This window comes from Xenopus tropicalis, chromosome 5, assembly GCF_000004195.4.
Source record: "Xenopus tropicalis strain Nigerian chromosome 5, UCB_Xtro_10.0, whole genome shotgun sequence".
NCBI lineage: Eukaryota > Metazoa > Chordata > Amphibia > Anura > Pipidae > Xenopus > Xenopus tropicalis.
The window spans coordinates 9,081,743-9,183,015 of NC_030681.2; the positions used below are offsets into that span (position 1 = coordinate 9,081,743).

Consider the following 101,273-nt stretch of genomic DNA (forward strand, 5'->3'; position numbering starts at 1 on the left):
ACTGTATTTATCCTGCTGTGTGTTCTGGGGTATTATACATGGAATTGGCACTGTATTTATCCTGCTGTGGGTTTCTGGGGTATTATACATGGAATTTGGTACTGTATTTTATCCTGCTGTGGGTTCTGGGGTATTATACATGGAATTGGCACTGTATTTTACTGCTGTGGGTTCTGGGGTATTATACATGGAATTGGCACTGTATTATCCTGCTGTGGGTTCTGGGGTATTATACATGGAATTGGCACTGTATTTATCCTGCTGTGGGTTCTGGGGTATTATACATGGAATTGGCACTGTATTTATCCTGCTGTGGGTTCTGGGGTATTATACATGGAATTGGCACTGTATTTATCCTGCTGTGGGTTCTGGGTATTATACATGGAATTGGCACTGTATTTATCTGCTGTGTGTTCTGGGGTATTATACATGGAATTGGCACTGTATTTATCTGCTGTGGGTTCTGGGGTATTATACATGGAATACTGTATTTATCCTGCTGTCGGTTCTTCTGGGGTATTATATATGGAATTGGCACTGTATTTATCCTGGTGTGTGTTCTGGGGTATTATACATGGAATTGGCACTGTATTTATCCTGCTGTGGGTTCTGGGGTATTATACATGGAGATTGGCACTGTATTTATCCTGCTGTGGGTTCTGGGGTATTATACATGGAATTGGCACTGTATTTATCCTGCTGTGGGTTCTGGGGATACATGGAATTGGCACTGTATTTATCCTGCTGTGGGTTCTGGGGTATTATACATGGAATTGGCACTGTATTTATCCTGCTGTGGGTTCTGGGGTATTATACATGGAACTGGCACTGTATTTATCCTCCTTTTTGTAGGACTGCAGTTATGCACTTATGGGTTATGAGTTAGCCTCCCTTAACACAAAAATCACCTTCCTTCTGGGCCAATTGGAGTTTGCCAAAACAGACCTAAACACAACTGTAAAGCACAATATCTGTTTGTTTACAGGAAACAAAATAAAGCCTTCAAAGAAAAGAACCCATCCCAACAGTCAAACATGGAGGAGAGTCACTGATGTCCTGGGGCTGATCTGCTGACCTTGGGGCAGGGTGCCTTGAGTCCCGGCATGGCTAAGGCATTTTAGAGAGCAACATTGAGCGGTGTGTCAGAAAGCTGCTGGGTCTCCGTCACAGGTCACAGGTCTTCAGCGGGACAATGACCCAAAGTATATTGGAGTAATTTTCACATAATAAACATGTGGGGGGTTTATCCCTTGGGCTTGTTCTGCTGTGTCAATGTTGTATTTTCTAATAATATTGGCAGGGTGCCCATCCTTTATATTGAGCACAGAATTATCGCATTGGAAGAGGCAAGGGTGTGTTGGTGGCTCGTTTCATATTGTAGCCAATGAAACATGACTTTTCCCTTCGTGGCTAATTCCCCACTCACCCTGTGCTCTTCTCACTCTCACTGGTATTTCCAGTTCCTGGTAATTCATCCAGAACCAGAGGAGCAGGATTTAAATGTTACTTGTTACACAAATATAAACTCAGAGAGATCCGTATGGCACGGCTTATCAGTAGGGTTATTCCAATACATCCTATGTTCCCATGTATCCCCTGTGTGTAAGAGCAGAAACACCATTCAAGCTGGAAAAAAGGAGAAAAGACACAGGTTACTTAGCAGATAACAGATAGAACACCATTGTATTCTACAGAGCTTATCTGTTATCAACTATGTAACCTGTGCCTTTTTTGCTTTTTTTCAGCATGAACGGCTGCCCCCGGGGCTACACAGCAGGGTATTTATATAAACTATAGTAGGGTTTCTGTAGCAAACACCCCAGCTGTACCAGTGCAGGAATGGCTGCCCCCGGGGCTACACAGCAGGGTTATTTATATAAACTATAGTAGTAGGGTTTCTGTAGCAAACACCCCAGCTGTACCAGTGCAGGAATGGCTGCCCCCGGGGCTACACAGCGGGGTATTTATATAAACTATAGTAGGGTTTCTGTAGCAAACACCCCAGCTGTACCAGTGCAGGAATGGCTGCCCCGGGGCTACACAGCGGGGTATTTATATAAACTATAGTAGGGTTTCTGTAGCAAACACCCCAGCTGTACCGGTGCAGGAATGGCTGCCCCGGGGCTACACAGCGGGGTATTTATATAAACTATAGTAGGGTTTCTGTGGCAAACACCCCAGCTGTACCAGTGCAGGAATGGCTGCCGCCCGGGGCTACACAGCGGGGTATTTATATAAACTATAGTAGGGTTTCTGTAGCAAACACCCCAGCTGTACCAGTGCAGGAATGGCTGCCCCCGGGGCTACACAGCGGGGTATTTATATAAACTATAGTAGGGTTTCTGTAGCAAACACCCCAGCTGTACCAGTGCAGGAATGGCTGCCCCCGGGCTACACAGCGGGGTATTTATATAAACTATTGTAGGGTTTCTGTAGCAAACACCCCAGCTGTACCAGTGCAGGAATGGCTGCCCCCGGGGCTACACAGCGGGGTATTTATATAAACTATAGTAGGGTTTCTGTAGCAAACACCCCAGCTGTACCAGTGCAGGAATGGCTGCCCCCGGGCTACACAGCGGGGTATTTATATAAACTATAGTAGGGTTTCTGTAGCAAACACCCCAGCTGTACCAGTGCAGGAATGGGCTGCCCCCGGGCTACACAGCGGGGTATTTATATAAACTATAGTAGGGTTTCTGTAGCAAACACCCCAGCTGTACCAGTGCAGGAATGGCTGCCCCCGGGGCTACACAGCGGGGTATTTATATAATAAAGTAGGGTTTCTGTAGCAAACACCCCAGCTGTACCGGTGCAGGAATGGCTGCCCCCGGGGCTACACAGCGGGGTATTTATATAAACTATAGTAGGGTTTCTGTAGCAAACACCCCAGCTGTACCAGTGCAGGAATGGCTGCCCCCGGGGCTACACAGCGGGGTATTTATATAAACTATAGTAGGGTTTCTGTAGCAAACACCCCAGCTGTACCAGTGCAGGGCAACAGTACATTATATTTTAATTACTTTAAAACACTTATTTTTTGGTGTTACTGTTCCTTTAAGAAGGTCCAAGAGATGAGCATTGTGCATCGATAAGGATTTTGCATAAGAACCGTTTTCATGCAAAGCAGTCACCTGAGTCAGACAGGGAGCTCTTTCTCTCATCACTGCATTTCAGTTTTTAGCATAAAGTGTGACAGCAAGATCAGTAGGGCAGGGTATGAGATTATGGATCTCAATGGGTAATGTGCACATTGTCTCTACATCTAGTAACCCATAGCAACCAATGTAGGACTGGCCAGACCGGGGGTGAGTGTAGGACTGGCCAGACTGGGGGTGAGTGAGTGTAGGACTGGCCAGACCGGGGGTGAGTGAGTGTAGGACAGGCCAGACGGGGTGAGTGAGTGTAGGACAGGCCAGACCGGGGGTGAGTGAGTGTAGGACTGGCCAGACCGGGGGTGAGTGAGTGTAGGACTGGCCAGACCGGGGGGTGAGTGAGTGTAGGACTGGCCAGACCGGGGGTGAGTGACTGTAGGACTGGCCAGACCGGGGGTGAGTGAGTGTAGGACTGGCCAGACCGGGGGTGAGTGAGTGTAGGACAGGCCAGACCGGGGGTGAGTGAGTGTAGGGCAGGCCAGACCGGGGGTGAGTGAGTGTAGGACTGGCCAGACCGGGGGTGAGTGAGTGTAGGACTGGCCAGACCGGGGGTGAGTGAGTGTAGGACTGGCCAGACCGGGGGTGAGTGAGTGTAGGACAGGCCAGACCGGGGGTGAGTGAGTGTAGGACAGGCCAGACCGGGGGTGAGTGAGTGTAGGACGGCCAGACCGGGGGTGAGTGAGTGTAGGACGGGCCAGACCGGGGTTGAGTGAGTGTAGGACGGCCAGACCGGGGGTGAGTGAGTGTAGGACAGGCCCAGACCGGGGGTGAGTAGGTAGGACTGGCCAGACCGGGTGAGTGAGGTAGGACAGGCCCAGACCGGGGGTGAGTGAGTGTAGGACAGGCCAGACCGGGGGTGAGTGAGTGTAGGACGAGCCAAGACCGGGGGTGAGTGAGTGTAGGACAGGCCAGACCGGGGGATGAGTGAGTGTAGGACAGGCCAGGACCGGGGTGAGTGAGTGTAGGGACAGGCCAGACCGGGGGTGAGTGAGTGTAGGACAGGCCAGACCGGGGGTGAGTGAGTGTAGGACAGGCCAGACCGGGGATGAGTGAGTGTAGGACAGGCCAGACCGGGGTGAGTGAGTGTAGGACAGGCCAGACCGGGATGAGTGAGTGTAGGACAGGCCAGACCGGGGATGAGTGAGTGTAGGACAGGCCAGACCGGGGGTGAGTGAGTGTAGGACAGGCCAGACCGGGGGTGAGTGAGTGTAGGACAGGCCAGACCGGGGATGAGTGAGTGTAGGACAGGCCAGACCGGGGATGAGTGAGTGTAGGACAGGCCAGACCGGGGGTGAATGAGTGTAGGACAGGCCAGACCGGGTGGAGGAGTGTAGGACAGGCCAGACCGGGGGTGAGTGAGTGTAGGACAGGCCAGACCGGGGGTGAATGAGTGTAGGACAGGCCAGACCGGGTGAGTGAGTGTAGGACAGGCCAGACCGGGGGGTTGGTGAGTGTAGGACTGGCCAGACCGGGGGTGAGTGAGTGTAGGACTGGCCAGACCGGGGGTGAGTGAGTGTAGGACAGGCCAGACCGTGGTGAGTGAGTGTAGGACAGGCCAGAACCGGGGGTGAGTGGACTGTGAGTGAGTTAGGACAGGCCAGACCGGGGATGAGTGAGTGTAGGACAGGCCAGACGGGACCACCAGGACGGGGATGAGTGAGTGTAGGACAGGCCAGACCGGGGATGAGTGAGTGAGTGCAGGACAGGCCAGACCGGGGGTGAGTGAGTGTAGGACAGGCCAGACTGGGGGTGAGTGAGTGTAGGACTGGCCAGACCGCGGGGTGAGTGAGTGTAGGACATGCCAGACTGGGGGTAAGTGAGTGTAGGACAGGCCAGACCGGGGGGGGGGTGAGTGAGTGTAGGACAGGCCAGACCGGGGGTGAGTGAGTGTAGGACAGGCCAGACCGGGGGTGAGTGAGTGTAGGACAGGCCAGACCGGGGGTGAGTGAGTGTAGGACAGGCCAGACTGGCGGGTGAGTGAGTGTAGGACTGGCCAGACCGGGGGTGAGTGAGTGTAGGACATGCCAGACTGGGGGTGAGTGAGTGTAGGACAGGCCGACCGGGGTGAGTAAGTGTAGGATGGCAGACCGGGGTGAGTGAGTGTAGGACAGGCCAGACCCGGGGGTGAGTGAGTGTAGGGCAGGCCAGACCGGGGGTGAGTAAGTGTAGGACAGGCCAGACCGTGGGGTGAGTGAGTGTAGGACTGGCCAGACCGGGGGTGAGTGAGTGTAGGACTGGCCAGACCGGGGGTGAGTGGTGTAGGACAGACCAGACCGGGGGTGAGTGAGTGTAGGCCAGACCGGGGGTGAGTGAGTGTAGGACTGGCCAGACCGGGGGTGAGTGAGTGTAGGGACAGGCCAGACCGGGGGTGAGTGAGTGTAGGACATGCCAGACTGGGGGTGAGTGAGTGTAGGACATGCCAGACCGGGGGTGAGTCAGTGTAGGACAGGCCAAGAACCGGGGGTGAGTGAGTGTAGGACAGGCCAGACCGGGGGTGAGTGAGTGTAGGACTGGCCCAGACCGGGGGTGAGTGAGTGTAAGGACTGGCCCAGACCGGGGGTGAGATGAGTGTAGGACTGGCCAGACTGGGGGTGAGTGAGTGTAGGACTGGCCAGACCGGGGGTGAGTGAGTGTAGGACAGGCCAGACCGGGGGTGAGTGAGTGTAGGCCAGACCGGGGTGAGTGAGTGTAGGGCAGGCCAGACCGGGGGTGAGTGAGTGTAGGACAGGCCAGACCGGGGTGAGTGAGTGTAGGACTGGCCAAGACCGGGGGTGAGTGAGTGTAGGACTGGCCAGACCGGGGGTGAGTGAGTGTAGGACGGGCCAGACCGGGGGTGAGTGAGTGTAGGACGGGCCAGACCGGGGGTGAGTGAGTGTAGGACTGGCCAGACCGGGGTGTGAGTGAGTGTAGGACTGGCCAGACCGGGGGTGAGTGAGTGTAGGACTGCGCAGGACCGGGTGAGTGAGTGTAGGACTGGCCAGACCGGGGGTGAGTGAGTGTAGGGCAGGCCAGACGGGGGTGAGTGAGTGTAGGGCAGGCCAGACCGGGGTGGAGTGAGTGTAGGGCAGGCCAGACCGGGGGTGAGTGAGTGTAGGGACTGGCCAGACCGGGGGTGAGTGAGTGTAGGGCAGGCCAGACCGGGGGTGAGTGAGTGTAGGGCAGGCCAGACCGGGGGTGAGTGAGTGTAGGGCAGGCCAGACCGGGGGTGAGTGAGTGTAGGGCAGGCCAGACGGGGGTGAGTGAGTGTAGGGCAGGCCAGACCGGGGGTGAGTGAGTGTAGGGCAGGCCAGACCGGGGGTGAGTGAGTGTAGGGCAGGCCAGACCGGGGGTGAGTGAGTGTAGGGCAGGCCAGACCGGGGGTGAGTGAGTGTAGGACTGGCCAGACCGGGGGTGAGTGAGTGTAGGGCAGGCCAGACCGGGGGTGAGTGAGTGAGTGCAGGCCAGACGGGTGAGTGAGTGTAGGACAGGCCAGACCGGGGGTGAGTGGAGGTGTAGGACAGGCCAGACCGGGGTGAGTGAGTGTAGGACAGGCCAGACCGGGGGTGAGTGAGTGTAGGACAGGCCAGACCGGGGGTGAGTGAGTGTAGGACAGGCCAGACCGGGGGTGAGTGAGTGTAGGGCAGGCCAGACCGGGGGTGAGTGAGTGTAGGGCAGGCCAGACCCCCAGTTTACAAGCTTTTAGATGCTGAAGTTTTATATTCAAGCTTTTCCAGATGTTTTACATTTTACATTTAAGTTTTGGAAACCATCATTTAAATTTGGGAGTTTTTGTGCAAAAAAAATTTGCATCACAGAAAAAATGTAAATCTGAAAGTTAATTGACCCCCAATGTGCAGAGGCTCCTGGTCTGTATTCCCTGTATTGGCCGCTGAGCCCGGCTGTCCCTCTCATTCAGCAACTTGTACCTCCCGATATGGACACAGCTAACAGGTCACAGGGATCAGTTCCCTGAAGGGAAATCCAGTTATACAGGTACACGTGCCGCGGCGCCTACTAACTCAGTTAACCCTAAAGTCACTGACAATGGATCTGACTGCCAGTTGGTTGCTATGGGTTACTACACCTGGGCACACTTTGCTTCTTTTATTCTAATCCCCCCTTTAGAACTGGTAATATAATTAGGTTTAGCTCTCCTTGTACTCAGTACAGGTAAGGGATCCGTTATCCAGAACCCTGCAGAAAGCTCAGAATTTCAGGAAAGTCATCCATAGACTCCATTTTAATCAAATAATGCACAATTTTTATAAATGATTTCATTTTTCTCTGTAGTAGTAACAATACAGTACCTGTACTTGATCCCAACTAAGATATAATTACCCCTTATTGGGGGCAGAACAGCCCTATTGGGTTTATTTAATGGTTAAATAATTCCCTTTTCTCTGTAATAATAAAACAGTACCTGTACTTGATCCCAACTAAGATATAATTACCCCTTATTGGGGCAGAACAGCCCTATTGGGTTTATTTAATGGTTAAATGATTCCCTTTTCTCTGTAATAATAAAACAGTACCTGTACTTGATCCCAACTAAGATATAATTACCCTTTATTGGGGCAGAACAGCCCTATTGGGTTTATTTAATGGTTAAATGATTCCCTTTTCTCTGTAATAATAAAACAGTACCTGTACTTGATCCCAACTAAGATATAATTACCCCTTATTGGGGCAGAACAGCCCTATTGGGTTTATTTAATGGTTAAATGATTCCCTTTTCTCTGTAATAATAAAACAGTACCTGTACTTGATCCCAACTAAGATATAATTACCCCTTATTGGGGCAGAACAGCCCTATTGGGTTTATTTAATGGTTAAATGATTCCCTTAAATCTGTAATAATAAAACAGTACCTGTACTTTATCCCAACTAAGATATAATTACCCCTTATTGGGGCAGAACAGCCCAAGCATTCTGGGTAACAGGTCCCATACCCGTATATGCTGGAGTAGCCCTGTAACTATGCTCAGTGCCAGGATTTGTTACTAAAACCCAACTTTTCCGCATTACTTCTCGGTCCCACGACACCTATGGACACCATTCTTATTTGATCGTTTGGCCCTAGGGTGAGATGATGGAAGCAGCCTGATAATGGGCACCTTAGCTGGGCCAATCAGGAGAAGATCTGCTCATTTAGAGACCTCACCAAACAAGCGGATGGCAGTGTGTATGGGCAGCTTAGGAGCAAGTCTGGTTGGAAGAAGAGAGTGCAACGTGTGAGAATAACGAGCAGGGAACTGGTTAGACTCCCTCCGACTCCCCTTTTACACTTCATTGTTACTGTACATATTGACTTATGGGTGATTATGTGACAGACTCATTGTCCCCTCCCCCTGCAACTCCCAGCCTCCCCGTCTGCACTTTTATATCTGAACCTCTCAGACTTCCCTGTGATTCTGCACCGTCTGGGGCACCAAAAGGGACACCATGTCGAGAAGTGCTGCCCTGATAGCCAAGGAGCGCTCGGCGGCCGATGGAGCCGGAACCAGGAGGGACCCAGTGACATATTTGAACCAAGACTTTGAGAAGCTGAGGGCACAATGCTTGGCATCTGGGACTCTCTATAAAGATGAGGAATTCCCAGCATGCCCTTCTGCACTTGGTTACAATGAACTGGGACCCGGCTCATACAAAACCAGTGGAATTGTATGGAAGAGACCCAAGGTAAGGAAATATGGCACCAAACTCTTAACGGTGCCACCTTTTTCTTTAGGTGGGTCTAACCAGGGGTCTGTGGCTGTGGGATAGCAGGTATAGTAGGGAGAGATGCCTATAGTAGCAGTGGGGGGATAATAGCCTCTGGGAAGGGACTGGGGCTGTGGGATAGCAGGTATAGTAGGGAGAGATGGTGCCTATAGTAGCAGTGGGGGGATAATAGCCTCTGGGAAGGGACTGGGGCTGTGGGATAGCAGGTATAGTAGGGAGAGATGGTGCCTATAGTAGCAGTGGGGGGATAATAGCCTCTGGGAAGGGACTGGGGCTGTGGGATAGCAGGTATAGTAGGGAGAGATGGTGCCTATAGTAGCAGTGGGGGGATAATAGCCTCTGGGAAGGGACTGGGGCTGTGGGATAGCAGGTATAGTAGGGAGAGATGGTGCCTATAGTAGCAGTGGGGGGATAATAGCCTCTGGGAAGGGACTGGGGCTGTGGGATAGCAGGTATAGTAGGGAGAGATGGTGCCTATAGTAGCAGTGGGGGGATAATAGCCTCTGGGAAGGGGACTGGGGCTGTGGGATAGCAGGTATAGTAGGGAGAGATGGTGCCTATAGTAGCAGTGGAGGGATAATAGCCTCTGGGAAGGGACTGGGGCTGTGGGATAGCAGGTATAGTAGGGAGAGATGGTGCCTATAGTAGCAGTGGGGGGATAATAGCCTCTGGGAAGGGACTGGGGCTGTGGGATAGTAGGTATAGTAGGGAGAGATGGTGCCTATAGTAGCAGTGGGGGATAATAGCCTCTGGGAAGGGACTGGGGCTGTGGGACAGCAGGTATAGTAGGGAGAGATGGTGCCTATAGTAGCAGTGGGGGATAATAGCCTCTGGGAAGGGACTGGGGCTGTGGGATAGCAGGTATAGTAGGGAGAGATGGTGCCTATAGTAGCAATGGGGGGATAATAGCCCCTGGGAGTATATAAATAACAGACTTTAGTACTGAAGCAGACACAGTAATTAGCATTGGGACAAACTGAAAACAAGATTAAGGGCCCTGCTTTGTTCTCTCAATAAACTTACTGTATGTTAATCTTATCCATACAAAGCAGTCGGAGTGAGGAAGCCCCTAATTAATGTAATAAGACACACGACTAACGAGAAACAGGACAAGTACAAACAGATTAGTACATCTCCTAGCTGTGTGAGTGTCTGTGTGCGGCTACTAACTGAATCTCTGTTGCACCAATACTGACCAATACCTGCCACATATGAAATAATTACACTGCAGGCTAATTAGTAATCCTGCTGGAAGCTGCACCGGTTTCTCTTCAGCCATGAAATGATCATGTAGTGTGTGTGTGTGTGGGGTGTGTGTGTGTGTGTGTGTGTGTGTGGGGTGTGTGTGTGTGTGTGTGTGTGGGGGTGTGTGTGGGGGGGGTGTGTGTGTGGTGTGGGGGGTGTGTGTGTGTGTGTGGGGGTGTGTGTGTGTGTGTGGGGTGTGTGTGTGTGGGGTGTGTGTGTGTGTGTGTGTGTGGGGGGTGTGTGTGTGTGTGTGGGGTGTGTGTGTGTGTGTGTGTGTGGGGGGTGTGTGTGTGTGTGTGGGGGGGGTGTGTGTGTGTGTGGGGGGGGTGTGTGTGTGTGTGTGGGGTGTGTGTGTGTGGGGTGTGTGTGTGTGTGTGTGTGTGTGGGGGTGTGTGTGTGTGTGTGTTGGGGGTGTGTGTGTGTGTGTGTGGGGTGTGTGTGTGTGTGTGTGTGGGGGGGGTGTGTGTGGGGGGTGCGGGAATGGCTGGAATTAATAGGATGATGTGGTGCATGTACAGGATCATTTACTAACCCACTAACCCCCACTACTGTCTGTGTGCCCCCCCACTACTGTCTGTGTGCCCCCCCACTACTGTCTGTGTGCCCCCCCACTACTGTTTGTGTGCCCCCCCACTACTGTCTGTGTGCGCCCCCCCACTACTGTCTGTGTGCGCCCCCCCACTACTGTCTGTGTGCCCCCCCACTACTGTCTGTGTGCGCCCCCCCACTACTGTCTGTGTGCCCCCCCCACTACTGTCTGTGTGCGCCCCCCACTACTGTCTGTGTGCACCCCCCACTACTGTCTGTGTGCACCCCCCACTACTGTCTGTGTGCACCCCCCACTACTGTCTGTGTGCACCCCCCACTACTGTCTGTGTGCGCCCCCCACTACTGTCTGTGTGCGCCCCCCACTACTGTCTGTGTGCGCCCCCCACTACTGTCTGTGTGCACCCCCCACTACTGTCTGTGTGCACCCCCCACTACTGTCTGTGTGCACCCCCCACTACTGTCTGTGTGCACCCCCCACTACTGTCTGTGTGCACCCCCCACTACTGTCTGTGTGCCCCCCCACTACTGTCTGTGTGCTCCCCCACTACTGTCTGTGTGCCCCCCCACTACTGTCTGTGTGCATTGGTGCTGTATCCTGGGCTGTGTGTGACTTAAGGCCCCCATACACGGGCCGATTGAAGCTGCCGATATGGGTCCCTTGGACTGATTCGGCAGCTAATCGGCCCATGTAGGGGCAGAAACGAGGGGCCTGTCCGACCGATATCTGGCCTGAAATTGGGCAGATCTCGATCGGTCAGGTTAGAAAATCCAGTCGGATCGGGGACCCCATCGGCTCGTTGATGCGGTCCCCGAACCGACTGCCCCATAACCACAAATGTAATCCGATCGTTTGGCCCCAGGGATTATTTTTTGTTTAAGTTAGTTGCTACCCGATATCGCCCACCTGTAGGTGGGGATATTGGGTGAAGATCCACTTGCTTGGTGACATCGCCAAGCGAGCGGATCTTATAGTGTATGGGCCATAGTTAAGGCCATAGCTTGGGGGGGGGCACCGGATGCAGGATCTCAGTACAAGGTAGAATATAATGGAGGGAAAGTCCAGTTTTGTGCCTGTAACCCGGATACAGTTTGCCTTTAAGTTGCAGTTTGTGTATACGGCACAGACAGGCGCACAAGGGAAGTACCAGTCCTGCAACCTTTGTGCCCCCGAGGGCTAAACGGAATATCCACTCACGTGGGGTTGCACTTTCCTGTTGCCCCTGTGCTGTGTATAAAGCTTGGGAATCCCCCCTGTTCTACTGTATGTGATGCACAGGGGCTTTTAGTTCCTTTACCCCCACCCCAAAATTATTTGAGTAGTAAAAATGCAGCATTGGCAGATGGCATCATGGGAAGGAGCCCCCAGTAGTGGGGAACCCCATGTTCATCCACAGAGAAGGAACAGGGGCCACAAGGACTGGCAGTCAGGTGCAGCCACAGGTGGGAGGCCGGCAGGTAAGAGCCTATGAGTAAATAACCCCCAGAACTGCCTTAAAGGGCCGGGCAGCCAAGTGTGGGGAAACAAGGAATTTAATGAAAAACAAAACAGAACAAAAATAAGAGTAATGTACAGGCCTGGGATGAGGCAAGAGAGTCCGGCAACAGGCAAATCCATAAAAAAGGCAGAGGTCAGTCCGGGCAGAGTACTGGCAAGGCCCAAAGGCAGGCTGAGGTCAGTCCGGGCAGAGTACTGGCAAGGCCCAAAGGCAGGCTGAGGTTAGTCCGGGCAGAGTACTGGCAAGGCCCAAAGGCAGGCTGAGGTCAGTCCGGGCAGAGTACTGGCAAGGCCCAAAGGCAGGCTGAGGTCAGTCCGGGCAGAGTACTGGCAAGGCCCAAAGGCAGGCTGAGGTCAGTCCGGGCAGAGTACTGGCAAGGCCCAAAGGCAGGCTGAGGTCAGTCCAGGCAGAGTACTGGCAAGGTCCAAAGGCAGGCTGAGGTCAGTCCGGGCAGAGTACTGGCAAGGCCCAAAGGCAGGCTGAGGTTAGTCCGGGCAGAGTACTGGCAAGGCCCAAAGGCAGGCTGAGGTCAGTCCGGGCAGAGTACTGGCAAGGCCCAAAGGCAGGCTGAGGTCAGTCCGGGCAGAGTACTGGCAAGGCCCAAAGGCAGGCTGAGGTCAGTCCGGGCAGAGTACTGGCAAGGCCCAAAGGCAGGCTGAGGTCAGTCCGGGCAGAGTACTGGCAAGGCCCAAAGGCAGGCTGAGGTCAGTCCGGGCAGAGTACTGGCAAGGCCCAAACGCAGGCTGAGGTCAGTCCGGGCAGAGTACTGGCAAGGTCCAAAGGCAGGCTGAGGTCAGTCCGGGCAGAGTACTGGCAAGGCCCAAAGGCAGGCTGAGGTTAGTCCGGGCAGAGTACTGGCAAGGCCCAAAGGCAGGCTGAGGTTAGTCCGGGCAGAGTACTGGCAAGGACCAAAGGCAGGCTGAGGTCAGTCCGGGCAGAGTACTGGCAAGGCCCAAAGGCAGGCTGAGGTCAGTCCGGGCAGAGTACTGGCAAGGTCCAAAGGCAGGCTGAGGTCAGTCCGGGCAGAGTACTGGCAAGGTCCAAAGGCAGGCTGAGGTCAGTCCGGGCAGAGTACTGGCAAGGCCCAAAGGCAGGCTGAGGTCAGTCCGGGCAGAGTACTGGCAAGGCCCAAAGGCAGGCTGAGGTCAGTCCGGGCAGAGTACTGGCAAGGCCCAAAGGGCAGGCTGAGGTCAGTCCGGGCAGAGTACTGGCAAGGCCCAAAGGCAGGCTGAGGTCAGTCCGGGCAGAGTACTGGCAAGGCCCAAAGGCAGGCTGAGGTCAGTCCGGGCAGAGTACTGGCAAGGCCCAAAGGCAGGCTGAGATCAGTCCGGGCAGAGTACTGGCAAGGACCAAAGGCAGGCAGAGATCAGTCCGGGCAGAGTACTGGCAAGGACCAAAGGCAGGCAGAGATCAGTCCGGGCAGAGTACTGGCAAGGACCAAAGGCAGGCAGAGATCAGTCCGGGCAGAGTACTGGCAAGGACCAAAGGCAGGCAGAGATCAGTCCGGGCAGAGTACTGGCAAGGACCAAAGGCAGGCAGAGATCAGTCCGGGCAGAGTACTGGCAAGGTGCAAAGGCAGGCAGAGATCAGTCCGGGCAGAGTACTGGCAAGGACCAAAGGCAGGCAGAGATCAGTCCGGGCAGAGTACTGGCAAGGTGCAAAGGCAGGCAGAGATCAGTCCGGGCAGAGTACTGGCAAGGTGCAAAGGCAGGCTGAGGTTACAGGCCGAAGGTCAAACCGGGGAGACCCACAAAAGACAGGTACCAGGTGGGGACAGGAATCAGGAGTCACAGAAGTCACAATCAGAATGGCAGGATCAGGCTCAGCAGGATCGGGCTCAGTAGCCACTGGGTGTCACCCGGAGAGGGTTTATATAGTCTGGTGATTGCCACATGTGATAAACAAGATGGATTGAGACTGAAGGGAAACGGGTAGAGATGCTGAAAACACATCAGGGCAACTGACCCCCATGTAGCTCAGAGAGCCTCCTGTGGCTCAGCAAGTAAGTACAGCTTGGCGCAAAGCCCAGGGTTCGATTCCCCACAGTTCCTGACAGTGGCAGTATTGTTCTTCTCTATAGATAGGGGGGCAGAAAGGGCATGTATATGGCAACCCACAGTCAGTGGGGCATGCCCAGCAGGGGCCGTTTAAGGCCTTGGTAAGCCCTGGGGTAGGGTTGCCACCTTCCGAGTGTAGAAAATCCGGGTGGGAGGTGGGACGGTGACATCATAGGGTGGGTGATGGGGGCGTGGTCAGTGACATCAGGCAATTGGCGTTTTGACTTGGATAGCCCTCCCGAAAACCGTGGCACCCCTACCCTGGAGAAAGATCCAATTGGGGGCCCCCCCTCTTCCTGCAGGAACAAAACTTATTCCCAGTTGCCACCCATCCTCAATCTGACTATATATGAGGGAAGCGACAATCCACGGCCCAATATAAAGATACAATACGGTTTTTATTAGGCAAAAGCTTACTGAGGGCAGTCAGGGTGAGAAGCAATGGAGCTGCAGTGTGGGGGGCCCTTGCATCATTCAGGGGGGCTGGGTTCTAGTGACATCATGCCAAAGTTAGTTAACAATTAATTTAGTTGCATGGCAGCATGAAAATCAGTTCAGCCTGCAGCGTGCATCTAAATTAATTGCTAATTAGCCACAGGATGTGGATTTAATATGTGGTCTGTATTAAAGGTATAAGGTGGCCACCCTAACAATGCCCCCCCAAATCACTGAGCCCTGGGCAGGAGCCTATTTGCCCCTTTATTAAAGCTGCCCTGTCAGTGAAGGTTTTTACCTTTCTGCCTCCCCTTGTGCAGCTCATTGTCTACTGTACATATTTGCTTTGGAGTGAATAAAGCGTGAATAGGTGACAGGTTTGGTGTCCCCTCCCATTGGAACAATACACTCCCTGCCTCCCTTATATAAAGCCCCCACCTCCCTGCACAACTCACTCTCCCTCTGGTTTGGGACTCGGGCACCATGTCTAACATAGCCGCTAGGTTAGCCAAGAGCAGGGCGGCGGCGGCTGATGGTCTTGGTACCAATAAGAACCCAGTGCAATATCTAAACCAAGACTTTGAGAAGCTGAGGGCACAATGCTTGGCATCTGGTACCCTGTTTAAAGATGAAGAATTCCCAGCATGCCCTTCTGCACTGGGTTTCAACGAACTGGGACCCGGCTCCCCAAAAACACAAGGAGTGATATGGAAGAGACCTTCGGTAAGGAAATATCCCATCACTATCTTTTCATATCAGGGCTGCAAGGTTGGGCTGACCATATGTATTTATGTAGTTATATATATATATATATATATATATATAGCGCTACTGGGTACACGGTGCCTTACATTTACAGTAATAGTACAATCAATGTATATTGGAAATCTGCTCAAAATACTTTTTGGAAGGGTTAACATCGCCTTTATGAATTGCATGTTCACACTGGCACTGGAAGATGGAGGTCTCTGACCCACAGAGCTTGCAGTCATAGTGGGTCGGAAATGTGAGGCACATGTTTGTGTATGTGTACAGTGTATATCCTGCATATATGTGTGTGTGTATATGTGTGTGTATATATGTGTGTGTATGGGTATAGACAGGGGCACAGCTGGCAAGAGTGGGTTTTGTTGCTAGGGGGGATACAATGAAAGGTATGGCTAGGGGGCATAACTAAGTAACTATGTACTGTAAACAGTTACCCCCTGTTGCCTCCGGGCTACTTACTTTGTTCTCTTCATGAAAAGGCCAATCCAGCCGCAGTATAACGTGCCCAGACTGAGGGCAGAGACGGCCCCAGTGCCTTTATCATTAAAGGGAAGGTCTGGCTTTACCCCAGTGTTTTGTTCTCTGCTAAACATATTATTGTGCCTGTTACACACACGGCCCCGGGCCCTAATTAGCGGCAGACAATTAGAGAGATGCAGTAGATAATGGAAGGAGATGCCGTAGATAATGGAAGGGTTGGGTAAGAGTTTTTAGTCTACTTCTGATGAACGTTTGGATATCAGTTGTTTGTTTAAATGCAACGATCTAAAACTCACATTCAGCCTGAAACTGTAGGATAAAGCCCTAAATATAACCAATGGGAGGAGGTTCTGGGCATGAAATAGTTACAGGCACCAATGGTACCAAAGTGGCTCCCATTGTAGGGCCCCAAGGGTATCGGCAGATACACAATACTGCGCAGGTTTTATCCTTATGCCACCGGAATTTTCTAATGTCCCATCGACTAAACGACAGATCGTCATGGTGAAAAAATTATTGGGGCGATAATTCTGAGCCCACACACAGTCCGAAAATCTTACAAAATGTAGTTTCATTTGGTTATATTGGTGCGTGTATGGGCAGCTTAATTCCCAACAATAGGTTTAGTACAGACAGGGGCCACAAGGCCTGGAGGTGGCGGAGTCAGTGTGACTGGAGGCTGCTTGAGTGGCCAATGCCTGGTCTGGCTACTGCTTATAAAGATGTGGCACAACTCTGTTCAGCCAGCTGTAGCCAATGTACTGATGCCAGAGATTTCCCAGACCAGAGCAGTGAGGTTGTGCTGTGGCTTCAGGTCACACCTTATTGTGGTTAAGCCTAGAATGCATTCTGCTATTCTCATGATATTATTATTATACAGCCTGTTACCTCAGCAGATGGGCCAGTATGGCAACTCCTACGTATATGCGGTTACAAAGGCCACATGTGCAGAATGAACTCCGAGGAACAGAGAAAGGATAAACCCAAACTGCTAGTCCTTTCCCTTTTAAGAATCATTTCCGTATCATGTGCCAAGTTAGGTGCTCCCACACTGGTGATTTGGTCCAAAGTAACTTGGTGATTGTCACTCTAAGACAAAAATGGACATTTGCACTAATATCATAAGTAGCAGTGATCCAAATATCCTGGGTGCCTTAGCCGTAAAGGTGGCAGCAGTGATCCAAATACTCTGGGTGCCTTAGCCGAAAAGTGGCAGCAGTGATCCAAATATCCTGGGTGCCTTAGCCATAAAGGTGGAAGCAGTGATCCAAATATCCTGGGTGCCTTAGCCTTAAAGGTGGCAGCAGTGATCCAAATACCCAGGGTGCTTTAGCCATAAAGGTGGCAGCAGTGATCCAAATACCCTGGGTGCTTTAGCCGTAAAGTGGCAGCAGTGATCCAAATACCCTGGGTGCTTTAGCCATAAAGGTGGCAGCAGTGATCCAAATACCCTGGGTGCCTTAGCCTTAAAGGTGGCAGCTGTGATCCAAATACCCTGGGTGCTGTAGCCGAAAAAGTGCTAGCAGTGATCCAAATGTCCTGGGTGCTTTAGCCGTAAAGGTGGCAGCTGTGATCCAAATACCCTGGGTGCTGTAGCCGAAAAAGTGCTAGCAGTGATCCAAATGTCCTGGGTGCTTTAGCCGTAAAGGTGGCAGCTGTGATCCAAATACCCTGGGTGCTGTAGCCGAAAAAGTGCTAGCAGTGATCCAAATGTCCTGGGTGCTTTAGCCGTAAAGGTGGCAGCTGTGATCCAAATACCCTGGGTGCTTTAGCCTTGAAGGTGCCAGCTGTGATCCAAAAACTCTGGGTGCCTTAGCCTTAACGGTAACAGCACATTGGGTGACTATCCCATGTAAATCAATCATTTTCTACTGATTTTTACTGATTTGTATGTTGACTGATCCATGTGGGGGTCCCTGACCCAGCAATGTGACCAGCTACCCTAGAGACCAGAGTGTGCGGTATCTGCCCAATCAGTCCGCCAGTCAATGTTATCATTTATGGAGACTTCCCAGTTTGATTCTCAGGGGGAATATTCAACAATTCTCTTTATGCTTTTTTCTTACAGGAGATTTGCCCCAACCCCCAGTTCATTGTGGATGGAGCAACACGCGGAGACATCCGTCAAGGGGCTCTCGGTAAGTGCAAACAATGGATCAATAGACAAAGCAGAACCTGCACATACAGGTAACAAAGCTTGGGAAACCCCAGCAACAGGAATGGCAGTTGTATATTTTCATTAGCCAGACTTGGCCGTAGGAGGAACACATCCACCCCTCGGTACAGTCCTCCCCATACAGGATTTACCGGCTTTCTCAGTCTATTTCTGCCTAAGCCCCACTCAAACATCAACCAGGCAATAACTGCAGACTTGGGCAGCCTTAAGAAAAGGCTCATTCACTGGGGGTGGGAGGGTAACAGAATATTAGGCACCCCCAGTGAATTAGATCACTATGTTCCAGCAATAAATCTTCAATTCCACGGGCGACTATTCTCCTGCCTTCCCACTGGCAGGAATGTAAATTACTGGTTGGAAGGCATATGCGCCGATTTGGTTTCCCAAAGTCGATGACTTTTCGCCGCGTCGTAGCCCTACCCTCATAATGGCGCATCCCGCCCCCGTGACATCACCCCTTGCCCCCCCGGGCAGGAGAGGGGGTAACCCTACCTAGCATGCAATGAATTTTTTGCACATAGTTCTAGATTTTTTGTTGCCCACAGGGAAGCTTGATTTCCCACCACTTTCTGTGCCATTGTTCTAGAAAGCTAAGCAGCCTTGCTCATTAAATATCCCCTATCCCCCTTGTCTCCCAGTAGAACCAGCTTCTCTACCTTTGCTCCGGTGAGCTCCCAGCAGAACCAGTGGTACCCTGTGTGGTTCTGTTCTATGAGCGCAGGCAGTAAATCATTTCTTCTCCTTTATTTCTCATCCAGAAGCTTTTCTCTGGAGAACAATGCACGTCCCCTTATCAGGCCTGTGAGTAAATAAAGGCAATGTTAGCTCAATGTTGTGCTCAGTGTTTATTGTTCTGCTGTACAGCGCTGTGTACATTCGTCTTTTAGGGAGAAGACACACAGAGCTACTAGTAGCAGCTACTTGTCCCGTCTACTAAAACAGACAATGCTGATCATTTACTGATAATTGTCTCTGTGTGTTTTAGCAGGGGCAATTCTCAGTATTGTCTATGGCAGGGGATTTTCTGGCTTTTAGTAGCTGTGACAAGTAGCTGCTACTAATTAGCTCAGTGTGTCTTTGCCCTTGTAACAATTACTTTTACTTTATCTGCACAAGAGTACAAATGCTATATATATAAATATATATCTAATAGTGCATAATGGGGACAATATTACCTATTTATAACAAGGTTTTACATTCACATTATTTTTTGTATGACCTGTCAAGAAAACATTTATTGGGAGCTGTGGGTAGCCTATTCCATAAGCTTCAGTGAAACATTTCCCCCTAGTGGGCAAATCAGCAGGAAAATGGCAAGATACTTGTTGAACACATTACCATGCATATATCATTTGCTAAATTCATTTAAGATTATAATGAACCTTAGAAGGGACAAGTTGGTGTCACAGCCATTGGCTACTCAGGCTTGTATGCCCGACTAGCTAGGTAAAGCTGGATTTTAAGTAAAGGGAAAGTAACAATGAAATGATGTGAGCGCCATAAGCCTTTAACCTGTGTAAGAAATGAACCATATTTATAAAAAATGAATTTACGTGACCATGCCAAAGCCAATTTCAACATAAGAAGAAATGGTCTGGAAACCAAGTGATATCACTTGGTTTCCAGCAAATACCAGCAAATACCATGTCCCCACTGTGGAAGCTGAGCCTAATGTGGCTGCCGGGCACCTTATCTTGGGCAGGGGAGACTTGGTAACAGCCTATTGTGTAGGAAGCGACCTTTGAGTTTGTGTTCCTGCAGCTTCAGTAATGCATAATGTGCGGGATATAGTGATGGGTAATGTGTGCGGCTGGAATGGGGATATAGTGATGGGTAATGTGTGCGGCTGGAATGGGGATATAGTGATGGGTAATGTGTGCGGCTGGAATGGGGATATAGTGATGGGTAATGTGTGCGGCTGGAATGGGGATATAGTGATGGGTAATGTGTGCGGCTGGAATGGGGATATAGTGATGGGTAATGTGTGCGGCTGGAATGGGGATATAGTGATGGGTAATGTGTGCGGCTGGAATGGGGATATAGTGATGGGTAATGTGGGCGGCTGGAATGGGGATATAGTGATGGGTAATGTGTGCGGCTGGAATGGGGATATAGTGATGGGTAATGTGTGCGGCCGGAATGGGGATATAGTGGTGGGCAATTTGGGCCTCTTGTGCAGGAATGGGGATATAGTGATGGGCAATTTGGTCCTCTTGTGCAGGAATGGGGATATAGTGATAGAAACAGATTTATAATACTTTCTTTTCCCATGCACTGCTGAACACACTGACATATAGTAGCTGTGATGCCGGGGGTACAACTGTTTCAGCTGTAACACTATTTTGACTTAAGTAAGGCAAATTCAGGCTAGTAGCGTAGTGTAGAGCATGTGTTACATGCGACCCTTAATACTTAGGCATGGGCCTCCGCTAAGCGGGAGATTTGCTATGGAGCTGAGGGTGTAGTTGAACTACAACGTACTGAGGTTGTGTGGTGCAAATAGTATAAATGGACGCCAGAGGATTCTTATGGTGAACTATAATACGGATTTATTGTCCAAGACACAGATGTTATGCAGGGTTGTTATACTCACAAGCAGTTGAAATAGAATGTCACAGTGATTAGTAGCAGTTGTGACCTTTAGGGACAGTATAACCCACAATGGAGATATGCAGAGGTATTAGCTGAGAGCCCAAGATGGATGCCCTTTACTGGAACGGATCCCTCCAGCCATCGGTGGTTCAGGGGTAAATACTAGCCTGAATCCTTTGTCTTAACTGTGGTCCCTACAGCAAGGCATACAGAGCCTGGGGTAGGCTAAACCCTTAGTATCTCCTTTGGTGGGGCTAATGGCTGCCCTTTCTAGATAAAGCTGGCTATACTCACTTCTCCTAGAGAGTGCTATGAAATACTCTGCTGTGGCTTACTTGTCCTCATTCATGGGGCCCTGTCCCCGACTTCCTTGGATTAAGATGGATTACTGGGGCCTGTTGCTGCACCCAGGCTCAGAGGGCCCTGTCCCCGACTTCCTTGGATTAAGATGGATTACTGGGGCCTGTTGCTGCACCCAGGCTCAGAGGCAGCTGTGCTTAGGAAGCAGACAGGCAGCCAAAAGAGGAAGCCACTCCTCCTTGCTAGACACTATATCAGTCTGCAGGGGGAGTGGTCAACCTGACTAAACCTATAAGGAATAGTGTTAGAACTGTAACTCAAGTACAGGGGCTATTACCCAATAACAATAGAGGTGTGAAGAGATAGGGGATAAAGCCATAGGGAGCTTAACCCTATGGGTCCCTACACAGCTGTCACTGTGATCCCCCAGTCTGTCACCAAAACCGCTCTCACCAGACCAGAGTGGCCAATGACCTGTTCCCGGGTAACATTCTCCGCTATTGTCCATGGTTTCCCTCATACCCATTGCTCTTTATTCCCTCTTATCCATTGCTCCCTGGTCCCTCCCTATGATCCATACAATGGCACAAATCAGTGCTTTCAGTTGCCAATTTATAGGGCACAATGGAAAAGGTCAGAATAATGTGATTTCACCATGGTTATATTATTGTCCTTCCTTGCAATCCCCATCACACAGACATGTAGTAACCTCTGCTTGTGCGGACATTTTGGTTAAGGGCATTCCTACTGTGTTGCCATTTGTTTTGTGATTCATTATCCTGTTCCTGTTTCCTACTTCCTGTTTATGCTGAGAGCCAGTATGGAGCCAGTCTTACCTGCCATGTTATAATAAATGTACCAGAAGTTCCTGTACTTGCCCGTCTGCTTCACCCAAACTAAGGCTAATGCCCCACGGAGAGATTAGTTGCCCCCTGCAATGACACTGCCTGCCCCTGTGATGTCACTGGCCTGCCTCACTGCCCGGAGTTCCAGGGCAGGAGAGGTGGAAATCACTTTATTCTGATTTTTTCCATTCTACCCTATAAATTGGCGATTAATCTCTCCAAGGAGCATTGGGCTAACACAATAATTTAACCCACTGTTATCCAAGCAGTTTATCACATGACAACTGTCCTGTTACTGACTGGTTAGCACGCTGCAGGGGTCAGATTCCGAGCCCACAACACACTGGGGGTCTAGTTTATTAGACTGCTCATTCACAGATGGATTGTTTGCTTAGACTTTGAAATATTCCCTCCCGATGGAAGGTGGAAAGGAATTAGGGAGATGGGAAGTGCTCTAATCACAAGCCAAACCCTCAGATTGGTGGAGTCGTTGTTGTTGAATTAAGGTGTAACTTTGGGCAGAGATTGAGGGTATTGTGTGCCTCTATCATAGAGATAAGGGGATTGGGAGGAGCAGCCGGCAGGGCAAACAGCACCATAAATATTCCAGCTGATAATAGAATAATAACTGTGATTTCATGCACACAGATTTGTCATTGCATCTATTCCCAAGGCAAAATGCCCGGCATTGGCTGCCCTATTCCATTGTAATCCAGGCCTAGCATGGGCAAATGTCCTAAGCCAAACTCTGCAGCTTGTTTAAAACAACTTTGCTGATGCCAAAACCAGATGTTGGCACGCTTTCGATTTACAAAATGACCAACGCCAAGTTAAAAAATAAATATGCTTTTATTATCATTATTGATCAGCATTGTGTGTGCCATTTGTCCCCTGGGGCGAGACACTGACGGTGCCGCACACCTCTCAGCTCCTGCTTTATGTCACAGGCCTGTGACTCAGCAACATGGCAGCTCCTTCCCCTTTCCCCAACACTGGCCACAACTAGATAAGACTGGTTACCTGACACATAAATCATTACATGCATTAGGTATTACTCTCTGCATTATTCCTTTGCAAATTCAGTGACAGTGACAGGTGAGCAAACCGCAGGCATCAGGTGAGCGCTGCAGTATTGGTTGTTCTTAGCACTATAGTGACACCTGCAGGCAGATGAAGGCATTGCAATATAGCAACATCTACTACCCACAATGCATCATTTGTTAACCAAATGTACTTATAATTATGAATGCAAGGGTCAGACTATGAGGTGGTGCAAATGGGGCAGTTAGTGGGGGGATGTAGTTGTGGACACCCCATTACCCTTAAGGTGGTCACTCAAGTCCAGGCCTGAACTGGCAATCTGAGAGTTCTGGCAAATGCCAGAGGGGCTGCTGTAAGGTGCCATAGTAGGCAGTTATTATTTATTGGGCTGGTGGGGGACTGTTTGGGCCTGTGGGTACTGGTTGTTAGGGTGCCAGGGTTCCAATAATAGACCCCATCACCCAGCAACAAGATGTCTTTGTAAGTTGTTTGTCCCTCTATATCCCCCATACACACAGATAACTGCCCCCAACACCATAAAACTTCAGTCATTTTCATGATTTTATTTTATGTGCAGGGGATTGCTGGCTCCTGGCGGCCATCGCTTCTCTTACACTGGACGCGGATCTTGTAGCCCAGGTGGTTCCAGAGAATCAAAGTTTCCAGAAGGACTACGCTGGGATCTTCCACTTCCGGGTAATGGGATGATCTTGGTCCGTAAAGGGCCACTAGGAGTAGGGGTGGGACCATTCCACATGTCACAGGTACTATAGGAGAATACAGGGCTGGTTTAAGGGTGGGACAGAAAGGGTTAATGGGTTTGGCTCTTTGGCATCACAAGGGCCACATGTTCATTTTCCAACATCTGAATATAAAAAATCAAGCCAGTTCATGCCCGGGCAGACCCATACTCAGACCCCACCCTCACCCCCCGCTACCCCAGGGGCACCCCAGGGAGTTGGCTTCCATCGGTACTGGGGTCTAAAACCATATTCTCTGTCCCTCGCCCCCCAGTTCTGGCAGTACGGAGAGTGGGTGGATGTGGTGGTGGATGACCGGCTGCCTACGAAGAATGGGAACCTGGTGTTTGTACACTCGGCTGAAGGGGACGAGTTCTGGAGCGCTCTGCTAGAGAAGGCCTACGCAAAGTAAGTACCACCAGACCCAACTGGAACCCAAGGTACCAGATAAAGAAAGGGATATATATTATATTCTGCCTACTCCCTTTACTCTCTGACCAATCTCTATTAAGTATGCATACAGCTTTAACCAATCCAGTGGTAGATATCTGTTCCTACCACTAAGTCCTTCTGTTTAGATGTCACTACTGTCATCTCATACTGTCTCATATCGACTGTCCCTGTCAAAACTGTCTGCCCGGTTTTCCCAGTTTAAAAAAACTGGGCAGGACTGTCCAAAATTGACTAGGCGATTGGTCAATCACGAATCACCACATCATAGCCCACCCCCTGTTAATCATACAGAATTGTAATTGGTTAAACCTGCATGCATGCTGAATAGGGAACAGGAAGTGACTAAACAGGAAGTGACTAAAGGGGGCAGAAATGAGCTGAGCACGTGTTAAAGAAGCAACATATATTGTGTTTATTCATTATAATTTATGGCCTACGCTAAAGAACAGACTTAAAGCCATTGCCATGTTTCTATGCATGTTTTTTGGATATTTACTTGTTCCCGTGGTGACGCACAGGTTGAATGGCTCCTACGAGGCTCTGTCTGGCGGTTCCACCATAGAAGGATTTGAAGACTTTACCGGAGGTATCGCCGAGGTGTATGAACTGAGGAAGGCTCCGTCTGATTTATTCCAGATCATCCAGAAAGCCCTTAGGGCTGAATCACTGCTTGGCTGCTCTATTGACGTGAGTTGCCCCTAACTAGGGTCAGTAGGCCTCATACATGTTATTGTGAGGTGATGATTTCACATGGCCGAGGCTGCCAAGGGGGCTTCTGGGGCAGAGGCTTCCAAGCTTTGGAGGTTCAAGCCCTAATTTGTCACCAGGTCTGAACTGGGATTCAAAATGGACCCTGGCATGTCAAGTAAAGGGGTTGTTCACCTGCGACATAACCTTTAGTATGACGTAGAGAGTAATATTCTGAGACCATTTGCAATTGGTCTTGATTTTTTCATGATTTGTAGTTTTTTTTAATTTAGTTATTTTCATTTTTGTTAAGAAGCTCTGCAGTTTGGAGTTTCAACAGTTACCTAGTTGTAGGGTCCAAATTGCCTTAGCTACCAGGTAATAGAAAAATAAGGTATGAAAAGTAACAATAACAATACAATTGTTTCCTCACAGAGCAATAGTTTTTTGGCTGCCGGGGTCAGTGACCCCCATTTGAAAACTACAAAGAGTTAAAAGAAGAAGGCAAAAACTATAAGAAATAAATAATGAAGACCAATCAAAAAGCTGCTTAGAACTGGCCATTCTATAACATATTAAGTTACATTAAACGTGAACCACCCGTTTAAGAAGAAAAGTGCATCACGTCGCATTGCACAGTTTCCAGCACATCCCAAATGCAACCATAACTCATTGCTCTCCTCCTTCCATGCACTTTTCTGCTTTTCTTAGGGTGAAGACACACTGGGCTACTAGTAGCAGCTACTTTATCACAGCTACTAAACTCCAGAAAATACTTTGCCATAGACAATACTGAGAATTGCCTCTGCTAAAACACATAGACAATTATCAGTAAATGATCAGCATTGTCGGTTTTAGTAGTCATGACAAGTAGCTGCTACTAGTAGCTCCGTGTGTCTTCACCCTTAACCCTACTTTATCCTGTTTATCATGCAGATTACGAATGCCTATGACACTGAAGCCATCACAAGCCGAAAGCTGGTTAAGGGGCACGCGTATTCAGTAACTGGCGCCGAGGAGGTAAACGCAAAAGGGCATCATTGTCCTCTCAACAAGAAAGCAGACGGCTGGTTCTTATTGGTCAGAATGCTGAATTATTATGTTATTGGCTCACAGGTGTTATATCGAGGTCGCCAGGAGAAGCTGATCCGAGTGAGAAATCCCTGGGGAGAAGTAGAATGGACCGGACCTTGGAGTGATACGTGAGTCTGACACAGAGGCCTGGATGGAGGTTCCATCATGGTGTCTCTTAGAGAAGACAAATAGAATTGACAGGGGCTTTTGATCCCCTCGTCCCATCAATTAGCCAGGAGAGTGTTTCTCTTCATAGAAATCACATCAGCGGCTTCAATTCCTCTACTTTATTTACAGGGCTCCAGAGTGGAATTATATCGATCCAAAAGTGAAAGCGGCTCTGGATAAACAGTCTGACGATGGAGAATTTTGGTAAGTAGGAACAATAATCTCCTGTAGTGTAGGGATCCTCCCTGTGGTTATTTTCTTTGGCTTCCCAAAGCCATTGTGACGTCTCAATTCTCTATGTTTGTGCGCAGGATGGCGTTTTCAGACTTTCTCCGAGAGTATTCCCGCCTGGAGATCTGTAACCTGTCCCCCGACACACTCACCAACACCGAGCAGCATAAATGGAACATAACCCTGTACAATGGGAGCTGGGCACGGGGGTCTACTGCCGGCGGCTGCCAAAACTATCCAGGTATTGTCATACATAGCAGTTAGTCGGATTGGGTAAATACTAGCAACCCTCTCAGAAAGTCATTGGTTCCAGCCAGAATGCCCCCATTTTAGATGTGCTAAAATTTCATACATGACTGAGGCATGGCCGACATTTGGGTGCTGCTGATGAAACAGTGGTGCAAGAGAGGCAGCAGGGCACTTATTTAAGTATGAACGTTCCTCAATGTTGGATATAGAAGTAGCTACCAAAATAAAGGAAATGAACGACCTCAGTGTTCAATGGAGTAGCTCCTACCCAGGGCAAACATTTCCATGGCCGAGGAGAAGGAGCTGCCCCTAGTTCATCATAACTTTCCCACATTTGTCCAGGAAAAACCAAAGCCCATGGGAGGCAGGTTTCCTAGTGACTTGAAGGCCTAAGCAGATAGGTTGGATGATTGTGAGATAGCCAGCGAATGAAGTTGTGAGTTGGTTACTGACCCAGTGGGGAAAATTGGTTATAGAACATATACATATGTAGCTGAAGCCAGACCAGAACCCTGGGGACATGGCTGAGCTGTGGATGAGCCAGAGGTCCTTGTTACCCAACTGTAGCCTCTTACCATGAAAGACTCTCTGTTCTCCCACACACGCAGCAACATTTTGGACCAACCCGCAGTTTCGCATTAAACTGGATGACCCCGATCATGAACATCAGGGGTCGAACCAGGAGCCGTGCTGCACCGTTATTGTGGGATTGATGCAGAAGAACCGTAGAAGAAAGAAGAAGATGGGAGAAGACTTGCTGAGCATTGGCTATTCACTCTTTAAGGTTAGTATTAGTTCATCCTCAATAGTTCTTCTGTATATATACATGTAGGGTAGGTGCAACATTATCCACTCAGAATCTGCTTCTTGTGGTTCTTTGGCTGTTGTTGGGTTTGGCTTTTTCTTCATTGACTTAGTTGTTGTTCTTTTTCTGTTTTTCAGATCCCTAATCAGGTACCGCCATCTTAGTGTCACATGGGAGGAATATGCCATTTACATGGGAGGAACATACCATTCAGCGTCATTAAAAGTTGACACTTCAGATAAAATGGTTTACCCCTACAGCATCAGACTTACACATACCTGGGGCAAACCAAGGATTTCCAATACATTCCCTACCCATGATCTAAAGTGTATTTTTGTATAAGTGTTTCTACTCTCTGTTCTCTTCAAATGCTTGTGTTGCTCCCTGTATAGCTTCAGAACCACACAGATGACCACCTCGGCAGGGACTTCTTCCAAAAGACTCCAACGGCCGCCCGTTCCGACACCTATATAAACGTACGGGAGGTGTCCAACCGCTTCCACCTTCCAGTCGGGGATTATCTGATTGTGCCGTCCACCTTTGAGCCTTTTAAAAATGGCGACTTCTGTCTTCGTGTCTTCTCAGAAAAGGAGGCCAAATCCCTGTAGGTATCAGAAATGAGTGGTCCAAAAAAAAGGATTTACATCTGAAAGTCAATTACATTCAAGAATTATATAATGAATAGATTTGGGATATGGAACTGTATTCCTTTAGCATTCACAATCCCCCCCCCCCCCACAGTAACAGTGGAATATGCCACGTAAGGGCTGGGCATAGTAACCCCGCCCTCCTGGAGAGAACTGGATGATGTAACTTTATACTTTCTAAGCTTATTTTGAAGTTGGCACAATATAACATCATAATTTTATTAGAATTCCAACCATTTCTTCTTTATTTTTGTTCTTTCCAGAGAAGTTGGTGACGTGGTGATAGCGAAACCCTATGAGGTGAGTCTCCTCACTGCAGGATTAGCTGGGGCAAAGTTGGTGGGAGGGTTTTTATGTAGTTTTTGTGCAACACAATTGAGGTGAATAAATAAGCAATAATCAATGTGTGGATTGAGTTTAACTTGGAGTCCAACCCCCAGTACAGGCCCTCCAAGCGGAACCGAGGTGGGAACACATCTACCCCCAGGTCCCTACTCTATGGGTGGTACACTCAGAAGTACAAATCCATTTATTCTCCTTATAGGGGCTGCTCACTAGCTAGCTCTGCTTTTATTGGGAAAAACCTTCAGTATTGGGAAGAAATAACTCAACAGATATGTGGAGAATATATAAGGTTATATAAGATTGTACTGTTTTATGTGCAAACAATAATTGTGCTAGAATGACCATCTCAGGATACTTTGTGGCCACCTTTGATCTTGATTCTTCTTTAATTCTGCTCCGTTCTTTCCCTTCAGCCCAAGATCTCTAACAAGGACGTCACTGATGAATTCAAGAATATCTTTGACAAGCTTGCAGGGGATGTGAGTACATAAGATAATGCCTTCCCTGTATATTTCTGTATATTTGTCTTCAGACATTTGGGTGGGAGCTGCTGTAGCCTCCCCTAACACCGTGGAATATGAAGGTATCTTCCCAAGGCTAAGCACAAATGGATAGTGGCTATTATAGAAGTGATGTTAAAGAGTTGGGGTGTGAGGGCAGAGAAAGGCTTCACTAGCAGTATATTTTGCTGTTATTGAGGGGAGGGGGGTGTTCATCTCATTGATCTGCGTTTCATCATCATCATCATCATCATTTCTCTTGCAGAAAGAAGAAATTGATGCGAAAGAACTTCAAACCATTCTCAATAAACTCATTTCAAAGAGTAAGTTTCACAAAGGTAGAAGCAGGGCCGGAACTAGGGGTAGGCAGAAGAGGCAGCTGCCTAGGGCACAACGATTGAGGGGCGCCAGGCAGGAGCCTCTCCTGCCTACCCCTAGTGCTACTTTGTCATTGCCAATGACCGATCTAATCGCCCCCCCCCCCCCTGCACTGCCTCCTGTGCTTTGGCGCGCATGCGCCATTCGGGTGGGCGGGGAGGTGGGCGGAGTTGACCGACCGGGTTGCCTAGGGCGCCCGGTCGGCTTGGCCCGCCCCTGGGTAGAAGCATATTACATGCTAAACGCCCCCCCCCCCCCCCCTCTGGGAAACCTCCCATAACCATCCCATGCCGTCTCAGTAATTCAGTTATTATTCCAGAAATGTCAAGGACAGCAAATAAATGGTCCAAATGTCACCCTATATGAATCTAAAAGAATAAATGGTTCTGTGATTTTGGGCTACTTCAAACGACGGTGCTCAAAGTGCGTAGGGACGTTCCATGGCTGAAAGTTGGTTCCTGTATCTCTGCTCATTTACTGACAACAAGTTTTGATTTATTGCCCAGGGCCGGACTTGAGATCCAATGGATTTACTGTCAACACTTGCAGAGAGATGATCAGCTTACAAGACGTATCCTTTAAAGAACGATGGGACGTTCGTGTTCTCCAGGCAGCTTGAGGGCATCTGGGGACAATATTTACTATATTCTGGCAAAAAGTTAAGGTGGAATATACAGGAATGGGATCTATTATCTGGAAACCCATTATCCAGAAGGTTGTGAAATACAGTACAGCCACTCGTCAGAGTGAAGCAATTGTTCAGTACTATTGTCTGTAATCAATAGACAGTGGGGGTCATGTCAAACTGTGGGTCAGAGTGCCAAAAACAGATCCACACCTCTATATTTTCTCACTTTACACCCTGCCCCAGAGTGAGCACCCACAGATACAGGTATTTGCACCCAGGACCTGTGCCTCCCTGATAAATATAGCGCTGCCTGCTCTGTATTCATGGGTGGAAGCGCAGGTCCGTGGATGCCATTGGCAGGCAAAGGGTGAAAAACATGGCAGATTCCCCTGTTTTTTGCTTTATGCACCCTGCCCTGGCAATTGTAAATGACCCGACGTACCATTGTGAAAGTTTTTGGACCTGTAGAACTTTTATTATAAATAGATGATACAATAATCTACCAAAGAACGAAACCGCCCTTGACTCGCACAAGATGGATGGAACAGCAACGCTGAGCCTTCTGGAGTTCCGTATTCTGTGGCTGAAGATACAGAAATACTTGGTAATTAGGTTAAATGCCCCCACTCCCAGTTTCATTCCAAAGGCTATCAGCGCCCCCTATTTGCAATGTAATGTAATGGCAGCCCAGGGCTCAGCATGGCTCCCTTGCACTGTCCTAGGCTAGCAATTCCATGTCAGTAAGGTAGGGGGAGCCAACATTATATTCTCCCTTGCTGCAGGGATTTAGCAGCACTAGACATTTCAGATAATATTCTGCCTCATCAAACCCCCCGTTACCAATAATGCACCTTGCCTGTAGGCACTATTGTTATTTTAGCTTTAGATAATGCAGAGATAATAATGTATGTGTATTCTTTATTTTCCCTACCAGGCAATCTATTTAAAGGCAGACTCTGACCGTTCTGGGACCATGGACGCCCACGAGCTGAGAGCAGCTTTACAAGAAGCAGGTGAGTCCTACAGGAGCACAGTCAGAGCCTCTTTGGATGAACACTAGGGGGCGCACTTATGAAACCCTTAGTGCTCTTGCACTTCCAGTCTGTGTAAATAACCCCTATTGTCTCTTTCCTGTGTGTACAACCGATGTATTTATTCCCTGCGGAGCTGACAGATTGTTTAGTGCTGGTTATGGATATAGCATTTGAGGTTGGTTGATGTTGGATAATGGGGCAACATGCAAAATATAGGCACGTGGGTCTCCCCCGAATGTTCTATAGTTTGTAAGTCATTCAGAAGTGCAAGGTATATTGTGCTCGGGGGCTAAGGATCTGAGCAGCCTCGTACTTGTACTGGGCTCCATTGTACCCAAATGCACTTTATTCTGCACATTGTGCCACATTTGTATTCAGATTGTACCACAAACTCATGGGTCAGAAACAGAATTCCCTTAGTAAAAAAGACAAATTCCCATCTATTTTATTAGGTTTTACTCTGAATAATAAGATCCAGCAGTCCATTGTGCTGCGATACGCGTCTGATGAGCTGACGATTAACTTCGATAGCTTTATTGCCTGTATGATGCGCCTGGAGACCCTGTTCAGTAAGTGGCTCTTATTAAATGCTTTTCTCATGGTGGAAAGACTAAAGTTTACTAAAGTCTTCTAGAATTCAGTAGAATAAGGGGGTTCCACTAGAGTTGAGTAGAATGGGGGGTTCCACTAGAGTTGAGTAGAATGGGGGGTGCCACTAGAGTTCAGTAGAATGGGGGGTGCCACAAGAGTTCAGTAGAATGGGGGGTGCCACTAGAGTTCAGTAGAATGGGGGGTGCCACTAGAGTTCAGTAGAATGGGGGGTGCCACTAGAGTTCAGTAGAATGGGGGTGCCACTAGAGTTCAGTAGAATGGGGGGTGCCACTAGAGTTCAGTAGAATGGGGGGTGCCACTAGTTGAGTAGAGTTGGGGGTGCCACTAGAGTTGGTAGGTGCCACTAGAGTTCAGTAGAATGGGGGGGTCCAACTAGAGTTCAGTAGAATGGGGGGTCCCAGTAGAGCTCAGTAGAATTGGGGATGCCAATAGAATTCAGTAGAATTGGGGGTGCCAATAGAATTCAATAGAATGGGGGGTGCCACTAGAATTCAGTAGAATGGGGGGTGCCATTATAATTCAGTAGAATGGAGGGTGCCCCTAGAGTTCATTGGAATGGGGGTGTCACTAATGGTCAGTAGAATGGGGGTGCCATTATAATTCAGTAGATTGAGGGTGCCACTAAAAGTCAGTAGAATGGGGGTGCCACTAGAGCTCAGTTGTATGGGGGGTGCCACTAAAGGTCAGTAGAATGGGGGTGCCACTAGAGCTCAGTTGTATGGGGGGTGCCACTAAAGGTCAGTAGAATGGGGGTGCCACTAGAGCTCAGTTGTATGGGGGGTGCCACTAAAGGTCAGTAGAATGGGGGTGCCACTAGAGCTCAGTTGTATGGGGGGTGCCACTAAAAGTCAGTAGAATGGGGGTGCCACTAGAGCTCAGTAGTATGGGGGGTGTCACTAAAGGTCAGTAGAATGGGGGTGTCACTAAAGTTCATGTTTGTTACTGAGCAATTACATTGTGGGCCGGCACTGCATACTGTACATTACTACCCTGTACTTAAGGCTGAATGGGGTGTTTTTGTTCTCTGCAGAAATGTTCCAGATGTTGGACAAGAGTAAGAAAGGGGTCGTTGAGCTGAGTTTACAAGAGGTAACCTGGGCTAACCTGTGTGTGTATATACTAACTAGTCATGCATTCAATCCAGAAGCCGAACCCTACGGTTTATGTTAACATTTGAGCAAAAAATTGCATCTCCGGACCCTGGGTCTGTTTGCTCTATAGCTTTAGCTAATCCCCCTCCCCACTACTCTCCTACTGGGTGAGGAGGGGGGATGTGAGGGGGGTGGGGAGTTGGGACGTGAAGGGTGGGGGGTATATAAGGGGTAGCTGGATGTGGAATGGGAGGGGCGGGTAGTGCTTGTGGTACACACTGGGCCACTCCAAACATTTTTTTGCAGGGGGGCCCAGCGTGGTCTAGGAACATCACTGATTGTGCCTTAAACTCTTTTCTCCATTTTGTCTCCCCAGTGGCTCTGCGCAACCTTGGTCTGAACCTGGAACACTGTGCCGGCGCCGCCGCACCAACCTGTCGCCACTCGCAGTTTTTATATAGAAATGTTGATGTGAAACGGTTGCACAGACGTGTAAATGAGGGAATATTTATAGAGAATATAGAATAGAGAAGATTATTTTATTGGAAGCGCGGATAGTGGCATTTATATGCACTGGTCTAATAAGGGGGGAATTCTGGGAACAGTGTGACCAATAGGCTCGCTTTCTATACAGGCAGGTGTAACTACAGGGGCACGGGAGGGTGGGGGTCCCAGTAAAGCCTTAATTCATAAGCAATTCTAACATATCTTGGTTTAAATGGTCAATTGACCAATGTTTTGGGGCCCTAGGGCCCTCACACCCACTGCCCCCCAGTAGTTATGCCACTGGTAAATGCTACCTGGTGGTTGGTTGCTATGGGTTACTAGACAAGCAGCAAACTTTAGACCATTAATGTTTAGCCAAAGGATGAGGGTTTATGGAAGCATCGCCCCCCTATGGGAGTAACGTTATTTAATGTGCTAAAAACATTGATTATTTTTGAAATCTTATTACAGAGACAGGGATTTTTACTTATTTGTGAATTTTGAATAGAGATTTTATGGTTTAATAAATATAAACAAATGATTCTCTTTGTCTGATGTTATTATAAGCACTTTCTCGCCCCGGCAGCCATGATGGGGTTACTGACCTTGTTCTAGACTAGAAGCCTCGGGGCAAGGGAAACATTCTCTCTATGGGACCGGCTGACACTGTGGCCAATCAGAGCAGGGGATATGGGCAATATATAGCAGGCCAGTTATTCCCTATACTATATATTGGTGCCTCTAAAGGGGTCAGAGGAGCTTTTGAGCATTCCGTGAGCCCTAACAATTTTTTGGGGGCCACATTTATCCCATTTGGGGGTAAGCTGAAACCCCTATGTAAGTGATGACACATGTGGGGGGTGTGGGGGGCTATTACTTGCACACTTGTTACTAGTGCACTATAGCTTCAGGGTGGAGCACCTATGGGTGCACAGCACATACTTAAATCAAGCTCTAGTGACCTGCAATAGAAAGTGAATAAAACGGATCCCCGACTGACTTTTTCCCTTTGAGAGAAAGGGCTTGACAGCGGGTGTAACTACTGAGGATGCTGAGCCTGCAATGGCAGGGGGGCACCAGCAGGGGGCGATTAGTGTGATGGACACATACACAATGGGCGGTGTCACGGCTCACAGTACCAAGCCCATATAGAAGGCCTATAAACAGTTGGACTGGTCCATTGGGATGAACTGGTGGCCTGCTTCATGGTCATTGCCTATTCCTGTATGAGAACAAAGAGACCAGGATAATAAAGAGATTAAATGAGCAAAGGAGGAATAATAGTTTAGAGAGTGGCCCCATTGTCCAAGGTTTTCTGGTGGGCCCCTGGCATCCCAGTCCCACATGGCCTGTAACTATTGATGGCCCTGAGCTATTCCCTATCCTGCAACTTCAGCTGGAAACTGACGCCAGACACACAGTGCTTACAGTCTAACATCGCACGGGGGGGAAACCTTCCTGGGTCCCAACTCTTTCCTTTCATATCTTTAGCTACCAAATTATTAAAATGTCTAGAAATGACTTGATCTTCTATATACAGTACTATTCTCCTATATCTCCAATATACACTACTATTCTCCTATATCTCCAATATACAGTACTATTCTCCTATATCTCCTATATACAGTACTATTCTCCTATATCTCCTATATACAGTACTATTCTCCTATATCTCCTGTATACAGTACTATTCTCTTATATCTCCGATATACAGTACTATTCTCCTATATCTCCAATATACAGTACTATTCTCCTATATCTCCTATATACAGTACTATTCTCCCATATCTCCAATATACACTACTATTCTCCTATATCTCCTGTATACAGTACTATTCTCCTATATCTCCTGTATACAGTACTATTCTCTTATATCTCCGATATACAGTACTATTCTCCTATATCTCCAATATACAGTACTATTCTCCTATATCTCCTATATACAGTACTATTCTCCCATATCTCCAATATACACTACTATTCTCCTATATCTCCTATATACAGTACTATTCTCCTATATCTCCTGTATACAGTACTATTCTCTTATATCTCCGATATACAGTACTATTCTCCTATATCTCCTGTATACAGTACTATTCTCTTATATCTCCGATATACAGTACTATTCTCCTATATCTCCTGTATACAGTACTATTCTGTTATATCTCCGATATACAGTACTATTCTCCTATATCTCCTGTATACAGTACTATTCTCCTATATCTCCAATATACAGTACTATTCTCCTATATCTCCTATATACAGTACTATTCTCCTATATCTCCTATATACAGTACTATTCTCCTATATCTCCAATATACAGTACTATTCTCCTATATCTCCTATATACAGTACTATTCTCCTATATCTCCTGTATACAGTACTATTCTCCTATATCTCCAATATACAGTACTATTCTCCTATATCTCCTATATACAGTACTATTCTCCTATATCTCCTGTATACAGTACTATTCTCCTATATCTCCAATATACACTACTATTCTCCTATATCTCCTGTATACAGTACTATTCTCCTATATCTCCTATATACAGTACTATTCTCCTATATCTCCAATATACAGTACTATTCTCCCATATCTCCAATATACAGTACTATTCTCCTATATCTCCAATATACAGTACTATTCTCCTATATCTCCAATATACAGTACTATTCTCCCATATCTCCAATATACAGTACTATTCTCCTATATCTCCAATATACAGTACTATTCTCCCATATCTCCAATATACAGTACTATTCTCCCATATCTCCAATATACACTACTATTCTCCTATATCTCCTATATACAGTACTATTCTCCTATATCTCCAATATACAGTACTATTCTCCCATATCTCCAATATACACTACTATTCTCCTAGATCTCCAATATACAGTACTATTCTCCTATATCTCCTATATACAGTACTATTCTCCTATATCTCCAATATACAGTACTATTCTCCTATATCTCCAATATACAGTACTATTCTCCTATATCTCCAATATACAGTACTATTCTCCCATATCTCCAATATACAGTACTATTCTCCCATATCTCCAATATACACTACTATTCTCCTATATCTCCAATATACAGTACTATTCTCCCATATCTCCAATATACACTACTATTCTCCTATATCTCCTATATACAGTACTATTCTCCTATATCTCCAATATACAGTACTATTCTCCCATATCTCCAATATACACTACTATTCTCCTATATCTCCAATATACAGTACTATTCTCCTATATCTCCTATATACAGTACTATTCTCCTATATCTCCAATATACAGTACTATTCTCCCATATCTCCAATATACAGTACTATTCTCCTATATCTCCAATATACAGTACTATTCTCCCATATCTCCAATATACAGTACTATTCTCCCATATCTCCAATATACACTACTATTCTCCTATATCTCCAATATACAGTACTATTCTCCCATATCTCCAATATACACTACTATTCTCCTATATCTCCTATATACAGTACTATTCTCCTATATCTCCAATATACAGTACTATTCTCCTATATCTCCTATATACAGTACTATTCTCCTATATCTCCAATATACAGTACTATTCTCCCATATCTCCAATATACAGTACTATTCTCCTATATCTCCAATATACAGTACTATTCTCCTATATCTCCAATATACAGTACTATTCTCCCATATCTCCAATATACAGTACTATTCTCCTATATCTCCAATATACAGTACTATTCTCCCATATCTCCAATATACAGTACTATTCTCCCATATCTCCAATATACACTACTATTCTCCTATATCTCCAATATACAGTACTATTCTCCTATATCTCCAATATACAGTACTATTCTCCTATATCTCCAATATACAGTACTATTCTCCTATATCTCCAATATACAGTACTATTCTCCCATATCTCCAATATACAGTACTATTCTCCCATATCTCCAATATACACTACTATTCTCCTATATCTCCAATATACAGTACTATTCTCCCATATCTCCAATATACAGTACTATTCTCCTATATCTCCAATATACAGTACTATTCTCCCATATCTCCAATATACAGTACTATTCTCCCATATCTCCAATATACACTACTATTCTCCCATATCTCCAATATACAGTACTATTCTCCCATATCTCCAATATACACTACTATTCTCCTATATCTCCAATATACAGTACTATTCTCCTATATCTCCTGTATACAGTACTATTCTCCTATATCTCCAATATACAGTACTATTCTCCTATATCTCCAATATACAGTACTATTCTCCCATATCTCCAATATACACTACTATTCTCCCATATCTCCAATATACAGTACTATTCTCCCATATCTCCAATATACAGTACTATTCTCCTATATCTCCAATATACAGTACTATTCTCCCATATCTCCAATATACACTACTATTCTCCTATATCTCCAATATACAGTACTATTCTCCCATATCTCCAATATACAGTACTATTCTCCTATATCTCCAATATACAGTACTATTCTCCCATATCTCCAATATACAGTACTATTCTCCCATATCTCCAATATACACTACTATTCTCCTATATCTCCAATATACAGTACTATTCTCCCATATCTCCAATATACACTACTATTCTCCTATATCTCCTGTATACAGTACTATTCTCCTATATCTCCAATATACAGTACTATTCTCCTATATCTCCTATATACAGTACTATTCTCCTATATCTCCAATATACAGTACTATTCTCCCATATCTCCAATATACAGTACTATTCTCCCATATCTCCAATATACACTACTATTCTCCTATATCTCCAATATACAGTACTATTCTCCTATATCTCCTGTATACAGTACTATTCTCCTATATCTCCAATATACAGTACTATTCTCCCATATCTCCAATATACACTACTATTCTCCTATATCTCCAATATACAGTACTATTCTCCCATATCTCCAATATACAGTACTATTCTCCTATATCTCCAATATACAGTACTATTCTCCCATATCTCCAATATACACTACTATTCTCCCATATCTCCAATATACACTACTATTCTCCTATATCTCCAATATACAGTACTATTCTCCCATATCTCCAATATACACTACTATTCTCCTATATCTCCTGTATACAGTACTATTCTCCTATATCTCCAATATACAGTACTATTCTCCTATATCTCCTGTATACAGTACTATTCTCCTATATCTCCAATATACAGTACTATTCTCCTATATCTCCTATATACAGTACTATTCTCCTATATCTCCAATATACAGTACTATTCTCCTATATCTCCAATATACACTACTATTCTCCTATATCTCCTGTATACAGTACTATTCTCCTATATCTCCTATATACAGTACTATTCTCCTATATCTCCAATATACAGTACTATTCTCCTATATCTCCTATATACAGTACTATTCTCCCATATCTCCAATATACAGTACTATTCTCCTATATCTCCAATATACAGTACTATTCTCCTATATCTCCAATATACAGTACTATTCTCCCATATCTCCAATATACAGTACTATTCTCCTATATCTCCTATATACAGTACTATTCTCCTATATCTCCAATATACAGTACTATTCTCCCATATCTCCAATATACACTACTATTCTCCTATATCTCCTGTATACAGTACTATTCTCTTATATCTCCGATATACAGTACTATTCTCCTTTATCTCCAATATACAGTACTATTCTCCCATATCTCCAATATACACTACTATTCTCCTATATCTCCTGTATACAGTACTATTCTCTTATATCTCCGATATACAGTACTATTCTCCTTTATCTCCAATATACAGTACTATTCTCCTATATCTCCAATATACAGTACTATTCTCCCATATCTCCAATATACACTACTATTCTCCTATATCTCCTGTATACAGTACTATTCTCTTATATCTCCGATATACAGTACTATTCTCCTTTATCTCCAATATACAGTACTATTCTCCCATATCTCCAATATACAGTACTATTCTCCTATATCTCCAATATACAGTACTATTCTCCTATATCTCCAATATACAGTACTATTCTCCCATATCTCCAATATACAGTACTATTCTCCTATATCTCCAATATACAGTACTATTCTCCTATATCTCCAATATACAGTACTATTCTCCCATATCTCCAATATACAGTACTATTCTCCCATATCTCCAATATACAGTACTATTCTCCTATATCTCCTATATACAGTACTATTCTCCCATATCTCCAATATACAGTACTATTCTCCCATATCTCCAATATACAGTACTATTCTCCCATATCTCCAATATACAGTACTATTCTCCCATATCTCCAATATACAGTACTATTCTCCCATATCTCCAATATACAGTACTATTCTCCCATATCTCCAATATACAGTACTATTCTCCCATATCTCCAATATACAGTACTATTCTCCCATATCTCCAATATACAGTACTATTCTCCCATATCTCCAATATACAGTACTATTCTCCCATATCTCCAATATACAGTACTATTCTCCCATATCTCCAATATACAGTACTATTCTCCCATATCTCCAATATACAGTACTATTCTCCCATATCTCCAATATACAGTACTATTCTCCCATATCTCCAATATACAGTACTATTCTCCTATATCTCCAATATACAGTACTATTCTCCTATATCTCCGATATACAGTACTATTCTCCCATATCTCCTATATACAGTACTATTCTCTTATATCTCCGATATACACTACTATTTTTGACAAATGGAAGGACGTGTTGTAATTCTCCCCTTCACCACTAGATGTCCCATCAGTTCCTAATTACAGCACAGACTTCCTTGGCCATTGGGTTGAAGTGGTGAATCTCTTGCTTTTCTTCTGCCCACTTTGGATTTTTTCTTTGTATTAGTTCTTTCCTATGGAGTTTCGTGGCCTTTCACTCTGAATCTCCAACTTGTAAGATTCTGGTAAAATATAGATATATATTCTGGGCTCCTATATTTTATTAATCAATAATAAAACCTTTCTTTAGTAGAGGAAACAGCCTAATTAAGTTAGCATCTGGTTGTCTGGTCCAAACAATAGGAGTTTCCTAATTTATAAAACAAAGGTACTGCTCTGGGAAAGGTTTGGTCACACCTAAACTCTAATTAACATTATCAAAGGGTGAAGGACCCTGGTGATATGCATAATCAGTTAGTTCAGGAAGGACAGATGTTGACTACATGACAATTTGACTATCCAAAATGGAGGACGGGTAACTTCCTGTAACTGACTGGTATGTGCTAGCATCATTCAAACAGACCAATCAGGAGAGACTTCTAGAAAGTTCTAGAATCCACCCCTCTCTCCTGTATATAGGTTGGCTTCAGTAGGGCATAGATGGAGACTCAGGGCCAGGAGAGAAGTGACCACCTTACCAGATCAGAGGGAATCCTGACATCACGGACCAGACACTTAGATCAAACCTAAGGAGAGGGATACTTAGGCTGTATAATCTTCTAGAGTAGAGGTTTCATAGAGTGTGTTTATATGGTGTGGTGTGGGATTATTATTATTTAGGTGGTTGGGTCCCTGTGTTTCATTTGAGTGTATTTAGTTAAGTAAGTATTGTGTATATTTGTCGTATATTGTTTTGTATTACCCTTTTGTGTTATTGTAGTCTATTGTTTATCCATTTTATCTGCTTTATGATTTATGTTTATGTAAATATTTGTTTCCAATTAATATAAAATCATTTTTACACTTATTGTTCAGTGATCTCTTTGCCACCCTATACTGTAGAACTTTAGTTATATTAATAATCTTACAAACTGAATGATCTCTCTACCTACGTTTTCTCTGCAGAGAAGCAGATGCCAAAATTATGTTATAAAGTTATTTGTAAAGAAAAAAATAAAATACTATATGTTTTACATACATGTTAAATAAAACAAAATATCTAAAACTCTTACAAGAAGGATGGGAACAAAGGACTAAAATGCACAAATGTAATTCATCGCCCCACTTTGTGTCCTCTCTGTTGTGATTTCCCCACAGGAATATGCAGATTTTCAGCCAATCCTGAACTTGTATCAACTGGGCATGCTCAGTGCTGGGACTCGCAGTGAAGGGGACACAAAGCAGCGCAAGCTGCCACTAGAGCTGGCGCCGGCACCGGCATTGAAATCACCAGCTGGCACCGGCACTGGTATTGAAATCACCAGCTGGCACCGGCAGCGGCATTGAAATCACCAGCTGGCACCGGCACCGGTATTGAAATCACCAGCTGGCACCGGCATTGAAATCACCAGCTGGCACCGGCACCGGTATTGAAATCACCAGCTGGCACCGGCACCGGTATTGAAATCACCAGCTGGCACCGGCACTGGCATTGAAATCACCAGCTGGCACCGGCACCGGTATTGAAATCACCAGCTGGCACCGGCACCGGTATTACAGCACCAAAATGTCTGGCCACGCCCCTTGCGTGTGCAATAAAAACAGCTCATGTTACTCTATAATAAGCAAATATTTTTTTCCTACAATTTTGTGGGACTGCCATAGGGACACATTTCCCCCCCAGTTGTGCCATATCCATCCCAATATGATACAAATCAATGGGCTACTTTCTATATATTGAACATTAGTGATGTGTGGGTCAAGAAAAACTCAACCCATACCCCACCCTTACGCGCCCGCTCCTGACCTAACCCTACCGAGGGGCTTCTCCCCTCAATTTATAGACCATGCCCCGCCCCACCAATGATGTCACAAAAGGGGCAGGTACGCGCCTATCAATTTCGGAAGCCGGCAGTATAAGGTGAGAGCAGATGGAAGAGCTCAACCCGATCCCACCCCCAACCCACAAATGATGTGCTGAGGTCCAAACCTGCGGTTTTACCCACAGGTACCGGGCCGGTACATCCCAATACTTAGCTATGGGAGGGGGGGTGCCCCATCGATATATTGATGATATATTTCTATAGAAAGGTAGTAAAGAAGAACTGAAAATGTTCTAAATCAAAATGATTTAAACTATTACACTTCCTTCACCTTTTTAGCTCTAAAGGAATAAGACGAAAATGACTGAATTCACTAAATGTTGATATTATATAGTTCATAAAGTCCATTTTATCAATACAGGTTTATTGATACAAACCGCACCTTTCGGTCAGATGGGCAGAACCAGAAGTACCGGATGAGCAAAGGGACGCTGTTGCCATAAGATGCAGAGAGAGCGGTTACACAAACAAGGCAATGGGGGATTCAGGATGAAAGGCCAGGAAACTCCCCAGGAAAGATTTATTGCGCAATAAACAAAAAAGCTGTTTTCCAGCCCCCAGCTACGGAAGTGAGTGGTCTCATTACGAGACAGAGGAGACATGGAGAGGTACCTGCCCTCAGGCCTACAAACCATGGAGAATATTCTATAGAATACCAATGTACTGGGAAGGCTAAGAGATCCCTGGGAATATTGTGACTATACGGCGGGGGCCCTGGGGGTGTGTGGGGGCCCTAAGGGGTCTGGCACGAATAGTTCCTCCTCCACTTGCCCCCCCCAGGCCTCCCATGCTGCACCTCTACCTCCCCCCCCCCCCTCTGTGGGGTCTGCTATATAGGTAGTTACTTGCGCTTCCACGGATTCACTCGCTTCTGCCATTAATGTGAGTGGAAGCTGATTTTGCCCACCCAAAAAGCGATTATAGGGCACCTATCATAGAAAAATTGCTTCCCCCACCGTAGGTCTGATCTAATAGAGCCCCTACCCTAATTGGGGGAAACAGTACTATATATTGCAAGAAAGTGCCCCTTGCTGAGAGCATTGCTCTACCAGCCCCCATACCAGTCACTGTATTCAACCCTGGAGATACAGGGTGTAATATACTCAGCGCTGTAGATCTTCGATAGATACAAGACATATTGTTTGCAGCTTCCTCTTGCAAAAACCCATTTGATTGGGCTTGATTGGCACTCAGAAAAGATATAGTGAAAGCACATAAAACAGAAAGAAACAACCAAAAACAAAGAGTTTAATACATTTTATATAAAACGGCAATAAGACCCTAAATGTGTAGTTCAACACACCATATAATAAAACAATATTAAAGGAATACTGACATGGGAAAACATGTTTTCTTCAAAACTTCAAAAATCTGTTTTTCCCATGGGGCCGTGTGACCTGTGCTCTGATAAACTTCAGTGACACTTTACTGCTGCGCTGCAAGTTGGAGTGATACCCCCCCCTCACCCCCAGCAGCCGATCAGCAGAACAATGGGAAGGGAGCAAGATAGCAGCTCCCAGTAGGTATCAGAATAGCACTCAATAGTAAGAAATCCAAGTCCGGCTTGGGACTCCTCCAGTTACATGGGAGTAGGAGAAACAATAGGTTAGCTGAAAGCAGTTCTAATGTGTAGCGCCGGCTCCTTCTGAAAGTTCAGACTCAGTCACACTTTACTGCTGCGCTGCAAGTTGGAGTGATATCCCCCCCTCCCCTCACCCCCAGCAGCCGATCAGCAGAACAATGGGAAGGGAGCAAGATGGCAGCTCCCAGTAGGTATCAGAATAGCACTCAATAGTAAGAAATCCAATGCAGGGGGGGCACCATGGGGGGTGTGGGGTTCCTATGGGGACCCCCCCAGTCTGACCCCACTTGACCCACACATCACTAATACGCCCCATTCACCAGAAAGCACATGACATATAACAATAATTTTTATTGAAGTTTCTTGCCATTTGTACCATTCCAAAATGAGAAAATTCCGGGGCTAGAAACTACCTGCTGCCATTGTCTATAAACAGTGCAAAGTGTTCCGTACCAATCAACAACAACCAATCAGCAGTTGGCCTTTATTGGTCTTCAGTATGAACCAGAAATCTGATTGGCGGTTCTGGAGCACACATTGAGCCTATTGCCGCATTGCTCCTAACTGTAGCGTTGAATGTATACAAATGTTTGCACCTTTCATATATAACTGCTGTTGGCTTATTGTGGTGGGTCCTGTTGGTTAGAGATCCTGGGAAGGAATGCGGCAGGGCTGGTCAGCTGCTGATTTGCACTTTACACTTTGATCTTCAGCCATGTGATCTTCAACTAATGAGCGAGTGCAACAAATAGGGCAATTCACTAATTATTGTTACTTTGCTGCGTTGGCCCCGGGCCCCGGCTGTTGGAGCAACTTGTAGAACCTGCTATGGAGACGGTGAACCTGGTGCCAAGGGCCAATCCCCTGACATGAAATTCAATGGTGTTACACTTCCTACACTGTATGAGAGGTGGGTATGTGTAGCGGCACCTCCATACTCAGGTACCCCATTACTAACAGAGCTGCTGAGCCCAGAGCCTGCTATTATTATGGGGAATGTAATAAAATGTATAAATAAACATGGCGCTGGGGTCGTAGGATCCATTCCGGGCAGAGTGTAAGGAGTTTATATGTTTCTCCAATGTCTGCGCTGGTTTCTTCCCACAATCCAAAAACATACAGGTTAATTGGCTCCTGATAAAACTGCCCATAGGGAAAGTAAAAGGGAATTTAGATTGTAAGCTCCGCTAGGGCTGGGACTAGTGTATCATCTCTATAGAGCAGTGCAGGATATGTTCCTTATATACAAAGAATAATAACATTGTACCTGCAGCACTTACACGTGTGACTCTCTAACAGGGAACTGGTTAGACCTCCCTTGTACAGTTTATTGTCTGTTGTACAAATACGGCTCTGAGTGATTATGTGACAGTTAGGGTGTCGCCTCCCCTCGGATCTCCCCGCCTCTCTGTGCGTCTTTATTTAAACCCCGAACCCACGACTGTTCATCAAATCTAATTCTGCACCGTCTGGGGCACCAAAAGGGACACCATGTCGAGAAGTGCTGCCCTGATAGCCAAGGAGCGGTCTGCGGCCAATGTGGGGCGAACGAAGAGGAACCCAGTGAAGTATTTGAATCAAGACTTTGATAAGCTGAGGGCACAGTGTTTGGCATCTGGGACTCTCTTCAGTGATGAGGAATTCCCAGCATGCCCATCTTCCCTGGGTTACAATGAACTGGGACCCGGCTCATCCAAAACCAATGGAATTGTATGGAAGAGACCCAAGGTAAGAAAATATGGCATCAAACTCTAACCAGGGGTCTGTGGTTGTGGGACAGCAGGTATAGTAGGGAGAGATGGTGCCTATAGTAGCAGTGGGGGGATAATAGCCTCTGGGAAGGGACTGGGGCTGTGGGATAGCAGGTATAGTAGGGAGAGATGGTGCCTATAGTAGCAGTGGGGGGATAATAGCCTCTGGGAAGGGACTGTGGCTGTGGGATAGCAGGTATAGTAGGGAGAGATGGTGCCTATAGTAGCAGTGGGGGGATAATAGCCTCTGGGAAGGGACTGGGGCTGTGGGATAGCAGGTATAGTAGGGAGAGATGGTGCCTATAGTAGCAGTGGGGGGATAATAGCCTCTGGGAAGGGACTGTGGCTGTGGGATAGCAGGTATAGTAGGGAGAGATGGTGCCTATAGTAGCAGTGGGGGGATAATAGCCTCTGGGAAGGGACTGGGGCTGTGGGATAGCAGGTATAGTAGGGAGAGATGGTGCCTATAGTAGCAGTGGGGGGTAATAGCCTCTGGGAAGGGACTGGGGCTGTGGGATAGCAGGTATAGTAGGGAGAGATGGTGCCTATAGTAGCAGTGGGGGGATAATAGCCTCTGGGAAGGGACTGGGGCTGTGGGATAGCAGGTATAGTAGGGAGAGATGGTGCCTATAGTAGCAGTGGGGGGATAATAGCCTCTGGGAAGGGACTGGGGCTGTGGGATAGCAGGTATAGTAGGGAGAGATGGTGCCTATAGTAGCAGTGGGGGGATAATAGCCTCTGGGAAGGGACTGGGGCTGTGGGATAGCAGGTATAGTAGGGAGAGATGGTGCCTATAGTAGCAGTGGGATAATAGCCTCTGGGAAGGGACTGAGGCTGTGGGATAGCAGGTATAGTAGGGAGAGATGGTGCCTATAGTAGCAGTGGGGGGATAATAGCCTCTGGGAAGGGACTGGGGCTGTGGGATAGCAGGTATAGTAGGGAGAGATGGTGCCTATAGTAGCAGTGGGATAATAGCCTCTGGGAAGGGACTGAGGCTGTGGGATAGCAGGTATAGTAGGGAGAGATGGTGCCTATAGTAGCAGTGGGGGGATAATAGCCTCTGGGAAGGGACTGGGGCTGTGGGATAGCAGGTATAGTAGGGAGAGATGGTGCCTATAGTAGCAGTGGGGGGATAATAGCCTCTGGGAAGGGACTGGGGCTGTGGGATAGCAGGTATAGTAGGGAGAGATGGTGCCTATAGTAGCAGTAGGGGGATAATAGCCTCTGGGAAGGGACTGGGGCTGTGGGATAGCAGGTATAGTAGGGAGAGATGGTGCCTATAGTAGCAGTGGGGGGATAATAGCCTCTGGGAAGGGACTGGGGCTGTGGGATAGCAGGTATAGTAGGGAGAGATGGTGCCTATAGTAGCAGTGGGGGGATAATAGCCTCTGGGAAGGGACTGGGGCTGTGGGATAGCAGGTATAGTAGGGAGAGATGGTGCCTATAGTAGCAGTGGGGGGATAATAGCCTCTGGGAAGGGACTGGGGCTGTGGGATAGCAGGTATAGTAGGGAGAGATGGTGCCTATAGTAGCAGTGGGGGGATAATAGCCTCTGGGAAGGGACTGGGGCTGTGGGATAGCAGGTATAGTAGGGAGAGATGGTGCCTATAGTAGCAGTGGGGGGATAATAGCCTCTGGGAAGGGACTGGGGCTGTGGGATAGCAGGTATAGTAGGGAGAGATGGTGCCTATAGTAGCAGTGGGGGGATAATAGCCTCTGGGAAGGGACTGGGGCTGTGGGATAGCAGGTATAGTAGGGAGAGATGGTGCCTATAGTAGCAGTGGGGGGATAATAGCCTCTGGGAAGGGACTGGGGCTGTGGGATAGCAGGTATAGTAGGGAGAGATGGTGCCTATAGTAGCAGGGGGGTGATAATAGCCTCTGGGAAGGGACTGGGGCTGTGGGATAGCAGGTATAGTAGGGAGAGATGGTGCCTATAGTAGCAGTGGGGGGATAATAGCCTCTGGGAAGGGACTGGGGCTGTGGGATAGCAGGTATAGTAGGGAGAGATGGTGCCTATAGTAGCAGTGGGGGGATAATAGCCTCTGGGAAGGGACTGGGGCTGTGGGATAGCAGGTATAGTAGGGAGAGATGGTGCCTATAGTAGCAGTGGGGGGATAATAGCCTCTGGGAAGGGACTGGGGCTGTGGGATAGCAGGTATAGTAGGGAGAGATGGTGCCTATAGTAGCAGTGGGGGGATAATAGCCTCTGGGAAGGGACTGGGGCTGTGGGATAACAGGTATAGTAGGGAGAGATGGTGCCTATAGTAGCAGTGGGGGGATAATAGCCTCTGGGAAGGGACTGGGGCTGTGGGATAGCAGGTATAGTAGGGAGAGATGGTGCCTATAGTAGCAGTGGGGGGATAATAGCCTCTGGGAAGGGACTGGGGCTGTGGGATAGCAGGTATAGTAGGGAGAGATGGTGCCTATAGTAGCAGTGGGGGGATAATAGCCTCTGGGAAGGGACTGGGGCTGTGGGATAGCAGGTATAGTAGGGAGAGATGGTGCCTATAGTAGCAGTGGGGGGATAATAGCCTCTGGGAAGGGACTGGGGCTGTGGGATAGCAGGTACAGTAGGGAGAGATGGTGCCTATAGTAGCAGTGGGGGGATAATAGCCTCTGGGAAGGGACTGGGGCTGTGGGATAGCAGGTATAGTAGGGAGAGATGGTGCCTATAGTAGCAGTGGGATAATAGCCTCTGGGAAGGGACTGGGGCTGTGGGATAGCAGGTATAGTAGGGAGAGATGGTGCCTATAGTAGCAGTGGGATAATAGCCTCTGGGAAGGGACTGGGGCTGTGGGATAGCAGGTATAGTAGGGAGAGATGGTGCCTATAGTAGCAGTGGGGGGATAATAGCCTCTGGGAAGGGACTGGGGCTGTGGGATAGCAGGTATAGTAGGGAGAGATGGTGCCTATAGTAGCAGTGGGGGGATAATAGCCTCTGGGAAGGGAGACTCCTACCAACACGCTTATTAGGGTCAATGTTGAATCCGGGGGGGCACAAGTGCAAAGAGTGTACCCCTTAGTGTGGTTATTCTAGGAATGTTTGTGCCCCACTTTGCGCTGAGAGAAATCCAGTACTCAGTGAGTAGCGCAGTATCAGGAGGCGCAGTTTGGGTATAATGATCGCACACATACAGTATTATGGGTTAAACACACAGGAACAGCTGCACAAGTAATGGGAACATTCACATTTTTTGTTCCCAGGAGATTTGCCCCAACGGCCCCCAGTTTATTGTAGATGGAGCAACGCGTGGAGACATCCGTCAGGGGACACTTGGTAAGGGGAATCAGGGGATCAGTTCCCTATTGTACCTGGTTGCTAGGGTTCAAATTACCTTAGCAACCAGGGAGTGGTTTGAATGAGAGACTGGAATATGAATGGGAGATGGCCTTAATGAAAAAAAAAAAAATTTAATAAATGTAATTTAGTAAAAGTTAAATTAAAGGTGAAGTTCCCCTTTAACCCATGAGTTTCCTTATTTGTTATTGTGTGCAGGGGACTGCTGGCTCCTGGCGGCCATCGCATCTCTTACACTGGATCCAGACCTTGTAGCCCAGGTGGTTCCAGAGAACCAAAGTTTCCAGAAGGGCTACGCTGGGATCTTCCACTTCCAGGTAATGGGACGATCATGTAGTTAAAGGGCCAGTAGAACATATGGTTTGTGTAGGGGAGGGAGCACAGATACCACCAGGGCTTCTTTTAGGGTAGGGCTACAGAATGCTGTTTTTATGTGGCTGCAAGATACAGTATATTCCAGGGGTCCCCAACCGCCGGGCCGCGGACCAGTTCCGGGCCGCGGACGGCATGGCAGTGGGCCGCAGCGCCCCCTCCCCCCCAGCGCGTTGCATATATTACGCGCCGCGCCGCGCCCCCCTCGGTCCGTGTAAAAGATTTTGTGCCTCCTACCGGGCAGCGGGGCTAAAAAGGTTGGAAACCCCTGGTATATTCCATGGTCAAAAATAAATATTGTTAGCACAAAAATTATTTTTGTCATCAGGAAATTTATTTTGTCAGCACAAAAGTAATTATGTGGGGGCAAAATTAATGTTGAAGCCACAATATAAACTTTCTTAGCACAAAACGTATATGGTAGGAACCAAATTATCTTTGCTACAAAACTAATACTTTTATAATCCAGTGAACACAGTGAACACAAATACTCTTTTTGTAGGTACAAAATCTGATTGATGACTGAATCATGTGTTTTTTTGGGGGGGTGCAGCACCCAAAGGGACCCCCACCATGGTCCCCACAAACCCCCTAGCCCCCACTCCCCTGAGCGCAAATACTCGCGTGTCAGGAGAGGGGGGCCCACTGGGTTTTTTTCTGGTGTCCCGCCGGCCCAGTCCGACCCTGTACTTAATAGATTAATAATAGATCGTAAGCTCTTTAATAGATTGTACACTCTCTGGGGCAGGGACCTCATTCCAACTATGTATTAAAACACCTAAGCACTTATTCATATGTTTTTCCATGGATCCAAACAAAATTCCTAATGCCAAGCAAAAAAACATTTTGTCAGTAGACTTTTTGTGTTTGCAAAATAAACTTTGTGCCGTGGAAATCCATTTTGTAACAAACAAAACATTATCTGTATGATCACAGAATTAACTTTCTGCTAGCAACATCCTTTTTGTCACTGTAATATGCTTTATGGGACAAAAATGGACAAAACTTGTAACTATAGAATGTATTCTGTGTGGACAAACATAATTTTGTGTTCACAGAATGCCTGTTGGTGGACAAAGTAAAAGATCTGAAACCATATACTGTTTTTCCCCCAGTTCTGGCAGTACGGAGAGTGGGTGGACGTGGTGGTGGATGACCGGCTGCCTATGAAGGATGGGAACCTGGTGTTTGTACACTCGGCTGAAGGGGACGAATTCTGGAGCGCTCTGCTAGAGAAGGCCTACGCAAAGTAAGCACCGGCATCCAGATCCAACTAGAACCCCACTGGGGAAAATCTGCTGTTCATAGCAGATAAAGAAAAGGCCGTATTATATTGGGTGCTATAAGGTCTCAAACATCTTTTCCTCCTTGCCTTATCCCTTTAGATACTGACTACTCTCTATTAAGTATGCATGCAGCTTTAACCAATAACAAGTTAGTATGCCTGCGTTATAGGGAACAGCAGCCCTTCTCCCCCGCTACAGGGTTGGGCTAGGAGCCAAGGAGACCCTGCTGTGGCCTTCACACCCCCCTCGGGGGCCCCCACCACCTGTCTGACCCCATCGCCCGGCGGCCCAGGCCGACCCTGTGTTGCTATACACATACAGTAGTACATTTTAAGCAAAATTATTAATCGCCCATACAGAATTGTGACTTGTTAAGCCTGCATGCTGAATAGGGAACATAGGGAGTATAGAGTTGTGACTTTTGCCAGTGGCTAAACCCGAACAAAGGGGGCGGGGCTGATGGTATGGAGGGTGGGGCAGTAGAGCTAGGGGTAGGCATGATGACATCAGGGGCAGGTTCGTTGGGCGGGGTTATGAAGCCAGGGTGCGGTTACTGCATCACTTACTATTGGCTAGAATTCTGTTCAGTTTTTTTTAATGGAAAACTGGGATGTCCGGCTCAAAACCAGATGATTGGCAGCCCCCCTAGTTCTGTCTTTATTCTGCCTGATGAGTCCAATCCTTTAGTTCTATGGGTTCTGTTATACCAGTTATCCAGAAAGCCCTGCCGTTTGCTTTTTCTTTCTGTGATAACAAGAGATTAATTGATTAGCGATGAGCGAATCTGTCCCGTTTACCTTCGACCAAAAAATCGTGAAACTGCAAGAAAATTTGCAAACCGGCAAAAAATTTGCGAATGATTTTTTTGTTGACCGCGTCTTTGTCGTTCGCATCTATTTTTTTGTCACCCGTGCTTTTTTGATGCAACCGCACCCAATTTGACACGACCACGCCCTCTTTTGACGCGACCACGTCTTTTTGTTACATGACCGCACCCTTTTTGCAGCGACTGCGCCCAATTTGACACGCAACAAAAAAAATTCTGTGCGCCAAATTTTTCCGTGGCGAATTCTCACGGAAGTTTCATGAAACAATTTGCCAATGGTGAAATGCGGAAATTCGCTGCGAATCCGTGTCTGGTGAAAAAAATTCGCTCGTCGCTACTGATGATAACTAAACCATGTTTAAAAAAATGTTTTTCAGTTATTGTCCAGATTATTGTTCAGGTTTCACAAGGCTGAAAACCAAATAGTTGAGACCCGAATAGGCCTAAGGAATTGGATGTTTATTTGTGCCCTTGCTGATGCACAGGTTGAACGGCTCCTACGAGGCTCTGACTGGCGGTTTGACCATAGAGGGATTTGAAGACTTTACCGGAGGTATCGCCGAGGTGTACGAACTGAACGCGGCTCCGTCTGATTTATTCCAGATCATCCAAAAAGCCCTTAGGGCTGAATCACTGCTTGGCTGCTCTATTGACGTGAGTTGGCCCTAAGTCTTATGAGTGGTCAGTAGGCCTCGACCCTTCCAAGCCATTAGTTTGGCTGTAGGTATTTCATATTGACTCCCCTTCCCTACGGTGCAGCCCCCACAGCAATATGGAAGCCGTTAGTAGACACCACCTTCTCATATTCCTCACACAGATTTCTAATTCAAATGACACTGAAGCCGAGACAAGCAGAAAGCTGGTTAAGGGGCACGCGTATTCAGTGACGGGCGCCGAGGAGGTAAACGCAACACATTGGCTGCAACGTTGTCCTGACAGTGGGATAATATATGGCTTGTTCTCATTGGTTAGACTGCTGAATAATAAGCATTGTAATTGGCTCACAGGTGTTATACCGAGGGCGCCGGGAGAAGCTGATCCGAGTGAGAAATCCCTGGGGAGAAGTAGAATGGACCGGACCTTGGAGTGATTAGTGAGTCTGGCAAATTATGGAGGCTGGTTTCTAATTGTACCTGTGTAGAACGTTTTTCTTCAATGGGATCCTGCAGGGTTGCATGAAAAAGATAACTTAGATACAGACAGGGCCGGAACTAGGGGTAGGCAGAAGAGGCAGCTGCCTAGGGCGCAACGATTGAGGGGCTCTCCTGCCTACCCCTAGTGCTACTTTGTCATTGCCGATCTAATCGCCCCCCCCCCCTGCACCGCCTCCTGTGCTTTGGCGCCCATGCGCCATTCGGGGGGGGGCGGGGAGGTGGGCGGAGTTGGCCGACCGGGTTGCCTAGGGCGCCCGGTCGGCTTGGCCCACCCCTGGATACAGATATAGGACCCGTTACCCAGAAACCCGTTATCCAGAAAGCTCCAAATTACAGACCATCTTCCACAGACTCCATTATATTTAAATAATTCACATTCCGTACTTTGACTTTCCTTCCAGTGCTCCAGAGTGGAATTATATTGATCCTAAGGTGAAGGCAGCTCTGGATAAACAGTCTGACGATGGAGAATTTTGGTAAGTACAGAAAATAACCCCCAACTGCATACAGTACTGCTCCACAGAATGATAATAAATATACGTATAATATTTAATATTAAATGTAGGAAAGTCGGTAGGAATTTCTACTCTTTTTGAGGATTGGCTCAGGCTAACAGTTGCAGTTGGGCTATTGGTTAGGGTTTCCATAGGTCCCAGTTATCCCAGAATTGTTCCCCTGTTCAGCTTTGCTTAAATGTCCCAGTTTTGCCACATAACCCATCTTTCTAATGCTACATAACAGTTTCTTTATGTAACTGTAAAGTGTGAGTATTTGACCTTCATATGTGCTTCCTAAGGGTGAAGACACACGGAGCTACTAGTAGCAGCTACTTGTCGCCTCTACTAAAATAGACAATGCTGATCATTTACTGATAATTGTCTGTTTTAGCAGAGGCAATTCTCAGTATTGTCTATGGCAGGGGATTTTCTGGAGTTTAGTAGCCGTGACAAGTAGCTGCTACTAAGTAGCTCTGTGTGTCTTTATCCTATGAGGTTAGAGCCATCATCAAGGGGTCCAAATAAGGCCAAACACTTAGGGACCATGATCATCATCTCAGTAATTGTATGTAGGGTCAGGGGGTATATTAGGGCAAGTGGTTGGGTAACATACAGGCACATATTGGAAGGCAAGAGTGCACTAGATATGGGCATTTGCCCTTAAGTGCAGGACTAGACAAAATAATGTTTTAGTGCTCCATAAGGTAGCATCTGAGATTTTACTGTCATGATATTTATGGGGCACTTTTTATTTCTAAATGACACTGTTACACAGCAAATAATTCCCTCTGCCATTTAACCTTTTATTCTTCAACCAACAAATGTATTTGTAGCTGTAATATTGGTGTGTAGGTGCCATCTCAGTGCCTTGTGCCTGAGTCTGAGCTTTCAGCCAGCGCTACACATTAGAACTGCTTTCAGCTAACCTATTGTTTCTCCTACTCCCATGTAACTGGAGGAGTCCCAAGCCGGACTTGGATTTCTTACTATTGAGTGCTATTCTGATACCTACTGGGAGCTGCTATCTTGCTCCCTTCCCATTGTTCTGCTGATCGGCTGCTGGGGGTGAGGGGGGGGGGTATCACTCCAACTTGCAGCGCAGCAGTAAAGTGTGCCTGAGTCTGAGCTTTCAGCCAGCGCTACACATTAGAACTGCTTTCAGCTAACCTATTGTTTCTCCTACTCCCATGTAACTGGAGGAGTCCCAAGCCGGACTTGGATTTCTTACTATTGAGTGCTTTTCATTACTCTCAATTCTCTATGTTTGTGCGCAGGATGGCGTTTTCTGACTTTCTCCGAGAGTATTCCCGCCTGGAGATCTGTAACCTGTCCCCCGACACACTCACCAGCACCGAGCAGCATAAATGGAACATAACCCTGTACAATGGGAGCTGGGCACGGGGGTCTACTGCCGGCGGCTGCCCCAAATACCCAGGTAATGTTCCCTTATGGAAGCTGAAGACATAACAAAAGCCCAGACTGGTCCTTGTTACTCAATAAAACACTTTTATCGACACAGAAACATTCTGGACAAACCCACAGTTTCGCATTAAACTGGATACGCCGGATTGGGGCCACAAGGGGTCGGATAATGAGCCCTGCTGTACAGTCATTGTGGGGCTGATGCAGAAGAACCGCAGACGGAACAGAAAGATGGGGGAGGATTTGCTTAGCATCGGCTTCTCCATATTTAGGGTATTTGTTTTCTTTATTCTCACAGGTCTTTTTTTTAAACTGTATATTCAAAAAGACAAAAATGATGAGCTCTCATTTAAACCATTGCGTGATGGGCTGTGTGCTCCCTCAGAGATCAGCTGACAGGAAGTGATGCAGCTCTAACTGTAACAGGAAGTAGTGTGGGAGCAAAAGGCAGAACTCTGCCCATTCATTGGCTGATGGGGCCTAGCATGTATGTGTGCCTTGGCTTGTTTGTGTGCACTGTGACTCCTATGATCCCAGGGGGCGGGGCTTAGTACATAAAATGGCAGTTTCCTATTTAGGATTACCCAATGGCACATACTGCTAAATAAGTATATTTATATGAAAATGGTTTATTTAAATGAAGCAGGGTTTTACTTATGAGCTGTTTATGCAGTATATTTTTATAGAGTCCGACATTGTTTGGGGTATAGTTTCCCTTTAATATAAGTCTGTGCTTAAATTCTTCTGAGAAATAACATACAGCAGATTTCTGCTACTTGTGTTTCTTGTTGTTATTGAGCTGTGGGTTTGGCTGGTTCTGGTTTGACTTAATTATTGTTCTTTTCCTGTTTTTCAGATCCCTGATCAGGTACCGCCTTCCTGAGGTCACATGGGCAGGACAAACCATTCACTGTTATGCCTTTACAATAAAATGGATTAGCCTGGCATCATTAAATGTATATAAAGAACCCTATACACAATGGAGGCCGCACTCCCAGCACTAACCTTAGGTGGCGCCCCTCTCTGGACATACAGTCGTGTCCAGTGTCGGACTGGCCCACCAGGATACCAGGAAAACTCCCGGGGGGCCCAGGTGTCAGTGGCCCTCCTGCTCCTGACCATTTGGCCTGCTTCATGGCCATTTGCTATTTCTGAATGGGAAGAAATAGGAGAAATAGATGGAAGGATAGATGCTAGCGTGTAAATAAAGAGAGAGCTCTTAGTACAAGTTGCCCCAGGGACTGGTCCGATTGCCATCTTGGAGTCAGGAAGGAAATTTTTCCCCCTTAGAGGCAAATTAGAGAGGCTTCAGATTTTGCCTTCCTCTGGATCAACTGGCAGTTAGGCAGGTTATTATGGTTGAACGTGATGGACGTACGTCTTTTTTCAACCTAACTTACTATGTTACTATGAGTGAGGAAAGGAGGAACTATAGCTTGGAGAGTGGGCCTAGGCTCTAAGGATTTCTGGTGGCCCCTGGGGTCCCGGTCCGACACTGGCCGTGTCTCTATAGCAGTAATATGTGAAAATAGGAGCGGCACACTCTGAAACTGATAGGGGTGCTTAACTCTTTCATTCGGCCAGTACCAACTCAGCATACACATTCCAGGGGCAAAGAAAAGATTTTAATGGAGGGGTAACTTTATTATTATGCACAAAGGCAGTTTTCCCTAAGAGACCGTTCTTCACCCACACTCATGAGCTAAAATGTTATTTTTATAATGAAATGTCTGTACTCTGTTTTCTTCAAATCCTTCTGCTTTGTCTGTTTATATGTATATTTAGCTTCGAGGCCACACTGATAGCAACTTCAGCAGGGAATTCTTCCAAAGGTCTCGAACAGTGGCTCGATCTGACGCCTATATAAACATACGGGAGGTCTCCCAGCGCTTCTATCTGCCAGTCGGGGATTATCTCATCGTCCCAACCACCTTTGAGCCTTTCCAAAATGGCGACTTCTGCCTTCGAATCTTCTCAGAAAAGGAGGCCAAATCTCTGTAGGTATCAGAAAGCAGCGGCGGTTTTACATGAACATGTGATTGGCGTGCACTGATCTCTCTGGCTATTCTGTATCAAAATGGTGGATATGGGGCTGGCACTGTATTCCTTTTCATTACCCCAAAAGCAGTGCAGTTCCCATAGCTGAATAGTTAAAGCTGGATGACACAAGTATGGCCAATGCTGAGGAATATGGTTCAACACCTGCCCAGGCCGGGGCCAGTATTAGAAATATACCAGCAATGTAGCTGCCGGTAAATTTGTAAAATCCTGACGTTCAGCCCCTGGCCCAGCCCCCTTAACCCTCAATCTGCCCAGACCCCGCCCCAAACTTACCCTTTCTCTTCCGTCTTCTCCTTCCCTGATCCTCCTCACAACGTCCGTGACGTCATGTCCCCGCCCCCTCCTACATCACAACCCGTCCCTTTTATTTCCGCCCCCCCCATTGGCCGTTAAATTCATATTAAAAAGTTGGCAACCCTAAATATGGTACATGTATAGAGCTAACTGTTGGTATATATATATATAACTGTTGCTTTATATGTATTCCAAGAATTTTTCCTTTTTTTCTCCAGGGAAGTCGGAAATGTGGTGACAGTAAATCCATATGAGGTAAATCTTCCTGCTGCATGAATTACTGTATATACTCGAGTATAAGCCTAGTTTTTCAGCACCCAAAATGTGCTGAAAAAGTCACCCTCGGCTTATACTCGAGTCGGGTGCCATGGGTCCCTCTAGACTAGCACCCTCTCTCCTTTGTGTGCAAATTAGGCCCCCCGCAACCAGACCCCCCAGTGCCCTGGCCTAGGCTCCCACTAGCAATACTTATTCCCCCTTACATCTCCTCCGGGACCGGGTCTGCTGCCAGTTTGCCAATGTGCAATGAGCGTGGGGTAGTACTCATATTGTTTTTGTTGACCCTCTTCTCTGCTTACAGAGCTAGTTTACTGTTTTTCTTTGAAATAAATATTGAAAAACATATACCCCACTGATGCCTCAATTAATGTAATTGTATTGGTATTTATTTTGATTATTGAAACTTAGCAGTAGCTGCTGCATTTCCCACCCTAGGCTTATACTCGAGTCAATAAGTTTTTCCAGTTTTCTTAGGTAAAATTAGGTACCTCGGATCGGCTTATACTCGAGTATATACGGTAGTTGGTGAATTAGTCATATTGTTACAGGAGCTGTGGGACAATTTTAATGCAGTTTATTTTCAACTCCACTGAAAAAATCAAGGGGAAGTTATTTTTAATAATATACTACATTTATATATATCTACACTATACAACAACCACTAAACTTTAAACCTTTAGGCGGGGGTGCAGTGAGGCTGTGACCACAAAATACATATAGACAGAGACCAGGGGCCCCCTGCACTCGCCCGATATCAATATGTATAGGGCATTAACCCCTAAATGTGATAAAAGGCACTAAGTTTCTCCAGGAGCAGTAACCAAAATAATGGGGGGGGGGGGGGTGCAGAAGCGCTCTTGTTTCTGCCAAGGTGAAACAATAATGGCAATAATCATCCCTGCCTCTGCTTTAAATGCCAATAGAATGCTGATGGGTTTTTGTTCTGCACACAGTCAAGTCACTTATTAAAGAAGGTACCTTCCGAACAAGGGCAGGAAATGTCATTGGGTCCTGTCTTGATTCCAACTCTTGTTTTATTCTGATCTGTTCTTTCCCTTTAGCCTCAGATTTCTAAAAGGGCCACTGATGAACTCAAGGAGATGTTTTATGAGTTTGCCGGAGAAGTAAGAACATTTTCCCCTAATCTGACAGTACATTATGTGGGTACAGCTTATTGTGTGCCCAGAACATTCCTTCTCTGTATATTTGTATTTATACATATGGGTAGGGGGGTGCCATAGTGTTTCCCTTAGACAGTACAGTATGGGGGTACAGCTTATTGTGTGCCCAGAACATTCCTTCTCTGTATATTTGTATTTATACATATGGGTAGGGGGTGCCATAGTGTTTCCCTTAGACAGTACAGTATGGGGGTACAGCTTATTGTGTGCCCAGAACATTCCTTCTCTGTATATTTGTATTTATACATATGGGTAGGGGGTGCCATAGTGTTTCCCTTAGACAGTACAGTATGGGGGTACAGCTTATTGTGTGCCCAGAACATTCCTTAGTGTATATCATGTTTCTCCTACAGAAAGAAGAACTTGATGCTACAGATCTCCAAAGCATTCTCAATGTGCTCCTATCAATCCGTAAGTCTCACAAGAGCACAAGTGTATTACCTGCTAAATGCCCCCCCCCCCCCGGGCAACCTCAGAGCAAAGATTTCTGACTATTAATTGGGTCATAGAGCCATGAATACTGAGCATAGGTCTTCAAACGTAAATCGTAAAATGTTATGTGTGAACATCCTGGCACTGTTCCAGATCACCACCAAATTAAGTTAAAAATACTGAATTTAGGTTAAAAGCATTCCAAAGTTTCATTAGTTATACACAAATATACATGGATGGCCTTTTGCGTTTCGTGCCTTAGACATAGAGGTGGGGCAGACAATTACTTTCACTTTCCATTCAGCACTTTCTTGATTGTCACTGCCCTCCTCACTTTCCCCCTCTCTCCTCACAATCTAGTTGTGTGGCCAGAGAATGGGCATGGGCATCAGTAAAGAATCTCCCCAAACTGGAATATATATATCAGTAAATATTGCTCTTTTACATCCTTTCCCTTGAGCCGCCATTTAGTGATGGGCTGTGTGCTCCCTCAGAGATCAGCTGACAGGAAGTGATGCAGCTCTAACTGTAACAGGAAGTAGTGTGGGAGCAAAAGGCAGAACTCTGCCCATTCATTGGCTGATGGGGCCTAGCATGTATGTGTGCCTTGGCTTGTTTGTGTGCACTGTGACTCCTATGATCCCAGGGGGCGGCCTTTAGTACTTAAAATGGCAGTTTCCTATTTAGGATTACCCAATGGCACATACTGCTAAATAAGTATATTTATATGAAAATGGTTTATTTAGATGGAGCAGGGTTTTACATATGGGCTGTTTATGCAGTATATTTGTATAGAGACCTACAGTGTTTGGGGGTATAGTTTTCTTTTAATGGAAAAATAGATGGGAACTCTATAATAAGTTATGAAATCCATACAGAATTTCTATTGATTTCTATTAGGGCGATGGCATATGGGCTGCATATGGATTGGGTGCCTCCATTTTTAAAAGCTGCCCCATTGGCTCTCATTTGAATCACATGCGATTGTTCATCAGGTGATCGTTGCCCAGAAACGCCACGTGCAACTGACAAGCACTTACACAAGAAACGGAGTTGTTTTCAGGGACTTTGGTGCCACATTGGGCGCTCCTCTGAAACGCGGCGCTCAAAGCGACTAGAAACACCCCCCGCGCCACATCCCACAAGTCGGTTTCAGTTTCTCTGCCCATTAACTCATATCATTCATACTCGTATCATTATCAGTAACAAGTGTCTGTTTATTGCCCAGGGCCGGACTTGAGATCGGAGAAATTTACCCTTAGCACTTGCAGGGAGATGATCAGCCTCCAGGATGTATCCTTCAAAGTATGAGGGACCTTTCATGTGCTCCAGGGGATATATTTGTTAGATTTTGGACAAAATAAGGCAGGGGTAGGGATCCTATGGCTCAGGAGCCAGATGTGGCTCTTTTGATGGCTGCATCTGGCTCACTGCCAAATCTTTCGCATCCGGCATCCTTGGCACCCACCCTACCTTGCCCCGCAGCATCCACGGGCAAACATATTGTATGGCTCTCACGGAATTACATTTTAAAATATGTGGTGTAAATGGCTCTCTCAGCCAAAAAGGTTCCCGACCCCTGAAATAAGGCGGTAAATCCCTACTAAAGCTGGTCAGACACAAAGTAATGGAACAACAGATTATAATAGACAAGCAGAGCAACATCAGAACCCTTCTCTGGTTTCCTTCTGAAGATACATCTCTTTGACTGTACAGTTATAGAAACTGACCAGAAGGTGGCACTGGTGTTACCAAATTCATATGTTGGTTAAAAAAAGAAATAAATTGTTTGGCAACCTGATGAACCCCAGGTCCAAAGCATTTGGAAAAAAAGATCCTATACCTACAAAGTATTTTGTTTACATTACTTACCTGTATGTGTCCTACAAGGTGGCCCTTTTCAAAGGACAATAAAGACTGCATATCATATGTATAATAACGTAGTGCTAGAAGTACAGTTGTTACACATTTAGAGCCTGATCTATAGAACTTTCAGTATAAATCTTCACACTGAGGATACAAATAATCTACCAAGTAAACAGATAGCCTATCAGAACAGACAGAACATGGAACCCAGACTCTAAAACTGCCCTTGACTCACACAAGATGGATGGGACAGAAACACTGAACCTCCGGGAGTTCCGAGTTCTCTGGATGAAGATACAGAAATACATGGTAATTAGGTTACATGCCCCCCCCACTTGGCTTCATTACTTACCACTGGTTTCTTTACCCATGATCATATCCTTGGGGCAAGAAGGGCTTGTTTTGGGAATAGGGATTGTAAGCTCCACTGGGGCTGTGATAGCGGGGGGTAGCTATGTACATTTCCATCACCTTAGTCAATAACCACAGATATCCCCTTTGGTATATAAAGAATTTCTTTTCCCTACCAGACAATCTATTTAAGGGCGGACTCGGATCGTTCTGGAACCATAGACGCTCTTGAGCTGAGAACAGCTTTACCACAAGCAGGTGAGTCCCAACGTCATTATTTTCATGGTTTATCCCTGCATATATGTTCTATTCCTGTGACTCAGTGACCATATTTAGCCTAAGACACTCAGGTTTCCATTAGTTACCCATACCTGCCCACTGCCCAATTTTTCTCCGAATTGGACTTTATTTCATGGTGTCAAGGGAGTGGGCAGTAGTGGCATAGGTGTGGTTGGTAGAGCTTTGGGCATGGTCATGGCAGTTCTTGGTCATAAACATGGTAGGAATGGCCATTACTTGTTAGCTGAGTGTATTTATTTACTGTAGAACTGATTCCTTGTCTTGTGGTTGTTATGGATTGATCCATACATTTGAGTCTACATTACCCCATATAAAGGGACAGTGACGCATTCTATGATTTAACACAAAAATGCATTGTGCCTATATAAACCCTGACATTGTTCTCTTCTCTTCTATAAGTGCCCCCTGCCTACCCCCAGCCCACAACTTACTAACCCCTGTGGGTCCCTGGCACGGCTTGAAGGAGAGCAGCTTCCTGAGTGACATCACTCTTGGGGGAGCACAAAGTTTTGATAGGCACAGGGGGGGGGACAACCTGGTGCTCCAACCTACTATGACATTGCCCAAACACACAAGGTTAAGCAAAGGGCTTGGGGGAGGCAGATGGGCGCCAATAGAAGTACAGGTTAGCAAAGCCAGGGTTTATATTGGAATGTGCCACTTTAAAACTTGTCTATTGTGCCCAAAAGTGCTGCACTGTGTACTTTGCACAGGATTGTGCCACCAATCCCAAGGGCAATAGTGCTACACGGATGGCAACCCTGACGCTCCTTGTTTACCGCACAAATCATTGGGTGATATAAAACGCTGTGTGAGTGTCACTAAAATGGGTTTGTGAGGGACGATTAGAAGTGATTAGTTCAGCACTGCAAAGTTCTTCTACAAAGTCCACACAATTCATTTTGTGGCCATAAAATATATTTTGAGGTGAGGAACATTTGACCACTATAAAATACAGTGTATGGATTGTGTGTTTATGAAATGCAGTTGATGTTCCAAACTGTCCTGTCCACAAACAAAATGAACCAGCAGATTACTTAGGGCTTCTCTGTGCAGCCTCTGTCTTTCCACAAACCGATGCCTCTCGGGTCACAAAGAAGAGACCAATTCACACCCTGATTTTGCAGACTGTAATCTCAATTGTTTTTATTTTCAAAGGTTTTACTCTGAATAATAAGATCCAGCAGCGCATTGTGAAGCGATACGCCTCTGAGGACCTGGCTATTAACTTAGATGCCTTTATTGCCTGTATGATGCGCCTGGAGACCCTGTTCAGTAAGTGGCTCTTATAGGGCCCTGTTGTCATGATCTGAGGTCATAGGGGCAATGTACTAAAGGTCAGTAGAATGGGGGGTTCCACTGAAGCTCAGTAGAATGGTGGGTTCCACTGAAGCTCAGTAGAATGGTGGGTTCCACTGAAGCTCAGTAGAATGGTGGGTTCCACTAAAGGTCAGTAGAATGGTGGGTTCCCCTGAAGCTCAGTAGAATGGTGGGTTCCACTAAAGGTGAGTAGAATGGTGGGTTCCACTAAAGGTGAGTAGAATGGTGGGTTCCACTAAAGGTCAGTAGAATGGTGGGTTCCACTAAAGGTCAGTAGAACGGTGGGTTCCACTAAAGGTGAGTAGAATGGTGGGTTCCACTAAAGGTCAGTAGAACGGTGGGTTCCACTAAAGGTCAGTAGAAAGGTGGGTTCCACTAAAGGTCAGTAGAAAGGTGGGTTCCACTAAAGGTCAGTAGAAAGGTGGGTTCCACTAAAGGTCAGTAGAACGGTGGGTTCCACTAAAGGTCAGTAGAACGGTGGATTCCACTAAAGGTGAGTAGAAAGGTGGGTTCCACTAAAGGTCAGTAGAAAGGTGGGTTCCACTAAAGGTCAGTAGAAAGGTGGGTTCCACTAAAGGTCAGTAGAAAGGTGGGTTCCACTAAAGGTCAGTAGAAAGGTGGGTTCCACTAAAGGTCAGTAGAACGGTGGGTTCCACTAAAGGTCAGTAGAAAGGTGGGTTCCACTAAAGGTCAGTAGAAAGGTGGGTTCCACTAAAGGTCAGTAGAAAGGTGGGTTCCACTAAAGGTCAGTAGAATGGTGGGTTCCACTAAAGGTCAGTAGAACGGTGGGTTCCACTAAAGGTGAGTAGAACGGTGGGTTCCACTAAAGGTCAGTAGAACGGTGGGTTCCACTAAAGGTGAGTAGAACGGTGGGTTCCACTGAAGGTCAGTAGAACGGTGGGTTCCACTGAAGGTCAGTAGAACGGTGGGTTCCACTAAAGGTCAGTAGAACGGTGGGTTCCACTAAAGGTCAGTAGAACGGTGGGTTCCACTAAAGGTCAGTAGAACGGTGGGCTCCACTAAAGGTCAGTAGAACGGTGGGCTCCACTAAAGGTCAGTATAACGGTGGGTTCCACTATAGGTCAGTAGAATGGTGGGCTACATTAAAGGTCAGTAGAAAGGTGGGTTCCACTAAAGGTCAGTAGAACGGTGGGTTCCACTAAAAGTGAGTAGAACGGTGGGTTCCACTAAAGGTCAGTATAACGGTGAGTTCCACTAAAAGTGAGTAGAACGGTGGGTTCCACTAAAGGTCAGTAGAACGGTGGGTTCCACTAAAAGTGAGTAGAACGGTGGGTTCCACTAAAGGTCAGTAGAACGGTGGGTTCCACTAAAGGTGAGTAGAATGGTGGGTTCCACTAAAGGTCAGTAGAACGGTGGGTTCCACTAAAAGTGAGTAGAACGGTGGGTTCCACTAAAGGTCAGTAGAACGGTGGGTTCCACTAAAGGTGAGTAGAATGGTGGGTTCCACTAAAAGTCAGTAGAACGGTGGGTTCCACTAAAGGTGAGTAGAATGGCGGGCTCCACTAAAGGTCAGTAGAACGGTGGGTTCCACTAAAGGTGAGTAGAATGGTGGGCTCCACTAAAGGTCAGTAGAACGGTGGGTTCCACTAAAGGTGAGTAGAATGGTGGGTTCCACTAAAAGTCAGTAGAACGGTGGGTTCCACTAAAAGTGAGTAGAACGGTGGGTTCCACTAAAGGTCAGTAGAACGGTGAGTTCCACTAAAGGTGAGTAGAATGGTGGGTTCCACTAAAATTCAGTAGAACGGTGGGTTCCACTAAAGGTCAGTAGAATGTCAGATTTCAGAAGTCGTTTTCATTATTTCTTCCACCATTTGCAAAAAGGACTTACTCTATGTCAAAGCAAGCATTCATTTCACAAATCTAACATGACATAATAAAAATAATATACAATTAGGTAGCAGATAGGTAGATATGTGGACGCCAAATAAGTTTGGGGTGTATCATTTCCATATGTGGGTACCTTGCTCTAAGCTTTCCTGAAGGCCGGCAGTGTAAAATCCTTCCCCTCTCCCTCTGATGCCATAGTAACACTTTCAGTACAAAGCCATACACAGCGCCTGCCCCCGGCTGGGGCACATTATGGGCACTGCATACTGTATATCACTAGTACTGTATATCGCTAGTACTGTATATCACTAGTACTGTATATCACTAGTACTGTATATCACTAGTACTGTATATCGCTAGTACTGTATATCGCTAGTACTGTATATCGCTAGTACTGTATATCACTAGTACTGTATATCACTAGTGCTGTATATCACTAGTGCTGTATATCACTAGTGCTGTATATCACTAGTACTGTATATCACTAGTACTGTATATCACTAGTACTGTATATCACTAGTACTGTATATCACTAGTACTGTATATCACTAGTGCTGTATATCACTAGTGCTGTATATCACTAGTGCTGTATATCACTAGTACTGTATATCACTAGTGCTGTATATCACTAGTACTGTATATCACTAGTGCTGTATTTCACTAGTGCTGTATATCACTAGTACTATATATCACTAGTGCTGTATATCACTAGTACTGTATATCACTAGTGCTGTATATCACTAGTGCTGTATATCACTAGTGCTGTATATCACTAGTGCTGTATATCACTAGTGCTGTATATCGCTAGTACTGTATATCGCTAGTACTGTATATCGCTAGTACTGTATATCACTAGTACTGTATATCACTAGTACTGTATATCACTAGTGCTGTATATCGCTAGTACTGTATATCGCTAGTACTGTATATCACTAGTACTGTATATCACTAGTACTGTATATCACTAGTACTGTATATCACTAGTACTGTATATCACTAGTGCTGTATATCACTAGTGCTGTATATCACTAGTGCTGTATATCACTAGTACTGTATATCACTAGTGCTGTATATCACTAGTACTGTATATCACTAGTGCTGTATTTCACTAGTGCTGTATATCACTAGTACTATATATCACTAGTGCTGTATATCACTAGTACTGTATATCACTAGTACTGTATATCACTAGTGCTGTATATCACTAGTGCTGTATATCACTAGTGCTGTATATCACTAGTGCTGTATATCACTAGTGCTGTATATCACTAGTGCTGTATATCACTAGTACTATATATCACTAGTGCTGTATATCACTAGTGCTGTATATCACTAGTGCTGTATATCACTAGTGCTGTATATCACTAGTACTGTATATCACTAGTACTGTATATCACTAGTGCTGTATATCACTAGTGCTGTATATCACTAGTACCGTATATCACTAGTACCGTATATCACTAGTACCGTATATCACTAGTACTGTATATCACTAGTACTGTATATCACTAGTACTGTATATCACTAGTGTTGTATATCACTAGTACTGTATATCACTAGTACTGTATATCACTAGTACTGTATATCACTAGTGCTGTATATAAGGCTGAATGAGTATCTATTTCCAACAGAAATGTTCGAGATATTGGACAAGAGCAAGAGAGGGGTCGTTGAGCTGGATTTACAAGAGGTATGATTTTACCCATAGGAAATAATATTTTAATGACAAATATGTTTTTGTATGTTTCTATGTATGCCCCAAGTCCATCATTTTTGGATTCAGCTGAATAATGAATCCTCCACAAAAGATTCAACCAAATGGGTCAAATACCCCTCACCCCAATTTTTTTTTCCAGTTTTCTGCTACTTCACATGACAGTTTGGGTTCTGATTTGGTTCAGCCAAGCGCTCAGCTCTACAGAATCCTGCAGGAGTTTGTCGACTACCTAATATTAACAGACATATAACATATAATAGTAATCTTGTTGCAGGGCTTTCCTAGTTTCTCACATTTCGTCTCCCCAGTGGCTCAGTGCAACAGTGACCCCCCAACTGTCCCAATATTAACAGCTCGGCCCACAGTCCCGGATTCTTACTGAAAAGTCCCTGATTTCCCTTTGATCTCCTGCACTAAACACCAAAAAAGATACAAAGTTTCTCAAACTTAATTAGATAAGGAGCTTTTGGCAGAGCCCAGAATACTCACCCCCTGCATTGAGATACAATTGTAACTAATAAGCTAAACAGGTCTCTTGGGGAAAGTGAGACTCGCAGCTTAAAGGGCAAGTTCACCTTCATTAGCAAAACTGTAATAACACGAAAAGCAAAACTCAAACTTTACATAACCTGCCAAATGTTGTAAAATGGGAGTGGTATTTAGGGGCGTGGTCACAACATGGGCGTGACCAGTTGGTTTCTGTCCCTCTTTACATTACCCAAATGTTGGGGGGTATGCTCACAGACTGCAAAGATTGCTGTGCCGTCACTCACAGAGAGATAAAGACTTACCCTTTAATTCTACATAATGAATGTGTTGCCTGTGCAAACCAGACCCTACTTGTGTAGCGGAGAAGCTGTGTGTGTAATGATACAATCTTTAGAGACTCCTGTCTTCTCTTTGTCATCTCCAGCTCTGTCTGATATCCCTGAGGGCAGGAGAGATCTATGTGCAGATATCACTGCCGGATCCCTGACAATGTACTGGGAGGGGAAGGATCCCATCAGTAACATACACACTAGCCATATCTATTATAACATATACACTAGCCATATCTATTATAACATATACACTAGCCATATCTATTATAACATATACACTAGCCATATCTATTATAACATATACACTAGCCATATCTATTATAACATATACACTAGCCATATCTATTATAACATATACACTAGCCATATCTATTATAACATATACACTAGCCATATCTATTATAACATATACACTAGCCATATCTATTTATTGTAACATATACACTAGCCATATCTATTATAACATATACACTAGCCATATCTATTATAACATATACACTAGCCATATCTATTATAACATATACACTAGCCATATCTATTTATTGTAACATATACACTAGCCATATCTATTATAACATATACACTAGCCATATCTATTTATTGTAACATATACACTAGCCATATCTATTATAACATATACACTAGCCATATCTATTATAACATATACACTAGCCATATCTATTTATTGTAACATATACACTAGCCATATCTATTTATTGTAACATATACACTAGCCATATCTATTATAACATATACACTAGCCATATCTATTATAACGTATACACTAGCCATATCTATTATAACGTATACACTAGCCATATCTATTATAACATATACACTAGCCATATCTATTATAACATATACACTAGCCATATCTATTATAACATATACACTAGCCATATCTATTATAACGTATACACTAGCCATATCTATTATAATAACATATACACTAGCCATATCTATTATAACATTTACACTAGCCATATCAATTATAATAACATATACACTAGCCATATCTATTATAACGTATACACTAGCCATATCTATTATAACATATACACTAGCCATATCTATTATAATAACATATACACTAGCCATATCTATTATAACATATACACTAGCCATATCTATTATAACATATACACTAACCATATCTATTATAACGTATACACTAGCCATATCTATTATAACATATACACTAGCCATATCTATTATAATAACATATACACTAGCCATATCTATTATAACATATACACTAGCCATATCTATTATAACATATACACTAGCCATATCTATTATAATAACATATACACTAGCCATATCTATTATAATAACATATACACTAGCCATATCTATTATAACATATACACTAGCCATATCTATTATAATAACATATACACTAGCCATATCTATTATAATAACATATACACTAGCCATATCTATTATAATAACATATACACTAGCCATATCTATTATAACATATACACTAGCCATATCTATTATAACATATACACTAGCCATATCTATTATAATAACATATACACTAGCCATATCTATTATAATAACATATACACTAGCCATATCTATTATAACATATACACTAGCCATATCTATTATAACATATACACTAGCCATATCTATTATAATAACATATACACTAGCCATATCTATTATAATAACATATACACTAGCCATATCTATTATAATAACATATACACTAGCCATATCTATTATAACATATACACTAGCCATATCTATTATAATAACATATACACTAGCCATATCTATTATAACGTATACACTAGCCATATCTATTATAACATATACACTAGCCATATCTATTATAATAACATATACACTAGCCATATCTATTATAACATATACACTAGCCATATCTATTATAACGTATATACTAGCCATATCTATTATAACGTATACACTAGCCATATCTATTATAACGTATACACTAGCCATATCTATTATAACGTATACACTAGCCATATCTATTATAACATATACACTAGCCATATCTATTATAACATACACACTAGCCATATCTATTATAACGTATACACTAGCCATATCTATTATAACGTATACACTAGCCATATCTATTATAACGTATACACTAGCCATATCTATTATAACGTATACACTAGCCATATCTATTATAACATATACACTAGCCATATCTATTATAACATATACACTAGCCATATCTATTATAACGTATACACTAGCCATATCTATTATAACATATACACTAGCCATATCTATTATAATAACATATACACTAGCCATATCTATTATAACATATACACTAGCCATATATATTATAACATATACACTAGCCATATCTATTATAATAACATATACACTAGCCATATATATTATAACATATACACTAGCCATATCTATTATAACATATACACTAGCCATATATATTATAACATATACACTAGCCATATCTATTATAACGTATACACTAGCCATATCTATTATAACGTATACACTAGCCATATCTATTATAACATATACACTAGCCATATCTATTATAACATATACACTAGCCATATCTATTATAATAACATATACACTAGTCATATCTATTATAACATATACACTAGCCATATCTATTATAATAACATATACACTAGTCATATCTATTATAACATATACACTAGTCATATCTATTATAACATATACACTAGCCATATCTATTATAACATATACACTAGTCATATCTATTATAACATATACACTAGCCATATCTATTATAACATATACACTAGCCATATCTATTATAATAACATATACACTAGTCATATCTATTATGCCCCTCTATACAACCCTCACTTTCATTTCTTCCTATATCTATGCTGCTAACTCCCAGCACCGCCTTCTCAACAGAAATATTTCTTTTCCCTCCCCATAGTCCTCCTGTTGTGTTATATTCCCCTTACACAAGGCAAGCAGGGCAAGTTTACTAACGGAAGGCACTGAATTAATGAGCAGGAACTCTCCGAGTCTGAACACAGGAATGAGCCAGACACAATCTGTGACTGTATATTTTGCAGTCTATTTAATGTTGCTCTCAAACACTTTCTTCCATTTTGTCTCCCCAGTGGCTCTGTGCAACACTGATCTGAACTGGAACATTACGCCGGCGTTTTACTGTTGGTCTGGAACTGCATTCCAAATGTAAATGTAGAGGGGGTGCTTCTTGCCATTGGCTGCCTGAGGCTGAAGACTCCCCCCCCCCAGGGGGCAGGATCACTTGTATATAGAGAACAATTGCCCTCACTTGCACTATAACAGCAAAAATCTGCTCTGAGAATTACTATGGGCTGATTTTTGGCCAAGTAAATGGGAGCCAGAAGTAATAATGTTGGGCCACCTTCTTACTAATGCCAGGGGAGAATATGCCCCTTATGCCGTAGCTCTAATGGTTACATATTCATTTAATTCTTAGTTTAATAGAGATAGTGACTCCTATCTCTATTATTCTTATCTGCTGGTATTACTACTCTCACTATGAACTGAGAGCTAATTCTCCATCCAACTGGTAACCCCCATTATAACATATAACATATACAGCAGCACTTTTTACATATGTTGGAGACTGGCTATTAAAGGGAAACTATACCCCCCAGAATGAATACGTAACCAACAGACAGTGTATATTATATTAAGTGGCCTATTAAAGAATCTCCCCAAACTGGAATATATATATCAGTAAATATTGCCCTTTTACATCCTTTCCCTTGAGCCGCCATTTAGTGATGGGCTGTGTGCTCCCTCAGAGATCAGCTGACAGGGTTTCACATATAATCTGTTTTATGTGATATATATTTATAGAGACCTACATTGTTCGGGGATATAATTTCCCTTGAAACAGACCTTTACACAATGATATCTCTAGATCAACACTTAGCTGGAGGCTACTCACTCGCCCTTAACAAACATTCCACCTTATTCATAGGCGCTTACAGAGCCGGCCAATCTGTGAGACGTAAACATGAACCATCACCCTATGTCTCTACATATTTAACATGAATAGGAAACAAGGACTTTCCTATAGGCATTTACAAAATAAAGCAAAATTCTTTGATACCCAGTTCACTTCAAGAAAGTGGGCAACCAAACCACATTCCCCCCAGGAGTCACCAAACAAGTAGATTATTAGAAACCTACTGACCTACTTCTCTGTAAGGCCTGAGAAAACTATACCCCCAAACAATGTCGGTCTCTATACAAATATACAGCATAAACCGCTCATATGTAAAACCCTGCTTCATCTAAATAAACCATTTTCATATAAATATACTTATTTAGCAGTATGTGCCATTGGGTAATCCTAAATAGGAAACTGCCATTTTATGTACTAAGGGCCGCCCCCTGGGATCATAGGAGTCACAGAGCACACAAACAAGCCAAGGCACACATACATGCTAGGCCCCATCAGCCAACGAATGGGCAGAGTTCTGCCTTTTGCTCCCACACTACTTCCTGTTACAGTTAGAGCTGCATCACTTCCTGTCAGCTGATCTCTGAGGGAGCACACAGCCCATCACTAAATGGCGGCTCAAGGGAAAGGTTGTAAAAGGGCAATATTTACTGATATATATATTCCAGTTTGGGGAGATTCTTTAATAGGTAACTTAACAGAACTGGTATGAGCTATAAGTTCTGATTGTTATTGCATACTGTTGATTTCAAAAGTTTCATAAAACTGTCATTTTTTGCATGCATGGAAATGTATATGCTTAATGAGCCTAAACAACAGGTAACACCAAATATGCTTGGAAAAATGGAAATAAAAATCTTGAGGGGGAAAGGACTGCAATGAGTTTTGGAGACTCACTAAATTAAATCTGGCCATACATGGTAAGATTCGCTAGTTTGGCGAGGCCATCAAACAAGCAAATCAGTTCCCAGTGTGCCCTCCTTGGGTGGGCGATATTGGGTTAATTTAATCATTTGGCCTGAGGGCCAAGCAATCGAATTATAGTGATGGGCGAAGAAGCAGTCGGACCAAGGGCCACATCAATGAGCAGATTGGGTCTCCGATCCGACGGGAAAATCAGACCTGCCCAATCGACTTCGGGCCTGGGCAGATAAGCTTGGGTTGTACTGGGTCTCCTGGGGCCCACCAGAGAATATGCCCTGGGACTATTCTAGCTATTAGACATACAGTAGATGTTGGTAAGGGTTTATACATAGGCCCAATGTGGAAATAAGGCTTGGCAGAATTCTCTAACACTGGCCACCTTTAGTGCGCCCACTTACAGCAATCTGCTGATTAGTAGCAGGACAGGGAGAGTTATGGGAAGCTCTAGGTAGACTGGTACCTCTTACTGGACCCACCTGCGGGGCTGTATTTTGGTTCCCCGTTCCCCTCGGCACCGCTGCCAGATTTAGGCACAAGTATCCAGTGGCGAATGGGAAGAATTTTTTTGCATTACCTTTTTTGTATGTAGGTACCCCTAAAGCTGCCACCCTAGGAATGGGCCCAGGGGTGCCTATAAAAATGCAGCCCTGGCTCAGTGTCTTACTGGGTGTCCCAGGCCCACCTGGGCTACTGCCCAAGAGGCCCCCCCACATGCTCTCAGGGGCCCCTGTTGCCTGCCCACTCAGCACCCTACTAACCGCTTCTCCCCAACATGCACCAGACTTACTTCACTGGGATTGGAGGGGGGGGGAAGGCGTCAGAACTCAAAGGTTCTGGTTCTGGGTCAAAGGAGCCCACGAGGTTTGAGGCCCACTGGGTCTTTTAACGGTGTCCCACCGGCCTAGTCCAAAACTGCCTGTAGGTAAGGGGAGGGGCATACGGGGAGATTAGCTACCCGCAATAAATCTTCGCTACCGCGCCGACTAATCTGCCCGAAATACCTCACGAGGGAACTTTGGGCGACTTTGGAAAAAGTAAGCAACACGTATGCCTTCCCAGCGGTGATTCCCAATATTACTGGTGGGAAGGTATTGCTGGGAGATCAGTCGCCGCAGTAGAAAACATTTATCGTGGGCAACATATCAACTTGTTTACAGGACGCACACAAATACTAACCCCCTCTGTGCCTATAAAAGTAAAATGGGCCTCAGTCACAATCAGGTTACGGCTTCTTTTACTGCTTCACAGTCATCGTGTCTGGGCCCGTGGGACGTTACAGGATATAACCCTATAAATACCAGTGTAGACTAGGACTTGCCCTCCCACCAACCCCTCCCCAAAAGCATTTGTCCCTTGGCCAACAACATCGGCTCCACTAATTTTTTTTAATTTTGCAGTGTAAATAAACCCTGTTTGTAACTGGCCCCTTTTCTTTTGTTAATTTCCCATTAAAAAAACTCAGTCTGTACCTGAAAGGAAATATTCATGAAATCATTGAAACACATCCCACAGACAGCAATAGCAACAGCGCCATCTAGGTAGGATTATGCCAGTGCAGCCTATTCCAGTAAATGCAACAACGTAAAGAATGAACCCGTCGTTGGCAAAACAGATGATAATAAAGGCAGGAGTTTGTTTGCAACACAGATTGTCTCATTACACAGGTACATGTATTGGAAATAGCGTCTAGTTTACTATTGAGTGCTATTCTGATACCTACTGGGAGCTGCTATCTTGCTCCCTTCCCATTGTTCTGCTGATCGGCTGCTGGGGGGGAGGGGGGGATATCACTCCAACTTGCAGCGCAGCAGTAAAGTGTGCCTGAGTCTGCGCTTTCAGCCAGCGCTACACATTAGAACTGCTTTCAGCTAACCTATTGTTTCTCCTACTCCCATGTAACTGGAGGAGTCCCAAGCCGGACTTGGATTTCTTACTATTGAGTGCTATTCTGATACCTACTGGGAGCTGCTATCTTGCTCCCTTCCCATTGTTCTGCTGATCGGCTGCTGGGGGTGAGGGGGGGGGATATCACTCCAACTTGCAGCGCAGCAGTAAAGTGTGACTGAAGTTCAGAGCACAGGTCACATGGCTGTGGCACCCTGGGATATGAAAAATATGGCTAGCCCCGTGTGATATTTCAAAATTAAATATAAAAAAATCTTTTTGCACTTTTTAAAAACAGATTACAGTGCAGGATTCCGTGGGTTTGTGCCACAGCTGTATTCAGATAATGGTTATTGGTAGGAAAGAATTCCCTTGAAGTTACAGACGCAGCTGCTAAAAGCCCCGAGTGACAGAGAACTCCTGTTTATACTGTATCATTAGTAGCAGAAAGGTGCAATCATTTAGCTGCTGTGCAAACTGTACAGATAACCCCCCACTCCTCATTACTAAGGAATCTCACTAAATAGAACCCCCGAGGGATGCACACTGGGCAAATACCGTGTTAGTGCTGAGCCGCCCGTCCCCGTCGGATGGATTTTATTGGCCCCAGAGATAAAAGAGGCAAAGAGATCAGAAAACTGGTACATTTTCCACTGAAGCTTTTTAAAATTCCTGTTTAATTGTTTGTTCCGCAGGTTAAACCTTTCCTTATATCAGTCCCACGGGCCCCTATAGCTCTCCCAGGGTTAATAGCAAATAAGAATTGGGATATTCCAACAGAATGTTCCACAAATTCCTTGTAAACATATAGACAGCTGCCTATATCTGTATCTGCTTGTATGTACCTTGGGGGCCCTGCAGGTCACATTATGCCCCTGGGTGGGGATTGAACAATGTTATGTAAGGGTCATGCACATTTGTGGGGAGGGGGTACACATTTTCCTATGACCCCTGTCATAGCTTAGTGAAGCCCACCCTCTTCCAGTTATATTCCACCCTACCCCTTCTCAGCTATATCTCAGTCCCACCCCACTCCCAGGCATGATGGCTTTAACCCCTTCAGTTGTTATGTATCTGCCCAACCCGCCCACAGGTATGTAGGCTCCTCCCTTTGGAACCCCTCCCTTTATAACATCCCAGCCCTGCAGAACTGAGCTCCTCATCCCCCAGTTTGGGCAGCAGCACCCACAGCGTTGGCACCATGTCTGGCATTGCGACTAAAGTGGCCAAAGACAGGATTGTGGCTCAGGGTCTGGGCACAAATAATAAGCCCCTGAAATACTTAAACCAGGATTATGGGCAGCTGAAGGCGCAGTGTCTGGCGTCTAACTCTCTGTTTGAGGATGAGCCCTTCCCTGCAAGCCAAGCGTCTCTGGGGGTCAAAGAACTCGGACCCGATTCTGACAAAACCAAAGGGATTGTCTGGCTGAGACCGATGGTAAGGAACAGTGCAGTATTTATATTGGGCAATTAATGAATTAAAGAGTGATGCACATGTACCCCCTACTGTAAATGATAAGGATATTAGCAGTCACTGAGGGGTTCTGTGCCCATATAAAGGCACAAGGCTGCAGGCTGAGTTATACAGGGAACTCTGAGTATCACTCATGTATTATAAGGGATAATGTACCCCCTACTGTAAATGATAAGGATATTAGCAGTCACTGAGGGGTTCTGTGCCCATATAAAGGCACAAGGCTGCAGGCTGAGTTATACAGGGAACTCTGAGTATCACTCATGTATTATAAGGGATAATGTACCCCCTACTGTAAATGATAAGGATATTAGCAGTCACTGAGGGGTTCTGTGCCCATATAAAGGCACAAGGCTGCAGGCTGAGTTATACAGGGAACTCTGAGTATCACTCATGTATTATAAGGGATAATGTACCCCCTACTGTAAATGATAAGGATATTAGCAGTCACTGAGGGGTTCTGTGCCCATATAAAGGCACAAGGCTGCAGGCTGAGTTATACAGGGAACTCTGAGTATCACTTGTGTATTATAAGGGATAATGTACCCCCTACTGCATTTTTACCAGCCGGGCCAGCCCTAAGTACCACTGTCACACCTAGTTGCCCCCTCACTCGTTTGCCTGCTTTCACTGCAATCTAAATTGCCCCCAAGGCATGTGTCTCTGCTGCCCCCCCCATTCCGTTCCTGATGCCCCCAATATACACTCACTGACCTACCCCAGTACCGGGGGCCTGGCTGCCGCACTCATTTTTCATAAAAAGTTATTGTTCTTTTGTATCTTTAGTATCTGTCAGTCTCACTCGTTTGTTCTTTAACTTCTCACAGCAAATTCATCCCAAACCGGAATTTATTATCAGTGGCGCAACCCGCTCTGACATTCGCCAGGGGTCCCTAGGTAAGTGCTTTGGCGCTGAGTTGCCTTTATATGCAGTAAATGGAAATACCTTGCAGGGCTGCCATTGTGGGGGGGGGGGGGGGGGGTGCTTCTGTAGGAACCTGCCATGGTTAGACCCATGGAACCCTGGAGACAAACATTTTTTATGCCAGGTCCTTGGTGGGGGGTGGTTACAGCCTCCCTTATGGGCATATTGGCCCCTTAGACCCTTCTGCTTCTAACTATACAGTATCTGGGTCTTGATGGACCGTAAATACGACACTCTGTATTGCTTATTTCATTGTATGGGGCCCTTGATTTCTGAAGGTGAATCACTTTACCAACAGGGATCACTAACCTACAGGACATTCCTATATTTATATGGGGCTACCACTCATCCCACCCTCGTGTACATATACCAGCCCGTTATCCAAAGCCATAGAGCTATAGGTGGCCACACACAGGCAAATTTCAGCTGCCGACTCAGGTCCGACTTCAGACCAATTCAGCAGCTTATCTGCCTGTGCATTGGGGCCCCCTGATGGGCCTACCCGACCTATCTGGCATATAATTGCCAATCAGACAGGTTTGATGGGGGACTGAGGGCCAAATGATTGAAATCTGATATTAGCCACTTTAGGTGGGCATATAGGGGAAAGATCTTCTTGATAGGTGACCTCGCTAAACAAGCAGATATTAATGCGGCCATACACATTACAATTATGATCTTAAAGATCATTCTCACCCTCCACTTAAGGTGGCCATACACGACGGGCCTACCCGACCGATATCTGGCCTGAAGTTGGGCAAATATCAATCGGGCAGGTTAAAAGATTTAGTCGGATCGGGACCGAATCGGCTCATTGATGCGGTCCCCAAACCGAATGCGCCCTTTGCCGCCGTTATAATTCTATCGTTTGGCCCCAGGGCCTACATTTTCCCGATATCGGGGGAAGATCCGCTCACTTGGCGACCTCGCCAAGCTAGTGGATCTTAGCGTGTATGGCCATCTTAAGGTTCAGAGCTGAATCGCCAGATATGCAGGTAGAAACAAAAGAATTATACCCCTATCTGATGATTCAGCACTAAACTTGCCCTTGCTCAGGTGTATTTAAAGGAGCCTGATCAAAATTTTCTGTCCCACCTGATCGACGAGACAACCGATATCCAAGGCCTTTGCCATTACTGGTCACCTCGTCTCCCGATAAACTTCATTTCGTACAATATTGGCACGTCTTGCCACCTTTATGGTGTATGGCCACCTGAAGGAACTGAATAGGGACTGGCACCACAGTGGAAAGCTGAATGTTTATGGTCGGCTTTAGTCTTGTGTTCATGATATAACTGATGTTTTAACCTGAGCCTTCTGGGGGTCCGGGGGGGGTCCGGCTGCTTTATGTTTGTATTATTTACTATCTCCATTTGTATCCTACAGGGGACTGCTGGTTCCTTTCCTCCATTGCTTCCCTTACACTGAATGAAGAATATCTGTCCCAGGTCGTTCCGGGGGATCAGAGCTTTCAGACCAACTATGCAGGCATCTTTCACTTCAAGGTGACACTTACGGGATAATATTCATGTTGATAACAGGGATGTGACAGTTGGTGATAACAAGATGCAATAAAGCAAAGGTAGACCCGGCTACAGCTGGCTGAAACTGAATTTCCTGGGAAAAGGAAAAGGTCCCCATACACGAGTAGACCCGCTCGCTTGGCGATGTCGCCAAGCGAGCGGATCTTCACCTGATATTCTCACCTATGGGTGGGCGATATCAGGGAGCGTTTAGGTAAAAAAAAAATAATTCAATTGTTTGGCCCTGGGGCCATGGGGCAGTTGGTTCGGGGACCGCATCAACGAGCTGATGCGGTCCCCGATCCGACTGAATTTTCTATCCTGACCGATCGATATCTGGCCAATTTCAGGCCAGATATCGGTCGGCCAGGCCCCTCGTTCCTGCCCCTACACGGGCCGATAAGCTGCCAAATCAGTGACCCATATCGGCAGCTACAATCGGCCCATGTATGGGGACCTTTAGAACTGTACAAAGAAATGTCAGATGACTCTTCTCTACTGGTTTTCTAATCAGAGCAACATGTCAAGAAGTTCCTTTTCTCAGGAAACACATTTTTCACCAACTGTTTCATTCTTCCTTAGGGCCACCAGTTGCACAGCCCTGCTCTTTAGGAGCAAATAAGTTCTGGCATGAGGTTTCTGGACAATTTACTGAGAGTGATGTCCAATAATTGCCAATATCCTAGTATCCGATTGCCTTCATAACAAGGTCCTGTCTCTCTCAGTTCTGGCAGTACGGTGAGTGGGTGGATGTAGTTGTGGATGACCGACTCCCAACAAAGAAAGGAAAACTGGTGTTTGTCAAGTCAGCCGAGGGCAACGAGTTCTGGAGCGCGCTGCTGGAAAAGGCTTATGCCAAGTAAGTGTCACCATATTTACTCAGAACACGTCCTACAGGGACAGTCTTCCTTACAAAGCTGGAAGTTATATCAAAAGGAAATACAGGTACGGGACCCATTATCCAGAATGCTCGGGACCTGGGGTTTTCCGGATAAGGGTTTTTTTTTCCTGTAATTCAGATCTCCTACCTTATGTCTGCTAATAAAATTATTTAAACAGTTATTAAACCCAATAGGGCTGTTCTGCCCCCAATAAGGGGTAATTATATCTTAGTTGGGATCAAGTACAGGTACTGTTTTATTATTACAGAGAAAAGGGAATCATTTAACCATTAAATAAACCCAATAGGGCTGTTCTGCCCCAATAAGGGGTAATTATATCTTAGTTGGGATCAAGTACAGGTACTGTTTTATTATTACAGAGAAAAGGGGATCATTTAACCATTAAATAAACCCAATAGGGCTGTTCTGCCCCAATAAGGGGTAATTATATCTTAGTTGGGATCAAGTACAGGTACTGTTTTATTATTACAGAGAAAAGGGGATCATTTAACCATTAAATAAACCCAATAGGGCTGTTCTGCCCCAATAAGGGGTAATTATATCTTAGTTGGGATCAAGTACAGGTACTGTTTTATTATTACAGAGAAAAGGGGATCATTTAACCATTAAATAAACCCAATAGGGCTGTTCTGCCCCCAATAAGGGGTAATTATATCTTAGTTGGGATCAAGTACAGGTACTGTTTTATTATTACAGAGAAAAGGGAATCATTTAACCATTAAATAAACCCAATAGGGCTGTTCTGCCCCAATAAGGAATAATTATATCTTAGTTGGGATCAAGTACAGGTACTGTTTTATTATTACAGAGAAAAAGGAAATCATTTTAAAAATGTGAATTATTTGATAAAAATGGAGTCCATGGGAGATGGCCTTTTCGTAATTTGGAACTTTCTGGATAATGGGTTTCCGGATAAGGGGTCCGATACCTGTATATCTATTACAGTTTATTTGCACAGTTAACATGGAAAAGAGAAAGAGTGCAGCAAACCCAACACAACCCAAAGGGGTCCCTATGGTGGTCGAGCAGAATGGGCCACACTTGGTACATGAGGTGCAGGTTTTGCCCAATAGGTAGAGGATAGAGAGATTGGGGGAGATCAGGTAAAGGAGTATAAAATAGAAACCATACCATGCACAGGCCAACATTAGCTTCTGACTTGGCTGCTCATGAACTGGAGGCTAAATAGCCCATCTACTGAGCCCAGTGATGCAATCAGCCCAATAGGGCAAAGCATGGATATGTGCAACCAGATTGGGTGACCAACATGGAGCTGCAAGAAGATAAGAATGGGTGTAGGCATCTCCAAATACATTGCATCTGTTGCACCCATACTGAACTAGTTTTGTTTTTTCCCCAAAGGCTGAATGGATCCTACGAAGCTCTGATAGGAGGTTCCCCAGTAGATGCCCTTGAGGACTTTACTGGTGGCATTGCTGAACTATACTATCTAGAGAAGCCTCCAGCGGATCTGTTCCAGAGAGTCCAGAAAGTTCTGAGGGCTAATTCCCTACTCACCTGCTCTTCTGTAAGTCCTGTGTGCCCCCCCCCCCCCCATACACCGTATATCAGTTCCTTAGTTCCTAGGGCCAAATGAATCAACTAGCCCGATATTGCCCACATGTAGGTGGTTATATCGGGAGAAGATCCACGCCATTGCTGACCTGGCCAAGCGAGCGGATCCTACTGTATATGGCCAACTTAAGATAAAAAGTGAGACCAGAATCACTGATACCTTTATAAAATGTAAGGACCCCCCCCCCACAACAGAAATATCATTACACAACACTACTAGTATATGGGGGTTTAAGCCTCTCTCGCCCCTTCTGAAGCCCCCACTGGTTTCCCCAGCTAAAGTAATGCCCAAGGGTCCTGCTTCTGTAAATGCCAATCAAGCGATTAGCCCAAACCCGCTATGTGCAGCCAGGGAAGGTACCAAACAACAGAACCAGGCTCAGGTGTCAGAATTAAACTCCGTTTCATCAACTCCTCACATTGATTCCTACAGAAATCCGACAGTGGGAAAGTGGAAACTGTTGCAAAGAACAACGTAGTGAAGAATCACGCTTACACCATCACCAGGGCGGAAGAGGTAGGAAATACTCAAAATACCCAAAACTACCTTTTTGTAACCTAAATCAACTCCCCAATACCCACTGGTTATAAAGTGATGTGCAAATGTACCTGCTATTGAGAGCCGTACTTGTTTATCATTTTCTTTTCTCTGGTTCTGACTCTTGAAACAATGTAGGAGAAGTCAATTTTTTATAATGCAAAACTGTGACACTTAGGGAACCGATGGTGGGAAAGTCACTGTATGTGTGTGATTTACAGGTTTCCTACCGTGGAGAGAAAGTTCAGCTGATCCGGCTGAGAAATCCCTGGGGTAAAACAGAATGGAACGGCGCATGGAGTGATAAGTGAGTCTTCTGTCTTTCAACTGTCTCAAAATTGAAGTAGGGGAAATCATTTGTGCATTCTTGGCTTAGGGGGCTGTTCCTGCTGAATTGTGCTTAGTACAGGGCAATCCCTATGTGCCATAGTTTTATGGTATCTCTCTGTACAGGCTATGAGCAAACTTAGGGGCTGTTCCTGCTGAATTGTGCTTAGTACAGGGGAATCCCTATGTGCCATAGTTTTATGGTATCTCTCTGTACAGGCTATGAGCAAACTTAGGGGGCTGTTCCTGCTGAATTGTGCTTAGTACAGGGGAATCCCTATGTGCCATAGTTTTATGGTATCTCTCTGTACAGGCTATGAGCAAACTTAGGGGGCTGTTTCTGCTGAATTGTGCATGTGTTATTAATAATATTGGCTAAAACTAGCACAACTTAAAGACTCTTGCAAGTCCAATAGGCCCTGGGTGTAAGATATTTATTGCTATCTCTCCCGGCAGTGCACCTGAATGGGACGACATTGACTCAGAGACAAGAGCAGCTCTAAATACTCAGGGTGACGATGGAGAAGTCTGGTAAGTGACTATTTTTTTACATAATCAGAGTAAACAAATCAGTCATTAATTGTATGTAATGTTATAAGTACTTGTCAATAATAGCGATAATGAATATAGTTCCGAGGCAAAACTCTCATTGGATTCAGTAAATAATGAAGAAACAAATGTGGTTTAAAAGACGGGTTATTATGTATATATATATATCAATCTCTCTTTCAAACAACTCCCTGGTTGCTAGGGACCCCTGGAAACCAGATAACTGTTAAACTCCAAACTGGAGAGCTGCTGAACAAAAATTCAAATAATTAAAAAACTACAAATAATTAAAAAAAATGAAGAACAATTGCAAATTGTCTCAGAATATTACTCTCTACATCATACTCAAAGTTATCTCAAAGGAGAACAACCCCTATAAGATGACATTTTGGTCATTGATTTGATAGTATCAGAACTTGGGGGCTGCAGGGTTTCAGGGGGGGCCCTGGCCAAGGATTAACTCGAAGGAGGGCTTTTCCTATGAACTGGTGTAGCGCCACAGGCACCCTGTATATGGAAAGTGTGACCACCAGGGGGCAGTGTAGCACAGAATGTTATGATAAAGGGGTACAAACAATAAAATCCCTTCCTAGAGATAATAATAACCCTCACTGATTCTCTGGTACAGGATGCCATTCTCGGATTTCATTAGTGAGTTCTACCGACTGGATATCTGTAACCTCAGCCTGGACTGTGTGTGCAGCAAGGAGGAGCGGCGCTGGTGCCTGACCCAGTTCTATGGGAGCTGGAAGAGCGGATGCACTGCGGGCGGATGCAAGAAATATCCAGGTAATGAGGCTCTAGTCTGGCTGCCACCTCTGCCATCACAGGGGCGGGGAAGAGATGGGTCCGTGACATCACAGGGCGGGGAAAAGGCAGGGCAGCGCCATCACTGGGCGGGGAAGAGGTGGGTCCGTGACATCACTGGGCGGGGCTATGACGTGCATCGCATCAATGTCAGTGAGTCCTGCCCAGTTTTCCTAATTTGGAAAACCCGGCTGTCTGGGTCAAAAATGGACAGTTGGCAGCCCTAGGCTCTAGGTTAGGGGTGGGCAAACTTTTTGGCTCAGGGGCCACATTGACTTACCGCTGGGCTGGGCCAGCGTCACAAATCACAGGGCTTCTCAGCTCCCCCCAGCATTCTCCAGCTCCACTCCCCAGCATCCTGCAGCTCCCCATCCCAGCATCCTCCAGCTCCACTCCCCAGCATCCTTCAGCTCCACCCCCAGCATCCTACAGCTCCACCCTCAGCATCCTCCAGCTTCACCCCCAGCATCCTCCAGCTCCACCCTCAGCATCCTCCAGCTTAACCCCCAGCATCCTCCAGCTCCCCCCCAGCATCCTCCAGCTCCATTCCCCAGCTCCTTTCCAGCTCCATTCCCCAGCATCCTCCAGCTCCATTCCCCAGCTCCTCTCCAGCTCCATTCCCCAGCATCCTCTAGCTCCATTCCCCAGCTCCTCTCCAGCTCCATTCCCCAGCATCCTCCAGCTCCATTCCCCAGCTCCTCTCCAGCATCCTTCCCTGCATCCTCCATCTCCCCCCAGCTACGTGCGGCTCGCTCCATCCTCCGGCTGCTTCTGACCCCGGCTTCCTGCTGCATCCTTTTATATGGTTGTGCCCTGTGCGTGTTGATGTCTATATAAATAATAATAAAGATGAACAACCCTATTTATTTATTTATTAGCCCAATATATCAACATGTCTTTTTCTATCATTTGCTAAGTAATATCCAAGTAAACAGGGGGTTACAGGGGGTGGGAGACCAGGCGTCACATAAAGAACCTGTTCTGTTCCACCGCAGACACATTTTGGATCAACCCGCAGTTCCGGATTAAGCTGGAGGAGCCGGATGATGAGCGGGGGGGGCCGGCAAAGCGCAGAGCTGCACGGTGATTGTGGCGCTGATCCAGAAGAACCGACGGAAGATGAAGCCCACGGGAGGGGAAGAGTTTGCCGTTGGCTATTACTTGTATCCGGTTGGTAGAAAAAGATGTTTTTTTTATTTTATTTGGAGGTTCTAAACTTGATTATTATCACCCATCATTTTTTGAAGGGGGAAAAGGGCAAAACACATTGCATTAATATATTTAGATTTCAGTACAGGTATAGGATCCGTTATCCGGAAACCAGTTATCCAGAAAGTTCTGAATTACAGGAAGGTTATCTCCCATAGACTCCATGATAAGCAAATAATTCTAATTTTGAAAAATTACAGAAAGATCCCTTATCCAGAAAACCCCAGTTCCCAAGCATTCTGGATAACAGGTCCCATACCTGTATATACTGTATATTAGGAGTCTTTTGGCAACTGATCTGGGGGGCCCCGGCGGCACAGACCCGATCCCCGTAGGGCGCTCCACCAATCCTCCGATCTCACTCCCCTGACCCCCCTGCATGTAAGTTTCATCTACGCGCTCAGGGTAGGGGGCCAGATGGGTGGGGGGGCCCAGACATTTGTCATTGGGGGTAATTTATAAACAATGGGCAAATTTGCACCTGGGCAGTGACTCATGGCCAGGGTCGAACTGGGGGGTGTAGGGCCCACTAGGGCTGCCGACCCAGGTTCCCCTGCCGGCTGCGTCCCCTGCACCCCCTAGGGGCCCCTGCTGCACCCCCTAACCCCCCCCACAGGGCCCCCGCTGAGCCTCCCTAACCGCCCACAGGGGCCCCCGCACAACATAATCACCCGAGCACGCCTAGTTTAACGCATCGGGGGGATCACCATAGGCAGGGCCGCCATCAGAAATCACGGGGCCCCTCATAATAAAGTTTTCTGGGCCCCCCCCTCCTCCCGCACCCCAATGGCCCCTCCCCCAGTGACCCCTCCCATCAATACAAAGGACATAAAACTTTGGTAGCCAGGGCCCCCTAAAACATTGGTGTCCAGGAGTTACATTTTGCATTGGTGCCAGGGCAGGTACCCCCTAAATCATTGCTAGCCAGCCCAGGGCCCCCTAAAACTTTGGTAGCCAGTGCCCCCCTAAAAAGCCCCCCCAAAGCATCCTCCAGCTTCCCCCAGGCCCCCCCAAAGCATCCTCCAGCTTCCCCCAGGCCCCCCCAAAGCATCCTCCAGCTTCCCCCAGGCCCCCCCACAAGGCATTCTCTAGCTTCCCTCAGGGCCCCCCCACAAAGCATTCTCTAGCTTCCCCCAGGGCCCCCCCACAAAGCATTCTCTAGCTTCCCCCAGGGCCCCCCCACAAAGCATTCTCCAGCTTCCCCCAGGGCCCCCCCACAAAGCATTCTCTAGCTTCCCCCAGGGCCCCCCCACAAAGCATTCTCCAGCTTCCCCCAGGGTCCCCCCACAAAGCATTCTCTAGCTTCCCCCAGGACCCCCCCACAAAGCATTCTCCAGCTTCCCCCAGGGTCCCCACCCCAAAGCATTCTCCAGCTTCCAACAGGGCCCCCCCACAAAGCATTCTCCAACTTCTCCTAGGCCCCCACCCCAAAGCATTCTCCAGCTTCCCCCAGGGCCCCCCCACAAAACATTCTCCAGCTTCCAACAGGGCCCCCCCACAATGCATTCTCCAGCTAAATACCCCCTAAATCATTGCTAGCCAGCCCAGGGCCCCCTAAAACTTTGGTAGCCAGTGCCCCCCTAAAAAGCCCCCCCCAAAGCATCCTCCAGCTTCCCCCAGGCCCCCCCAACTTTAGCGCGGCCGGGCCCCCTTTAAAGCTAAAAACGTCCGGACGATTGTACCCTCTGTGCCGCCCTGATGGCGGCCCTGACCGTAGGCTGGGGGAGCACCGGCAAGCGTTGAGTCTGGGCCCAGTCCGACCCTGCTCATGGCAACCAATCAGATGGTTTTAGTGTTCAACCTGCAGCTGGCTGGAAAAATGTAACTGTTGATTGGTTGCCATGGGTTACTGCCCAGGTGCAAATTTACCCAGTGTTTATAAATGAGTCCCAGTTTGTATGCTAACTGACTAAGCCAATATAACACTTATTCTAGTGTAACTATATATAGGGGTAATGTAATAAAAGGCTACTTGCTGACTAGTTGCTATGGGTTACTGCTCCTTGGCAAACTATAATGGGACAGATTTATCAAAATTTAGTTTAGAGCTTAATACATAAAATCTCACCCGCATTATATTCATTCCTATGGGATTTTTAGAAGGGTATTTATAAAATGAGTGAAATTGATTAATACGCTTTTAAAAATCCCATAGGAATGAATAGAACATGGGTGAGATTTCATGTATTAAGCTCTAAACTCTCCCCCATTATAGTTTGCCAAGGAGCAGTAACCCATAGCAACCAGTCAGCAAGTAGCGTTTATTGGTCACCTTTTTAAAAGCAAACATATTATTGGTTGCTATGGGTTACTGCTCCTGGGCAAACTTAGCGCCTTTATTACATGGTTTAGTGTTTTTATATTTATTTCAAAAAAGGAGGAAACCCGAATATAAAGCAATAAAAGCTTCATGTTTAGACCCAGATCCCCAAACAATCCAATGCATTAATCCATTTCTTCTCTGTTTTGCAGATCCCTAAAGAGGTAATGGATTCCTACAACTGAATACTCCCGGTACTGGGTGCTGTGACGGCCGATGGGTGCTGCTTTATATGTTATAGAATAAGATCCTTATATGATTCTGATTGGCTTACATGTACTGTGTGTGTAATTGGAACACAATGTACATGGGGTCTCAGGCTGGGGGGTGCTAGAAGTCTGTTTACCAGAGCCAGGTCACCAAACGAGCAGATCTTTCCCCCCATATGCCCACCTAGGGTGGCCCTCGGGCCAAACAATTGGATTACAATGACGGGAATAGGAGCAATTGGAGCCAGGAGTGCATAAATAAACCAATGCGGTCCCTAATCCACTAGAGAAATCAAATCTGCCTGATTGACATCTGCCCAAGTATAGGCAAGATATCGGTTGGGTAGGCCAATACATGGGCAGATAAGCTGCTGAATTGGTCTGAAGGACTTCAATTGGCCTGTGTATGGCCTTTACTTATCCCTAGCCAGCTACAAGCAGTAGCCACTAATCCCCCCTTTGTGCAACAGGTACTGATGCTTCTAGCAGGGCAGAACTAGGGGAGGCAGAAGAGACATATGCCTAGGGCACAATGATGGGAGGGCAGCAGGCACGTACCTGTGTACCTACTGCATTTCTGGCCTTTGGTGAGGGGAAGTGTCAGTAGCATCAATGCCCCCCCCCCCTGGGAAGCGAGTTTGGGTAGCCCTTGGCTCCATGCTTGGGCACACATGGAGCTCAGCCCGGCACTGCTACCTACAGACATAGATTACACTGCAGTGATCCCCAACCGGTGGCTCAGGGCAACATTTTGCTCCCCAACCCCTTGGATGTTGCTCTCAGTGCCCCAAAACCAGGGAGTTATTTTTGAATTCCTGACTTGGGGGCAAGTTTTGGTTGCATGAAAACCAGTTGTACAGCCAAACAGAGCCTTCTGTAGGCTGCCAGTTCACATAAGGGCTACCATATAGCCAATCACAGCCCTTATTTGGCACCCCAGGAACATTTTTCATGCTTGTGTTGCTCCCCAAGTCTTTTTACCTTTGAATGTGGCTCGTGGGTATAAAAGGTTGGGGACTCCTGCTGTAGAACATACTGGCTGCATCTTTCTCATTGCTCTGTATTAGTTGCAGGGAAGCCCCGATGTCCCTCTGGGGAAAGATTTTTTCTTGAAAACCAAATACGTGGCTTGGACAGACGTGTACAAGAAGCACCGGGAGACCTGCTGCCGCCACAAGCTGCCCGTCGGCGAGTACGTCCTCCTCCCGCACACCTACTACCCCTGCCAGGAGGCCGATTTCTGCCTTCGAGTCTTCTCAGAAAAGAAAGTTGGGGTTTGGTGAGTAATTACAGCAACGGCAGCCTTTGTTACTTCTATTCCGAACAGGGTGAACTCTGCATATAAAGTAGGGATAAAGCACCGAATCCACTATTTTCAGATTTGGCCAAACCCAGAATTGTTTGTAAAAGATTTAGCCAAATACCGAACCGAATCCTAATTTGCATATGTAAATTAGGATACAGAAGGGTGTACAGGACAAAAAGTCCCATGATTTTAAAGAAGAAGGAAAGGTAAAAACTCAGTAAGCTTTATCAGAAAGGTAAATACAGCCATAAGCACTCACAGAGTCCTCTATCAAAAGAAAAACAGGATTTCTTATCTCCTTTTTTGTAAACATGTTCTTTGGGTGTCTGACTTCCTCTCTCAGAAAAATCCTTTATTCCCGGGGCCGAAGTCTGCGCAGTTGTCTCCTCTCTCCCTTTGCCAGCTCCCCCCTCCCACAAGAATTCATAAAACTCACTCCCCCTCCCTTAGGAATGTGTGATCTGAGCTATAACAGCTAGAGCTGCAGCAGGAAGCTATGAAGACAATGCTAAAATGGCAGCTGCTATCTTCTTAGCTTCTAGGGCTGTTACTCAGGCAGGTAAAGCTTTCTGCAGAATAAATATAGAGTTCTAGGTGCCACTAATGTGACTAATCTATTGGCAATAAAAAGCCCAAATGACTTTTCTTCTCCTATAAGGATTCGGATTCAGTTCGGCCAGTAGCATGGATTCAGCCGAATCCGAATCCTTCTTAAAAAGGCTGAATCTTGGCCAAATCCTGAACCAAATCCTGGATTCGGTGTATTAAGATAAATACAAATAAATGATGAAACAAGAGGAAGTTTTATTGCCCATTTCCATGCTAAAGATGCTTGAGACTGGCCGGCCGGGGAACTGGATAATAATACCATTTAGACGTGACTTTCCTCGTGGAGCTGCAGTGATTCCTTATTCCTGTGTTTAGTTTAAAAGCTGTCACGTAGAAAAGCCCAAAAAATCATTCACTGTTGTATTTGTACCTACAACTTTGGAGTGCCTTCTTCTGTCTTTAGACCTATCGCGGGAGACTAACCTCTCTGAATAGGGTCAGACTGGGCCGCTGGGATACCGGGAAAAAACCCAGTGGGCCCCGGTGACCCAGACCAGATCCCTGTTACCGCTGCCTCGGCTGCCGGTGTCCTCCCCTGATGTGTTTTACTTACACACGTTCAAGGGAAGATGTCGGGCAGGTAGTGGGGGCCCCTGCCTGGGGTTAGGGTGGGGCATCTTGGGGGTGTGGGGCCCTGGGGCAGAATTATTAAACCAATACACTCACAGACAAAGAATAAAATGTACTTATCAGGAGTCACTATCACCCTTTGGGTTACTGCTCCTTTCTCTGTCTGCAGTCCTCGGGCCTTGGGTGCGCAGTTTATCCCGGTGAGTGCTCCCTTCGGGTGTCCTTTCCTCATCGCTGAATGGGGAGCAAGAGGAGATTCACGGGGAAAAAAAACGATTAGTAAATGGGCCCCCAAGTGTTAATTGGAACTGTTTTATTTGTGCCTGTGGATATTCCATTTTGCCTCTGGCACAGGAAACAGTATGGGTCAATAATGGCACAATAAGAAAAACCCAAATCGAAAAATGAAATATGAAGATTTTACCAAATATCACAAAATGTACTGGCATTTTAAACCTTAATGTGTAGGTACTGACTGAAGCTTAATAACAAAATTGTCTTATGTTTCATGTTACATCCATTCTATTCCATGCTGTAATAATAAATACTGTAATATTTATGTTTTTCTAATAGGGAACTTGGGGACGTCGCAAATGCCGATCTATATCAGGTAAAGGCTTATATTGCTGAACTACATATCCCAGAATCCCACAGCTGAAGGCAGTTTTAAATGTGTTCCATAGCTTTTATATTTGAGCTCAGGTATACGATCTACTGTGTGGAATGCGTGGGGATTGGTGTTTTCTGGATAAGGGATCTTTACATCATTTGGATCACCAGACCTTAAGTCTGCTCCAATAGGAGGGTTTTGCCACCAACATGATTTCATGCAGCTCCATTGGGTACAAGGCACTGCTTTATTATTACTGAGAAAATGGCCTCCCCATAATTCAGAGCTTTCTGGATAACGGGTTTCCAGATAAAGTGATCCCCTGTCTGTATAATCTAAAAGATGGTACAAGATGAATATGAGATATTTATATCTGATTTAATATGCAATGATTTTGTGCTGTTTTCTAGCTGGACGTATCCGATATACAAGTAGAGTCAGAGATTGGAGACATTCTTACTGAGCTTGAGCAACAGGTACAGAACTGCAGCAATTCTGCCATTATATGAAAGAAATTGTGATGGGGCTTATTTCAAAGAGGGTATTTTTGGCCAATACACCAGGCAGGGAGAACATGGAAATGTCCGAATGTATCCATTGTGCTTTCTGTGAGGGCTCAGTGGGGTAAGACTGTTACCCCAATGTTTCTATATATCTGTAACCTTGTTATGGGCTAAGGGGGCCCAGCCTGAAGGCCAGTTAGGGGGGGATTTGGGGTGAGTGCTTATTTGTGCCCTGGGTACCCCTGGAACTATAGCGGGGTGACTGTTACCCCAATGTTTCTATATATCTGTAACCTTGTTATGGGCTAAGGGGGCCCAGCCTGAAGGCCAGTTAGGGGGGGATTTGGGGTGAGTGCTTATTTGTGCCCTGGGTACCCCTGGAACTATAGCGGGGTGACTGTTACCCCAATGTTTCTATATATCTGTAACCTTGTTATGGGCTAAGGGGGCCCAGCCTGAAGGCCAGTTAGGGGGGGATTTGGGGTGAGTGCTTATTTGTGCCCTGGGTACCCCTGGAACTATAGCGGGGTGACTGTTACCCCAATGTTTCTATATATCTGTAACCTTGTTATGGGCTAAGGGGGCCCAGCCTGAAGGCCAGTTAGGGGGGGGATTTGGGGTGAGTGCTTATTTGTGCCCTGGGTACCCCTGGAACTATAGCAAGTGCTAAATTACTTTAGTATTTATGTATTGTGAATGGGCCTATATGTGAGGGTGTTTAGGGCCTGCTGGCATTCCCCTGACCAGTAATTGCAGGATTATTGAAATGAATACAGAGCTACAGAAGATTATTGTATCACAGTCTCTGCACTGAGTGTTATTGATTTGTTCCTGCAGAAAATGGAAATGAGCGCAGAGGAACTGAGGATCAATCTGAGCAGGATTCTATCAAAGAGTAAGTGTCACAATATGACATTCTCTGAGATATAAGCCCCCATAGTGTTTGCTTTGCCTTTAGCCCTGTGCCTTTAGCCCTGTGCCTTTAGCCCTGTGCCTCTAGCCCTGTGCCTTTAGCTCTGTGTCTTTAGCCCTGTGCCTCTAGCCCTGTGCCTTTAGCCCTGTGCCTCTAGCCCTGTGCCTTTAGCCCTGTGCCTCTAGTCCTGTGCCTCTAGCCCTGTGCCTCTAGCCCTGTGCCTCTAGCCCTGTGCCTTTAGCCCTGTGCCTTTAGCCCTGTGCCTCTAGCCCTGTGCCTCTAGCCCTGTGCCTTTAGCCCTGTGCCTTTAGCCCTGTGCCTTTAGCCCTGTGCCTTTAGCCCTGTGCCTTTAGCCCTGTGCCTGCCAGCATTTGGCCAGGTTGGGTAACGACCCCATGGTTATGAATTTCGAGAATCTGCATTACTGGCAGGGAAAGGGTTAAAATAATAAAATACAGCAGAAATGCCGGAGCTGTTTGCTAATTTGTATCTCTGAAACCTTTTTATTCGTACAGGAAAGGACATTAAATCGGACGGGTTCAGCCTGACGACATGCAAAGAAATGATCAACCTTTTTGACGTATCCTTGCGGGTTCCCAAGCCGGGGTTTCTCCATCCAACCTTAGCGTAGGGCAGAAATAAACCTTTTATCTCATAATTACCTTATAATTATGACTGGAAGAACAATGACACCTGTTGGTAGGAAAGGTTCTTTTAGAACTCAAACTTATTACTTTTTAAAGTTCTAATTATGAAATCATAATTCATCAGAATAGTTTTTATGCCGGCCCTGCTGCCCTTCTACGGGCCCTGCTGCCCTTCTGGGGGCTCCGCTGCCGCTGCCCTTCTGGGGGCCCCGCTGCCCTTCTGGGGGCCCCACTGCCCTTCTGGGGGCCCCGCTGCCCTTCTGGGGGTCCCGCTGCCCGTCTGGGGGCCCCACTGCCCTTCTGGGGGCCCCGCTGCCCTTCTGGGGGTCCCGCTGCCCTTCTGGGGGCCCCGCTGCCCTTCTGGGGGCCCTGCAGCCCTTCTGGGGGCCCTGCTGCCCTTCTGGGGGTCCTGCTGCCCTTCTGGGGGCCCCCCTGCCCTTCTGGGGGCCCCCCTGCCCTTCTGGGGGCCCCGCTGCCCTTCTGGGGGCCCCGCCATATAAAACCCACTTTAGCCTTTGGGAGCCATAGAAACAAATAGCCGAGGCCCAGCACAATGGGATCTGATTAGGGCACTGCATAAAGTCCTGTATAATGGATTCTAAGCTAGAACCTTAACCCTTCACAGACTGACCTGACAGGGAAGCTGAGTTACAAGGAGTTCCGACCTCTATGGATAAAGTTAGTTAAATACACGGTAAGAATCATGTTTTGGGCCCATTGAATGAGAAACAGAACCTACAATCATTTATAGCAGGGGATGGACAATGGGAAACTACTTACTATATTTCATTTCTTGGCATTTTGAATTAACAGTATGGTATGGGATCCATTTATTTACATCCTTTCCCTTGAGCCGCCATTTAGTGATGGGCTGTGTGCTCCCTCAGAGATCAGCTGACAGGAAATAATGCAGCTCTAACTGTAACAGGAAGTAGTGTGGGAGCAAAAGGCAGAACTCTGCCCATTCATTGGCTGATGGGGCCTAGCATGTATGTGTGCCTTGGCGTGTTTGTGTGCTCTGTGACTCCTATAATCCCAGGGGATGGCCCTTAGTACCTAAAATGGCAGTTTCCTATTTAGGATTACCCAATGGCACATACTGCTAAATAAGTATATTTATATGAAAATGGTTTATTTAGACGGAGCAGGGTTTTACATAGGAGCTGCTTATGCAATATATTTGTATAGAGACCTACATTGTTTGGGGGGATAGTTTCCCTATAAGTACATGTAATAATAATTTGCCTTGCAGGCCATACAGCCGGTCTCTCACACGTTTCTCATGTTTATGTCTTCAACAGAAAATATTCAAATCAGCGGACAATGACAGATCGGAGAGCATCGAAGCCCATGAAATGCGAAATGCGTTGCAACAAGCAGGTAAGTGAAAATCTAAATTTCATTTCAACTGATAAAAAAATGATTCATTGTCACTTTCCCACAATATCAGATACTCTGTTTCTCATTCCTTTCTTTATTATGAGCTGCCATGGATTTATACATTTTAGAAAATAGCTAAAGGGGTTGTTCACTTGCCTTTCTGCTCACCCTTGCCCAGTTGGTAGGGTTGCCACCTTCCATTAATGTTCTTACCAGCCAGATTGGGGGTCCACAAGGGGGGCAAGTCCGTGATGTTGAGGCGGGGCATGATGTTGGTGGGCTGCATTCAAAGGGAAATAAGGAGCAAGGTGGGTTAGAAAGGGAGCTGGGAGAGGGGATAGTAGTACCTTTTCATTCCCCTGTGGAACCCTGGGTAACTCAGCACCTGAACCTTTATTTCTCAGGGTTTAATCTGAATAACAAGATCCAAGAAGCCATCGTGCAGCGCTACATTACTAATGGCTTATCTATCAGCTTCGACAGCTTCATTGCGTGCCTCATTCGCCTGGAGACCTTGTTCAGTAAGTACTAATAGCAATGCACTCATCCAAAACTCAAAAATTGATATATAAGCCCATAAGCAAATATTGGGGGTCCCTGTACTTTCATTCCCCTTTCTATACTGTATTGTGCTCTGATTAGTGATGGGCGAAATGTTTCGCCAGGCATGGATTCACTGCGAATTTCCGCGTTTCGCCATTGGCAGATTGTTTCGCGTAACGGATGAAAAAATTTGCCGCACGTCCAAAAATTGTCGCCGGCGTCAAAAAAAAGAATAGTTGCGGGCGTCAAAAGAATAGCCGCGCGACAAAGTAATAGCCACGGGCGACAAAAGAATAGCCGTGCGACAAAAGTATACCCGTGGGCCACAAAATAATTGCTGCGGGCGACAAAATAATAGCCGTGGGCGACAAAATAATAGCCGTGTGACAAAATAATAGCCGTGCGACAAAATAATAGCCGCAGGCGACAAAATAATAGCCACGGCGACAAAAGAATAGCCGTGCAACAAAATAATAGCTGTGGGCCACAAAATAATAGCCGCGGGCAACAAAATAATAGCCGTGCGACAAAATAATAGCAGCGGGCGACAAAATAATAGCCACGGCGACAAAAGAATAGCCGTGTGACAAAATAATAGCCGCGGGCGACAAAAGAATAGTCGCGAGTGACAAAATAATAGCCGTGGGCGACAAAAGAATAGCCACGGCGACAAAAGAATAGCCGTGTGACAAAATAATAGCCGCGGGCGACAAAAGAATAGTCGCGAGTGACAAAATAATAGCTGCGGGTGACAAAATAATAGCCGCGGGCGACAAAAGAATAGTCGCGGGTGACAATTTTTTTTGCTGCACGACATTTTTGCCGTTTTGCAGATTCGCTCATCACTAGCTCTGATCATTGCCAGTTGTTATAGAGTTGCAGGAATAAGCTGGGGCTATCACTCACAATTTACAGATTTTATAACAATATTTATTTGTTTCCCCCCCCCAGAAATGTTTGAGCTGCTGAAAACAAACGAGAATGGAGCCCTGAGTCTGTCTCTATCCGAGGTACAGTCAGTATTTCTCTGTCTCCAATATCTACCCCCGTGTATTCACCTTGGTTTACCCCATTCACATCTTTCCCTATAGTAAAAATAAGGTTTTTTTTGTTTTGTTTTAAGCCAATACTTTACAAATGAATTGGAATAACAGGACAGCGTTATGTATATCAGTGCTATACAGCCTACCTAACAATAGGGCTGGTAAATCACCCGCTAGGGCTGGCACCGGTATTACAAACTTACCCGCAATGTACTGCTCCACCCACCTATTTCCCCCGCCCCTTACATCGTAAGCCCGCCCACAAACATTACGTCTCACCCCTTAACCTGAAGGCCAGTATTAGTCACAGGAAAAGGTGGCAACCCTACCTACCAAGCTCTGTGGGCACCTGAGGACTGAAAACATCATGTGACTGAGGACTAAAAAGCATCATGTCAAGGGGACACTCAATATCTCAGCTATAAAGAACTTTACTGCGCTACCACCATCGGCCCAGGCCACCGGGGTACCAGGAAAAAAACCTGGCGGGCCATGGCGGCCCTAATCCAATCCCGCCAAAGGCACTCCCGTGATCCACAGAGGGGGTCGGAGGGAGTTGGGGGCCTCTGCAGGGGATGGTTGTGTGTGTGAAGGCGATGGTGGGCCCTGCACCCCCCAGTCCGACCCTGTAGCAGCACAGGCCAAGGCAGAAGAAATTATTAGATTTTTTTTTTCTATTTTTTTTCATTATGTTTTTACCAGGCAGGAAAAAAAAACCTACAGAAAATAAAATGCAATTTGCTGGATTTTTTCTAGCACAGTCGCCATTACTGCATCCACCAGTCTAGCGGTACCAGCTTGACCCATACATTCTCTTTCTTCCCACAGTGGCTCTGCACCGCCATGATGTGATGTTGGTCGGCCCGCGTGGATCAGATGGCTACGGAGCCCCCGTTATTCTCTGAAATCACTTGTATCGGACATGGATATTGGTTTAATATGACATAATATGAGGAGTGACTTCTGCATAGCAGCGTAACTACTCTGGGCTGGGGCCCCCTCACCTCCATCCGCTCTCCCACACCCCCCCACTTACTCACATATACACCTCCATGAAGTTATAAATGTAAATAAATTGGTTTGGATTTGAATAAAACGTACGTCTCTGGCGCTTATTGTAGTGCTACAGTAGAAGAGCTGGCAGCCAGGGGGCGCCCGTATTTATAACCCCAGCTGGGGGCACAGTGCCCAAGTGCCCACGTGACACCCAATAGATTCCAGAATTGTATAACTTATTCAACTGGTGAAAAAAAAAGATAAAACCCATATTCAGACTACACTGGTTTCTATGCCATTTTACTACATTTACATTGTTTTTTAACACATTGTTACTTGTGGTCCACCCGCCCAACTTGTAATTATACCGTTTGGCACCCCCTGAAATGCACTTGGCATGCACGCCATTCAAATCAAAGAAGCTGCAGAGCGCCAGGGGGGGCATTAAAGGAGAACTAAAGCCTAACTTAAAAAGTAGAGAAGAAATATTGTACATTATGTTTTGGGCTTCTGTACCAGCCAAAGGCAGGGCCGGACTGGGGGGTGCAGGGCCTACCGGGGCTCCCGTCCCGTCCCCTAACCCCCCCACCGCAGGGGCCCCCCTAACCCCCGCAGGGTCCCCCTCCCAACGTCCTGCCCTGAGTGCGTGTAAATTTAATGCATCAGGGGAGGAACAGTCGGGCAGTGGGAGCGCCGCAATGGTCGGGTCTGAGCCGCTGGGGCCCACTAGGGTCAGGGCCCACTAGGGACAGGGCTCACCGGGATTTTTCCCGACCCTGGCCCCAGGCAACCACAGCCCCTTACAAGAAGAAAATGTGTGCTGCTGAAAATTCCCCCAGTACCCCCCCAGCCTGATTAATGTCTCTGTACCTACCTGCAGTACAGTTCTCCTCACCCTTTCCCATAGGTAAGTAGGCTCTAGCCCAACTATTGTATAGGTATCTCCATGCCCCGCCCACACACTGGGATACAGACTCCTCCCTTTGGAACTCCAAAGTTGATATTAGTATTGTTTAGCCGAACATTCCCTAAACGCTGGCACCGACAGGACACACGTATGGTAATGGCACCGGTTCTGGGTCTTGGCACCAACCAGAACCCACTGACATTCAGAAGGAAATTTCAGCAGCACACTGGATTGGTCAGATCAAATGTAATTTTATTTGGGCCACAAGTCAGGGATGTTATGGGCTCCGCCAGCCTTAATAAAATGTCACCTGAAATCTCTTTCTACTATGTAATCATACATACACCTTCCTTAGAAATAGGATTTAAAGTGATACCAATGTGTTCCTATGAAAATCCATAGAATAGTAACACTAAAGAGCATAGGGCAGGGAAATGGACGGGGCAGGGCAGGGAAATGGACGGGGCAGGGCAGGGAAATGGGCGGGGCAGGGGCCGGCCTTTATATAAAATGGGGCCGATCTGCTGCTGAAAGTGTCAGGGAAGGGAGGGATTATAGGTAGGATTGCCCCCTTACAATGTCACCAGCATTTATATTGCCAGTAAATTTGTAATACCAGCTGGCGATTTTCTGGCAGTCATAGCAGCTTAATGGCCTCCCTAGCTTGAAATAAAAACGTATTGCTTAAATCACTAAACGTTTCCCACCAGTACCCAGCTTAGAAACCGCTTTCAGACAGGGGAACCTCCCGACTGCATTCTGTATTAGTACAGATTATCCGAATGCTTAATTGGAAATCCCCAGAATGTTAAGAAATACAAAAGCAAACAAATATGTTCCAGAAGAAGTAAATAAGAACATGATCTCAGTTAAATATTATCTAGAAAAGACACGTAACATTAATGTTTATTTAGCCCTATAGGGATGCGTGGTGTCTCTCATGTCAAAATCCAGAACGTCTCCTTTAAATGTACATGGGGGCACCGGGGCACCTTTGCTAATAGATATTTTATTTATTTGTTCACCTTTGAGTTAACTTTTAGTATGATGTAAAGAGTGATATTCTGTTTGCAATTGGTCTTCATTTTTTATTATTTGTAGTTTTTTTAACCATTTCAGTATTTGTTCTCCAGCTGGGAGTTTCAGCAGCTTTTACTGCTAAGGTACCAAACAACTGACACTTTCAATTCAGCCAGCAGAAGTGTATATGTAATAGCAGTATTCAACCCGGGAACCAATCAACATGGAGTTGTGCTGGCTTAGCTGCCATGTAATATGTATGTATGTATATGTTTATTTATAAAGTGCTACTTATGTACGCAGCGCTGTACTGTAGAATACATTAATACAAACAGGGGGTTATTAAGATAATAATAGATAAATACACAGTATAACAATAAATACAAATAAATACAAGATACAGTTGCAATAAGTTAAGAGTCAAAGACACAAGAGGATGGAGGTCCCTGCCCCGTAGAGCTTACAATCTATATAGTACAAAGTAATGAATCGTTTATATTAATGGAACACTATGGGATTAGGGCATTGCCTTATAATGGAGCCCTCAGGATAAAAGATTTTCAGATAACAAATCACATACATGTAACACTTGTTTGGCTATGATATAGTCAAATCCAGGCTAGTAGTGATGTAGAGCATGTGTTACATGTGACCCTCTTTCTTAGGATGGGCCTTCGCTGAGGGTGTAGTTAAACTACAACTTGCTGAGACTGTGTAGTGTGGTTGGTATAAATGGGTGCTAGAGAGATTCTTATGGTGAACTATAATACAGATTTATTGGTCCAAGACACAGATGTATTAGCAGGGTTATCAGACTCACAGACACAGCCAGTATAGATGGTAAAAGGAGAGCACACCCTTATGCAGAAGAGAGGGTATGCACCATTTTATCCCACCTCTTGGTAGAGTCTGGGCAGGGAAACACACCTTTCAGCCAAATACCCCTTGGGAGGTAGTTTATGTAGTTATCTACTCCTTCAGGTTGATAACCTAATGTGGATGAGTCCTCCGGGTGAGTAGGATCAGGGGTTATCCTGGCTGTCACTATCTCTACTCCGTGGCCCTACACTGAGGCAACATTGCCGGATAGGAGAACTACTCCTGGATCTAATCACTCCTTTGGTGGGGCTTTTAGACTGCCCTTTCTAGCTAGAGCTGACTATGTCACTTTCCTAGAAAGTGCTATTAAACAATCTGCTGTGCTTACTTATCCTCGTTCACGGGGCCCTGTCCCCGACTTTCACCAGAGGGTTGGTATCCTCTGGGGCACAAATGGCTTCTGGGGCCTAAGGTCTGCTCCCAGGCTCAATGGAGCTATGCTTGGAAGGCAGCCTGCAGCCAAAGAGGAAGCCACACCCTCCTGCTAGACACTATATCAGTCTGCAGGGGGCGTGAACAACCTGACTAACCTATAAGGGATACAGTTACATAACTGAAACCTGAGTATAAGGGCTTTGCCCAATAACAAAAAAGATGTGAAGAAGTAGGGTATAAAGCCATAGGGAACTTAACCCTATGGGTCCCTACATACATGTTAATATATGTATAAATGTCCCGATTGGGTGCAAAGGAATCTACTCACTTCTCTATGGAATTGTGGGACGTCACTATTTAGACCAGGGGTCCTCAAACTTTTTAAACAGAGGGCCCTCAGACTGTTGGGGGGCCGGACTATATTTAGTCCTCAAACTATGCCCCCCCTGCCCCCGCTGTGTCCCCACCCCTGGCTACTTACCTGTCTGCCTGTCACTGGGTCCTACTAGCCGACTCTAATGGCGCTGGACACAATGTGCTGGGGCCACACTGAGGCAGACTGGTGATAGCCAGGGGTGAGGATGCAGTGGGCCCTGGGGCCGGGTAAAGGACCTTGGGGGGCCATATTCAGCCCGCGGGCCTTAGTTTGAGGACCTCTGATTTAGACCCAGATATTGCTTAAAGATTGAATATAAAATAAATTGCCATTGCGACGTTGCTTCCAGTTATGAACAGTAAATTCCCTTTCTTATACAGGGTCAGAAAAACACAAAAACTATATTTCTGTCATTATTATTAATCACCATTCATAGTTTATTGCTTTTTTAACAAATGTTTAGCGTCCCGGTACCAGAAAGGAGTCAGACGCCTGACTTGTTTGTGTTCCAGGTATAATGACACACAAAGGGCAATATTATTTCACTTCTATCTCTGTTTGTAACTGATGATAAAAATAAATGTACTAATGATCGATGTACCAATGCTTTGCTGCGTGCCTGTGTTGGCAGCTCTTCATAAAATGACTTCATTTCTTCATAAACACTTAACGGGGCTGTTCACCTTTACTACAATGTGAAAAAATAAGGAGATATAGTCGATTACATGACATTTGCAATTTGGTTTAATTTGAAAAAATCATTAGTTTTTAATATATCTACCTGCGCTGCATAAAGTTCCGTGACTCTGCCAGCCAGGGGACTCACATAGCAGGGAGGAGCAGGCACCGACCTTATTGGCTTGTTCAGCAGCTCTCCAGTTTGGAATTTCAGCAGATATCCGGTTGCTAGGGTATTGTTTACATAGTAACATAGTAACATAGTAACATAGTAAGTTGGGTTGAAAAAAGACATACGTCCATCAAGTTCAACCATAATGCCTATACCTAACCTGCCTAACTACAAGTTGATCCAGAGGAAGGCAAAAAACCCCATCTGAAGCCTCTCTAATTTGCCTCAGAGGGGAAAAAATTCCTTCCTGACTCCAAGATGGCAATCGGACCAGTCCCTGTATCAACTTGTACTAAGAGCTATCTCCCATAACCGTGAATTCCCTCACTTGCTAAGAATCCATCCAGCCCCTTCTTAAAGCTATATAATGTATCAGCCAGTACGACTGATTCGGGGAGGGAATTCCAGAACTTCACAGCTCTCACTGTAAAAAATCCTTTCCGAATGTTTAAATGGAACCTCCCTTCTTCTAAACGGAGTGGGTGCCCTCGTGTCCGTTGGAAGGACCTACTGGTAAATAAAACATTAGAAAGGTTATTATATGATCCCCTTATATATTTATACATAGTTATCATGTCACCTCTTAAGCGCCTCTTCTCCAGTGTAAACAGACCCAACTTGGCCAGTCTTTCTTCATAACTGAGACTTTCCATACCCTTTACCAGCTTAGTTGCCCTTCTCTGGACCCTCTCTAACTCAATAATGTCCCGTTTGAGCACTGGAGACCAAAACTGAACAGCATATTCTAGATGGGGCCTTACCAGCGCTCTGTAAAGGGGAAGAATAACCCCCTCCTCCCGTGAATCTATACCCCTTTTAATACAGCTCAGAACCTTGTTTGCCCTTGCAGCTGCTGCCTGGCATTGCTTGCTACAGCCAAGTTTATTATCTACAAGGACTCCAAGGTCCTTCTCCATTATGGATTTGCCTAGTGCAGTCCCATTAAGGGTATACGGGGCTTGCATATTTTTACATCCCAGGTGCATGACCTTACATTTATCCACATTAAATCTCATCTGCCACTTAGCTGCCCAGATTGCCAGTTGGTCAAGATCCTGCTGCAGGGATGTCACATCCTGGATAGAATTGACTGGTCTGCAGAGTTTTGTGTCATCTGCAAACACTGATACATTACTCATAATACCCTCCCCTAAGTCATTTATGAACAAATTAAACAAAAGTGGACCCAGTACAGAACCCTGTACTGGGTACTTAGCGACCAGGCAGTAGTTTGAATGAGAGAATGGGATATAAATAGAAGGGGGCCTGAATAGAAAGATAAGCAATAAAAAGTAGCAATAATAATAAAATTGTAGCCTCACAGAGCTATAATTATCTAGCTGCCCAGTCAATGACCGGGCAGCTCCCTGCTGCAGCTCTAGCCGTTGGTATCTCAGATCACACATTCTGATGGGAGGGGGAGTGAATTTTTATGGGAGGGGGAGCAGGAGAAGGGAGAGAGGAAAGAACTGCACAGACTCAGCTGGGGAATGAAGGATTTTTCTGACAGAGGAAGTCTGATAATGAAGAACATGTTTACACAAAAGGAGACAAGAAATCCTGTGTTTCTTTTGATAGAGGACTCAGTGCTTATGACTGTATTTACATAGAACTTTCTGATAAAGCTTACTGAGTTTTTACCTTTCCTTTACCTTCTTTAAATTTATTAAGTAGCAGTGCTAATCAGCACCAATGCAACACAAGAACACAGAAAAGGGAAAGTTGGAACAGCCATCAGCCTCCGACTGGTTGAAAAGCATTAATGATAATCACCATTGGTTGGGATTAAAAGAGAAGGAAAAGTAAAAATCGCTAAAATGTTAAGCACCCTCCCCTCCCAAGTTACCTCAAGTTAGTGCTCCTATTAGGAAAAAACTGCACCGGCCCGGGGTAGCTGCGAGTGAGGGATCCACTTCCTTCTATCTTTGTTCTTCTTCTGGCACAGTAGGGTGAAAAAGCCGACTCTACTGCGCAAAGAAAGAAGAAAGCTACCCCAGCTGGTGTGGTTTTCTGCTAACAGGAGCACCCGAGGTAAAAGGTAAGTGATTACAATAGCCAGTGGGGGGGGGGGGGGGGGGATAACACATGCCCCCAAGTGATTTTTAACTTTCCTTCTTTAAAAGGATTCACCAAGTCTATTATTGGTTTGGGATTCGGACAACAGCAGTGAACCCATAGGTGCAAC

General features: G+C 45.8%; 2 protein-coding genes across 3 annotated transcripts; both read left to right on the plus strand.

The window, feature by feature from the left end:
* The first annotated feature begins 15,038 nt into the window (after window positions 1–15,038).
* Window positions 15,039–69,762, plus strand: capn8.1 (calpain 8 gene 1). 2 transcript variants are annotated; one of them, XM_031901756.1, is made up of 44 exons: window positions 15,039–15,357; window positions 17,951–18,020; window positions 23,414–23,532; window positions 23,851–23,984; window positions 24,548–24,716; window positions 25,653–25,736; window positions 25,833–25,918; window positions 26,088–26,162; window positions 26,270–26,430; window positions 27,047–27,222; window positions 27,381–27,392; window positions 27,636–27,847; window positions 28,154–28,190; window positions 28,649–28,714; window positions 29,001–29,058; window positions 29,620–29,684; window positions 30,277–30,345; window positions 30,676–30,754; window positions 31,228–31,344; window positions 32,418–32,476; window positions 32,855–32,872; window positions 41,044–41,194; window positions 44,810–45,078; window positions 48,308–48,380; window positions 48,600–48,718; window positions 49,889–50,022; window positions 51,371–51,539; window positions 51,703–51,786; window positions 51,893–51,978; window positions 52,441–52,515; window positions 53,811–53,971; window positions 54,056–54,231; window positions 54,815–54,826; window positions 55,744–55,955; window positions 56,532–56,568; window positions 57,654–57,716; window positions 58,127–58,184; window positions 59,201–59,350; window positions 59,434–59,498; window positions 60,312–60,380; window positions 60,602–60,680; window positions 61,881–61,997; window positions 65,522–65,580; window positions 69,554–69,762. In XM_031901756.1, exons 1-44 carry the CDS (start codon window positions 15,118–15,120, stop codon window positions 69,575–69,577), a joined length of 4,548 nt encoding a protein of 1,515 aa, XP_031757616.1. In that variant the 5' UTR covers window positions 15,039–15,117; the 3' UTR covers window positions 69,578–69,762.
* Window positions 69,763–74,342: 4,580 nt separating this feature from the next.
* Window positions 74,343–94,781, plus strand: capn8.3 (calpain 8 gene 3). The gene is given in 22 exon segments (XM_031902615.1): window positions 74,343–74,641; window positions 75,505–75,574; window positions 76,989–77,107; window positions 77,851–77,984; window positions 79,390–79,555; window positions 80,036–80,119; window positions 80,362–80,447; window positions 80,924–80,998; window positions 81,645–81,805; window positions 82,819–82,880; window positions 82,883–82,993; window positions 85,505–85,516; window positions 86,629–86,840; window positions 88,620–88,656; window positions 89,067–89,132; window positions 89,997–90,054; window positions 90,588–90,652; window positions 91,345–91,413; window positions 92,021–92,099; window positions 92,504–92,620; window positions 93,594–93,652; window positions 94,514–94,781. Coding segments are annotated over 22 exon segments (2,103 nt in total). The 5' UTR covers window positions 74,343–74,404; the 3' UTR covers window positions 94,538–94,781.
* The last annotated feature ends 6,492 nt before the right edge of the window (window positions 94,782–101,273 follow it).

Coding starts and splice junctions, on each gene's coding strand:
- capn8.1 (XM_031901756.1), top strand. CDS start 15,118: ATGTCTAACATAGCCGCTAGGTTAGCCAAGAGCAGGGCGGCGGCGGCT. Junction 27,848..28,153: donor GAAAAGGAGGCCAAATCCCT/GTAGGTATCAGA, acceptor TGTTCTTTCCAG/AGAAGTTGGTGACGTGGTGA. Junction 41,195..44,809: donor ACCAGCTGGCACCGGCACTG/GTATTGAAATCA, acceptor ATCAAATCTAAT/TCTGCACCGTCTGGGGCACC.